The sequence below is a fragment of the Salmo salar genome, chromosome 05, assembly GCF_965601325.2.
Source record: "Salmo salar chromosome 05, fSalSal1, whole genome shotgun sequence".
Classification (NCBI taxonomy): domain Eukaryota; kingdom Metazoa; phylum Chordata; class Actinopteri; order Salmoniformes; family Salmonidae; genus Salmo; species Salmo salar.
Genome location: NC_138295.1, coordinates 70061044 through 70200000, shown reverse-complemented (window position 1 = coordinate 70200000; position 138957 = coordinate 70061044). Strand labels below are relative to the sequence as shown.

The 138957-nt window shown below is 43.7% G+C and overlaps 4 protein-coding genes and 1 long non-coding RNA gene across 14 annotated transcripts in view; 3 read left to right on the top strand and 2 right to left on the bottom strand.

The window, feature by feature from the left end:
- The window catches only part of LOC123743148 (uncharacterized), a 19980-nt gene extending 2288 nt beyond the window's left edge, over nucleotides 1-17692 (bottom strand). Inside the window, exons 1-2 of the long non-coding RNA XR_006769952.2 lie at nucleotides 16949-17692; nucleotides 7846-7914 (exon numbers count right to left, since the gene is read on the bottom strand). This is a non-coding gene — a long non-coding RNA (uncharacterized LOC123743148). The remainder of the gene's footprint in view (nucleotides 1-7845; nucleotides 7915-16948) is intronic.
- A 13272-nt stretch (nucleotides 17693-30964) lies between these two features.
- Nucleotides 30965-41017, top strand: LOC106605606 (maternal B9.15 protein-like). Its single transcript, XM_014201440.2, has 5 exons — nucleotides 30965-31255; nucleotides 37067-37244; nucleotides 37385-37522; nucleotides 38195-38525; nucleotides 38740-41017. Exons 2-5 carry the CDS (start codon nucleotides 37072-37074, stop codon nucleotides 38941-38943), a joined length of 846 nt encoding a protein of 281 aa, XP_014056915.1. The 5' UTR covers nucleotides 30965-31255; nucleotides 37067-37071; the 3' UTR covers nucleotides 38944-41017.
- A 13614-nt stretch (nucleotides 41018-54631) lies between these two features.
- On the top strand, nucleotides 54632-107436 carry LOC106605605 (intermediate conductance calcium-activated potassium channel protein 4). 2 transcript variants are annotated; one of them, XM_045718673.2, is made up of 9 exons: nucleotides 54632-55312; nucleotides 61062-61157; nucleotides 67114-67577; nucleotides 69325-69460; nucleotides 82032-82142; nucleotides 84747-84868; nucleotides 94923-94992; nucleotides 96271-96437; nucleotides 105314-107436. In XM_045718673.2, exons 1-9 carry the CDS (start codon nucleotides 55031-55033, stop codon nucleotides 105315-105317), a joined length of 1452 nt encoding a protein of 483 aa, XP_045574629.1. In that variant the 5' UTR covers nucleotides 54632-55030; the 3' UTR covers nucleotides 105318-107436. The 2 variants fall into 2 exon arrangements, with proteins under 2 accessions (XP_045574629.1, XP_082831595.1); XM_082975469.1 differs by lacking the exon at nucleotides 105314-107436 and having other exon boundaries at nucleotides 95719-96432.
- A 154-nt stretch (nucleotides 107437-107590) lies between these two features.
- On the bottom strand, nucleotides 107591-116983 carry LOC106605603 (uncharacterized). Of its 5 annotated transcripts, none has more exons than XM_014201432.3 (4): nucleotides 116878-116983; nucleotides 114023-114141; nucleotides 113633-113683; nucleotides 107591-111600 (listed from the first exon to the last, which is right to left on the bottom strand). In XM_014201432.3, the coding sequence occupies exons 1-4, from the start codon at nucleotides 116948-116950 to the stop codon at nucleotides 107869-107871; spliced, it is 3975 nt and encodes a 1324-aa protein (XP_014056907.3). In that variant the 5' UTR covers nucleotides 116951-116983; the 3' UTR covers nucleotides 107591-107868. The 5 variants fall into 5 exon arrangements, with proteins under 5 accessions (XP_014056907.3, XP_014056909.3, XP_014056910.3 ...); XM_014201434.3 differs by lacking the exon at nucleotides 116878-116983 and adding an exon at nucleotides 115011-116115; XM_014201435.3 differs by lacking the exon at nucleotides 116878-116983 and adding an exon at nucleotides 114335-115004.
- On the top strand, nucleotides 116473-123218 carry smg9 (SMG9 nonsense mediated mRNA decay factor). Of its 5 annotated transcripts, none has more exons than XM_014201378.3 (14): nucleotides 116473-116811; nucleotides 117484-117645; nucleotides 117736-117810; nucleotides 117937-118150; nucleotides 118249-118346; nucleotides 120267-120379; nucleotides 120553-120664; nucleotides 120796-120891; nucleotides 121112-121197; nucleotides 121538-121644; nucleotides 121769-121876; nucleotides 122069-122194; nucleotides 122315-122459; nucleotides 122568-123218. In XM_014201378.3, exons 1-14 carry the CDS (start codon nucleotides 116743-116745, stop codon nucleotides 122644-122646), a joined length of 1590 nt encoding a protein of 529 aa, XP_014056853.1. In that variant the 5' UTR covers nucleotides 116473-116742; the 3' UTR covers nucleotides 122647-123218. The 5 variants fall into 5 exon arrangements, with proteins under 5 accessions (XP_014056853.1, XP_014056852.1, XP_045573629.1 ...); XM_014201377.3 differs by having other exon boundaries at nucleotides 116480-116811; nucleotides 117922-118150; XM_045717673.2 differs by having other exon boundaries at nucleotides 116482-116677.
- Nucleotides 123219-138957: the final 15739 nt, after the last annotated feature.

Below are 138957 nucleotides of genomic sequence, written 5' to 3'. Positions count from 1 at the left end.
TTACCAATCACACCATTATTACCAACGACACCATCAACACCATCATTACCAACCACACCATCATTACCAACGACACCATCAACACCATCTACACCATCATTACCACGACACCATCATTACCAACGACACCATCATTACCAACGACACCATCATTACCAACGACACCATCAACACCATCATTACCAATCACACCATTATTACCAACCACACCATCATTACCACGACACCATCATTACCATCAACACCATCATTACCAATCACACCATCATTAGCAATCACACCATCATTACCAACCACACCATCATTACCAACCACACCATCATTACCAACGACACCATCATTACCACGACACCATCATTACCATCGACACCATCATTACCAACGACAACATCATTACCAACGACACCATCAACACCATCATTACCAACCACACCATCATTACCAAACACACCATCATTACCAACCACACCATCATTACCAACGACACCATCATTACCAACGACACCATCAACACCATCATTACCAACCATACCATCATTACCAACCACACCATCATTACCAACGACACCATCAACACCATCTACACCATCATTACCACGACACCATCATTACCAACGACACCATCATTACCAACGACACCATCATTACCAACGACACCATCATTACCAACGACACCATCATTACCAACGACACCATCAACACCATCATTACCAATCACACCATTATTACCAACCACACCATCATTACCAACCACACCATCATTACCACGACACCATCATTACCATCAACACCATCATTACCAACCTCACCATCATTACCAACCTCACCATCATTACCAACCACACCATCATTACCAACGACACCATCATTACCATGACACCATCATTACCATCGACACCATCATTACCAACGACAACATCATTACCAACGACGCCATCATTACCAACGACACCATCAACACCATCATTACCAACCACACCATCATTACCAACCACACCATCATTACCAACGACACCATCATTACCAACGACACCATCATTACCACGACACCATCATTACCATCAACACCAACGACACCATCAACACCATCGACACCATCATTACCAATCACACCATCATTACCAACCACACCATCATTACCAACCACACCATCATTACCAACCACACCATCATTACCAACGACACCATCATTACCATCAACACCATCATTACCAACGACAACATCATTACCAACGACGCCATCATTACCAACGACACCATCATTACCAACCACACCATCATTACCAACGACACCATCATTACCACGACACCATCATTACCATCAACACCAACGACACCATCATTACCAACGACACCATCATTACCAACGACACCATCAATACAAGACAGACAAATCCGGTGCAATCTTTTTCTGAAAGTAGGTTAGAATGAATATAAAGGGAGAACATAAATTTATAAGCTCACAGCTGCTCGCCTGGCAGAGTGAGTGCCAGCATACCTTCCTGTATCTGTTTCTGAGCCAGGCTGGAAGCTATCTCTGAGACATTTGCACTTAAAAAGCAAGAGCCACTCGTGGTGCTAGGGCTTTGAGACAGAGAGACACAGACACACACAGATATGCTGTCCTAGACAGGTGCATCTGCCGGCGGCTCTGCTCTGCACCGCATCACTCCACTGTCAGACAGCACAAAGAGTGTTCCAGAAGATGTGACGTCATTGGTCTGAGTCGGTCCATCACCCCCTCTCAAGTCTGGGCTGTTCTAACTAGCATGTTGCACTGTATATGTTTGGATCACATAGATGCCTGTACAGCTGGCTGTGTGTGTGTCTGTGTGTGTGTGTGTGTATGTGTGTGTGTGTGCATGTGTGAGTGTGTGTGCGTGCATGTGTGTGTGTGTGTGCGCATGTATGTAGGGAAGCTGCATTATCTACCCAGACTACCAATGAGCTCTGATCAGCCATGTGGATAAAATACCCACTGATCCAATCAGTGATATCCAGATCTCTCTCTGCCACAATGATGGAGATACAGAGACAGAGAGAGAAATGGCAGCTCCCTGTCCTCATTAAAAAGACAGAGGATACAACAATTACAAAGACAAGAACACAGAAGGAGAGAGAGGGAGAAAACGCAACCTTCCGCGCTCGACACGTCAGGCATTTGACAAAGGTGCATCTGTCTGGGATGGCAGCAGGAGAAAGGCGTTGTGGGTATGATAAAGAACAGCGCCACAACAGCGTCGAATCAGCAGAATTCTGATATATGCCCCCTTTTGTCCCTTCCAGGAGAGGAGAGGAGCCACAACGCAATGCGGATGCCTGTTGTCTTAGCTACTAGCCCAGACACACTGGGGGGACGAGAGGAGGCAGGGGGGAGGGAGGGGGAGGTTGGTTGCGTTAGCGTGAAGGGGGGATGCAGCAGGAGAGGAGGGGGGCTTCTGGGAGGGTGGTGAGGGGTTGGCTGTTCGCAAGCAACTGATATATTTCTCTGACTGTGACTGCAAACCTCAGGAAAACGGAACACAAAGAGTACATGTTCTGGAGTGATATGAGAGACAAGAACACAGACGAGAGAGCCATAGACATGGATCATGTTACACAGAATGAATGTGGGTGCATGACACCCAGTTACATAGCTAGAATGATTAGTTATTGGGATGTTAAATGATATTGTTACCCTGTATGAAAGTAAAGGAGGGAGAGGAGAGACTAGAATAATGTTACCACTGTGCAGGATGGCAGGCATTAGTGAATTCTCTACTATTACAGACGAGCGGACACATTCTGGGTATCATCGATCAGAACCACAGAACACAGAGCAAAGGTTGCAGAACAATGACAGTCTGGTAACGACTGAAAATGACCGCTTGTACTAGTTTTAGCCAGCAGAATCCAGTCAAATGGCTGCAGGAAAGAGGGAATGCAGTAAAGAGGTGTGTTATCGTGTGGAGTATGATACAGTATGATATTGGATCTGAAGGTTTAGTTAAGGACTTTAAGAAGCACCTATAGAGAGAGAGCTCTGGGACAGTATTTTGGCCTTCAAGGAAAGGTAGTCTACAATAAGTGCACTGTGCAGTGTACAGTACATAGTACAACTTACTGACCCAGAGTAGTGATATGTAATAACACAGGGCTGTAGTGCCTTGATTCAAAGGGGTTGGGTTAAATGAGAAAGACACATTTCAGTTGAATGCATTCAGCTGTACAACTGACCCTTTTCCCTTAACTCCCTGGTGCCTGGACATGGAGTTCGCTGATGCTGTACTGTAGGTACTAGACACATGCTGTTAAAATAGACTGATCTGAATGATACTAGTGGAAGCAGGAGACAGGAGGCAGCTCTTGCATTCAATTGAATCCAACTCAACTCAACCTTCTGCGACAGAAAAAAAAGCTTGTGGATCACATAATGAAAAATGTCCTCCATGCACAGTTCACTTACATTGTCTGTTCTTCAAATGTTGCAAATATTGTCTTGTGTGACCTAAACTAGCCTCTGTGTTGTCCTGTGTGTGACCTAAACTAGCCTCTGTGTTGTCTTGTGTGTGACCTAAACTAGCCTCTGTGTTGTCCTGTGTGTGACCTAAACTAGCCTCTGTGTTGTCTTGTTAGTGACCTAAACTAGCCTCTGTGTTGTCCTGTGTGTGACCTAAACTAGCCTCTGTGTTGTCCTGTGTGTGACCTAAACTAGCCTCTGTGTTGTCCTGTGTGTGACCTAAACTAGCCTCTGTGTTGTCTTGTGTGTGACCTAAACTAGCCTCTGTGTTGTCTTGTTAGTGACCTAAACTAGCCTCTGTGTTGTCTTGTTAGTGACCTAAACTAGCCTCTGTGTTGTCTTGTTAGTGACCTATCTAGCCTCTGTGTTGTCTTGTTAGTGACCTAAACTAGCCTCTGTGTTGTCCTGTGTGTGACCTAACTAGCCTCTCTGTGTTGTGTCATGTACTTTCTCTGACAGTCCTATACTTACCACAGTGTTGGCTTGGTGGTGTGACTCCAGGGGTGCTTACTGTAGGTTGTGGTGACACCGCGGGGAAAGCTAGAAGGTTGTACAGTTATCTCCGGGCTGTTTATTATGTGAAACCATACAACCAACTACCTCACACCGCAGCACACTCTGTAGTAGCACTCCCTCTGCCACGTCTTCACCAGCCGGCCAGGTGTCTGTCTGGTCTGTCCTCTGTCTGTCTCTCTGGTTTGTCTGTCGGTCTTTTCTGTCTGTCTTGTCTGTCTCATCTGTGGGTCTGTCTGTTTGTCTAAATGGTCAAAATAGAATCTGTCTGTTAATTGACATGTCTTTGGTGATGATGATAGCATACAATACATACTAGGGGAGTTTGGACATATCATTTTACAGAAAACACAAACACACACATCGTTATTATAAATGCCAGGAGAAAACTGTGCACAACTGCAACAACCAACCACCACTGCAATCATTTCTGGGGCACTGTTGCCCTCTTGTGGCGACTGACCTTGCTTTGTCCCCTCTTTCTCTCAGCTCCACTCCCTCTCAGCAGCACTCTAACAAGCATCACGCTAGGCTCATAACACAGTGCTTACCTAACCCACTTCCTGAAATATCTATTCTGACCCCATAATGGTTTTAAATGCATTATCTCTTACTGTCATTATACACAATGTGGCTGCATATCCTCTTCTGATAGTTATGATATAAACACATTAATGAAATGTCATGAAATACCACAGTCAAAAATAGCTGTCCTGCATCATTTCTGTGTGCTGTTGTCACAATAGCTTTAGGCAAAATTATAGTTGATGTAGTTATTGAACATTTGATACATTTTAAAGTGCTTACTTCTGCAAATCCAAAATCAGAAATGTCTTTGAGACGATTCTTGTCATTGTTCCTCTGTGTTTATCAGGAGCCTCTACCCTGAAGGGTTTTAACCAAATGAGTTGACTCATTTAGCTAAATGGATTTCTGCTGTAAAGGTTGAATGGAGAGCACAGTGACCTGCACTAAAATGAATAGGCCTGCAATGACAAAGTCACACTGTGTGTTTGTGCCATGACGGCCTGCTTTCCCACAGTTTGTGAACGGTACTACTTGTGCAATTAATACTGACGCATATCGTCAGCCTTGTGGATATAGGTTCAAATCCCTCCAGGTGCCCAGCTGAAGCCATGAAGTGAAGCTGTGAGATTGTAGCTATGCGACTGTAGCTCTGCAACAGATTGCTTGTGTCTCTCTCTCTGCCTTTGAAAAGCAGTCTGTCTGTGTTTGTGTGGCGTGTGGAGTTTGGGAAAGCTGTTGCGAGGGTTATCATCCTGCCAGCCGAAAGTTGTTAAGATGACATTAGCAAGAAGGAAACAAATAAAGATCAGTAACCGTGTTTTTCCCCGCCTATCTTTCTGCAGACCTTTCTTCAAACTATAGCTAGCTATCCGTGGATGAGGCTGGTGTGTGAACGGAGAGAGCGAGATAGACCCAGACACACCCAGCCTCAGAACACTCCCTCAGCCAATCAGATGATGCCAGGGTTACCATGGCTATGCCAGCGGAACCATTCAAACGTTGCCAGGTGGAATTTCTCTCTTCCCCCTCCGTCCTCTTCTTCTTCACGCCCCTCCCTCCCTTTTGGACTGTGCTCAAATTCCTAATCCCACCATGTCTGCTTCTCTCCCCTTCTCCTTTCCACCATCACCCTCTCTCGTTCCTCTCCTGTCCCAAAGTGCTCACCTCCCTGCCCCTCCCTCTCTCCACTCAGCTGACCTTTTTCTCCTCGCCCGCCCTCGTCACTCCTCGTTTCCCGCCTCTTATCCTATTTGTCACCCTCTCTCTACGTACCCACCTCCTTCCTCTTCCCCCTTCTCTTCCTCCGCTCGGTTCCCCGCCTGCAATCTTTTTCACAGTCAAATCACGCAGGAATGCAGCGTGGCTGTGCCATTATCGGCTATCCCGCTCTCTCTTTCTCTCGTCGTCTCTCTCATCGTCTCTCTCTCTCTCTCTTTCCTCAGCAGGTCTGTCTGTGTGTCTAGGGGCCTGAGGCAATTCCCCCAAGAGAGCTGGCCAACTTTAAGTGTCTGTGCTGGGGCAGGTGTGTGCCCCTAGAAGGTTGTCGTAGCCTACATTCTGCCAGCAATGGACTCCTCAACCCTCACAGACCTATACCACGTATTACGTCCAGTACTTTGTCAGTTTCCATCTCCCAATTCAACCATTCACTTCAAAACCCTCTGATCATCGTAGCGATCCTTCAGTGCATCCAGAGGATGTGTGAATGGGAGAGACATTTTGTGGTGAATGCAGCAGCTAGTGCAGGCGGATGGAGAGACTGTAAAAAACAGTTGATGAAGTGAAGACAGGCTACTGGACAGTGTCTAGTCTGCTGGAAATCAATCTCTAAAATATTATTCACAGCTTGTACTATTTCCTTGACGTTTAATGAATGGATACATTACTGGAAGAGGGTTGAAATTCAAACATCCGTGTTAGACTTTATACAGTAAATAATTAATTAATTAAAAGCCACTAATGCCACTCCTTGATTATTGCGTAAAAGACCATCAGATGGGACTAATTTAGCTATGTCATTTAAAAGCGGCATGGTAATGCCATGCCGTGCCGTGCAGAGCTCCAATCTGCTGGAATAAGCATTTGATTTTCCAGCTGATAGCCGTGTTGCTGTAACACACATTAATCTGCCCAACGCCAACCTTGTAAGTACACCAACCAAAGTGGCAAAATGAGCGTTGCCATGGGAACCTCTTCCCTGGAAACCCCTGGCGGCTTGGCAATACGCCAAACCAATGGTTGCTAGGGCACAGCTGTCAATCTCTGCCCAGGCCAGGCTGGTGTGCCAGGCGTGCCCGTGGCCCCTCCCAGTCGGGGTGCATTACATTACGTGATGTGGAAATGTAATTTCTGACATTTACACAAAGTGTGCTTCAGAGGCTGGAGGTTTGTAGGGTTTTAGTGGACAGCCATGGGTAACAGCATTCATACACATTACACTGCACTGTACACTACAGGCTAACATACACACTACACTGCACACTGTACACTACAGGCTAACATACACACTACACTGCACTGGACACTACAGGCTAACATACACACTACACTGCACTGGACACTACAGGCTAACATACACACTACACTGCACTGTACACTACAGGCTAACATACACACTACACTGCACACTGTACACTACAGGCTAACATACACACTACACTGCACTGGACACTACAGGCTAACATACACACTACACTGCACTGGACACTACAGGCTAACATACACACTACACTGCACTGGACACTACAGGCTAACATACACACTACACTGCACTGGACACTACCGGCTAACATATATACAGCTATGGTAAAAACCATAGAAACCAGGACACTATTTGTTGTACATGGACTATATACAACTATAGTAAAAACCATAGAAACCAGGAGTCTATTTGTTGTACATGGACTATATACAGCTATAGTAAAAAAACATAGAATCCAGGAGTCTATTTGTTGTACATGAACTATATACAGCTATGGTAAAAACCATAGAAACCAGGAGTCTCACAAGCAAACTGTAGTCACCACTGCACAATGGGCATGAATCATGACAGAAACAGGGAGGTGAAGAGACCTGGTTCTCCATTAAGCAGATGGGATAGTAGAGCTTTTCTATAGAGGCAGCAAGACAGCTGTCTGTCAGACAGAAAACAGAAGATAAAACAGATTGAGAAACAGGAGATCTAAAACCATAGACTGATGGGTGTTAGAAGGGATGATGACTACCCATACCCAGGGTGCAGGGAGTGAGGGATGGAATGATGGATGGATGAATGGATGGAGGTAGAGAGGAGGAGAGGATATTACCTCATGGCTGTTCTGCTGAAGACCAGGAAGACAGGAGAGGGCAGTCAGGTGATGGGTCCGGTCCCCACACTGAAACGCAAAGAGTCACAAGGGCTTAGAGAGAGACGTACTGTAGAGGTGCAGCACTATAGCTGCTGTGGAAAAACACAGTGTTGTTTTCCAGTCATATGATCGATGAGTGAGATATTTATATATGAGGTAGATATTTCCAGACAACAGATTATAAGTCAACATATGAATTATAACAGCTTCAATTTGATCCAAGTGTCAAGAAAGTAATTGCACAGCTACTTAACGTATGCACACATTCAAATACCACTGCCAGTGTTTTGAAGTGTGACATTTTAAATGTCACTGTCAATTCTAACTGCTCAGCTTCAGAAGATAGATAGACACATGGTTCAGTACGACACACTACAGTATACATGAGTATTATGATTGAAATGGAAATATGAAATAGGAATTTACCACTGGGAAGTAGCTTCCTCTAACTTCCTGAGCTCTGACAGGCTTTCTTTGTCTCAGCATCTGACATGGCATGTTAAACCAACGTGCCATATTTGAGGACCAATTTTTAAACGTACACAGATTCGGGCCATGGTGGTGATGTGCACTTTCAATAGTCAATGTCAATATTTTGACACCAGTATATGTGCTCATAGCAGAGAAACGTTCCATGCCCGATTTTCTATGGGTCAGAAAAAGGTCGTTGCTAACGAGGGAAATCAAAAGCAGGCAAACACAGCTGCAATTAAAATGATTAAATTACACAATCAATTATCACCATCTACAGTAAATAAACAGGAAAAATAATGAAATGAACAATCATCTATCTACGCTACACTGTATGATCTGTACAAGGAGGTCATAAATACAGCACTATAGATAGAATGTAAATGAATCAGAATAAATGTCACATGCAGAATTTCACTCAAATTCACATTCAGCATCTAGAGTGCCTGTCTCATTCAGTTCAAGTGCTTTCATTAATGCATTTCTACAATTTAGCCAGGTTGATTTACTTAATAACTGGGTAATTCAGCACAATGCAAAATGGCAATATTTTGTACAGGCTATACAGATTTAATTGGCCACTTGAAGATTTTTGACAATCATATGCATATATGAAAGTACCAATATGTGAATGACATGGGTCGTTTTTGTCAAATATATAGGCATTAAAAAACAGACTTTTCATGGTATTTGAAGTATCAGAAACGTAGTGTGTTGAAATATAATCTGTCTCACACCTCCTCTCCCTCTTTGATCTTTCAGAAAGCATCTGGGCACACATCTGCACACATGTCCAATCCCTAATATCTAAATAAGCCTCACTTTACCATCTAAACAAACACGTGTCCTTTCTTCTCCCTTCTCAATAATTAGAAGACACAGATCTCAGTGTATAAGCTGAGCCTCCTGCTTGTGCTTGATAAATATAACTTCAAACAGCACAGCAGCCAAACGGTTTCAGCTGGCCGGGCCGGGAGTCTGCACAATGACTATAATAACCCCCTCCACCCCCTGGGACACACAGCCTAGTTCACTTACCCTCCTCCCTGAGAGAGAGAGAGAGAGAGAGAGAGAGAGAGAGAGAGAGAGGCAGAGAGAGAGAGGCAGAGAGAGAGAGAGAGAGAGAGAGAGAGAGAGAGAGAGAGAGAGAGAGAGAGAGAGAGAGAGAGAGAGAGAAAGAAAGAGCGAGTGAGCTTTCATGTCTGTGTGCACATGTGTCTTTGTCTCAGTATGCCTCCCTCCCTCCCCCCTCCACGGCTCTCCATCTCCATGTCTGTGTACACAGCGGATGTATAGAGGAACCTTTTGTACCTCGATTTTAGAGAGGAAATGCGCCCATCTGCCCCCCTCCTTCGACTCCTCGCCCCTTGCCTCTTTCCCCCTTCCATTCGCCACTCAAATGTAATGCCTGATTGACCACAGCACCCCTTCGGGAGGTCAAAGGGCAGACAAAACAGTCTGGTGTCATGGCAACCTGACTGCCACCATCTAGAATGGTTAGGGGATGAGGGGGGAGGGTCAAAGGAGCTGTCAGTCAAACCTTTTTCAATCCCGCCACAGGTTTACAAAGGTTGAGGCGAAACACACACACACGCACTCACACATGCCTGCATAGAGGCTTAGAGTGCACCTGCATCCCCGAAACATTGTAAAGCTTTATAAATCAGTGTCCATTCTACCAAACGTCTTATTTAATACAACTGATTTCTGAATTAGGTTGTAATGTATAACTGTAGACTTACAAGTCTGGAAAATGGTAATTACATAGGTAGTTACTCAGGTATAAAGCTTAGTGTGTTTTACATAGAAAGGTGATGAGTGTTCACCACACTGCAGAAGTTAACCTTAACCCTCTTAATACGTAAAATGTATGCATGCATGGCTGTAAATCGCTTTGGATAAAAGCGTCTGCTAAATGGCATATATTATGTTATACTATTAATATACAGCCGCTTTCTGACTACTGGACTGTCTGACTACTCCCCTCACACTTTCCCTCAGCAATCTGTGCATATGTGTGGCTGTGTAAACATCCTATATGAACATGCTGCTTTAGTTGGACCAGTAAATGGGCAACAAAATACAGCATTTTACATCAAATGCAATTAACACGATTTAACACACAAATTGACGTATGGAGTATGTGTGTGTGTCTATGTGTGTCAGACTCTCCTGTGTGAGAGGGTCTTTGTGCCTGGATGCTCATTGCAGTGGCAGTGGGGGAGTTTAGAGGGGAGTGTAGGGGGGAGTTTAGGGGGGAGTTTAGAGCGATAAATGGCAGGCAAATGCATTCAGATCAATAGTTAGCTGAGAAAGGGTGAAAGTGGGGTTGAGAGAAGTGAGGGAGCGAGAGGGAGGGATAGAGGGAGAGTGGAGGAGGGGAATAGAGGGCCTGATTAATCATTCCTGTATTGTTATTGACTTTCTGTTAAAGGGGTGGCTCAGACCCAGAATTATGTGCCTCAGTATATGTGTGTGTGTGTGTGTGTGTGTGTGTGTGTGTGTGTGTGTGTGTGTGTGTGTGTGTGTGTGTGTGTGTGTGTGTGTGTGTGTGTGTGTGTGTGTGTGTGTGTGTGCATGTGTGAACAGTATGTGTGCGTGCGCACGTGTGCACAGAGTCGGAGAGTACAAAACCATAAATTACAGCCTTAAAAAGCAAGGGCCTTACCACAAACATAAACAGTGTGCGGAATTTAGGGGGGAACCATGTCTATACATTCCTGTTCTTTGGTGATTTATCCTCCTATAGTATATTCATCTTGAACCGGCCTAGACAATGCAATAAGTATCCTGAAAGACAAAATATCCAATTGCTAAATAGAGAGGTTAAGACATTACATGTTATATTTTTGGAAGGTGGGCCGGACGGGAAGTTCCCTGTGAAGGGTTAATTAACAGCTCCTGACAAGCCACCAGACACAACAGAGAGAAGAGAGAAGAGGGGGAAGGAGGAAGTAGAGGAGCGGAGGGGAAGGGGAAGTGTTGTATTTCCCAGCCTGACATCTGACCCATTGTCTGGGGTCTGGGAGGTTTGGGAGGGCACGGATAGACACACTACAGCTGAGCACGGGTCAGCCCTCGTGGAGGGAGGGCCGGGCCTGCCCCCTTCAAACACCCCTCCCAAAACTCATCCTCTATTAAATACATGTAATCCCCTTTCTCTGTGGGTAAACACACAGATAGACAAACACACACAAATTACACACGCTCCCATACACACAAAAAGCTAAATCTGGGACTGTGATCTTACAGCAGTTTGGCAGAAGTAAGAGTTGTGTTTTCTCAATCAGACGACCTCACATCGATGTTTGTTGGGCCAGATTTCCAATCAAATCTCTGGAAATAAATCTATTCCCATAGCTATTCTGAAAAGGAAAATGCTGACCATTTTTGACTTACCTCCAAACACTTTTCAAATTGAATTATCTGATTGCTTCTTTGAGCCAAGTAGCCATCCAAACGCTACATGGTCAAGCCCTCACACAATTTTAAATAGTAAAACGTGTAATTGCAATTAATATTGACCTAATTGCTTCTCACTTATGCTATCATAACACAAACGTCTGATTTGACCCAACAGCAACATTACCTCCCAATTAATACCACTTTTACAAAAAAGCCCACAGCCGGAGGAGGGCAGCTGCATAGACGGAATGAAAAGTGGCATTCAACTTTACCTTGAACTTGAACAATGCGCCTGGTGTTTGGGGTCATTTCCTGACCTCTCCTTTTCTCTGAGGAACCTCTGAAGCATGAAGCGACCAACCACAGCCTCTCCTTTCATCTCCCAGCCCTGACCCCCACAGACACTCCTATAGCCCCCCTGCCACCACAACCAACCGCCCAGACACACTCAGGAGGCTTTACTTCACTATTCACAATCAATTACTACAAGGTTGGTTTGCTTTGTCACAATATTGTACAGGGGGTATCACAACAGTCTTTTAAATTGGGGGTTGTGCAGCCGTGACGGTGGGAACTGGGAGTTAGAACTCAGAAACGGCCCAGCGGCCATGGCAGTCCAGCCAGTCACTATAAGACATGTCTGAGCTATGGAGATATCCAGAGACACAGTAGTGAGTGCTTACATTTACTTTTTTTTCTCCATACTGGTCCCCTATGGGAATGGAACCCACTATCCTGGCATTGCAAGCACCATGCTCTACCAACTGAGCAGCATTACCAGCCTGTGCTTCTGACACCATTCTTTCCCTTCCTCTGCCTCTTCGCCTTCCCTCCTTCCTTCCTCCTCTCCACCCTAGCTCCCCTCCTCCCTTTCTCTGCCTCTTCACCTCCCCTCCTTCTCTCTTCGTCTGGCACCAGGGCCCATAGCACCAAAGGGTGTTGTTCTGTAAATACGGCCGGCTAGCGCCACTGATGGTACTGCAGAGCAGAGCATAGCTGAGCAGAAAACAGGGGTAGACTGTGAAGGCTTGTGAGCCGTGTCAATATGGCAGCCAGACAGCCAGCCAGCAGACCTGACTCACAGTCACACCAACGCTATACACCATGAGTTATCTGATAGACAGTATCGGCCGCTGCCTGTGTATGCCATGTTTATGGTTGTATATGTTTCTGTGTGCTATCTTAATAATGTTCTGTGTTTGCTTCACAGCCAGCATCTCTGGGAGCTCCCCTAGTCTGTTAGACAGTCTTGTGAAGGACCCGAGATAGTTCTGGAATTTTTGCCTCAGCAGGAAGGTATGCTGGCATGTGACGACCAGCAATATGCATATCAATGTTAGTGGGAGCTGAATCAGTGGTGTCTGACCATGATAGTCCAGCGGGACATGTGAGGAAGATGTCATGTACGCTAGATGATAAGAACAGGTCGAATCTGGTGACATAGACAATGCCCATTCCTCAGGATCCCAGCTCAATTAATCATAGAGGACTAGAAGCACTGAAAGCAGGAGTGAGAGCTGTACTGCTAGATTTATATAACACACGCATGCGCACCAGCACACACACAGTCTCCCCGTCTCGCTTCCCTTTCAACCCACCCCCAACACCTCGGGCCTTAGATGTCTGTGAGAGAAGGAGAAGGGGGAGAGGATTAGGATCAGAACTAGAGAAGGGAACAGAGAGAAAGAAAGAAAGTAAGAAAGAAAGAGGGATGGAGGGGGAGGAAACATGGTGAGACTGAGAAGGATCAGGAGAGAGAGAGAGAGAGAGAGAGAGAGAGAGAGAGAGAGAGAGAGAGAGAGAGAGAGAGAGAGAGAGAGAGAGGGAGGGAGGGAGGAAAGGTGGGTGGGGGAGGAGAGAGACAGACATGGTGGAGAGGGAGAAGAGAGAGCAGAGAGAGAGAGAGAGAGTGAGGGAGGGCGGGTGGGGGAGGAGAGAGACAGACATGGTGGAGAGGTAGAAGAGAGAGCAGAGAGTTTGCCGAGGTAAGAGGCAAAGCTGTGACCTACTAATGCAGAACTGAGGAATTCTCACTGCCGACTCGAAACACATTCCTCCTGCCTGTACAGTTTAACCCCCACACCACCTCCACTACCACCGCCTCAATCTACAGTACACACACAGGACAAAACTACACTATACAATCTTCACAAAAATGTACAGTACCACAAGAATGTAGCCATTCGTACACCCATAGCATTACGAGGGGTTGTCCACGAAGAGAGAGACTCCGAGAGAAGGTAATATTGTGTCCGAACAATGACAATGATGTAATTTGAAGTGATGTGTGTAATTCAAGGTAAAACACATTTTTTTAAGGTATTAGAACATCAATTACTGAACACAATCGCATAAATACTTCAGAAGAGGTATGAAGAGTAGTTAAAGAGGCTTTCTAGTTCCATAAAAATGTAATACAGTCTGGATACATAATACCTGACTTATCATAATACCTTTTCCTCTCTCTGCTACTGTATATACCCTGATATACGTAAAGTATTTCCCAGCCTAAGTCTAAAATACCGGTTATTAACTAACCCATTAACTAACCTAAACCAACCCAGACAAGAACGTACTGGAACCCTGTGTGTGACACCCCCCACACACACATACACCTCTCACTCTTGAGTCTTTTATACGTGCTGATTTCTGTGCGCAAATTGATGTCAAAGCTCCTATACATCAATGTGCTCAAATACAACTTGGACTTAAGTGTTAGTACAATACACAGTATGGACACATCAAAAAAAAAAAAAATGTGATTCCATTTTATTGACGAAAACGAGGTGTGCTACCGAGTGCTCTAAAGAAATACGAGCTAGTAACTCAATTTACCCATGTCAACAGACACACAGAGACACTGGAGGACTGAAGCACTGTATGAAGAAAAACACACAAATAATTCAGTATTTATGAAAAAGCCCCCATTAGGCTATATGAATCAAACCAGAACTCGCAGCTCGTCTGGTTCTGCCTTGTTTCAGCGGTCTGTGTCCTCGTCAAGCTGAGGCAGACAAATCCTGACACAACTGGAACAATGATTCCGGGGGGGGGGGACCCTGAGAGTGGGAATACATCCATGATGGTCACATGCTGCTTTTTCTATCTATGCCCCAGTCAGTCAGTCAGTCATTCCCTCCATAGTGGACCCAGTAGCCTGTTGTAGCAAGAGGTACGCTGCTCCTGGGTCTGTGTATGGGATAGCACACACTGGATCAGCACAGAACCGGTTTCGCCATACACTCGCTAAAGCCTGTTGCTAGTAGCCCACCCCCTCTCAGAGTCAGACAAGTACTAGCTGTATAATTGATAGTGCTGGCTGAGTTATGCGTCATAAAGGGAAGCACATTAGTGGCCTCCTCCACCGCAGCACTGACGCTGAGACGGCTGGGAGAGCCTGAGGAACTGACGTCAAGCTAGAGCCGGTTCAAATATTTAACGGCTGGTAACTGATCTGTGGCATTCCATCATCACAGGCCATATATCCAGCAGCACTGACTGACCTCTCTATCATTTATTTCTATTGTCATATGAGGTGTGAGACCGTAGATCCACCATGTCGTCATAGTGTGATAATGTGCAATTCTGGACTAGCAAACAACACATTTTAATTTCTAAAAAGTGCTCCCTACTATAGTGTACAATGCCTTTTCATCAAGGTGAAAATACAAAACGGCAAATACAGTAAACATATGATTATCCACTCTGAGATGTTTTTACACAAACCTTAAACTATAAAAGCTTAGTTTGCTTATGTGTTGAGATGATGGTATAAACTATATAGACTATCACCTTCAGCGAGACTGGGGGAAGGACAAGAGAGCACTGTTACGCCGTGCTTTCAGTCCACCTGATAAGACAATAGAGTAGAGATCTCAGTCAGGCCTTTCAGAAAGCCAGTCAGACAGGCCTTCTTTTCAGCCCTTCTACCCACTATTAACCAAGCCTGCAGGCTCGTAGCGGTGGGGTGTCTAGGCCTGAGCTCCATACTTAAGTCCCCAGCTTAACCTCCATTCAGACACAAAGCCCCTTAGCCATGGCTATCAGGACCACGTCCATCCCCGCTGTCACCCTCCGACAACTCCCAATCGGGGTACCCCCCTCTCCGTCCCTTCACCAATTTTACACCCTGGCAGGGCGATGTCCGGGGGTGTCTTTGTGCGCCCGCGCATAGGCCGAGTTACAGGGGGCCGAGAGCACATAGCAGGTCTCCATGGAGATGTACAGGGCGGCTAAGAGCTGGGATGGAATGAGAATATAACACACACATCCATGTACACACAGCACACACTCTGGCCTCTGAAATTAAGTATGAACGGAGGGACACACCGACTTGTGTAAATCAAACAATGGAAGCGAGGGTGGAAGCCAATAGCGTGGGGATGGACAGAGAAGGCCCACAGAGATTGCTGTAAGCTAGAGTGCCGTATTAGTCGATAAATAGAGAAACACATTCAGAAGAGATGTGTTTATGTACAGACTAACAGACAGATGTATTGAGGACACAAACAGACAGGAAGTAGAGGAGAACGAGGAGCGAGTTAGAGAGAGAGCGGCGATGGGGATACCCCTATAATAGAACTACATTCACTTCACAATGTCGCCTTTTTACCAGTTAAATATTATGTCAAACTCATCAAAATGACTCCAAACTGTGAAGAAAATATGCATACAATAATTGAACGAAGCTTACGACAATAAAACACTTACATACCCATACACACAAAGATAAAACAACCCCAAAAAAACGGAGGAAAATTAGGCCCCCCCTCCCCCTTCTTCCCTCCCTTTCGACCTCACTACTGGGCCCCAATTTCAGGTTTCACCTTTTCCAACATAGTTTTTGTTCGAACTATGTGAACTTTCAATGGGAAAATCCAAGCGAAAGTATCAAAACTTAAAATAAAACAAAAGCAATCATTGCGTTTCATTTGGGCGAGAGAGAAATGTGGAAGGACGGAGGAAAACCTTCCGATGGGAGCGGGAGGAAGGAAAGGGTTCTAAAGTACACACATGGACAGAGACACTTTTTAAAAACAAGAAGAAAGACAAGCAACGCTGAAAACCCTAGAAGACATGGAAAGAGAAACCCATGGGCGATAACTAGAGAAACATAAAGGAAACAAATAATTTCAGACACACTTAAAAAGAAAGTATGTGAATAACAAAAGGATGAGAAAAATACCAGCAGATGTTGGATGAGTCTGGCAATTTTTCCCTCCTTTTCCTGCGTTTTCGGCCCGATTCCACCTCGATCATCCCTCGATCCTTGTTGCTCTCTTCTTTCTCCCTCTCCTCGTTGCTTTGCCTCTCGTGTTGCAGCGTAACCCCAGTCTTCTCTCTAGTCCTCTCCCCTCTCGCTCTCCTTTTCTGCCTCCTCATCTCCCCTTCACACAGGGGAGACACCTTTCTCTTATTTCTTTCCCCTTTTCCTAGATCATTCTTGGAAGAGAGCAGAGGGTTAAAGAAAGAAAAGGTCTGGTGGAAAAGCAGACAGTGGGAAATCAAAGCAGAAAAGGCAGCAGAGTGGAGGCAGGATGTTGGCAAGAGGTACGCTGCTCCTGGCTCTGTGTATGGGATAGCACACGCTGGATCAGCACAGAACCGGTTTCGCCATACACTCACTAAAGCACAAACACACCGCAGCCAGGGAAAAAAGTATTGGTGGTGTAGCGGAGAGAGCTTGGAGAGAGAGAGAAAACGAGGGTGAGAGAGAGAGGGAGGGTAAGAGGGCGTCAGTCATCTGGTCTGTGTGTGCAAGTGGGATAGAAATGGAGGAGAGAGCAAGAGAGGGAGGGACAGAGCGAGAGAAATAGAGAAAAGGGGTGGTTCTGAAAGGAATATCTTAGGGGGAGGGTAAGAGGAGTGTATAAGTGGAGAGAGGGAAGGGGAGGGGATGGACATTTTTTTTATTTTTTTTATGTTCACAATTTTTTCTCAAATTTCACTTTTTTTTTAAATGACCCTCATGCTCTCTCCCCCGTCCTCAGCTGCTTTGTCAGTAGTTCAGCCTCTCGCCTTCCCGTTTCTCCTTCCCTTCCTCTCTCCCTTTGTCCAACTCAGAAACGTTTCTCTGGCCGTGCACTTGAACTCTGAAAGCTTTCCTAAGTTCATTTTCCCTTTGCTGGCCCCCCAGCACATTCTAAGACACAGCCAGCAGACACAGTCAGCAGACACAGTCAGCAGACACAGCCAGCAGGCTGGTGGTGAGCTAGTGAGAGGCACAGACAGAGGAGAGAGCAAGAGAGAGAGAGGAGAAAAATAGAGAATGAGAGAGAGAGAAACAGAGAGAGAGAAACAGAGAGAGAAAGAGACCGAGAAAGAGCGAGAGGGAGGGACGGAGGGGCAAAAATGGACTGAGAGAACCACAGATAGGGGGAGGGGAAAGGTTTGTCAACATGAATTCAAGGTTATGGCTGAGACCAGGTCAACTACTCAGGAAATGTCACTATCTTGGATCATCACGTTGTTAGGATGTCCCTCTACAACACTGAAGTATCACTTATTTATTTTTATAAAAACTTAAACTTCAAAAACAAAAGTGCAATTTAGGAAAAAAATACAACTCAAGACCCAAGGTTAAGTTCACAAGTAGTACATTTTCTTATTCATATCCATATTTCTGTATTTAATTTAGTGATTTTGCTCACAAGGCCGAACTGAACAAAACTATGGTCTATGACTATGTGTGTGTGTGTGTGTGTATGTGTGTGTGTGCGTACATGTGCGTGTGCATGTGCATGCGTGCACAGGTGTGTGTGAGGGTACATGAGTTTAGTGTTGACATAATAATCTTTCTGGTGGGAAAAAGACAATATGCTATGTCTACTTGTTGGTTTAAAACTACTAAATGGAATCATACACTGTGCAGAAAACCTATCCTTAACTTGTGAAACAGCACTAGATCACCATGGTAACAACTGCTTTTTATGTAAAGGGTTCATCTCAGGGGCACTACGTATGTACTTTTACATTCATGTGTTTTGATAAACATGCATATAAAATCAGCCTGTAAAATCAGCCAATGATGATAGGCTCTAACTACGGCTTTGTTGCATACTTCATTCTGATTGGTTGAAGGGTGTTCTACACAGGTACATTATAGAGTGTGTGGATTGGTGCTAAAAAAATTGTTGTTGAGGAAAAGCACAGACCACTGCCTGTTCATGGCCAACTACTTTCTAATAAAAACAGCAATAGAAAAGACCAGCATATATCTCTTAGTAGTTCCAATGTTCATTCATACATGCTGCCCTTTACCACCTTTCCTTCCCATACTGACCATTGAGGGATAAGACTAGGTCAGAGGAACAAGGAGCAAGGTTGGAGGATGAAATAAGATAACAACCAGATGGATTGGAAGAGTGGATGAGCTATAATATAAACTAGGTGTGAACATAATGAAACATAATACAGAGTCCGATCATTGAGAACAACGTCTGGAACACACATCACCTATTCAATCTGGGTGGTGTGATTTGACCGCACAGCACCAAAATGAGCAGGCAGCTTCCTTTTTCAATATAGCACGGAGGTAGGCAGGACTCTAATGCGTTGCAAATACAAACTGTTATCGATCCCTACTGACGGAGAGTCGTAACGAGGCTGGGGGAGAGAGAGAGGGAGGGCGGGGGAGGAGGGAAGGAAGGAGCGAGGGATGGATGGAAAACCAAGTGGATGTTAAAGGTCAAAGGAGAGGTGTGCCGCAATCTCTCTCACCTTTGTTAAAGCACCGTTATATATTCACTGAACATAACCACATTACTACAGACCCAGAAGAGGGGTGAGGTGGGTGAGGGTGGGGGAGAAGAGAGACCCAATTCCATTAGAAACACTTCACTCCTAATGCAGACAAACTATTCTCCTGCCCAAGGACAATCATTACCTGAGGGGAAGAGAGACGGGTGTGTTTGTTAGGGGAAGGGATGCTTATACTGGCGCTGATCTTGGAAGGCCAGGGCTATCGATCGCGTTAAAGCTCTCTGCGAATTGGAGAAATCAATATGTTTTTAAAGGCGAAGCAGGTTGCATGTGGCGTGTGCGCGTGGGCTTCATTGATACCAGGCAGATTCATAGAGTGGATGATGCCCAAACTATGGCAGATAAACGATCTGAATTTGAGGTCAGGTCTCCAAATTCCCAGCAGTTGTTTAGAAGTACCAGATCAAGGATCTGTGATCCGGCGAGAAATGCACAGGGAGATGCTATACATGTTTTGCATTCCTTCATTGTAATGAAACAAAGACAGGGCTGCTCGCCAGAGAAATACCAAATACAGAAGAGAAATACAAGTAATTTATATGATAACTTAAAAGTCCTACAGTATGACAATCCAAACCATGCCTGAGGAAGACCTTGTCTGGTAAAATTATATTGTACCATGCAGTGGCGTAGGCAGAACTACATTGATGGCAGGGCCAGCAAGAATTTAGGTGGGCCAAAATTTGGGCACTCAAATCATCATTAAATGATCATAAAAGCCTGCCCTATACACTACTGTAATCGATCGCACACAACAAACCATCTAACATGTGATTTTGCATTACAGACCAAATAGTCTTGTAGGCCTACGTAAATCCATGACTCTTGCATTTAACATTCGACTCACATGGAACTACACATAATAAACCATAGGCCTATAATTAATAGACTATGAGACTAGAACTAAATAAGTCTAACAAACACATTATTGTTGTTAGAATCTTAATATCACAAACATAATGTGTCATTTTCCCCCCTGCCCGTCAGGCATGTGCAGCTGATGATGGCCCATCTAAACTACACCTAAACTATATCGAAACTAATTTCACACATATGATAATATAGTTAGTTTAAAGACAAGATTAAAATGACAATAGTCTGATTGGTGAGAATATTGTCAATTGTTAAATTGTATATGAAGAATCTGATGAACACCTCAGCTTGGAATTAACACAGAGGCGAAACGGAATGCCAAAAAAGGAGTGCCAAAAAGGGACTTTTGATAATTCTCCTACAGAGTCACAAGCAGGTAAGACATTTTGATGTCTATATAGTACTGTATCAAAAAGAGCAGATTCAACTATTCTATTTTTGTGTGAATTACTGCTATTACAGGCATGCACTAGCAACACTCAAAGCACAGTAATATATGGCACCAATCATAAGTTTGGACTAGTCAAAGGTTTTTATTTTTTGACTATTTTCTACATTATAGAATAATAGTGAAGACATCAAAACTATGAAATAACACATATGGAATCATGTAGTAACCAAAAAAGTATTAAACAAATCAAAGTAGCCACCCTTTGCTTTGCACACCCTTGGCATTCTCTCAACCAGCTTCATGAGGTAGTCACCTGGAATGCTTTTCCAACAGGTTGCCTCCAGGTGGTGAAGGTAGGCAACAACACTTCAACTACACTGATCCTCAACACAGGGACCCAACAAGGGCATACTCAGCACCCTCCTGTACTCCCTGTTCACCCATAACCACGTGGCCACGCACGCCTCCAACTCAATCATCAGGTTTGCAGATGACACAACAGTGGTAGGCCTGATTGCCAACAATGACGAGAAAGCCTACAGGGAGAAGGTGAGGTACCTGGCAGAGTCTTGCAAGGAAAATAACGTCTCCTTCAACGTCAACAAAAGCTCATCGTGGACTTCAAGAAAGAGCAGAGGGAGCACATACCATCCTGGTACGGCAACTGCACCGTCCGCAACCACAAGGCTCTCCAGAGGGTGGTGTGGTCTGCCCAACACATCACCGGGGGCACATTGCCTGCCCTCCAGGACACCTACAGCACCCGGTGTCACAGGAAGGCCAAGAAGATCACCAAGGACCTCAGCCACCCAAGCCACGGCCTGTTCCCCCCGCTACCATCCAGAAGGCGAGGTCGGTACAAGTGCATCAAAGCTGGGACCGGGAGCCTGAAAAACAGCTTATCTTAAGGCCATCAGACTGTTAAATAGTCACCACTAGCCGGCCCCCGCCCGGTTACTTTACCATGCATCTTAGAGACTGCTGCCCTATGTACATAGCCATGGAACGAACACTGGTCACTTTAATAATGTTTACATACTGTTTTACCCACTTCATATGCATTTACTGCATTCTAGTCAAGGCCTATCCTATTTAACTATTGCTGTACATATACTATTCTTCAGATATACTGTACTACATATTCTATCCATATACTGTCCATATTGTCTATACATCCCATTACATACATATATATTTATACTCCGGACTCCGACATTGTCCGTCCTAATATTTCTATATTTCTTAATTCCATTCTTTTACTTTTTAGATTTCAGTGTATTGTTGTGTATTGTTAGACATTACTGCACTGTTGGAGCTAGGAACAAAAGCATTTTGCTACACCCGCAATAACGTCTGCTAAATGTGTGTATGAGACTTTTTTTTTAAATACTTTTTTTTATGGTGTATGCATGTTTAGGCCAGTGCTTGACTTGGACTGAAATAGGTGCCGGTACTGTTTATAATTAGGTGTAGGAACTCCTCAATACTTTTGAGCTAATATTCTATAGGAGGTGCAGGAACTCAAGCAGAAGAAAAGGTGCCGGTACCTAGTTCTGGTGAGCTCCTGCCCAACTCAAGTATAGTGCTTAGGTAAAAAGAAAAATAATGTCCTGTTTGGAACACTGACAAGTAGAGCATTAAATATATATATATATGTGACTACCCAGGCCCACCCGTTCCTACACCCCTGGTACCATGTGTCAACTGTATAACAATGTATGAGATGCCTAAACTTAGTTGAGTGAACTTCACCTTACTTTGTCTCTCTTGAGTCCCCACCTCTCCTTCTAGGTATGTGGAGGGCCTTACTCTAAGAGCTCTTAGGAGCCAGACTAGTCTTGGCTTTCAACACTCTCTGTCAGTCCTGATTGGAGCAGGAAGGCAAACGACCCGTGGCTCTTTGGTCAAATGAATTGCTTGTTTAAAAGCATTGAGAAAAAAATACAATCAGTCTTGCCGTCAATGACCTGAATGGCCCACTGAGACGTAGGCTAAGAAAAAGTATGGGGAGGGAGAAACAGATGCAGAGAGCAGAGGGAAGATAGCAGAGGGGAGAAGGAGAGAGACTTTGTTAAATATTCCTTTTGTTGTAAATTAATATTCCAACTTATACACTCTCAACAGACCACAGTGACCCTACAATCTCTTTATCCTCTCTCTTTCTCATTCTCCCATCACACCTTCTCTCTCTCCATCTCTATCTCTCTCTGTGATCATTTCCTCTTGACTTGGCATCTGGGACAGGGACTATGATCCAACAGAGGGAGGGAAGCTGGGGGGTGGGAGAGTGAAGGAGAGACCAGACAGTAATCTAACACACTGTTCTCTGGCCAGCTCCTGCTAAGGTGACGTCACCTTCTTAGCCGCTGAGCCACCCTAGAATTTGAATGTGAAGAGATTAAGTGTGTGTGTGTGTGTGTGTGTGTGGTGGGGGGGTAGCAAAATACAAGGTCTGGGTGATAGGAATTAGATACGAGAGAGCGAGAGAGAGAGATGAAGAGAGAGAGAGATAGAGACGGAGAGAGAGAGAATGGAACATGAGAAACAGACCAGCCTGCCCTCTGCTGGTCAAAGAGAAAGTTAGAGAGTGTAGCCTGTATTTCTTCAATCAGAAATCAGACCCACAGCTCCAGCAGTTAGGACCAATAGGTCGCAGCAGCTCATTAGTTGCCATGGCGCCCTAGCAGCAGCCTAAGCACAGAGTTTCTGTACATTTGTACATACAGTACCATTCAAAAGTTTGGACGCACCTACTCATTCAAGGGATTTTCTTTATTTTTACTATTTTCTACATTGCAGAATAATAGTGAAGACATCAAAACTATTAAATAACACATGGAATCATGTAGTAACCAAAAAAGTGTTAAACAAATCGAAACATATTATATTATTCAAAGTAGCCAGCCTTTGCCTTGATGACAGCTTTGCACACACTTGGCATTCTCTCAACCAGCTTAATGAGATAGTCACATGGAATGCATTTCAATTAACAGGTGTGACTTGTTAAAAGTTAGTTTGTGGAATTTCTTTCCTTCTTAATGCATTTGAGCCAATCAGTTGTGTTGTGACAAGGTAGGGGTGGTATTCAGAAGATAGCCCTATTTGGTAAAATACCATGTCCATATTATGGCAAGAACAGCTCAAAAAAGCAAAGAAAAACGACAGTCCATCATTACTTTAAGACATGAAGGTCAGTCCATAAGGAACATTTCAAAAACTTTGAAAGTTTCTTCAAGTGCAGTCGCAAAAACCATCAAGCACTATGATGAAACTGGCTCTTATGAGGCCCGCCACAGGAAAGGAAGACCCAGAGTTACCACTGCTGCAGAGGATAAGTTCCTTAGAGTTACCAGCCTCAGAAATTGCAGCCCAAATAAATGCTTCACAGACACACCTCAACATCAAGTGTTCAGAGGAGACTGCATGAATCAGGCCTTCAAGGTCGAATAGGTGCAAAGAAACCACTATTAACGGACACCAATAAGAAGAAGAGACTTGCTTGGGCCAAGAAACACGAGCAATGGACACCTTAACCACCTTAATCTGATCAAGCCATGAACTGACCCCCTACATTTTTGGAGGATGCATGCGCTCAAAGACTTGACCTCTATTGGTTGACCTAGCTAGCTATAGGTAGGTTACTCATGATGATGTATTGCTTGACCTAGCTAGCTATAGCTAGGTTACTCATGATGATGTATTGATTGTTTGTTTTTTTGCTTTCGAAGCATGTTGAGATGTCTTTCTGTTATGAAAAGTGGTATAGAAGTTTAATAAATTATTATTATTATTTATAATATATGCTTCATATCACAGTCATGAACCTTTATAAATTATATATGATATATCTTTCATCCACATTCACCTGTTTGAGAGCACTGTGGATGCATCTCAACAGTCTGTGTCCGGTTCCTTTCCTTCTTTTTTATTTATTTATTTATTTATTTATTTATTTCACCTTTATTAAAACAGGTAGGCCAGTTGAGAACAAGTTCTCATTTACAACTGCAACCTGGCCAAGATAAAGCAAAGCAGTGCGACAAAACAACACAGGGTTACATAGGATACACAAAAGTACAGTCAATAACACAATAGAAAAAATCTACATACAGTGTGTGCAAATGGAGTAAGGAGGTAAGGCAATAAATAGGCCATAGTAGCGAAGTAATTAAAAGTTAGCAAATTAACACTGAAGTGATAGATGTGCAGATGATGATGTGCAAGTAGAAATACTGGTGTGCAAAAGAGCAAAAAAGTTAATAAAAACAATATGGGGATGAGGTAGGTAGTTGGGTGGGCTATTTATAGATAGGCTATGTACAGCTGCAGCGATCCGTAACCTGCTCAGATAGCTGATGCTTAAAGTTAGTGAGGGGGATATAAGTCTCCAACTTCAGCGATTTTTGCAATTCGTTCCAGTCATTGGCAGCAGAGAACTGGAAGGAAAGGCGACCAAAGGGGGTGTTGGCTTTGGGGAGGATCAGTGAGATATACCTGCTGGAGCGCGTGCTATGGGTGGGTGTTGTTATGGTGACCAGTGAGCTGAGATAAGGCGGAGCTTTACCTAGCAAAGACTTATAGATGACCTGGAGCCAGTGAGTCTGGCGACGAATATGTAGCGAGGGCCAGCCGACAAGAGCATACAGGTCGCAGTGGTGGGTGGTATATGGGGCTTTGGTGACAAAACAGATGGCACTATGATAGACTGCATCCAGTTTGCTGAGTAGAGTGTTGGAGGCTATTTTGTAAACGACATCGCCGAAGTCGAGGATCGGTAGGACAGTCAGTTTTACGAGGGTATGCTTGGCAGCGTGAGTGAAGGACGCTTTGTTGCAAAATAGGAAGCTGATTCTTGATTTAATTTTGGATTGGAGATGCTTAACATGAGTCTGGAAGGAGAGTTTACAGTCTAGGTATTTGTAGTTGTCCACATATTCTAAGTCAGAACCGTCCAGAGTAGTGATGCTAGTCCGGCGGGCAGGTGCGGGCAGCGATCGGTTGAAGAGCATGCATTTAGTTTTACTAGCCTTTAAGAGCAGTTGGAGGCCACGGTAGGAGTGTTGTATGGCATTGAAGCTCATTTGGAGGTTTGTTAACACAGTGTCCAAAGTAGGGCCAGATGTATACAGAATGGTGTCGTCTGCGTAGAGGTGGATCAAGGAATCACCCGCAGCAAGAGCGACATCATTGATCTATACAGAGAAAAGAGTTGGCCCGAGAATTGAACCCTGTAGTACCCCCATAGAGACTGCCAGAGGTCTGGACAACAGGCCCTCCGATTTGACACACTGAACTGTATCTGAGAAGTAGTTGGTGAACCAGGCAAGGCAGTCATTTGAGAAACCAAGGCTGTTGAGTCTGCCGATAAGAATACGGTGATAGACAGAGTCGAAATGCCCTGGCCAGGTCGATGAAGACGGCGGCACAGTACTGTCTTTTATCGATGGCAGTTATGATATCGTTTAGTACCTTGAGCGTGGCTGAGGTGCACCCGTGACCCGCTCGGAAACCGGACTGCACAGCAGAGAAGGTACGGTGGGATTCGAAATGGTCAGTGATCTGTTTGTTAACTTGGCTTTCGAAGACTTTAGAAAGGCAGGGCAGGATGGATATAGGTCTGTAAAAGTTGGGGTCTAGAGTGTCTCCCCCTTTGAAGAGGGGGATGACCGCGGCAGCTTTCCAATCTTTAGGAATCTCGGACGATACGAAAGAGAGGTTTAACAGACTAGTAATAGAGGTTGCAACAATGGCGGCGGATAATTTTAGAAAGAAAGGGTCCAGATAGTCTATCCCAGCTGATTTGCATGGGTCCAGGTTTTGCAGCTCTTTCAGAACATCTGCTATCTGGATTTGGGTGAAGGAGAATCTGGGGAGGCTTGGGCAAGTAGCTATGGGGGGTGCGGAGCTGTTGGTCAGGGTTGGGGTAGCCAGGAGGAAAGCATGGCCAGCCGTAGAGAAATGCTTATTGAAATGTTTGATTATTGTGGATTTAATCGGTGGTGACAGTGTTTCCTAGCCTCAGTGCAGTGGGCAGCTGGTAGGAGGTGCTCTTATTCTCTATGGACTTTACAGTGTCCCAGAACTATTTAGAGTTAGAGCTATAGGATGCAAATTTCTGTTTGAAAAAGCTAGCCTTTGCTTTCCTAACTGACTGTGTGTATTGGTTTCTGATTTCCCTGAAAAGTTGCATATTGCGGGGACTATTCGATGCAAGTGCAGTACGCCACAGGATGTTTTTGTGCTGGTTGAGGGCAGTCAGGTCTGGAGTGAACCAAGGGCTATATCTGTTCTTAGTTCTACATTTTTTGAAAGGGGCATGCGTATTTAAGATGGTGATGAAATTACTTTTAAAGAACAACCAGGCATCCTCAACTGACGGGATGAGTTCAATATCCTTCCAGAATACCCGGGCCAGGTCGATTAGAAAGGCCTGCTCGCAGAAGTGTTTTAGTGAGCACTTGACAGTGATGAGGGGTGGTCGTTTGACAGCAGACCCATAACGGATGCAGGCAATGAGGCAGTGATCACTGAGATCCTGATTGAAAACAGCAGAGGTGTATTTGGAGGGCAAGTTGGTCAGGATAATCTCTATGAGGGTGCCCATGTTTACGGATTTAGGGATGTACCTGCTGGGTTCCTTGATGATTTGTGTGAGATTGAGGGCATCTAGCTTAGATTGTAGGATGGCCGGGGTGTTAAGCATATCCCAGTTTAGGTCACCTAACAGTACGAACTCTGAAGATAGATGGGGCGCAATCAATTCACATACAGTTGAAGTCAGAAGTTTACAAACACTTAGGTTGGAGTCATTAAAACTCATTTTTCAACCACTCCACAAATTTCTTGTTAACAAACTATAGTTTTGGCAAGTCGATTAGGACATCTACTTAGGGCATGACACAAGTCATTTTTTCCAACAATTGTTTACAGACAGATTATTTCACTTATAATTCACTGAATCACAATTCCAGTGGGTCAGAAGTTTACATACACTAAGTTGACTGTGTCTTTAAACAGCTTGGAAAATTCCCGAAAATGATGTCATGGCTTTAGAAGCTTCTGATAAATAATGTCAATTAGCCTGAGTCAATTGGATGTGTACCTATGGATGTATTTCAAGACCTACCTTCAAACTCAGTGCCTCTTTGCTTGACATCAAGGGAAAATCAAAAGAAATCAGCCAAGACCTCAGAAAAAGAATTGTAGACCTCCACAAGTCTGGTTCATCCTTGGAAGCAATTTCCAAATGCCTGAAGGTACCGCGTTCATCTGTACAAACAATAGTACGCAAGTATAAACACCATGGGACCACGCAGCCGTCATACCGCTCAGGAAAGAGACACGTTCTGTCTCCTAGAGATGAATGTACTTTGGTGCGAAAAGTGAAAATCAATCTCAGAACAACAGCAATGGACCCTGTGAAGATGCTGGAGGAAACAGATACAAAAGTATCTATATCCACAGTAAAACGAGTCCTATATCGACATAACCTGAAAGGCCGCTCAGCAATGAAGAAGCTACTGCTCCAAAACCGCCATAAAAAAAACCAGACTACGGTTTTCAACTGCAGATGGGGACAAAGATCGTACTTCTTGGAGAAATGTCCTCTGGTCTGATGAAACTGTTTGGCCATAATGACCATCGTTCTGTTCGGAGGAAAAAGGGGGACGCTTGCAAGATGAAGAACACCATCCCAACCAACATGATCCTGCTTTGTTGCAGGAGGGACTGGTGCACTTCACAAAATAGATGGCATCATGAGGCAGGAAAATGATGTGGATATATTGAAGCAACATTTCAAGACATCAGTCAGGAAGTTAAAGCTTGGTTGCAAATGGGTCTTCCAAATGGACAATGACCCCAAGCATACTTTCAAAGTTGTGGCAAAATGGCTTAAGGACAACAAAGTCAAGGTAATGGAGTGGCCATCACAAAGCCCTGACCTCAATCCAATAGGAAATTGGTGGGCAGAACTGAAAAAGCTTGTGCGAGCAAGGAGGCCTAAAAACCTGACTCAGTTACACCAGCTCTGTCAGGAGGAATGGGACAAAATTCACCCAACTTATTGTGGGAAGCTACCCAAAACGTTTGACCCAAGTTTACCAATTTAAAGGCAATGCTACCAAATACTAATTGAGTGTATGTAAACTTCTCACCCACTGGGAATGTGATGAAAGAAATAAAAGCTGAAATAAATAATTCTCTCTACTATTATTCTGACATTTCACAATCTTAAAATAAAGTGGTGATCCTAACTGACCTAAGACAGGGAATGTTTACTAGGATTAAATGTCAGGAAATGTGAAAAATGGAGTTAAAATGTATTTGTCTAAGGTCTATGTAAACTTCCAACTTCAACGGTATGGTGTCCAGGGCACAGCTGGGAGCTGAGGGTGGTGTATAACAGGCGGCAACAGTGAAATACTTATTTCTGGAGAGATACATTTTTTTTTAAATTAGAAGCTCGAACTGTTTGAGCATAGACCTGGAAAGTATGACAGAACTTTGCAGGATATCTCTGCAGTAGATTGCAACTCCTCCCCCTTTGGCAGTTCTATCATGACGGAAAATGTTGTCGTTGGGGATGGAAATCTCAGAATTTTTGGTGGCCTTCCTAAGCCAGGATTCAGACATGGCAAGGACATCCGGGTTGGCGGAGTGTGGCGGACACACAGGGCCTGGGTTAGCCTCCACATCACCCAAGGAACAGAGGAGAAGTAGGATAAGGCTACGGCTAAAGGCTATCAAAACTGGTCGTCTAGTGCGTTGGGGACAGAGAATAGAAGGAGAAGATTTCTGGGCATGGCAGAATTGATTCAGGGCATAATGTACAGACAGGGGTATGGTAGGGTGTGGGTACAGTGGAGAGAAACCTAGGCATTGAGTGACGATAAGAGAGGTTGGATCTCTGGTCACCCCATGTGTGGGAGGTGGGACAAAGAGGTATCTGAGGCATGTTGAGTGGGGCTAGGGGCTCCGCAGTAAAATGAAACAATGATAACTACCCTAAACAACAGAATACAAAGCATACTGACATTAGAGAGAGACATAAAGCGAGGCATAAAGCAATCACAGGTGTTGATTGGGAGCTACCTAAGACAACGGGTAAGACAGCATCAGCTGTCTTAGACAACAACAACAGGTAAAATGGCGATGAATGGGCAGAGAGGGTCAGTTAACTACACACAGGGCCTGAGTTCGAGGCTGGGGCCGACAGATAAACAAAACAAACAAAATGGAGTACCGTGATTCTTGAACAGTCCAGCAGGCATCAGCTATGTAGCCAGGTGATCATAGGGTCCAGTGAACAGCAATAGATGAAACAGGAAAGTTGTTACTACGCCAGCAACCGGGAGACACAGTGTTCATAAAGTGAGCAGGCCGGGGCTAGCAGAAGCGTCTTCATCGACGTCCGACAAAGGCCGGTTGAGGGCACATCGGATGGAATTACGTCGGCAGACCAGGCGTGATGGATCTGCGGGGCTCCGTGTCGACAAAGGGTCCAGGCCAATTGGCAAAAGAGGTAATGTAGCTGGAGTAATTTAGTTTGCTAGCCAGGAGATGGGCCTGGCTCAAGGCTAACTGGTGCTAGCTTTGGGACAAGGGCGCAAGCCACTACAGCCACTCGGTAGCAGCTAGCTAGTTGCAATGATCCGATGCAAAGGTCCAGAGCTTACAGCAGGAATCCGGAGAAGTAGTGGCTTCTAGTCGTGTTAGTGAAGAGTCCGGGAGGCATCAGCTGTGTAGCCGAGTGATCATAGGGTCATCTGGTTGTCAGAGACTACTGATGGTACCAACATGCCGGCCTATGAAGTCACTACAAGCACACTTACATAGGGTCAAAATAACTTTGAAATGAACATGGAAGCTTATCACAGACGGATTTCAAGTTGAGTAGACTGACATTTTACATTGAGGGGCTGTTGTTGTAATAGTCTTACAAGCCAAATGTTGTTAGGCCTACTATTCATCAATATAAATAATAATCGTTTAGGACTATAATAAGGTTATAACATGGTGAGAATTACATTTCATCCTTACATGTTTTTGAATGATAGCCTATGATAATAGAAGACCCTCAGTTCACCCAGGCTTACCATATTTGGTCTGTAGTGGGAGTCTCAAGGTGTAGTAAAAGGGAGTCAGCATATTGCTCATAGCGCTGAACAAGGAAGTTAGTCATATTGACGGTGTTACTTCTCGCTTGCACCACCCCTACGCAACACATGGAAAATCTCAATTGCAGATACCTCGCGTCCTCTCTCCTCGTCTCTTTATCAAAACCCATTGGAGGAGAAGGCCAGAGGGGCGGGACGTGGAACGTGGATCGCTTTGACTGTACTAAAGAGAACAAGGAAGCAACATGTGCCGATAACTATACAAGTAGTCTGATCACAGCAATATAGAGAGGAAATAGAGAAAATTGTCATTGTACTGGATATTTAAAATACTGCTGTTATTATACAGGTAAGGGAGAAATATTGAGAAGTTTACCATATTTGTAAGTAAACCTTTTGTTGTGATTGAAAAATTATTTTGTAAACAAATGTAGGATCTTTTCACATGTGATTTAAATAACTTGGTTATTGTTTGGTTATTACAAACGTTGTAAATGTATTTATTATTTAGGGAATATCTTGCTTAATGACTAGAAATTACAACAATTACAACAGCCTACTCACCACGACAATCCTTGTAGCATGTAATAATTTAATTGTAGCCTAGTTTAATTGTCGTTTTTTATTCCCAAATCGGAATATTATTTAAGTTTGTATATTTTAAACAATGTAAACTTAATCTTTAGGATAAACACAGAATCTATTCAAGTACATTTCCAATTACCTGGGGGGGATTTCCGCGTTGAGAACCCACTCCCCTGTTCAATGTTTTCGAACGAGGTAAAAAAAAAAAAGTCCACACCACAACGCGGAAAATTACAAAAACCACGGGCTGAACGGAAAACCCAATCTGAAATCTGTTTGACGTGTAGCCTATAGGATGTGTGATCTCTAAATGCTAACCATTTAATGTTCTTCACAAGTTACATTATAGCAATCACTTGAGCTCAAGTGTTACAATGTATCCAATCTCTGCAGTATGGACTCTTTCCATGGGCTCAGGAAGCACGTGGCCGGGCTATAGGACACTCAAATCCACTCTTTTAGATCTGAAGTTTCAGCTGTTTTCTTGCAATTTACATGAACTTGCTATCAACAAGTGTCACCACATGGCATGGGCCAACAATCTAATGTATTGTATATGCTGCTATAACATTAATGTGCTCTAACCATAATATTCCAAGCAGCCATATTACACAACATATATGAATTAACTGGTCTCAAAGAAATACAGACAGCATGTATAACACTGAAGCTTCTCACTGCCAGTGTTCACTCATCTTATTATATAGGTTATGGAACTGTGTTAGGCTAGGTGGACTGGTTCAGATTATTGGGACACCATGTCAACGTTCTCACCCTTGCACAACATGGACTGACATGTATGTTGTTATTGGGCTGTAGAGAGGTCATGTCTTGGTCTTTACACAATGATCAATACAGGGGTTGCTGCAATACCAACACTTCAGTGTTACTGCTTTGTCTGTTAGAGGCAGTGAGCCACTGTGTACTGTCACTCAAAGACTCTGCTTCTGGAATGGTTGATCTGCTTGTAAATGCAATTTACCCTCAGATCTGACTTGACTTAAAGACACACCCAGGCTCATTTTCACCTCTTTATCACCTGATTTACTTACCAAAAGGAACATCTCAATAGGAGGTCCAGGTATGTCATGACATCGAACAATTGTACGGGGGGGGGCTTTCACCTTCAAATAAAATTATATTGGTCACATACACATATTTAGCAGATGTTATTGTGGGTGTAACGAAAAGCTTGTGTTCCTAGCTCCAACAGTGCTGTAGTATCTAACAGTTCACAACAATGCACACAAGTCTAAAAGTAAAACAATGGAATAAAAAAATATATAAATATTAGGATGAGCAATGTCAGAGTGGCATTGACTAGAATACAGTATATACATATGAAATGAGTAAAACAGTATGTTAACATTATTAAAGTGACTAGTGTTCCATTATTAAAGTGACCAGTTTGTTCCATGTTTATGTACATAGGGCAGCAGCCTCTAGGGTAAAGGGTTGCATAACCGGGTGGTAGCCGGCTAGTGATGGCTATTTAACAGTCTGATGGCCTTGAGATTGAAGCTGTTTTTCAGTCTCTCGGTCCCAGCTTTGATGCACCTGTACTGACCTCGCCTTCTGGATGACAGCAGGGTGAACAGGCCGTGGCTCAGGTGGTTGATGTCCTCTAATTTTCCCTCAAGCAAGAGAGGATGCCAATAACGTCACACACGTCGAAACGTATTATTTTAACCTTAAGTGTGTGTACCAGAGCAGGCTGGTGAGGGGAGGACGGATCAAAATAACAAATGCAGTGAATGGAATGGTATCAAACATTCCAGCAATTCTATTCCAGCAATTACTATGAGCCCGCCCTCCCCAGTTAAAGTGCCACCATTAGTGTGTACATTACTGGATTTATACTCGGGATATTATTTTATAACTTGTACCTACGTGAAAGTGGATTCTCGTCCGTCACTAGCATGAAAACTAAATAATGGCATAGCTGTGTGTAAAATGATTTAAGACTGAGACTCTCTCCAATACAACCCAACATTGCAGAGTTATGTGCATCCTTTCAAGCACACCCTCCTCATTAACCTGTGGTGGGTTACTCACCATTTTCGATGAACAAATACGTTTTTTTATGTAAGATGGTTAAATACAGAGCAAAATTGTAGATTATTATCATATTATTATTATTTGTGCCCTGGTCCTATAAAGAGCTCTTTGTCACTTCCCACGATCCGGGTTGTGACAAAAACGTAGTCATTCTTATGTTTAATGACGGTATCGTATAGTGTGTGTGTGGCAAGCTTACAATGACGGCAAAAAACAACATTTGAGAGTGCGCTGAACCTGGTGCTAGAGGGGGTACTAAGCTGGAGGTTGAATGTTTGAAGGGGTACGGGACTATAAAAAGTTTGGGAACCACCGATCTAGGACATAGATGAGGGTCTTAGCAGAATGCAGATCTGTTCATGGCATTACATTTTTTTTACTCAAAAATATCATTTATAAACAGGAAGATGTTTATTCTGGTCTCAGTGGTCCTAACATATTCTAATCTAATCATGAGCAACGTCCACATCAATCCAGTCTAAATAAGGTAGTGAATGATTTAGTCATGACAGCGATAATGGAACTTTAATATGCAAAGTTTATGATGACAGATGAGGCAACCAGTAAATGACTGGGCCATCATCTAACATGAGGTCAGCTCTCTGAGCTGTAAGAGGTTTCACACTAGACTGCAGAGTGGAGTGGAGCTTCGCACAGAATGAAACTTCTCACCACCTGTTGACCTGATAACCCTTGCCATTACATGCTCTGGCCTAGATACTGCACAAGAACCACATTACTAAGTTCAGAGATGCTCATGTCTCTCAATTTGTCTCTCAACATCCTCAGTGATGTACAGCAGTGGCCAAAATATGTGTCTGTTAGTTACACTTTTGAGAAATGTCTCTACAGTTGTAGAATCTTAATTTGTTCACTCACTCTGTTGTTGCTGAAATACAGAGGAGCACACTAACACACAGTTATATTAACAATATTACACTTTTCATGTAGCCTACCTTTGGTCAGCTAATAGCCTAACCACCGATCGAGCAACATTATGGACTAAACGTTCCAATCCAGTCGCTGCAGAATTATCTTGCTGTGACAATACAGGTCAAATGAAGATCATACATCTATCTATATGTTGCTGTGCAGTCTGAAAAAGAACAAACATGTGGTGATAGTTGTGGTTGATATTATTAGACTGAAAGACATTATGTGGCTGTGAAGTTAGAGAAGTGGTCAGACTGGGAACGAGTCAGTCAGAACAATGTGATGAGTCGGTAGTCTGTGTCTGTAACAGTCTGTGTTACTGTATTTCTGCAAAGCTGTAGGATCTTAATTTGGTCACCCTGTTGCAGGAGAACGGTTCTGCACAGCAGGACGTTAAACTTAGTGTATTTGAGGTTTAAAAAGGCTTCTGAAGTTTATAGTTTCCACTTTTAATTTTAAGACTTGATTTTCCCTTACAAAAAATGTATCAACCCCTACAGAAACGTACATGAATTATAATCCACATAATAATTCACATTTCCTGTTGATGCAGGATTATTTTCCTGCTGTGGCAAACTGGCTCAAATTAAGGTCATACATCAGTAACTTCTCACTGACATTCCTATTGGGTTTCAACATGGTGATGAAAACAATCTTTTTCAGTTCATTGAAATTGGTCCATGTCACATTTTTAGATGAGATCACATGTATAAACAAATAGTCTACCCTTCTCCAGTATACCCCTAAGGTAAAAAGGAATACCATTCTGTCACCCCCCCCCCCCCCCCCCCCCACACACACACTATAAATATTCTGTTGCCTATCTAACATTCTTTCTTTCCACCAATGGTGGGACGAGGCAGTTTAAGAGTGCAGACTAGAGGCACCACCTGCAAATGCTTTTCAGTTATGCCAGCAATCTGAAACAGGAAATCCTAGCTGAAAAACCATCATCAGCTGGGTTTAGAGAGTTGTCTTCAGACTGAGGGTACTGTTTGTAGTGTGTATCTGTGTCTGTCTGCGTGTGTGTTTATGTGAAAGAGAGATAGAGGGAGAGAGTTTCGACATAACATCCTGAGGCACACTGGGTTCTTCAAGGACCTGTGACCGTGTACTGGTAGAGTTCTAATGAAAAATGCATTGTTATTGAATAAGATACAAACACAGTACCATGTGATCATCAAAAGCATCTGAAAGCAATATTGTGAAGTAATAATGTAATGAATATGACTGTTACCTCACCATCCGGCATATCTCTACAACTGAGTTACAAAGTGGTTACAAACTGTATAAGCTCACTGAACCTACCCCACTGGGACAATACTGGTTGAATCAACATTGTTTCTTAATCATTTCAACCACCAAAATCAATGTGATGACGCTGAATCAACGTGGGAAACTAATTGGATTTGCATAAAGTCATCAACGTAAGGGCATTTTGTCTTTTTTTCACCAAACTTTTAACCTAAATCCAATGACGTGATTTTTTTTCTCTTCAGATTTCACATTGAATTCACATTAGTTGACAACTCAACCAAATGTGAATCAAAACTAGATGTTGAACTGACGTCTGTGCCCGGTGGGACTGTACGGTTAAGCTATTTGTTATGTTGGTCTTAAGGGAAATTAACTTCTTCACTTGTGACCTGTAGAAACAAATTGTTTCTGTATAATTGCTCAACAGTTTACGTAATGCCATTAGTACATAGTTGTGTCACCAGACAAAGTCTGTCACCTCTGGGAAGATGCTTAAGGTGGAATATAATTGTCACGCCTTCCTCAAGCTGATGCAACCAGTGTTCTTTTTTCAGATTCTCCCTGACTCTCTGTCAGGTCTACACTAACAACACCAATTAACCCTCGCACCTCGACTAAACCAGAGCAGGAATTCAACACACTTGCACTCCTCACATACGTAGTTTCATGATGGCTAATCAGCTACACTGGCTCATCGTTTCTGCTAAGCTGGCAAACATTACACTTCTTTGACCTGTACTGTAGGCAGGGGTTGTACTGTACCTTCTCCCCTGTGTCAATCTGACACTGTCTGGCACTATTGAGAAGAAACAGACTGAATCGATCAGAAGGCACATACTGTACCTTTGGTCTGTACCTGAATCTGACACGTTTTAAGCATGTGACATATTCATATGCCAACATGGCCTATGAGTCTATTTGCATCTTGTTTGCCTGTATACAAACTACGACCTTTGGCTCCCAGTTTGTTTCAACAACAGAAGGCCAGTCTGACTTGCGTACGTTGAACATATACCTCTAGTGTGGTCTGAAGGTAATGATAATAGAAAACACACAGTGGCTAAATACTCTAGGAAGTGGTCTTATCCGAGAAGCTGACTTCCTCCTGCCCTACATTAGACTGAAAGGTAGACTGAAATAGGGCTATTCTAGAGTTTGAGGAACTGAGAAAATAATTTTGTTGATCGTGGTGGTGGCTTGTGAATTGAACACACACGCTGTAGTTTTGGAATATTTTCCCCATGCTATACAGTTGGTTCAAATCTTCTAAATTAGTTGAGTAGCTTTACAGGATAGACTAATGATTTCTGCACCTATTTCCTCACAGAAACGATGAAGAGAGAGGTCAACGCCGGGGTGAATTTCCTGAGACACTTAGCCGTGGAGCGGGGTGGCTTGGATGGTACCAAAGCTGACGCTTTTGCAGGAAAGCTGCGGCAACTTCTGCTCAACAAATTCAAAGACCACTGGTACCCCGACAACCCCAACAAAGGACAGGCATACAGGTAAACAACAAGGGAAGTGAAATATTAAAGAAGGGAAGTAACTGGGTTATTTCGTGTGGATGTCTCTGAGAAGACATATATATGATGATAAGTTGACTGTGGTACAGGTGAACAGCTTTCTGTCCTTTGACCCCTCTTAGGTGCATCAGGGTAAGCCAGGGGGTGCCGTGTGATGAGGAGGTGCTGAAGGCGTGTGAGGAGAGCAAGCTCAAACTCAGCGAGCTGGGCCTCCCATGTGAGATTGCGCTGTGGATCGACCCATTGGAGGTGTGCGCACGGTGAGTCACACTGTGTTACTCACACGTGCACAGACGTACACACACAGTGAGACAGTGACATACTCAGTCTCAGAAGGCAGAGGAAGAAGGCTTTCATTCATCATTCATTGTACAGTCATACAGTCAGCTCTCTGGAGGTACCATATTTATCATCATGATGCATGTGTTGTACGAACCTGCCCACTATGTGATGACTCATCAAGTTATGGTAGGAGGAGGGTGAGACCAACTACAATGAGGAAATGATCCCGAGTGAGATGGGTTGATACAAGTGAAACTGTTAGACCCTTCAACCTTTTACTTCAGTGGGCTAAATCAGGGTCACACAGAGTGTTTCTTGGTAATCTTAAACAAATCTATTGTGAAACAAAAGTATACACCTCACACATATGGTTATGGGCTTTAAAAAAATAAGACACCTGTTCCATATCAGATATAGAGTTGAAATGTATTCAACTTAGAGTTTGCATCCCAATATTACACTTTATATACATCACAGAAGAAAGACTGAAATATTTAAAAAACACCCCATTTTCGGCGGCTTTTTTGATTATGAAAAATATTAATAACATTCCACCCATGAAGCCACTAGGTCATTTGACTGCAGGAAAGGGCTACAAGGTTTATAGGTTTTGTTACAGGAACTAATGTATTCTCTTTCCTCTCTCACAGGTCAGGGGAGAACTGCAGGTACTTCACAGTAGCTCGTTTCAAAGGAGAAGAGGAAGATGAGGAAGATGTGAAAGGAGACAAAGATGTCGACCTGGATACGTCCGACTACCATTCCGCCACCTCGTCTGACTGTGGCTCTGCTGTCTCCAGCGACACAGAGGAGGAGGGGAAGGATGGAGAGACGGTGGAAAGAAAAGATGAGGAGAAGAAGAAAGAGAAAGAGGGAAAAAAAGAGAAGGTGGAGAGCATATCTTGTGTGATTGCCATGATGCCCAGGGTTCGGGACAGGTTCAGGGTGGAGCATGCTCAACAGAAGGTCACCAAAACACTGGTAAGAACTTTTCTGTTAATCTACATTACCTTAATGTGGTACCAAATCTCCCTCTCTGACATCCGCAATGTAGCACTCTGGACACACGTAGCACCAGATCCTACACATCCAGAAGAAGTGCTCTCTAAGTACTCTCTGATTATTGATATGAAGATTAATTATAATCAGAATCCTATCTAAGATCTTTCTCTCCCTCTGTTCGCTCTCTCTCCAGCTCCAGCCCACCTCTCAGCAGTACTTCTACCACCCTGCCCCTGTGTGGCCCACAACGTACAAGAAGAAGGGTCCTGTGTTCCTCACCACAATATACGCGCCTCCGCCTCCCCCAGCGTTCGGCTACTACGTCCTGCCCCAGCCACCCCCGCAGTTCATCATGCCTTATGCCACTCTGCAGCCATGGGGGGCTGTGAAGAGCTAAACCAACTGGTTGGAGAGGGGGAGGTAAAACTGCCCTTTTACCTACGAGCCAGTCACGATGGGTCTATGCAGGCTTTTGAAGGGGTGGGTGAGGCGCAATTAAGATAGTTTGACAAAATATTTGAAGGGTTAGCAGGGAGCACAACTTCTTTCATTATATAATTTTTTAATTGCTGTACACTTCTTTTTCTATTTTTGGTGAAAATCAGTTTTGGGAATTTCCTCTATGTAACTTTCTTTGGTAGAATTGCCACGGAAGTAAACAAGGAATATACTAAAACAGGCATTTAGCAAATATTGCTACAGGCATTTCCCTAAGGGCTGCCAGTGTGTTTTGGTTTAACGTAAACCACTGATTAAAAGTACTCTATTCATATTGCTGAAGTGTCTAGAGTAGGCCTGCTAGACAGTCTGTTGCATATTGACTAGTTTAGTGTGATACTGTATTCCAGTGGTATTCAACTCTTACCCCGTGAGGTCCGGAGCCTGCTGGTTTTCTTTTCTACCTGATAATGAATTACACCCACCTGGTATCCTAGGTTTAAATCAGTGCCTGATTAGAGGGGTATTCCTTCATTGGGTGCTCATAACATCTCAGGAATCCTCAGCAATAAGCTGGAAGCTTTTTTGATGATTTCTAATATTTTTGTAAATATTATAGACTACCTTTTCATCTGTCACCTCTATGAAGCATCAAAATTGTGAATGTGCACTGTAGGATATAGACCAGGCCTGCCCAATCATGGTCCTGGTGGGCCTAAAACACATCTGGTTTTTGTTTCTACCTGGTAGTTAATTGGACTCACTTGGTGTCACAGGTCTGAATTAGTCCCTGATAAGGAGAGGATGAAAAACAGTAGTGTTTCGGCCCTTCAGGACCAGGATTGGGCAGCCCTGCTATAGACTGTAATGATATGCAGTTACATGTGGTAACATATGTACCGTGTCTCTTGAGTTCTCAGAAGCTGCATCTAACTGCATATCATTACAATATAATGTGTCAAGTATGAGAATAGATTACCACAAGCACTGTACAGTATATGAAATGGTATTCTGGAATCCAATCTAATGTGATTTACTATTTTTGACAATTCACTGTGATTGTTATCTGTCAAGTACAGACCTCTCTCTATTTTATAATAATTAACAGACCAACCAGAAGCTTTTTGTACATACTGTAACCTATTAAGAAATAGTAATTATCAACCACATTTGTTTTTTTGAATTTGTTGTCATTTATTTTTCCACCTGTGGGTGGTACCAAAATCATTGTTGTAAAGTCAAATTCCACGCATATGTATGTATATTCTCTATTTGATATATCTTCATAAAGTTTGTAGTGTTGGTGCATGTATAATTTTAGTTAGTTGTTTATAATTTCCTTTTTTAGAAATCTTTAGTCTGCTTTAGGCCAGATTGAAGAACAATCTGTCCTTAATGGCGATGTACTCTTATAATCTCCACCCGGCACAGCCAGAAGAGGACTGGCCACCCCTCTGAGCCTGGTTCCTCTCTAGGTTTCTTCCTAGGTTCCTGCCGTTCTAGGGAGTTTTTCCTAGGCACCGTGCTGCCTTGATTGCTGTTAGGGGTTTTAGGCTGCATTTCTGTATAGCACTTTGTGAAAACTGCTTATGTAAAAAGGGCTTTATTAATACATGTGATTGAGTGATTGCTGGGATAAAATGGTTCTGGACTGAACTGTATTCACTCCTGTATCAGTCTTCCATGGATTTACTGTAAATAGTTTTATATACTGGAAATGAAAAATGCTTGGGTGATCCAAATGTTTAGCTTTAATATGAAGATGTTTTCATAATTTAATACTTATATTCTCTATTTTTATACTAACTTTTATTGGCCCATTGATCTGCTTTGGATGCATATTTATTCAATGTTATGAACTGCCTTTTCACTTGTTCTGAGTACAGAGCAGTACTCTGTTCACACGATTATTACTGTATCTGATAAACATTAGCATGGCCAATTGTCTATGTTAAGCTGTGCCCGTTTTTATACTTATCATCTCTCTGTCTTGTCAGCACATAACATTAAATCAACCGATTTCTAAAATCAAATTGTGTTTTTGCAATCTGTTACCTTATGTATACTGTACTGTTTCACACAGACAAGTAGTATATTGAGAGAATATGTAGTGGCAAGAAAAAGTATGTGAAACCTTTGGAATTACCTGGATTCCTGAATAAATTGGTCATAAAATTTGATCTGAACTTCATCTAGGTCACAACAACAGACAAACACAGTCTGCTTAAACTAATAACACAGAAACAATTATATGTGTTCATGTCTCTATTGAACAGACCGTGTAAACATTCACAGTGCAGGGTGAACCCTTGGATTTAATAACTGGTTGACCCTCCTTTGGCAGCAATAACCTCAACCAAACGTTTTCTGTAGTTGCAGATCAGACAACAGTCAGGAGGAATTTTGGACCATTTCTCTTTACAAAACTGTTTCAGTTCAGCAATATTCTTGGGATGTCTGGTGTGAACCGCTCTCGAGGTCATGCCACAGCATCTCAATCGGGTTGCGGTCAGGACTCTGACTGGGCCACTCCAGAAGGCGTATATTCTTCTGTTGAAGCCATTCTGTTGTTGATTTACTTCAGTGTTTTGGGTCGTTGTCCTGTTCAATCACCCAACTTCTGTTGAGCTTCAGTTGGCGGACAGATAGCCTTACATTCTCCTGCAAAATGTCTTGATGAACTTGGGAATTCATTTTTCCGTCGATGATAGCAAGCTATCCAGGCCCTGAGGCAGCAAAGCAGCCCCAAACCATGATGCTCCCTCCACCATACTTTGCATTTGGGATGAGGTTTTGATGTTGGTGTGATGTGCCATTTTTCCTCCACACAGTGTTGTGTTCCTTCCAAACAACTCAACTGTAGTTTCATCTGTCCACAGAATATTTTGCCAGTAGCGCTGTGGAACATCCAGATGCACTTTTGCAAACTTACAGTTGAAGTCGGAAGTTTACATACACTTAGGTTGGAGTCATTAAAACTCGTTTTACAACCACTCCACAAATTTCTTTTTAACAAACTATAGTTTTGGCAAGTCGGTTAGGACATCTACTTTGTGCATGACAAGTAATTTTTCCAACAATTGTTTACAGACAGATTATTTCACTTATAATTCACTGTATCACAATTCCAGTGGGTCAGAAGTTTACATACACTAAGTTGACTGTGCCTTGAAACATCTTGGAAAATTCCCGAAAATGATGTCATGGCTTTAGAAGCTTCTGATTGACTCAAATGATGTCAATTAGCCTATTGGAGGTGTACCTGTGGATGTATTTCAAGGCCTACTTTCAAACTCAGTGCCTCTTTGCTTGACATCATGGGAAAATCAAAAGAAACCAGCCAAGATCTCAGAAAAAAATTATAGACCTCCACAAGTCTGGTTCATCCTTAGGAGCAATTTCCAAACACCTGAAGGTAAAACGTTCATCTGTACAAACAATAGTACGCAAGTATAAACACCATGGGCCCACGCAGCAGTCATACCGCTCAGGAAGGAGACGGGCTCTGTATCCAAGAGATGAACGTACTTTAGTGCGAAAAGTGCAAATCAATCCCAGAACAACAACAAAGGACCTTGTGAAGATGCTAGAGGAAATAGGTACACAATAATCTATATCCACAGTAAAACGAGTCCTATATCGACATAACCTGAAAGGCCGCTCAGCAAGTGTCACGCCCTGACCATAGAGAGCCCTTGGTTCGTGACTAGGGGGTGTTTTAGTTCAATATTTCTATGTTGGTGTTTTGTATGGTTCCCAATTAGAGGCAGCTGGTAATCATTGCCTCTAATTGGGGATCATATTAAGATAGCCATATTTTCCCACCTTTGTTTGTGGGATATTGTTTGTATTGGTGCTTGTGTCACCACGTAGTGTTGTGTCGTGTCTTTGGCTATGCGATTAAGTGATAGGATTTTATAGAATAGCATGTCATATGACCTTTCTCTAGAAAGTCGGGTGTCACGTCCTGACCAGCAGAGGGCGAAATTGTGTTAGTCTTGGTCAGGATGTGGCAGGTGTTTTGTGTTTGTTAAATGTTGGGTTGGTGATTGGGACTTCCAATTGAAGGCAGGTGTGTTGAGTTGCCTTTGATTGGAAGTCCTATATAGGTGTGTGTGTTTTTCTTTGGGGTTGTGGGTGGTTGTCCTTGCATTGCATTGTATGTGCCTGCAAGACTTGCTGTTGTAAGTACTGTTTATTGTTTTTTTCAAGTGGATGCTTTACGTGTTTTATTAAATAAACATGAGTGACCACAATCCCGCTGCGCCTTGGTCCTCTTCTCTCCATGACAACTTCTGTGACATCGGGGCACCACAAAAGAGTGTCTATAGAGCTGTTATCTTCCGAATAACTCTTAAAGACCTAGTAATATTTTACATCAATAGCAGTCAATATTAATCGTCACCTTATTTCAGTCTCATCTGAAAGTTGTAAATTCTTGGTTATCTTCACGAACCCTGGCTAACAAGTTGAATCAGCAATACAAAAATTGGGTTTAATTATTTATTTACTAAATACCTAACTAATCACACAGAATTACATATACACAGAATGCAAATTATGTCATACAGAAAACGTCCCTGGTGGCCAGAACCTGTATGATGGCTTGTTACACAAAGAGAGGGGGTTGGGCTTGAATGAAAGAGCGGGAAGACTGAGGAACAAAGGGAGAAGTTAAGCTTTTGTAAATACAGTATCTTATGCATTCTAAATTACCGCCCATTTGGAAAAGGGAAATGCAATAAATATTTACTCAGCTGCACTTCGGTAGGTTGGTCGTACATGCTGGTCGTGTTGGCCAACAGAGATCTTCCTGTCCTCGGACGAATGTCACTGGTGGTAAATTGGATACGTCATAGTATCGTCGTTGTGTGTTAGGCTGGATATGTCATCTGTCCTTTCCTAGCCCACGTTTACAGCTGCTGTTGCTAACTCAACGGCTAGGATGTCTCACTTCTTTAGTGAATAAGAGTTCAAAGTTCATACCCTTCACAACCAAAGCTCACGCTGAGGTTGGCTTAGTTCTGTAGTTGACATGTTAGTCCTTTTTAACGTATGGACCGTCGTCCTATCGTCCTCGGAACAGGTGGTTACATTTTCGTCAAGGGCTTATATAGTGGAGGGAGAAAAGTGTGTTTCATAGTTTATAACCCATGTCTCTTCACAGGGGCGGGCCACTGATTGAGCAGGGCTCTAACCTTATGAAAACCCAATTCTCTCATTTGGAAGCTAAAATTACATTTAATCTTTTCACAAATAGTTTCATTTAAATTGCACAACAATTCCATGTGAATCTGATAACTATAATGTGTAGACTTTCCCAGATACAGTTTATGTCGTCTTGTCATCAGTCATAATGTCTCAGATGACAACCGAACTGACATCATATTCATTAAGTACCACGCATATTTTCAACTGGTTCTATTACTAAAATATGGTTCCTTTCCCCCCACTTGTTTGGTGTTCCCAGACTCTCTATGTTTAACAAAGGCTATTCAAGAGTCCTTCAGTAGAGTCAGAGAGAGAGGAAAGGGAGAAAGGTATTTATGGGGGGGGGTCATAAACCTCACCCACAGGCCAACGTCATGACAGTTGCTTGTTTATTGTTTTGGTTAAAGACGTTTCACTTTAAATAAATATGTGGAACTCAACAAACGCTGCAACTTGGTCCATCTCTTACAACAACCGTGACAGCAAGGAAGAAGCCACTGCTCCAAAACCGCTATCAAAAAGCCAGACTACGGTTTGCAACTGCACATGGGAACAAAGATCGTACTTTTTGGAGAATCCTCTGGTCCTCTGGTCTGATGAAACAAAAATAGAACTGTTTGGCCATAATGACCATCGTTCTGTTTGGAGGAAAAAGGGGATGGCTTGCAAGCTGTAGAACACCATCCCAACCGTGAAGCACGGGGGTGGCAGCATCATGTTGTGGTGGTGCTTTGCTGCAGGAGGGAATGGTGCACTTCACAAAATAGATGGCATCATGAGGGAGAAAAATTGTGTGGATATATTGAAGCAAAATCTCAAGACATCAGTCAGGAAGTTAAAGCTTGGTTGCAAATGGGTCTTCCAAATGGACATTGACCCCAAGCATACTTTAAAAGTTGTGGCAAAATGGCTTAAGGACAACAAAGTCAACGTATTGGAGTGGCCATCACAAAGCCCTGACCTCAATCCTATAGAAAATTTGTGGGCAGAACTGAAAAAGCGCGTGCGAGCAAGGACGCCTACAAACCTGACTCAGTTACACCAGCTCTGTCAGGAGGAATGGGACAAAATTCACCCAACTTATTGTGGGAAGCTTGTGGAAGGCTACCTGAAAAGTTTGACCCAAGTTTAACAATTTAAAGGCAATGCTACTAAATACTAATTGAGTGTATGTAAACTTCTGACCCACTGGGAATGTGATGAAAGAAATAAAAGCTAAAATAAATCACTCTACTATTATTCTGACATTTCACATTCTTAAAATAAAGTGGTGATCCTAACCGACCTAAGACAGGGAATTCTTACTCCGATTAAATGTCAGGATTTGTGAAAAACTGAGTTTAAATGTATTTGGCTGAGGTGTATAAACTTCCGACTTCAACTGTAAGACTTGCAGCAATGTTTTTTTTGGACAGCAGTGGCTTCTTCCGTGGTGTCCTCCCATGAACACCATTCTTGTTTAGCGTTTTACGTATCGTAGACTCGTCAACAGAGATGTTAGCGTGTTCCAGAGATTTCTGTAAGTCTTTAGCTGACACTCTAGGATTCTTCTTAACCTCATTGAGCATTCTGCGCTGTGCTCTTGCAGTTATCTTTGAAGGATGGCCACTCCTAGGGAAAGTAGCAACAGTGCTGAAATTTCTCAATTTATAGACAATTTGTCTTACCGTGGATTGATGGACATCAAGGCTTTTAGAGATACTTTTGTAACCCTTTCCAGCTTAATGCAAGTCAACAATTCTTAATCTTAGGTCTTTTAAGATCTCTTTTGTTCAAGGCATGGTTGACATCAGGCAATGTTTCTGGTTCACATCAGGCAAATGTTTCTTGTTAATAGCAAACTCAAAATTTGTGAGTGTTTTTTATAGGGTAAGGCATGTCTAACCAACATCTCCAATCTTGTCTCATTGATTGGACTCCAGGTTAGCTGACTCCTGACTCCAATTAGCTTTTGGAGAAGTCATTAGCCGAGGGGTTCACATACTTTTTCCAACCTACACTGAATGTTTAAATTATGTATTCAATATAGACAAGAAAAATACAATAATTTCTGTGTTATTAGTTGTTTGTCTATTGCTGTGACTTGATGACCAATTTATGCAGAAATCCAGGTAATTCCAAAGGGTTCACATACTTTTTCTTGCCACTGTATATATTTTTTTATTTATTTATTTTTATTTCACCTTTATTTAACCAGGTAGGAAGTTGAGAACAAGTTCTCATTTACAAATGCGACCTGGCCAAGATAAAGCAAAGCAGGTCGACAACATACAAAAACACAGAGTTACACATGGAGTAAAACAACATACAATCAATGATACAGTAGACAAAAATAAGACTATATACAATGTGAGCAAATTATGTGAGATAAGGGAGGTAAAGGCAAAAAAGGCCATGGTGGCAAAGTAAATAAAGTATAGCAAGTAAAACACTGGAATGGTAGAATTATAATTTGAAGAAAGTTCAAAGTTAAAATATAAATAATATGGTGCAAAGGAGCAAAATAATAAATAAAATAAATAAATACAGTAGGGGAAGAGGTAGTAGTTTGGGCTAAATTATAGATGGGCTATGTACAGGTGCAGTGATCTGGGAGCTGCTCTGATAGCTGGTGCTTAAAGCTAGTGAGGGAGATAAGTGTTTCCAGTTTCAGAGATTTTTGTAGTTCGTTCCAGTCATTGGCAGCAGAGAACTGGAAGGAGAGACGACCAAAGGAGGAGTTGGCTTTAGGGGTGACCAGAGAGATATACCTGCTGGAGCGCGTGCTACAGGTGGGTGCTGCTATGGTGACCAGTGAGCGGAGATAAGGGGGGACTTTATCTAGCAGGGTCTTGTAGATGACCTGGAGCCAATGTGTTTGGCGACGATTATGAAGCGAAGGCCAGCCAACGAGAGCGTACAGGTCGCAGTAGTGGGTAGTATATGGGGCTTTGGTGACAAAACCGATGGCACTGTGATAGACTGCATCCAGCTTGTCGAGTAGGGTATTGGAGGCTATTTTGTAAATGACATCGCCGAAGTCGAGGATTGGTAGGATGGTCAGTTTTACGAGGGTATGTTTGGCAGCATGAGTGAAGGATGCTTTGTTGCGAAATAGGAAGCCAATTCTAGATTTAACTTTGGATTGGAGATGTTTGATGTGAGTCTGGAAGGAGAGTTTACAGTCTAACCAGACACCTAGGTATTTGTAGTTATCCACAAATTCTAAGTCAGAACCGTCCAGAGAAGTGATGCTGGACAGGCGGGCAGGTGCAGGCAGCGATCGGTTGAAGAGCATGCATTTAGTTTTACTTGAATTTAGGAGCAGTTGGAGACCACGGAAGGAGAGTTGTATGGCATTGAAGCTCGTCTGGAGGGTTGTTAACACAGTGTCCAAAGAAGGGCCAGAAGTATACAGAATGGTGTCGTCTGCGTAGAGGTGGATCAGAGATTCACCAGCAGCAAGAGCGACATCATTGATGTATACAGAGAAAAGAGTTGGCCCAAGAATTGAACCCTGTGGTACCCCCATAGAGACTGCCAGAGGTCCGGACAACAGGCCCTCCGATTTGACACACTGAACTCTATCAGAGAAGTAGTTGGTGAACCAGGCGACGCAATCGTTTGAGAAACCAAGGCTACTGAGTCTGCCGATGAGGATGTGGTGATTAACAGAGTCAAAAGCTTTGGCCAGGTCAATGAATACGGCAGCACAGTATTGTTTCTTATCGATGGCGGTTACGATGTCGTTTAGGACCTTGAGCGTGGCTGAGGTGCACCCATGACCAGCTCTGAAACCAGATTGCATAGCGGAGAGGGTGCGGTGGGATTCGAAATGGTCGGTAATCTGTTTGTTGACTTGGCTTTCGAAGACCTTAGAAAGGCAGGGTAGGATGGATATAGGTCTGTAGCAATTTGGGTCAAGAGTGTCACCTCCTTTGAAGAGGGGGATGACAGCAGCTGCTTTCCAATCTATGGGAATCTCAGACGACACGAAAGAGAGGTTGAACAGGCTAGTAATAGGGGTTGCAATAATTTCGGCAGATAATTTTAGAAAGAAAGGGTCCAGATTGTCAAGCCCAGCTGATTTGTAGGGGTCCAGATTTTGCAGCTCTTTCAGAACATCAGCTGAATGGATTTGGGAGAAGGAGAAATGGGGGAGGCTTGGGCGAGTAGCTGTGGGGGGTGCAGTGCTGTTGAATGCAGTAGGGGTAGTTAGGTGGAAAGCATGGCAAGCCGTAGAAAAATGCTTATTGAAATTCTCAATTATAGTGGGCTTATCGGTGTTGACAGAGTTTCCTATCTTCAGTGCAGTGGGCAGTTGGGAGGAGGTGTTCTTATTCTCCATGGACTTTACAGTGTCCCAGAACTTTTTAGAGTTTGAGTTGCAGGAAGCAAATTTCTGTTTGAAAAAGCTAGCCTTGGCGTTTCTAACTGCCTGTGTGTATTGGTTTCTAACTTCTCTGAAAAGTTGCATATCGCGGGGGCAGTTCAATGCTAATGCAGAACGCCACAGGATATTTTTGTGTTGGTTAAGGGCAGTCAGGTCTGGGGAGAACCAAGGGCTATATCTGTTCCTGGTTCTAAATTTCTTGAAAGGGGCATGCTTATTTAAGATGGTGAGGAAGGCATTTAAAAAAAATAACCAGGCATCCTCTACTGACGGGATGAGGTCAATATCTTTCCAGGATACCAGGGCCAGGTCGATTAGAAAGGCTTGCTCGTTGAAATGTTTCAGGGAGCGTTTGACAGTGATGAGTGGAGGTCGTTTGACCTCTGAACCATTACGGGTGCAGGCAATGAGGCAGTGATCGCTGAGATCTTGGTTGAAAACAGCAGAGGTGTATTTAGAGGGCACGTTGGTTAGGATGATATCTATGAGGGTGCCAGTGTTTGCGGCTTTGGGGTTGTACCTGGTGGGTTCATTAATAATTTGTGTGAGATTGAGGGCATCAAGCTTGGATTGTAGGATGGCTGGGGTGTTAAGCATGTCCCAGTTTAGGTCACCTAGTAGCACGAGCTCTGAAGATAGATGGGGGGCAATCAGTTCACATATGGTGGCCAGAGCACAGCTGGGGGCCGAGGGGGGTCTATAGCAGGCGGCGACGGTGAGAGACTTGTTTTTGGAGAGGTGGATTTTTAAAAGTAGAAGTTCAAATTGTTTGGGTACAGACCTGGATAGCAGGACAGAGCTCTGCAGGCTCTCTCTGCAGTAGATTGCAACACCGCCCCCTTTGGTCGTTCTATCTTGTCTGAAAACGTTGTAGTTAGGGATGAAGATTTCAGAGTTTTTGGTGGACTTACTAAGCCAAGATTCAGACACAGCTAGGACATCCGGGTTGGCAGAGTGTGCTAAAGCAGTGAATAAAACAAACTTAGGGAGGAGGCTTCTAATGTTAACATGCATGAAACCAAGGCTATTACGGTTACAGAAGTCATCAAAAGAGAGCGCCTGGGGAGTAGGAGTGGAGCCAGGCACTGCAGGGCCTGGATTCACCTCTATATCCCCAGAGGAGCAGAGAAGAATGAGTGTAAGGGTACGGCTAAAAGCTATAAGAATTGGTCGTCTGTGACGTCCAGAATAGAGAGAAAAAGGAGCAGGTTTCTGGGGGCGATAAAATAGCTTCAAGGTATAATGTACAGACAAAGGTATGGTGGGATGTGAATACAGAGGAGGTAAACCTAGGCATTTAGTGATGATGAGAGAGATATTGTCTCTAGAACCATCATTGAAACCAGAAGATGTCATAGCATGTGTGGGTGGAGGAACAAGGTACAATGAGCAGGGCTAGAGGCTCTACAGTGAAATAAGCCAATAAACACTAACCAGAACAGCAATGGACATTGCATATTGACATTGAGGAGAGGCATGCTTAGCCGAGTGATCAAAGGGTCCAGTGAGATTCAGACAGCTAGCCGGGCCATAGGTAGCAAGCTGGTGGAAGATGGAGGGAGGTCTGTTTTTAGCCACCTCGTGCGTTTCCGTCTGTGGGTTAGTGGGGTTCTGTGTGGAAGGGGGGACCAGTCCAAGTTGGCAAAATAGTTAGTTATAGTGGCCCAAGAAAAGTGTCCGATAGACCTATTCAGATCGCAGCCAATAAGACAGCTAACGATTAACGATTAGTGGGCCGCAGATGGGCGATCAGGTTACGTCGCGACGGAGGGGCCAGTTGGATAACTCCCTCGGACAGATAACGTCGGTGGTCCAGTCGTGAGGGCCCGATGGGGCTCCGCATCGGCAGTAAAGCGGGTCAGGATAGGTGATTGTAGCCCAGGGGACACTTCAGCTGGCTAGCTCAGGAAAAGCCCACGAGTGGCTGACGGAACTCTTCAGCTGGCTAATGTGTGTTAATTCCGGGACCGACGTTGCCAATAGTCACTCAGGTAGCAGCTAGTTAGCTGCAAGATCCAGGTGTTAATGTCCAGAGCCTGCGGTAGAAATTGGGGAAAGGAGAGAGAATAGGTCCGGTGTGCTCTGGTCTGAGTCGCGCTGTACAAAAACTGGCGATAGCTTTTCGAGCTAATGGATAGCTGAGGACAGCTAACCGTGGCTAGCTGAACTCCAACGTTAGCCAGTGAAAATGGCTAACCTCTGGCTAGCTTCTGTTGTGGATTTCGGATTTGAGGTAAATAATACTCTCTTTTTTAAATTGGTGAGGCGGGTTGCAGGAGAGTGCTTTGAGGTTGAGTTTTAGAAGAAAAAATGTAAAAAGATAATGCGAATAAAAATATGTAAATATATATATATACACGGGACACGACAAGAGGAGGGTAAAGGATGTCTGAACTGCTACGCCATCTTGGATGGTAATCTTCTCATGCACCTAATCCAGGCAAAGAACCCACAGTTGACAAATTTTCGGTAGACCCCATGGTATCAGTGTTAAATTGTTAAAGTCAACAGACGTCATCACTAGGATATCTAGCAATCCTATCAGTCCACTCTGCTGTGCATCCAGGGAGAGAACAAAGTGGCAGACTTCCTATCCTCATGCCCAAATGACCCATTTCTTTGCGCAAGAGCAGTCTATAGGCTACCTCAGGCCAGAATCACTTGCAACTATACTGTATAGCAACATACACTACATGACCAGAAGTATGTGGACAACAGCTTGTCGAACATCTCATTTCAAAATCATGGGCATTAATATGGAGTTGGTCTCCCTTTGCAGCTATAACAGCATCCACTCTTCTGGGAAGGCTTTCCAGTAGATGTTGGAACATTGCTGAGGGGACTTGCTTCCATTCAGCCGCAAGAGATTAGTGAAGTCAAATCAAATTTTATTTGTCACATGCGCCAAATACAACAGTGAAATTCTTACTTACAAGCCCTTAACCCTTAACCAACAATGCAGTTTGAAGAAAATACCTAAAAAAAAGTAAAGATAAGAATATCAAATAATTAAAGAGCAGCAGTAAATAACAATAGCGGGGCTATATACAGGGGGTACCGGTACAGAGACTATGTGCGGAGGCACCGGTGTCGAGGTAATTGAGGTAATATGTACATGTAGGTAGAATTATTAATGTGACTATGCATATATAATAACAGAGAGTAGCAGCAGCATAGAAGGGGGGGACAATGCAAATAGTCTGGGTAGCCATTTGATTAGATGTTCAGGAGTCTCATGGCTTGGGGTTAGAAGCTGTTTAGAAGCATCTTGGCCCTAGACTTGGCGCTCCGGTATCGCTTGCCGTGAGGTAGCAGAGAGAACAGTCTATGACTAGGGTGGCTGGAGTCTGACTATTTTTAGGGCCTTACTCTGACACTGCCTGGTATAGAGGTCCTGGATGGCAGGAAGGTTGGCCCCGGTAATGTACTGGGCCATACACACTACCCTCTGTAGCGCCTTGCGGTCGGAGGCCGAGCAGTTGCCATACCAGGTAGTGATGCAACCCGTCAGAATGCTCTCGATATAAGAGCTCAGGGACAGACCCAGATGCAGACACGGGAGGCAGATGGTTAGAGTGTTTGATATTTATTAGTACCAAAAGGGGTAGGCAAGAGAATAGTCGTGGACAAGCAAAAGGTCAAAACCAAATCAGAGTCCAGGAGGTACCGAGAGGACTAACAGGGAGGACTAGCAAAAGAGAGAATAGCAAAAGCAGGAGCACAGGAAAAACACGCTGGTTGACTTGAAACAGACAAGACAAACTGGCACAGAGAGACAGGAAACGCAGGGATAAATGCACTGGGGAAAATAAGCGAAAACTGGAGGGGGTGGAGACAATCACAAGGACAGGTGAAACAGATCAGGGCGTGACACTCGATGGTGCAGCTGTAAAACCTTTTGAGGATCTGAGGACCCATGCCAAATCTTTTCAGTCTCCTGAGGGGGAATAGGTTTTGTCATGCCCTCTTCACGACTGTCTTGGTGTGCTTGGACCATGTTAGTTTGTTGGTGATGTTGACTCCAAGGAACTTGAAGCTCTCACAACAGCCCCATCAATGAGAATGGGGGTGTGCTCGGTCCTCCTTTTCCTGTAGTCCACAATCATCTCCTTTGTCTTGATCAAATTGGTTGTTGTCCTTGTACCACAGGGTACAAGGACAACAAGGATACAAGGTCTAGGGTACAAGGTCTAGGGTTTCTGGGATAATGGTGTTGATGTGAGCCATGACCAGCCTTTCAAAGCATTTCATGGCTACAGACGTGAGTGATACGGGATCAGTAGTCATTTAAGCAGGTTACCTTAGTGTTCTTTGGCACACGGACTATGGTGGTCTGCTTGAAACATGTTGGTATTACAGACTCAGACAGGGAGAATGTTGACCTGCGGCCTTGTGAATGTTGACCTGTTTAAAGGTCTTACTCACATCGGCTGCGGAGAGCGTGATCACACAGTCATCCGGAACAGCTGATGCTCTCATGCATGTTTCAGTATTACCTGCCTCGAAGTGAGCATAGAAGTTATTTAGCTCGTCTGGTAAGTTTGTGTCACTGGGCTGTGCTTCCCTTTGTAGTCTGTTATAGTTTGCAAGCCCTGCCACATCCGACGAGCTTCAGAGCCGGTGTAGTACGATTCGATCTTAGTCCTGTATTGACACTTTGCCTGTTTGATGGTTCGTCGGAGGGCATAGCGGGATTTCTTATAAGCTTCCGGGTTAGAGTCCCGCTCCTTGAAAGCGGCAGCACTACCCTTTGCTCAGTGCGAATGTCACCTGTAGTCCATGGCTTCTGGTATGTACGTACAGTCACTGTGGGGACGACGTCCTCGATGCACTTATTGATGAAGTCAGTGACTGATGTGGTGTACTCCTCAATGCCATCGGAAGAATCCCGGAACATATTCCCGTCTGTGATAGCAAAACAGTCCTGTAGTTTAGTATCTGCTTCATCTGACCACTTTTTTTATAGACCGAGTCACTGGTGCTTCCTGCTTTAATTTTAGCTTGTAAGCAGGAATCAGCAGGATAGAATTATGGTCAGATTTGCCAAATGGAGAGTGAGGGAGAGCTTTGTATGCGTCTCTGTTTGTGGAGTAAAGGTGGTCTAGTTTTCTTCCCCTCTGGTTGCACATTTAACATGCTGATAGAAATAAGTTAAAACTGATTTAAGTTTCCCTGCATTAAAGTCCCCGGCCACTAGGAGCTCTTTTCGGTCATAAGAGACGGTAGCAGCAACATTATGTTCAAAATAAGTAACAATGTGAAAAAACTAACAAAATAGCATGGTTGGTTAAGAGCCAATAAAACGTCAGCCATCCCCTCTGGAGCCATCTCTTCAAAGTTCATCCACACCTGTCATGCTGAAACAGGAAAAGGCCTTCCCCAATCTGTAGCCACAAAAAAAACCTGACATCCTGTATCTTATGCAATTACCAGCCTCTATAATTATCCAATGAGTAGGCTAGCCTACATATGCGAGACGAGCCACACACACACACACACACACACACACACACACACACACAGTGGTGTAAAGTACTTAAGTAAAAATACTTTCAAGTACTACTTATGTAGTATCTGTACTTTACTATTTATCTTTTTTACAACTTTTACTTCACTACATTCATAAAGAAAATAATGTACTTTTTACTTCATACATTTTACCTGACACCCAAAAGTAGGACAGGAAAATCCCTACTGCCTCTGATCTGGTGGACTCACTAAACACAATGCATATTTTGTAAATTATGTCTGAATGTTGGAGTATGCCCCTGGCTATCCATACATTTTAAAAACAAGAAAATGGTGCCATCTGCTTTGCTTAAAAGAAGGAATTTGAAATTATTTATACTTCTACTTTTACTTTTGATACTTAATTATATTTTAGCAATTACATTTACTTTTGATACTTAAGTATATTTAGAACCAAATACTTTTAGACTTTTACTGGGTGACTCACTTTTACTTTAGTAACTTTCTATTAAGGTTCTATACTTTTACTCAAGTAGCCAATTGGGTACTTTTTCCACCACTGCACGCGCACACACACACACACACACACACACACACACACACACACACACAGACACAGACACAGAGAGAGAGCGAGAGAGCAAGAGAAGGAGATATACTTTTTATGGCGCCCTCTCACCTCATAACCCTTGCAAATAAGAACAGCACAACAGTCAACCGGTCAACTGTCATTGGTGCGCTTATCCCATGCCGCTAGTGGAGGTGTTCCTGTTCGTGTTCAGGTGAGCGCGTACAGTTAGTTTTACAGTCCTTATTCCGCTACTTTCATGAGCCACGGAGAGGAGGAGGAGGACCTGGGACACAGTTGGCCCATCGTGGTATACCTTCCCGCAATCCGGGGAAGAGCACGGAAGGAGGGGAGGCTGGACAGGGAGAGGACGAGGCATCAGAGGACGATAACACGGAGAGCGGACACAGTCGACGCCAACGCGACATGGAGATGACAACCCGCAATTTGCACCTCAACTCCAAAGTTGACAATTGCGATGGAGTGATCAACAGAAACGGCGGTGACCTGACTGAGATATCTGTACCGCTGTCCCACTCCGGGAAGCGTATGCCTCAAATCGAGGGGGGCAATCTTTATAGATTGCGAGATAGAAAGGTTTTATTGGAGGACAAAAAGCGTCTGTGCGCTTGGGCTCTGGGCACCGCGCTGCTTGGGACACTGCTCATGATACTGCACGCGGAGCTGTGCCCGTTTATTTACCAACCAGTAAGTCATTTTGGTCACGTCACATTCCGTAAAATTCACTTTCAACAAGACTTAAAATATAATCATGCTACCTAATTTATCAAGGAAAGGATAACAAATCCCTGGCTATTAAAGTTGTTTGCTGTTGGTTTTCAGTTTCAGTGAAATAAAGTGGACCTACATTATAGTCTTGCAACACTCAAGTTGAAAGAGAGGAACTGAAAGAGCTGTTTCTATTTAAAAAATAATAAGATCTAGACAGTGAATTTAAAGTACTAGGCTTCCCTCAGAAAGATAACATTCAAAGTGGCTCAAAGACAGTTGTCATGCATATGCCACTATTTCCACTTTGCACAGACCATTATGGATATTTAGCAGATTCATCATTTCTCAGCTCACATATTTTGATTAATCAAGAGACAAGTTATCATGTGCCAAAAAAGTGATTTAGTCTAAGACACCTGTTGACCTGTCATAGCCACATGCCAGAGAGAGAGAGAGAGAGAGAGAGAGAGAGAGAGAGAGAGAGAGAGAGAGAGAGAGAGAGAGAGAGAGAGAGAAGTCAGTGGTACATTGTATTTGGAAAGCTCACAATATATGATTCCCCTTAGAACAGCAAATACCATCATGATTAGCAAATTACTGTTGATTAGGCTAGTGGTGAGAACACCAAGCTTGTCCTTGTAATAAGTAAAATAAATGAGATTGATTCTCTAGCTAATCGTTAACTACACCTGTTTGACACCACAAGGATGGCACAGGGACCATGTTGGTTTGGTGAGCTAGAGACCTCTTTAGGGTTGAATACCTTGTCCCCATCTGACCAATGATAAAATTACCAGCAACGCAGACCTCAACAGCAGCATGTAATACAACTGAAACCTGCAAGAATCAACTGAACTACTGCTGGCCAGGCCACCACAGAAATTCATTGAATAGTAGCAACTATCTCAGAGAACCAGATATCCTGTGTATAGCCCTAGTACTCTGACTAAGCTGCTCAAGAGAGTCTGAGAATAGGTCACAGACCTACTGACCACTATTTGTGGGGGTTTTTATGAGTGAATGTCACCCCCCTTGTGTGGAGAATGAATATCAACCTCTGCATGAATAATTAACATGTTAAAGGAATACTTTGGGATTTTGGCAATGAGGCCTGTTATCTACTTCCCCAGAGTCAGATGAACTTTTGGATGCCATTTTTATGTCTCTGTGTCTAGTATGAAGGAAGTTGGATGTAGTTTCACGAGCCAATGCTAACTAGCATTAGCGCAATGACTGGAAGTCTATGGGTAACTGCTAGCATGCTCTGGGGAAGTATAAAGGGTCTCATTACCAAAATCTTGAAGTGATTTGACATAAAGTGGTCAGTCAGACGGACAGAAAACAGGTGTTGTTGATTCAACATAAAGATCATGAACGTCATTATCAACCTACATGTGCCCTGTAGCTCTACCACAAAGTCCTTGGATTAATCTATGTACAGAAATACTAGATCCAGTCCATTCATGGGAAGAGAACGGAATGGCGTGTCTAATTGCTGTCGTAACCATTTCCTTGATTAACAGACCCGTTAAACAAGCATGACTTGCATCGCAGAACAATAGCATAACCCATACCTGGGATTTGAACCTGGTGACCTTCTGATTATGAGCCCATTTCCAGGACCACTGCTCGGTACTGCCGTCTCTTCACATTAACATACAGATTAGGGTGGATAACAACACCAGTCCTCACAATCAAGCAGTTTTTAACTCCGTCCCACTGAAGTTCTAGAATATACGTGCCAGTTCCATAAGTATAAAAGAGGCTCTCAGCAACTCAACCATGATGCAACCAAATGTCAGACCACCTTAACACTATAAGGTAGGTGTTTCCTACCCTGGTGTAACCAGCCTGACCAATCCACTCGCCATTTTTTCAATTCACTTTCACTTATCAAATGAAGCGAAAACAATAGAGTGAAACAATCGTTTAGCCTGGTTATACCTGCCTGGCCGTTCAGTGAAAGGAGATCCAATCTGAGGTCCATATACTTAGAGGTAGTTACAGCTAGATGAGCAAGCTATAGCCCATGTCCAGCTGACCTAATTCCTCCATGTAATGATCTCAAGGCAAGTGAAGTGAAAACTGCTGAGTGCAGCAGTCAGGCTGTTTAAATCATGCTGATTTCAGGGAAAGGAGATCCAATCTGTTTGTTTGATTAATATGATTGTCATGATTGATCAAATATTGATTTCCAACTAGGCCTACACGCAGTGTAAGCCTGGGCCTGGAAGAAGTTGATGTTGCAAACAGCTCCATATGCTGATGAATCTGGCAATTACCCAGGCAGGCATTCCCATGCATTTTCCCCTATACATTATCTTGATTTTGAAAACCAATTGAGTTTGCCAAACTATTATTTTTGGAAATGCATGGCTACATGATGAGTGAGAAATGGATGCTCAGATCCCTGGTATACCCTCTCTGCATGACAGTGTATTTAAGGATACTTTTCCTTGGAAACCAGGTAATGCAGGATGAGGAAAATGTGCTATTTGTGGTACTTTTTCCACATTTGTTTCCCTTCACAGCTAGTGTTTCTCAGGTTGCCCACGGTCATTTTGGATCTTTCCACATCATTTGTGGTTCATTAGAGACTGTTGAATAATGCAAGAGTTTCACCTCTCCTGGAGAAGGGGGGCTGGGCTAGGCTGGGCTGATTGTCAAGGTCTTTGGGTCAGCATGCCAGACTGATAAGGCAGAAAGGGATCTTAGAGTGTGACCATCTAGTTAGTTACATCTGCTAATCTGCTCTGTGTTTTCCTAGGTGTATATGTCCTCAGGTTTGACTGTGTGCCAAGAGGATGCATTTCTAAAGTAAAGCAAATACAACATCATCATGTCGTGACTGTAAAAACAAAACAAACAGCAATGATTATTATTATTAGGCCTACCAGTTGTTTGGGTGTGCCATTGCCACGGAACACAGCACACGAAGACATTGTTGCAAATCAACTAGACATTTACATTTACATTTAAGTCATTTAGCAGACGCTCTTATCCAGAGCGACTACCTTATCAAAGTGGTCAACAGCGGGGTTTTATTTATTTTAATAATTAATTCAGAATTATGATGAATGTTTCAGGCTCTACTCACATCATCTACTCACAGCGTCTGTCTGAAGGCTGTTGGGATGGATTCTGGCCTGCATTGGTCTTGGGTGGCCTTTCTGTATGTCCAAGGCCTGGATAAACAACCCGTGTTACAGTTACTACAAATGAGGTAGTTTCAAAAAGGCTTGAAATTACTCTGTTTCCAAAGGGAAAATATTACAAAACAAATGTACACACTCGAAGCAAGCAACGTGCTGTGGTCTCCGTGTGATAGAGGTCTAATAATGTAGTCAAATTAACGTTACGCTGAGTCCAAGTATGCTTGGGATAAAATTAGACATGATGCAGATGCTACAAGTGAAATTGTGGAAAACAATCAACATTGCCAAGGTACGTCACACCATACCATCTTTCTGCGTTGAAGTTTCCCTAATGTTGTCTGAAAATTGCAATTATATCTTTTAGAACGTAAACTCCAACCACCCATCATTAAATCAACTCCCCGTTAAAACTTTCATCGAGGTTACATCAGTTGCCTGCTTGGACGTCATACCAATAAACAGCACACCTTTTATCACTTAGCCTATTGTCGAGAAGATCGTTTCAAGTACAGTGAAGTCAAGTGATAGTTACTCACAGAGTCTATTATGAAGACACTCATAGCCTACTTATCTGATGTGTTGACATATTCGCGGGAAGTAGTATGCCCGCGCTGAAGGTCCGCTAATACAGGACTAGTAAAGGCACAGTGCACTACTTTTGTGAAAATATTTAAACTAAATCTATTTGTATTTGAGTGTTTACCAGCATTTGTTACTTGAGTCTGATAATTATCTGTACAAAACAGTTAATCTGATAATATTGTACTTGTGGAATATAAAAAAAACTTGTTTGATATATGTTTTCCAGTTTATTGAAATACTCTGCAAATGCAACTTATTTCTATGTGTAAATTGAAACGGCCTATTCATTCATTTTACATTTCAGTAGACGATCTTAACCAGAGCAATTTACAGTAGTGAGTGCATACATTTTCGTACTGGTCACCTGTGGGAATTGAACTCACAACCCTGGCGTTGCAAGCGCTATGTTCTAACAACGAAGCACCATCATCACATCACATCATCATAAACCACTTGATGTCTGGATGTACTAAATTACTGTATTGCACATTGTTTTTCTTCACGGTGATGGAAATGTTTGATGACAGGGTATTGTTCTTTCTGGATTCTATTATAATGACAATCGCAGAGAAAAAGACAGGGCAACAACTCTTACAATTACAACTACTGAATCCAACAAGATACTGTTCTTAATTATACAACTACCTTTTTTTTCCTAAAGTGGCGATACTGAAGAAGAAAAAATGTATGCCCATTGCTACAGATGTCAATATCGGTCCGCTAATACTAGTAAAGGCCCAGTGCACTACTTTTGTGAAAATATATGTTTTTAAGTTTTCACATTTTATTTTTATTTGTATTAATATATATTTTTTAATTCTAATTTTTCAATGGGTGCTGCAACACCCTCAGCACCCCCACTTCCAGCGGCTATGCTCATAGCTACAGAAGCCAAATCCTGTTCCTTTTTATTTCATCTAACTAAATGTACCATGATCTTTAGGTTTTGATAAAGTTGATAAACTGATTTAGGCCTCTTGGATAGCATGTCACCTCTCACCTGGTTAGTAACTGGCTTACAAAGCCGGCCCTAGCCTTTTTGGGGCCCTAAGTGACATTTCGCCATAGGGCAGAGAGAATATTTAGCAATTTTATAACTAATTTCATGCAATCCTACTCATTTTGCCATGGGGCAGAGAGAAGATTTAGCCATTTTATAACAGATTTCATGCAATCCTACTCATTTTGCTATAGGGAGGAGAGACATTTTTGCAGTTTTTTGCACTGACTTATGCCATGTTAATATGATATCTGAGTGAGAGCAAATAACAAAATCAATGGGAGCCCCCTGGAGATCAGGGCCCCTGGGTAATTCAACCATGATTAGATGATTACTAGTTTATATAGCTGGCTAGATCAATATGCAAACAATTAGCTGACGTGCTAACTGAGTGAGTCTCAGTGAATGACATAACAAGAGAAAAACTGCTTATGCACAACCAAATTTTGAAATTGCACCTTGTGTATTCTACTATTCTAGCTCTCAACAGTAAGTTGAGACCCTGACTGAGTTTCTAAAATAACCACTAAACAAAAAAACGCTACTTTTTTGGGGTCGGGGGCACCCTAGCACCCTAAGCGTTTGCTTATGTCGCTTAGTGGCTAGGGCCGGCTCTGCTAGTTTATAAAGATCGTTTTAATGCATCAGCTAGGAGCTTAGTAGGCCTACACTCATTTTATTTGGTTGCACGACCTGGTGGTTCACTTGAAGTCAATACTTCATATAATGCCAGGTCAATAGGCCGACTTTATCACATGCCGCCCAAGTGTGTTCGTGAGGGTGCATGTGTATCTCACACATTATAAAGTTGTCACCAAATCAGTGTGCGTGTCCAGTGGAGGCTGAAGGTCAGAGCATTCCACTAACACTAACATACTGCTACTGGAAAATGCTAAATGGAAAATAATCAAAAACAGAAGCACTGTTGGAATAACTTTAAACCTCCCTTTAATGTCTTTATCTTCTCTATCCTCCTCTTCCTCCTCAGGGCTCCCGCTATGCCTTTATCATCAACTGCTCCATCAGCATGTCCACTGGGTGTCTTCTGATTCTCATCGTAGCCTTCCATTATAAGGACATCAGGGTGAGTGTGTGTTCTCTCTGACCTCTGACACCATTACTGACTGTGCAGCCCTGGAGGGAACTGTGTTACTCTTTGGACGGAGGAGTTGAAGAAAAGGCTTACATTAAATCACGTACTATTAAAGGTACTTCTCTCCTTTATGAATGCTACTTGCTCGGCCGGCCCGCTCATTAGGCAGGACTAATCCTGCCTAATGATTGACGAGGGCGCCATTTTCTGAGCTAAACTGACAAAGACGCACCTCCAACAACAACACATAAAACCTCACATAATTCTGCCTAAAAACAATTACAATTTCTCTCAACCAGTGGCATATGGGCTTTTTAGGTGAGGGATGATGCCTCCCTTTGATAAGCAGTGCTCACTTTGTCAAAGGCAGGGATGCGAAATATCTTGCTTGTCTATTCCCAGCGTGCCTCTCCAGGGTGCTGTTGGAGAGACACATCGCTGCAGCACTCCACCAACATTTTGTCAAAAATCTAACATAAATCATGTGGCAGATATAGGTTATGGTAAAAAGAGTATGTGACCTTTTCTGTAGCCTACAGGCTAGAGATAAAATGTATGATAATGTAACGAGACAAACACATTTTATGTCATGCAGATTTTTCCAATCAAATAGCCTAACCTAAATGGCGCTCAATCAAATAAAAAATGCGCTTTCATGTTAACAAACAACATATCCTAAAAACAGGACTGGTCAAAGTAAAATGGACAATATGGAATGGACAATCACAACTGTTGTCCAGGAGTTTCACCCCATTGTCATGATCAGTGGTTTCAAGTTTGTATCGGTAATTTTTTGACAAGCTGATCATAGCGAAAAATAAAATACTTCTGCATTTCCTGCTGTGTAAACACATTGCAAATCGGCTCGAGCTAACTTCTGATGAAGTTGGGTAGCTGATATTCAGAGCATAAATAGCCAAATTGATTAGTCTTTTGGACGTCTTTTTTTGGTGCAGTTCCGGACTGGCCTTGATTTCCACATCCATGGACATTGGTTTTGGTAAATTCCTTTTTTCAACTTTCATTCAGAACCGAAAATGAACCTGATTTCAATGTCCTGGAAAATGTGTATTTTAAACATATGGAAAATACCTTTTCACCTTTCATTCAGAACCTAAATTAAACCTAACTTCAACATCTGGAAAATATGTCTTTTAAACGTCATTTTGCTTACTGGGACTATTCTAGTTTTGTGGGGGGGCTGCATTTTTTGGTCTCGCCTATGGTGGCAGGGCGGCAAGGTGTTTTTTGTTTTGATACTTCTTGTTTGATCTGGAAGTGAATTGCTCAAGTTGTGTGGCTGTCCTACCAAAATTCAGCCGTTGGTTTGTTCATCGATTGGTGACAAAAAACTCTGATGCAACTTGATGATATCTTGAGTACACACACATACTGTCAGCAGGACTTCTTAGTAAATAACCATGCGGTGGCTTACACACATATGCACGTTCCCCCTGATGAGACTCGAATCCACAGAGATTTGTACAGTTCTCTGTGGTGGTCATCTTATTTTCATCCTTGCTCTGTAATACCTTGTCAATGCACAAGGTGCCAGGACTTTGGTGAAGATACTGAAATTCAATTTGTTAAGACAGTCATTCCATGTCCTTACTGCTCAGTATAGAAGTCAACAAGGTGCTATATGATAAACAGGTTTAGTGCAAGTGTGAAGACTGTGCAGAAGTAGATATATTTTATGTACCACTCAGTGCAGTACATTGTTAAGTTTTTAGACAAAAGGGTAGGCAACCAGAAGGTTTTTCAGGGCACACTGCCCGGTCTTTAAACGCCTGTTAGTTTGACATCCGTGTGTAGGCCTATCTGAGAGGAGGGGGGCTCTGCACAAGTGCTGTGGGGAGATAAGGGAGGTGAGGTTTCAAGCATGGGTGGAGGTTATCATTTTTGGGCTCTGCCTTTGGGCCTCCATGTTTAGGCTGAAAACAAAACATGCCGGCAGCGCAACCTAGCGTTAACCTTTCTCACTCTCAAAAAAACACAGAAAAGAGAAGGACATTATCAGAGAAATGAAGCATAGAAAGAAAAAATTGGAAGAGGAAAATGGACATACCCCTCTTAATCATCACGTGAGCAGCGTTCAGGACGGTGTGCAGGCGGAGAGAGCGATATGTGGCTGGGGTCCCCAGGCGCTAGTGAGTATCTAAACACACGTTCCCAGGGATATGGGCTGTCAATATCATCCCCTGTCTCTACATGATCTCCAACCCTAAGCCTCTTACCAGCTCCCATTCCCATTGGGTTCCAATGGCCCTGCTTGTACAGTGACAGGCCCAGCTTCTGGCTTGGATCAATTCCAGTATGAGTACCACTTACTCCCTCCCCTTTCAGTCACATATAAAGAGCCCTCTTCATTGGTGGCAGATCATTTGCATTACCGGAGGGCCTCTTTTCATTCTGCTGTGTGTGATATACTTTTAATGAGAATCACAGGTGCGTAGTGTTTACACACAGGATTTGAACATTTTAAATTCTTTGTAAATATTCAATACGTTCAAGGCAATTGTATTTGCTTACCGGTATATACTGTATAACAACAATGTACAAATAAGAACAAGACTTTCTAATTGTAAAAATGTAGGGTAAGATTGGTTGGTAATGGACTGTATTTTTATGTTGGCTTGCTGGTGGTTTGGGTGTGGGCTACCCAGGTGGTGTGTCTATGAGAACACATGAGATGGAGGTACAGTTGAATTTCTATAAACGTTTCCAAAGATAAAAGACAAGGAAAAGAACTTGTGCCAACAAAGAACTGAAATGAACTGTAATGTTTGTCAGAATGCCACACGGATTAGCCACAGATTAATAAAATGTCCAAACACTTCTGCCCAAATAAGCGAAGAATATGGTGGACCAACGCGTCAAACTTGGCCATCGTTAGCCAATAAAAAGAAACTCCCGGCGTATAGGCAATGGCTTAATCGTCTTAATCTACCAACCAATAATCTCCCACAACAACTTACCCCTAACCCTCCCCTATACACTAGCACATCACAAGCATAGAGCCATGCCTTGCAGTCGTGTGATTCGCTAAAATTAAATGATGGCAAATACTTTACTCAGTTGGTCACTCCTATAGAATTCTATGGTCACTCCCACTGAGGCCAACTTTGAGTGGTTGATATACCAAGTTTATATGTGCTTTGCACAATAGATTGGGTAATGAGAAAGTAAGTCCAGGGGAATAGCTCTCTGGCCACTGGTGGAGGTGTTGACTCGATGTCTACAGGTGGAGGTGTTGACTCGATGGCCACAGGTGGAGGTGTTGACTCAATGGCCACTGGTGGAGATGTTGATTTGATGGCCACTGGTGGTGTTGTTGACTCAATGGCCTTTAGTGGTGTTGACTCGATGGCCACTGGTGGAGGTGTTGACTCAATGGCCATTAATGGAGGTGTTGACTCGATGGCCACTGGGGGAGGTGTTGACTCGATGGCCATTAGTGGAGGTGTTGATTCGATGGCCACTGGTGGAGGTGTTGGCTTGATGGCCACTGGTGGAGGTGTTGGATTGATGGCCACTGGTGGAGGTGTTGGCTTGATGGCCACTGGTGGAGGTGTTTGCTTGATGGCCACTGGTGGATTTGTTGACTTGTTGGCCACTGGTGGAGTTGTTGGCTTGATGGCCACTGGTGGAGCTGTTGGCCATTGTCCACAGGAACTGGAATGGGGCACCAGCCACAGTGTGAGGTCAGCTTGCCTCTGTAGGTACTGGCCCACTGGCCACTGGAGGTACTGGGTCTTCTGTGTTAGGGGGCACAGGGTAACCTTACACGGGAGCCTGGCTGGCCTCTGGGACTGGAGCTAGGGTGACTCCATTGACTACTGCAGACCTGACAAACTAGATATGGGACTGCACAAGGTACTGCAGTGGAGATGGGAGTTGTAGTCTGAAAGGGTACTGCAGTGGAGATGGAGTTGTAGTCTGAAAGGGTACTGCAGTGGAGATGGAGTTGTAGTCTGAAAGGGTACTGCAGTGGAAATGGAGGTGGAATCTAAAAGGGTACTGCAGTGGAGATGGCGTTATAGTCTGAAAGGGTACTGCAGTGGAGATGGAGTTGTAGTCTGAAAGGGTAGTGCAGTGGAGATGGAGTTGTAGTCTGAAAGGGTACTGCAGTGGAGATGGAGTTGTAGACTGAAAGGGTACTGCAGTGGAGATGGAGTTGTAGACTGAAAGGGTACTGCAGTGGAGATGGAGTTGTAGACTGAAAGGGTACTGCAGTGGAGATGGAGTTGTAGTCTGAAAGGGTAGTGCAGTGGAGATGGAGTTGTAGTCTGAAAGGGTACTGCAGTGGAGATGGAGTTGTAGACTGAAAGGGTACTGCAGTGGAGATGGAGTTGTAGACTGAAAGGGTACTGCAGTGGAGATGGAGTTGAAGTCTGAAAGGGTACTGCAGTGGAGATGGAGTTGTAGTCTGAAAGGGTACTGCATTGAAGATGGAGTTGTAGTCTGAAAGGGTACTGCAGTTGAGGCTGGGAATGAAGGTAGAGCACAAGGAACTGGAGTTTAGGCTTGAGCTCTTAAGAATAGGTAATTGTAGAGTTTTGGACCAATCCATTTCTGAAATGAGGCTTGGAGTGGGACTGGGATGGATGGTTTCTTCGTTTCCATCCACCTGATTTGATGCATAATCTCCCTCATTCTCTATCTAAAGATGAGCCCTCAGTCAACTGGGAATCTGTACTCCATTGTTGTCCTTCCACCAGGATAGCCCGATCAGGCTCGAAGGATGTAAAAACTGGTTAGGGTTGGTTGGTCAAGGACTGTATTTTGAGGTTGGTTTGCTCTACCCTGGCGGTTAGTCTATAAGAACACAGGAGATGGAGGTACAGTTGAATTTCTATAAACACAGGTGAAAGGTAAGGAAATTAACTTACACCAACAAGCTTCAGGTGAGCCAATTTCAAGGGAAGGTGTGGCAATATCAAGGGAAGGGTGTGGCAATATTAAGGGAAGGTGTGGCAATAATTAGGGAAGGGTGTGGCAATATCAAGGGAAGACTATGGCAATATCAAGGGAAGAGTGTGGCAATATCAAGGGAAGAGTGTGGCAATATCAAGGGAAGACTGTGGCAATATCAAGGGAAGACTGTGGCAATATCAAGGGAAGGGTGTGGCAATATCAAGGGAAGACTATGGCAATATCAAGGGAAGGGTGTGACAATATCAAGGGAAGGGTGTGACAATATCAAGGGAACGGTGTGGCAATATCAAGGGGAAGAGTATGACTGAAGTTCCCCCTCTGCTGCTAGAACTGGGTGGCGATTGGGTAATGGGAAAGTCAGTCAAGGGCAACAAGACTACGAACTGAGTGTTCTAATATGCTTACGGCAGTTTCAAATATCAAGAGTTACAAAGAAACCTCAAAACAACAGGAATTGGAGGTTTTGGCCAGCGCAGGACTTGGTTTTCATTTTCTTTAGTGATATAATAGTGATTTCTTGGAGTTGTGTCATGTCAGACTAGGATCAGACAGGATTATATTTAGAATCTAAGAGACTTGTGAGTCAGAGGGCTTGTGTCGCTTACAACCCCCACAATCTTGACTTTCACTGGCTCCGTATCTGCTTGGGTGGGTCTTTGTTTGCCTTGGCATCATGTTTCTGTCGTTGCTGTTCTTCCAATTCCCACATTTAGTTAATCATCAGCATTTACTTAATGCTTCAAATCAAATGAACAATTCTCCGTTGACATCCTTCTTTTCCTACCTCTCTCTGGCTCTCCCACTCAATCCCTTTCCCTCTTGCAATTTCTCTCTCTCTCTCTCTCTCTCTCTCTCTCTCTCTCTCTCTCTCTCTCTCTTTATTTATCTTTCATTCTCTTTCCCCCTCTCTCTCCATCTAACTCTCCTTCTCCCTCTGGCTCTTCCAATCGCCCTCATCCCCTTCTATCTCCCCTGTCGCCTCTGTTCCGACCCCTCACTTTTTCTCCAGCTCTTCATCATTGACCACAACCAGGTGGACTGGCGCATCGCTATGACAAGCCGCAGGGTGCTGGGCATCTCCCTGGAGCTGCTGGTCTGTGCCATCCATCCCGTGGGCACCTACTGGGAGGTGGGTGTCCCTGCGCCCATCGCCAGGGAGGGGGTAGAGGTCAACTCCTCCAACTCGGCACCGCTGTGTGTGTCCTCCCGCCACGAGGAGGCACTGTTGGACACAGAGCTGCTACTGTCGGCGTTGATGTTCCTCAGGCTATACCTGGTCCACAGGACGATCCTACTGCACAGCAAGGTGCTGCTCAGTGCCTCCTATAGGAGTATCGGCTCGCTCAACAACATCAACTTCACGTTCCGCTTCGTGCTCAAGGTGCTGATGAACAAGTACCCGGCGCGCATGCTGATGGTGTTCATCTTCTTGTTCTGGCTCATCGCTTCCTGGATGCTCACGCTGTGTGAGAGGTAGGGTGGAGGGGCGCGCACACGCAGGCACACACTCATGCTCACACGCATGCTCACACTCACACGCACGCACATGCATGCACACACACACGACTCATGCACGAGACTCTCTCTCACACACACACACACACACACACACACACACACACACACACACACACACACACACACACACACACACACACACACACACACACACACACACACACACACACACACACACACACACACACACACACACATGCACGCGCGCACTGCATGACTCGCACACAATCTCCTGTTTGAGATACACAGGCACAGACGTCTGTGTGATAGACAGAACAGAAAAAGAGGACACACAGTGAGAGATGAAAACAGTTTGCCAAAAATCTAAATATAACACATTACTACTGCCAGCACAGAAACACGCACACATACACACACACCCCTACACAGTTTATTACAAACAGACTGGGGCAATCAATTGCTCACTCTACTTCAAATATTGATGGTCAATTTGAGTTCCCCATTCAGAAAGGATGTCTAATAACAGATTCAAAGTTGATCGTTTTCTGTTGAGTTACTCCGACAAATTACTCTTCATTGCGAGCCAACACATACTATCCTAGGCCTCTGAAGTCTGTTTGCGGCCAACGTGAGGTCATTTGTTTAGGCTGAACCTACAATGGGATGGGATTCTTAGATCTCAGTTACATAGAGAAAACCAAACGTGTTAGTTAAACAAGCTGCATGTTAAACAAACTGACGTTTTGGTTATACGATCTGATGATTGACAGATTGTAAGACTTCTGAGTAACACCCTACAGGTATAATGCATTATAACTTCCCTGTAGGCAATAGAAGACTTAAGATGAACACTGAATTGGAATGGTCTTGAAATAGATTCGGAGAAAACAACAACTTATTAAGTCATCCATTTTTTAGTTAATTTCACCATCTGTCCAGACAATTCAACTTCCATTTTCTCTTTTCTGGAATTGAAACAGGACCTCCCCTGACCCCACAGCCACTGATAGATAAACAGATAATCACAGTCTAACTGTAACTACAACGCTTAGATCTTTGGGTGCCCATAAAGATTCTAAATCTCAAAACAAATCAAATCAAATTGTATTGGTCACCTGCGTCGAATACAACCTTACCGTGAAATCCTTCCTTACAAGCCCTTAACCAACAATGCAGTTTTAAGAAAATAGAGTCAAGAAAATATTTACTAAATAAACAAAAGTAAAAAAAGAGTTACACAATAAAATATCAATAATGACGCTATATAGAGGGGGTACCGATACCGAGTCAATGTGCGGGGGGTACAGGTTAGTCCAGGTTATTTGTACATGTAGGTAGGGGTAAAGTGTCTATGCATAGATAATAAACAGCGAGTAGCAGCAGTGTAAAAACAATGGGGGGGGGGGGGGGTCAATACAAATAGTCTGAGTGGCCATTTGATTAATTGTAAAGCAGTCTTATGGCTTGGGGATAGAAGCTGTTAAGGAGACTTTTGGATCTAGACTTGGTGCTCCGGTAACGCTTACGGTGCGGTAGCAGAGAGAACAGTCAATGACTTGAGTGACTGGAGTTCTTGACAATCAGATTTGCCAACTTAATATATCTGTTTTTGTCTTACCCATTGGTCTGATCTTGTTAGTAATGTAATGTCTATATAATATCAATAAAATCTATGAATATCTTCATGTAAGACATATGTATCTGTGTAGTGAGTGACCCCAGGGTGTGTGGCCCTCTACAGGCAGATACAGGAGGAGACTGGTCGTATGGACACGGCTCTCTGGCTCATTGCCATCACCTTCCTCACAGTGGGATACGGGGATGTGTCCCCCAAAACCAGCTGTGGAAAAGTGGTGTGCCTCTTCACCGGAGTCATGGTAACTATATGGAGTCATGGTAACTATATGGGGAGGGGAGAATGGAGAGATAGGGAAAATAACGTTTCTAGACTGAGTGTCAAAGCATGATAAAGCCTGTATCTTAAAGGTTACAATGGCTTTTTAAAGCAGAACATTACTGTAAAGTAGACAGGCTAAATAACATACATGTATTGTACATGGCTTCATGTTCTGCAGGTGTACAGATGTATGATCAAAATTTGAGTCAGTTTGCTACAGCAGGACAATAATCCTGCAGCAACAGGAAATGTGAATTACGACATGGATTTTAAGGGAAAATCATGTCTGAAATTTCAAGGTGGAAATTACAAACTTCAGAAGCCTTTTTAAACCTCAAATAAACTGCATTGCAGGAAAGTTATTTTGCAACAGGGTGATCAAATTAAGAAGAATAGAGGTAAATTGAAACACTAGTCAGTGCTCTTGAGTTGGTTGTTGTGTAAGTACCCATTACGTTGAAGTGGCTGCAGAAAGTTATTTACTTACAGTAGAAATACAGTGGTGCTTGGTGCCACCCAGTCCCAATAATGACTTTGATGCTGACGGCTAGTTGCTGGGTACATGCAGAGAGCATGCCATGTACAGTACTGTTGCTGCTGACTCATTGTTTGCCTGTCGCTACTCCCATCGATCTCTCTTGTCTTGGCCTCTTTCTATATTATTTTTCATGATGGCATTCTTACAATGTCCTACATTACAGCAGGTGCCCCCTGTGCATTGCCAGTGTCTTAAATGTCTTAAAGTACAGTAGCTGTAGTTTTCCTATTGAAGCTTTTCTATTCTATTCTGAAAATGTAACACTACTGTACCACTGTAATATTATTTGTATTATTGTTTTCCCCACTATCAGTCTGTATATGACAAGTTCAGGGAAGAATACCTGACGATGTCTTGGTTGTTGATACACCTCTGAGATAAGGGGTGTTGAGTAATGGGTCAGAGAAGTTACACACACACACACACACACACACACACACACACACACACACACACACACACACACACACACACACACACACACACACACACACACACACACACACACACACACACACACACACACACACACACACACACACACACACACACACACTGGAGTAGTTGTCATGTAGATGTCTTGGCACTGACCAGAGGGGGGAGTTGTGAAAGGTTACAGTGAGTTTACTGGTTTTATGGGTGAACTCAAAGAGTACAGGCACTGATAATATTGAACTTTATTTTTATAGCACGTTTCTTACAGAATGCAGCCCCAATGTGCTCTACATGATAACAGATGACCTTTCTCTTGTCGAACGACGAAAGCGGTGTGGTTATTGACGCATGTTTTGTTATGTCTGTGACTCAAACACATTGGTTACACCCACTGGTAAGAAAGGTACACGCAGTAGAAAAAAAGATCATTTGAAGCACTGTAAGCGTATTTGAAATTTGTGACAGTGCTGCGACTCTTATGTTCAAGCAGTCTGGGTGCCATGGAAATGACATTAAATAACACACTTCAGGTGTTGTTCTGTCATAGAAAAGAACAAAGAAGTTTCAATATGATATATTGTCATATTCAACTGCCATTGTTTACAAAACAATGGACCCTCACCAGTAAGAATATAGGCCAATATCTCAGTTAAGTAGGTTGATGCTGAGTACAAAGAGTTTATAGGTTTTTACAATGGAAGAATATAGATATATATTTTTTTATTATTTTCTACAGTACCAGTCAAAAGTTTGGACACACCTACTCATTCAAGGGGTATTCTTTATTTGGACTATTTTCTACATTGTAGAACAATAGTGAAGACATCAAAACTATGAAATAACACATATGGAATCATGTAGTAACCAAAAAAGTGTTAAACAAATCTAAATATATTTTATATTTGAGATTCTTCAAAGTAGCTACCCTTTGCCTTGATGACAGGTTTGCACACTTTTGGCATTCTCTCAACCAGCTTCACCTGGAATGCTTTTCCAACAGTCTTGAAGGAGTTCCCACATATGCTGAGCACTTGTTGGCTGCTTTTCCTTCAATCTGCAGTCCAACTCATCCCAAACCATTTCAATTGGGTTGAGGTCAGGTGATTGTTGAGGTCAGGTGATTGTGGAGGCCAGGTTATCTGATGCAGCACTCCATCCCTCTCCATCTTGGTCAAATAGCCCTTACACAGCCTGGATGTGTGTTTTGGGTCATTGTCCTGTTGAAAAAGAAATTATAGTCCCACTAAGCGCAAACCAGATGGGATGGCATATCGGTCCTCAAGAGAGCCAGTTTCATCATAGCGCTTGATGGTTTTTGCAACTGCACTTGAAGAAACTTTCAAAGTTCTTAAAATGTTCTGCATTGACTGACCTTCATGTCTTAAAGTAATGATGGACTGTCGTTTCTCTTTGCTTATTTGAGCTGTTCTTGGTCTTTTACCAAATAGGGCTACCTTCTGTATACCACCCCTACCTTGTCACAATACATCTGATTGGCTCAAACGCATTAAGAAAGAAAGACATTCCACAAATTAACTTTTAACAAGGCACACCGGTTTACCCTTGTGTAGTCTTAACATTTTGTATACTCCCTGTCACGAATCCCACCGAAGGTGGCTCCCCTGCCTGCTCGGGCGGCGCTCGGCGGTCGTCGTCACTGACCTACTAGCCGCCGCTGATCCTTTCTTCCTTTTCGTTTGGTTTGTCTTATTGGTTGCACCTGTTCCTCATTTGTCTTTTGATTTTGGTTATTTAAGCCTGGTTAGCCCGCCCAGTGTTGTGCGGGATTATTTAGCGTCAGGTTGTGTTTTGTATTTGGATGTGCTGGCAATCTACTACTGTTCTATTTTCATGCATGCTGTGCACCTGTTGTTTGGGCACTTTGCATTTTTCACGCCCGTTGTGTTGGCGTCGATCGTGTTGTGTTTTTATTGAATAAACACACAGTTCCTTACCTCTGCTCTCTGCGCCTGACTCCTACCACCACTCCTAGCAACGACTGACAGAATCCCGCACCAGCTATGGAGTCAGCAGGAGCAGCCTCCCCTCCTCTCCCATCGATGGAGGAACGGGTCCTTCACCATACCACCATCCTCCACCGAATCGGCTCAGCGATGGAGCAGATGATGGAGAGGATGGACCGATGGGAGAGGAGTGGCCTCCCTACCGCATCCCCAGCACCAACTCCTCCTCCACCATCTACCCCTCCACCGACGTCCGGACCCGGAGCCCTACGCCTAGCTCTCCCCAGGGAGTACGATGGAGCGGCGGCGGGGTGCCAGGGGTTCCTACTACAGTTGGATTTGTACCTGGCTACCGTTCATCCAGCTCCCTCCGGAGAGGAGAGCGTAAGCGTCCTCGTCTCCTGCTTAACGGGACGTGCCCTGGAGTGGGCCAACGCAGTGTGGTACGGCCCAGACTCGGCAAGGGATCACTACCCTGAGTTCACCCGCCGGTTCCGGGCCGTGTTCGACCACCCAGCAGAAGGCCGGGCGGCGGGTGAACGGCTGTTCCACCTGCGTCAGGAGACGAGGAGCGCACAGGACTTTGCTCTGGAGTTCCGGACCTTGGCTGCTGGAGCGGGGTGGAACGACAGGGCCCTGATGGACCACTATCGGTGTAGCCTCCGGGAGGACGTCTGCCGTGAGCTAGCCTGTCGGGACACTACCCTGTTGCTAGACGAACTAATCGACATGTCCATTCGTCTTGACAATCTGCTGGCTGCGCGCTGGCGTCCAGACGGGGCCCTGTTGGTTCCACCTCCAGGTCCTCCAGCTCCCATTCCTATGGAGCTAGGGGGGGCCGCGTCCAGGGGAACCGGAGGAGGAGGCTCCCCTTGTATCCAGTGTGGTCGGAGAGGACACACTACCGACAGGTGCTGGGGGAGCTCCTCTGGGAATCGGGATGGCAGGCGGAGCACTCCTCGTCCATCTCAGGTGAGTAAGCACCAACCTCACCCAGAGCTCCCTGTTGGTCACATGTTCGTTTTAGTAACTTTCCCCTTGTTTTCTCCCTCTTTCCAGCATAAGGCGCTAGTCGATTCAGGCGCAGCTGGAAACTTTATGGATCGTGGGCTCACATTAAGGCTAGGGATTCCCCTGGTGTCATTGGACCAACCTTTCCCCGTACACTCCTTAGATAGCAGACCATTAGGGTCAGGACTGGTCAGGGAGGCCACGGTGCCACTGGACATGGTAACGCAGGGGGATCATGGGGAACGGATTAGTCTCTTCCTCATTGATTCTCCTGCGTTTCCGGTGGTGCTGGGGATTCCCTGGCTGGCCAATCACAATCCCAATATTTCGTGGAGACAGGGGGCTCTCAGAGGGTGGTCAGAGGAGTGCTCAGGCAGGTGAAAGGGAGTTTCCATCGGTGCGAAGACGGTGGAGAGTCCAGACCAGGTTTCCACTGTGCGCATTCCCTCAGAATATGCCGATTTGGCTATCGCCTTCTGTAAAAAGAGGGCGACCCGATTACCACCTCATCGACGAGGGGATTGCGTGATAAATCTCCAGGTAAACGCTGCACTTCCCAGGAGTCACGTGTACCCATTGTCACAGGAGGAGACGTTGGCTATGGAAACATATGTCATGGAATCTCTGAGACAGGGGTATATTCGGCCCTCCATGTCACCCGTCTCCTCGAGTTTCTTTTTCGTGAAGAAAAAGGATGGAGGGTTGCGTCCGTGCATTGATTATAGAGGTCTAAATTCCATCACAGTAGGGTTCAGTTACCCACTACCTCTCATCGCTACGGCGGTGGAATCATTTCACGGCGCGCGTTTTTTCACGAAACTGGACCTCAGGAGCGCGTACAATCTGGTGCGTATCCGGGGAGGAGACGAGTGGAAAACCGCATTTAGTACCACATCGGGCCACTATGAGTACCTCGTCATGCCATACGGGTTAAAGAATGCTCCAGCCGTCTTTCAATCCTTTGTTGACGAGATTCTCAGGGACCTGCACGGACAGGGGGTGGTGGTGTATATTGACGACATCTTGATTTATTCCGCCACCCGCGCCGCGCATGTCTCCCTGGTGCGCAAGGTGCTTGAGCGACTGCTGGAGAATGACCTGTACGTCAAGGCTGAGAAATGTGAGTTTTTCAAACGAGCCGTTTCCTTCCTGGGGTATCGCATTTCCACCTCGGGGGTGGTGATGGAGGATGACCGCGTTAAAGCCGTGCGTAATTGGCCGACTCCGACCACGGTAAAGGAGGTGCAGCGGTTTTTAGGGTTTGCCAATTACTACCGGAGGTTTATCCGGGGCTTTGGTCAAGTTGCTGCTCCCATTACCTCACTGCTGAAGGGGGGTCCGGCGCGCTTGCGCTGGTCAGCAGAGGCGAACAGAGCGTTCAGTCGCCTGAAGGAGCTGTTTACCGTCGCTCCAGTGCTGGCTCATCCGGATCCCTCTTTGGCATTCATAGTGGAGGTGGACGCGTCCGAGACTGGGGTGGGGGCCGTGCTATCACAGCGCTCGGGCACGCCACCCAAACTCCGCCCGTGCGCTTTCTTCTCTAGGAAGCTAGGGCCGGCGGAGCAGAACTATGATGTGGGGGACAGGGAGTTGTTAGCTGTGGTCAAGGCTCTGAAGGTGTGGAGACATTGGCTTGAGGGGGCAAAGCACCCTTTCCTCATCTGGACTGACCACCGTAACCTCGAGTACATCCGGGCAGCTAGGAGACTGAATCCGCGTCAGGCCAGGTGGGCCATGTTCTTTACCCGTTTCCGGTTCACCATCTCTTATCGGCCAGGTTCACTGAACACGAAGGCCGACGCACTGTCCCGCCTATATGACACCGAGGAGAGGGCCATCGATCCGGCTCCCATTCTTCCGGCGTCGTGTTTGGTAGCTCGGGTGGTATGGGAGTTGGACGCGGAGATCGAGCGGGCGTTAAGGTCGGAACCTGCACCATCGCAGTGTCCGACAGGTGTTCAGTACGTACCGCTTGGTCTCCGTGATCGATTGATTCGATGGGCCCATAATCTCCCCTCTTCGGGTCACCCTGGGATCAAGAGGACAGTGCGGAACCTGAGGGGGAAGTACTGGTGGCCCACCTTGGGTAAGGACGTGCGTTTTTATGTTTCCTCCTGCTCGGTGTGCGCTCAGAGCAAGGCTCCTCGACACCTGCCTAGAGGGAAATTACACCCCCTTCCCGTTCCACAGCGGCCGTGGTCACACTTATCAGTGGACTTCCTCACTGACCTTCCCGTATCACAGGGGAACACCACTATCCTGGTCGTTGTGGATCGGTTCTCGAAGTCCTGTCGTCTCATCCCGTTGCCCGGTCTCCCTACGGCTCTGCAGACTGCGGAGGCCCTGTTTACCCATGTCTTCCGGCACTATGGGGTGCCCGAGGACATCGTTTCTGATCGGGGTCCCCAGTTCACGTCCAGAGTTTGGAGGGCGTTCATGGAACGTTTGGGGGTCTCGGTCAGCCTGACCTCGGGTTTCCACCCCGAGAGTAATGGGCAGGTGGAGAGGGTGAACCAAGAGGTGGGTAGGTTTCTAAGGACGTATTGCCAGGACCGGCCCAGAGAATGGGCGAGATACGTGCCATGGGCAGAAATAGCCCAGAATTCTCTACGGCACTCATCAACCAACATGTCACCGTTCCAGTGCGTGTTGGGCTACCAGCCGGTCCTGGCTCCATGGCACCAGAGCCAGACCGAGGCTCCTGCGGTGGAGGATTGGGTGCAGCGCTCGAAGGACACCTGGAGAGCCGTCAAAGACGCACTTACAAAGGCGAGTGGACGGCAGAAGAAGAGCGCTGACCAGCACCGCAGTGAGACCCCTGTGTTTGCACCAGGGGATCGAGTCTGGCTCTCGGCTAGAAACCTGCCCCTCCGCTTGCCCTGCCGGAAGCTGGGCCCGCAGTGTGTAGGGCCGTTTAAAGTCCTGAGGAGGATAAACGAGGTGTGTTACCGGTTACAACTTCCATCTTACTACCGTATTAACCCCTCGTTTCATGTGTCTCTCCTCAGGCCGGTGGTGGCTGGTCCCATGCAGGAAGGTGAGGTGCCGGAGGTTCCTCCCCCCCCGCTGGACATTGGGGGGTCCCCGGCGTATAAAATACGCGCCATTCTGGACTCCAGACTTCGGGGGCGGGGCCTACAGTACCTCGTCGACTGGGAGGGGTACGGCGCGGAGGAGAGGTGCTGGGTACCCAGGAGGGACATTTTGGACCCTCCACTACTGAGGGAGTTCCACCGCCTTCATGGGGATCGCCCTGCGCCTCGTCCTCCGGGTCGCCCTCGAGGTCGGTGGCGGCGCGCTGCGGGAGCCGCGCGTCAGGAGGGGGGTACTGTCACGAATCCCACCGAAGGTGGCTCCCCTGCCTGCTCGGGCGGCGCTCGGCGGTCGTCGTCACCGACCTACTAGCCGCCGCTGATCCTTTTTTCCTTTTCGTTTGGTTTGTCTTATTGGTTGCACCTGTTCCTCATTTGTCTTTTGATTTTGGTTATTTAAGCCTGGTTAGCCCGCCCAGTGTTGTGCGGGATTATTTAGCGTCAGGTTGTGTTTTGTATTTGGATGTGCTGGCAATCTACTACTGTTCTATTTTCATGCATGCTGTGCACCTGTTGTTTGGGCACTTTGCATTTTTCACGCCCGTTGTGTTGGCGTCGATCGTGTTGTGTTTTTATTGAATAAACACACAGTTCCTAACCTCTGCTCTCTGCGCCTGACTCCTACCACCACTCCTAGCAACGACTGACACTCCCCTTGTCCTAAGGGTAAAAAATCACTAAACCCCTAAAATAAAGCAGCTTAATTGAATTTTAAACCCCAAATCTATTTTGAAATTAAGAAACAACCTGTCATTCATCGCAAACTTTGTGAATATTGGGGTTTTCCCTCTTCACAATGCAGAAAGACTGCATTTAATCAGTGGACACCACTCGTTTTTATTACAACACACCTGTCATAATTGTTTTCTTTGTTAAAACCTCTTACATCTAGATGTTCCGCTAGCGCAACGCCTCGCCAATATCCAATGATAGAGCGTGACGCGAATTACAAACTACTCAAAAATCCCAAAATTTCAATTTTTCAAACATATGACTATTTTACACCATTTTAAAGACTCTCCTTTATCTAACCACATTGTCCGATTTCAAAAAGGCTTTACAACGAAAGCAAAACATTAGATTATGTCAGGAGATTACCCAGCCAGAAATAATCACACACCCATTTTTCAAGTTAGCATATAATGTCACAAAAACCAAAACCACAGCTAAATGCAGCACTGACCTTTGATGATCTTCATCAGATGACACTCCTAGGACATTATGTTATACAATACATGCATGTTTTGTTCAATCAAGTTCATATTTATATCAAAAACCAGCTTTATACATTAGCATGTGACATTCAGAACTAGCATACCCACCGAAAACTTCCGGTGAATTTACTAAATTACTCACGATAAACGTTCACAAAAAACATAACAATTATTTTAAGAATTATAGATACAGAACTCCTTTATGCAATCGCGGTGTCCGATTTTAAAATAGCTTTTCGGTGAAAGCACATTTTGCAATATTCTGAGTAGATAGCCCGGCCATCACGGCTAGCTATTTTGACACCCACCAGGTTTGGCACTCACCAAACTCAGATTTACTATAAGAAAAATTGGATTACCTTTGCTGTTCTTCGTCAGAATGCACTCCCAGGACTTCTACTTCAACACCCAATGTTGTTTTGGTTCCAAATAATCCATAGTTATATCCAAATAGCTGCGTTCTGTTCTTGCGTTCAAGACACTATCCGAAGGGTGACGCGCCGGCGCATATCGTGACAAAAAAATTCAAAATATTCCATTACCGTACTTCGAAGCATGTCAAACGCTGTTTAAAATCAATTTTTATGCGATTTTTCTCGTAAAATAGCGATAATATTCCGACCGGGAGACCTTGTTTTCGTTCAAACACTGAAAATAGAAAATGGAGTCGTCACATGCACACGCGCGCCCGTGTCATTGTTCTCAGAATGACCACTTTCCAAAAGCCCTACTGTTTTTCGCCCAGGGACTGCAGTCATCATTCCCCGTTCTGGCGCCTTCTGAGAGCCTATGGGAGCCTTAGAAAATGTCACGTTACAGCAAAGATCCTCTATTTTCCATAAAGAGGCTATAGAAGGACAAGAAATGGTTAGAGAGGGCACTTCCTGTATGGAATCTTCTCAGGTTTTGGCCTGCCATATGAGTTCTGTTATACTCACAGACACCATTCAAACAGTTCTGGAAACTTTAGGGTGTTTTCTATCCACATCTACTAATTATATGCATATTCTAGTTTCTGGGCAGGAGTAATAACCAGATTAAATCGGGTACGTTTTTTATCCGGACGTGAAAATACTGCCCCCTATCCTAAACAGGCTAAAGTAGAGATTTCTTATTATTATTACTACTAAAGGTACTGCATAGGTTTTCATTGCCGAGACACCTCCCCGACACAATGGAAAATGATCCTTCACTCCTCTTTCTCTCCCCTTGTTTATATAAGCTTTCCCCTTTTTTAAGGGGGAACTTTCCACCATTTCCATTTTTAGGTAGTTTATAGTCTTTGGCACCACTGGAACAGGAGGGCGTGCCAACCTGTGCCCATGATTTGGAAGAAAAAAAAAGTTTCCTACTCCCAACAGAGCAGCTCTCTAGGACAATGAGTGAAGCAGTACTCACACCTGTAGCGCTTGGCTGTCAAGGACCCCTAGGCTCAACACCTCTATCCTGGGCTAGCCTGCCTCTCTGGTAGTGCCCCAGCTGTGTTGGGGAGGTGAGCAGTGCAGCGTGCTCGCCACACATCCTAACAGTGGGGTGTGGATGGATCCCTGGGAAGGATGTTGTGTCTCTCAGAATTCCCAGATTACACTGGGGCAGATTCAAACGGAATCTTTGGTTCTAGTCATGCCCATGCCCATGCCCATGCCCATGCCCATGCCAGTACCAGTGAGTGGGTTGGTTGATGTTAGGAAGCCAGCAGAGTATTTTGGGAGCTCTTAGGAGGGGACAGGGGACTAGTGCAGGATTTGTGATTAATCCATCTGAATGGCTCTTAGCATTATCTCTGTGTCCCGACTGTAACCTGTGTTTCATTGTGAGCCTTGGCTTGCATGCTGATATGATTGTTATTCTTTATCAGACTTGTATCTCTCTCTCTCTCTTACTGATGCAAACAAGGGAAGGAAAACAGGTAAAAATCGGTCTTCATTTTCAAACCAGTCTAATCTTTAAATGATATGATTACACTATGTCTCTAAAACCATGTACTGAATTTTCACAGTAATTACATTGGCAGGTACAATGCAATTACAGTGTAGGTAGATACACATTGGTACAACTGTGAGCTTTGTGCAATTACAGTACATATTGATATAAAATTGCACTCAATGGTAAATTAACTACAGTTGAAGTCGGAAGTTTACATACACTTAGGTTGGAGTCATTAAAACTATTTTTTCAATCACTCCACAAATTTATTTTTAACAAACTATAGTTTTGGCAAGTCGGTTAGGACATGTAGTTTGTGCATGACACAAGTAATTTTTCCAACAATTGTTTACAGACAGATTATTTCTCTTATAATTCACAGTATCACAATTCCAGTGGGTCAGAAGTTTACATACACTAAGTTGACTGTGCCTTTAAACAGCTTGGAAAATTCCAGAAAATGATGTCATGGCTTTAGAAGCTTCTGATAGTCTAAATGACATAATTTGAGTTAATTGGATGTGTACCTGTGGATGTACTTCAAGGCCTACCTTCAAACTCTCTTTGCTTGACATCATGGGAAAATCAAAATAAATCAGCCAACCAAAAATTGTAGACCTCCACAAGTCTTGTTCATCCTTGGGAGCAATTTCCAAATGCCTGAAGGTACCACATTCATCTGTACAAACAATAGTACGCAAGTATAAACACCATGGGACCACGCAGCCATCATACCGCTCAGGAAGGAGACACATTCTGTCTCCTAGAGATGAACATACTTTGGTGCAAAAAGTGCAAATCAATCCCAGAACAACAGCAAAGGACCTTGTGAAGATGCTGGAGGAAATGGGTACAAAAGTATCTATATCCAATGTGAGAAACGAGTCATAACCTGAAAGGCCGCTCAGCAAGGAAGAAGCCACTGCTCCAAAACCGCCATAAAAAAGCCAGACTACGGTTTGCAACTGCACATGGGGACAAAGATCGTACTTTTTGGAGAAATGTCCTCTGGTCTGATGAAACAAATATAGAACTGTTTGGCCATAATGACCATCGTTATGTTTGGAGGAAAAAGGGGAAGGCTTGCAAGTCGAAGAACACCATCCCAACTGTGAAGCACAGGGGTGGCAGCATCATGTTGTGGTGGTGCTTTGCTGCAGGAGGGACTGGTGCACTTCACAAAATAGATGGCAAGGAAAATGATGTGGATATATTGAAGCAACATCTCAAGACATCAGTCAGGAAGTTAAAGCTTGGTCACAAATGGATCTTCCAAATGGACAATGATGATAAGCATACTTCCAAAGTTTTGGCAAAATGGCTTAAGGACAACAAAGTCAAGGTATTGGAGTGGCCATCACAAAGCCCTGACCTCAATCCTATAGAACATTTGTGGGCAGAACTGAAAAAGCATGTGCGATCAAAGAGGCCTACAAACCTGACTCAGTTACACCAGCTCTGTCAGAAGGAATGGGCCAAAATTCACCCAACTTATTGTGGGAAGCTTGTGGAAGGCTACCCGAAACATTTGACCCAAGTTAAACAATTTAAAGGCAATGCTACCAAATACTAATTGTGTGTATGTAAACTTCTGACCCACTGGGAATGTGATGAAAGAAATAAAAGCTGAAATAAATCATTCTCTCTACTATTATTCTGACATTTCACATTCTTAAAATAAAGTGGTGATCCTAACTGACCTAAGACAGGGAATTTTTATGAGGATTAAATGTCAGGAATTGTGAAAAACTGAGTTTAAATGTATTTGGCTAAGGTGTATGTAAACTTCCGACTTCAACTGTATGTTATATCTCCCCCATAGGTTAGAAGTGTAGTCTAAGATTTCACAGTAAGAATTAGTGTGTTGAGACTATTGTATCACACTGAAATATAGTCACTTTTAGTGCCAAGTCACTCTGATTCACTCTGTTGGGTTCCTGAGCATTCATCAACATTTTGTTGTTCCCTATCCAGCAAAGCACAACGCTATTCTCAGAGTAAACCATACTACTATATCAGTAGCACAGTGGCATATGATTAACCATTTCACTCTCACATAAGCTTAAGGTCAATTCAGTGTAACTAGTATTATGTGGCAAAATAGGCTAAATAGGCCCACCATATTTGTACAAGTTATAGCAAGTCACAACTATTTAATAACCTTTTGAAAAGAAATTGCAATGTCTATCTTGATGTTAGCCAAGCAGACCTGAAGCTATAGGGCTAATTTTTAATGTTGACATGATCATTTTGTGAATTCCGACTCTGACTCCCACTCTTACGGGTCACAAAGGGACACGAGGAGGATGACAAACAGCGGTGGTGGTAATCATGGTGACGGTGGTGTGGCTGTCTGTGTGTTTGTCCTCAGGGTGTGGCCTGTACCGCCATGCTGGTGGCCGTCATGACCAAGAAGCTGGCGCTGAACAAAGGAGAGAAACACGTGCACTTCTTCATGATGGACATTCAGATCTCCAAACGGGTGAGACGAGGAGAACGACTGCACCTGAGTTTTTCCATATCCCATTTGTCCACCTAGTCAGGAAAACGCTGGGCCCTAGTTCTGACCTTTACAAGGGCAGGGAATTTTTCCTGGTCAGGTGGTCAAATGGTCAGTAAAAATACCTGGCTCTATAATGACAGTAATGAATGAACATGTTGTGGGTGTCTCTCAGTTCAAGGAGTCATTTATCCCCATATTTCCAATAACTGAATGATAAGAAAAACATACTGTGAAGATCCAAACCACTGTCTTACATTGATAACTGGTAGCAGCCAGCTCCCTTCAAAGGTTCCCTCGGTCTCACAAGAAAATAAAACCCTTGACACAACAGATGAGGCCTTCTGGGTGGATGCAGGGATATTTTCTGCATCGCACGCGTGTTATGATTTTGAAGTCTATTTATCATATATTTTTTTCCTTAAATAGGGCATTCCAGAGGACAGGATAGTGTGGGAAAAGGACAGTGGAGAGCTTGGGAGGTGGGGCCCGCTAATCTCTTAATAGCCTCCAAAAGGCGTCAAAAAGAGGAAACAATAGTGTCCCTGTCAGGAAAGGGACTTGTGTCAGTCCAGGACGGGGTGCTCGGACTGACAGGAAACTGGATAAGATGATGTGTGTTGTGTGTGTGTATATACTCACTGCCGTAACTGAGGACACAGTGAGCGAGTGTATGTTGTTGAGGGGTTACTTCATGTTGAAGCCTCAGACAGGATCCATCTGCTTGCTTATCGCCGGGAAGGAGAATCAACAACCTGAAAATAAACGAGCACAACGGAAGATGCCTGCATGATTTCCATATCCATTTCCCAATATCCATCATTCTCGAATATGTATGTAGTGTATGGCAGGATTCTTTGAAATCCACTGACCTGATTGAGCATTAGCTGAGCGCTGGGTTGGCAGTGTTGGGTGTAGGCTACACCTGGCTGCAGGCGGCAGTGTGTTGTCAGTGTGAGGATGTGAGGTTGTAGGTCTGCTGAGGATATAACTGCTTCCTCCCTGGCACTGAACACATCCTCTCACTGGGTGCATCCTTACGTCTGTTTGTAGTTGTTTGGCGTGTGTGTGTGTGCCCCTGCGGAGCTGTCCGTCATTGCCCTGATTTACGTTGACAGGAAGAATAAGGAAAGACATCTGGGCACGGCCCCTGACGGCCCCTAATAATAACCCCACACACAGCACAACACAAGACAGGGCCCAGCTGGAGTGACTTCACCAGGCTCAGATAGGCAGTTACAGTGTCCTCGTCAGGAAGAACAGCAGACACGAATAGAATCAAAGAGAAAAAAAGAGGAATATGTTTCCGTAACCGACATATGGCCCACTGATGCCTATTCACATAATCAAATATTATTCCCTGTATGACGGGTACATGTCCATCCGTTTAGGTTTTTAGCAATCACCGCCGTGTAGCAAACATTAGTGTACAGCCCATCCCGCCTGACCCAGTTCTGCACTAAGCAACATTGTTTTCATCAACGTTAACCATGGACTACCTCTCACTTCATAACAGCAGTTTAATCAGCAAATAAACATGCCCCCAAGATGGCACCATGATATAAACATGCCTCCAAGATGACACCATGATATAAACATGCCTCCAAGATGACACCATGATATAAACACGCCCCCAAGATGACACCATGATATAAACATGCCACCAAGATGGCACCATGATATAAACATGCCCCCAAGATGACACCATGATATAAACATGCCACCAAGATGGCACCATGATATAAACATGCCCCCAAGATGGCACCATGATATAAACATGCCCCCAAGATGGCACCATGATATAAACATGCCCCCAAGATGGCACCATGATATAAACATGCCCCCAAGATGGCACCATGTTATAAACATGCCCCCAAGATGGCACCATGATATAAACATGCCCCCAAGATGACACCATGATATAAACATGCCACCAAGATGGCACCATGATATAAACATGCCCCCAAGATGGCACCATGATATAAACATGCCCCCAAGATGGCACCATGATATAAACATGCCCCCAAGATGGCACCATGATATAAACATGCCCCCAAGATAGCATCATGATATAAACATGCTCCCAAGATGACACCATGATATAAACATGCTCCCAAGATGGCACCATGATATAAACATGCTCCCAAGATGGCACCATGATATAAACATGCTCCCATGATGACACCATGATATAAACATGCCCCCAAGATGGCACCATGTTATAAACATGCTCCCAAGATGACACCATGATATAAACATGCTCCCAAGATGGCACCATGATATAAACATGCTCCCAAGATGGCACCATGATATAAACATGCTCCCATGATGGTACCATGATATAAACATTCCCCCAAGATGAAACCATTCTATGACATGCTGTCATCCTTCCGGTTAGTGCTGTAATTCTTTATAACTTAATCCTGCTATAAGCATGAGTGTTAGCTTAATGCATCACCGTTCCATATACTCTTATCTCCAGCTGGGACAGTCATGCTGTACAAAGGAGTGTGTGTCACACACGTACACGTTAGGGCTGCAGGTTTGATTGACTGGGTCTTGATGTTGGCGCTCTGTCTGTCCCAGATCCGCCATGCTGCTGCCAACGTGCTGAGGGAGTGTTGGCTGCTGCACCGCACCAACCTGACCAAGGGCAACAGTGGAGAGCACCGCAGACACCAGAGGTGCCTACTGGAGGCCATCAGAGTGTAAGTCCTCATCACAGTCTAACCTTTGTATTTTAGATGGGTGTTGGCCATCAGTTTGTCCACTGCTGTATGCATCTTCTTCAGGTTTCTGGGACACAACTCATCTCGACTAGATTTGTTCTGCAGAAACACTGGAAAACAGAAGAATAGCAATACATTTAGAGACTGTTCAGAGCACTAAGCCATCTAAAGTGTGTGTGTGTGTGTGTGTGTGTGTGTGTGTGTGTGTGTGTGTGTGTGTGTGTGGGGGCTGGTTTTATGGTTCATAAATTCTTTGTCAACACTGAACTGAGTCTATTTTGTTTGGATGCTACGGTCCAGCAAAACAAGTTTGGTACTCACCCCTTTGGTAAAAGATTAGGCCTCTATGTAAAATCTACTTTAGACATCAATCAAATGGATACACTCACTGACAATAGTAAAGTTTGAATTTAGAATAGAGTAAAGATACAACATAGTCTCACTCTCACAAAAGCTCTCGTGACTAAAAGAACTGCACAATGGTCATCTGACAAACAGTGAAACATTTATTTGACACGAAATTCAGAAGAAGGAACTTTGATCATGTGAAGTCAAATCACAACTAAGAAACACCGGAAAAGTTAACAAAAAACTGCTTGTGTTTGACCAAAAAATAAATCTGAATGACAGCTCCTTCTCCATAATAGCATTTGGGAACTTTGACGTCCTCTGCCTGCTTCCTCATGTCTACTTTCATTGTTGTTCATCCATGTTGTTTGAAAATATGTCTCCTAGTCTTCCTGTTAATAACAAGTGGAGTGAGGTGTGGGGTTGCCTGACCTCTTTCACGGGAGATCCTAACAAATAGGAAACTAGGAAGCTTAGACGTGTGAGTCATTATCAGGCAGCAGGACTTCATAATACTGTGTGTGTGTCCATGTGTGTGTGTATGTGTGTGGGAGAGAGAGAGAGAGAGAGAGAGAGTATGCCCGTAAGGGTGGAGGGGTTGCATTTCCTGTTGTACAGTTAGCAGACCCACTATAAATACATGGTGGAAAGAAAGCATGAGGAGACACTTCCAGCCCCTGAGCCAAACAGTTAAGAGACTATTTAGAGACTAATTTTGTTTTTACTTTTTCAGGCTTTTATGCATCGGTTCTTTGGCTCTGGCATCCCCACTAGGACATTTTAGTGCACATGAGTGCTTGATGGAAGTTCCCTGCAATATTGGTTTCTGTTTTTCTGGGGCAGTTCTGGTTTCATCCAACTTAGAATCAAAATTTAAACGTTGAAAACGTTGGAGCAATGGACATTTCTCCAATCTACCCATCCCGAACACAAAGCAGGGCTCCTGGATGTTAAGTTATTGACACTATCTAAGAGCCAAACATGATAAACTTAAAGGGTCAACCTGCAGTTGCTACATCCATTTTTGGACTCATAAATGAATGATATGTAGGGGAGACTGGGGTTGGTGTCACACTCGTCGTACAAACTGGAAGCATACTCGGACCAACATGCAGCGTGATCTGGGTTCCACATATTTTATTTAAGTCAACCGCACAAAACAATAACGAATAAACGAAACGTGACTAATTGGTGCACAAAATACAAAATAATATCCCACAAACAAAGGTGGGAAAAACAGCTACTTAAATATGATCCCCAATTAGAGACAACGATTACCAGCTGCCTCTAATTGGGAATCATACAAATCACCAACATAGAAATAATAACTTAGAACCCCACATAGAAATAATAAACTAGAATACCCCCCAGTCACGCCCTGACCTACTTCACCATAGAGAAACAATGGCTCTCTATGGTCAGGGAGTGACAGTTGGTTGTCTCACAGGTTGGTCGTCACAGTGCTAATGACTCCCAATGTCAATGGCGCTGTGTAATACACTGTATAGTTAAGGTTAAAATGTGTGAATTCTTTGAAAGAACTCATCCACCTGGTCAATTCATGTCAGCATGACAAAACATTGAGGTGAGGGGAATTTATGTGTTTTTCATAGGTGAAAGTTAAAAAATGATTTTATAAAAGGTATTGTCTTTGTAAATGTTTGAATTATGGGAGTATCCATGAAGAATTATGTTTGTTGAAAATAGGAAAGGGTGAGCTATATTTCAAATCTATTTATGAGTTCCTAGGTCAAGTCATGTGATAACTGTTGGGTATGGTTGTCACATGGAATGTTAAGTAGGTTGTCACTATCAGCTCCATTATAAAATCCCAAGCTCTTTTGTGCTTGTGATATAAAGAGCTCCCTTCGTTGTCATTTCTAACACACACCCACAGAAAAAGTAATTGTACCTTAAATGATATTATGGGCAGAAAAAACATTTTCATTGAAGTTCATGCGTCATTTCTGACAAAACTTTTTGATATAGCCTATCATTTCAATGACTATTTCACTGGTAAAGTGGACAAACTGAGAACTGAAATGACAACATTGAACAGTGAACCATCATATTATTGTATTGAAGATCTAATAATGAAAGAGAATGATTGCTTCGAATTTGGTCAAGTTTGTGTGGAAGAGGTGGAAAAACGATTGGTTTCCATCAAAAAGGATAAGCCACCAGGTATAGACAACCTAGATGGGAAACTATTGAAAATGGTATCAGACTGTATTGCCACCCCTATTTGCCATGTCTTTAACCAAAGCTTAAAGAAGTGTGTGTCCACAGGCATGGAAGGAAGCTAAAGTAATTCTAGTACCTAAAAATAGTAAAGCAACCTTTGCTGGCTGTAACAGCCGCCCAATCAGTTTGATGCCTGTTCTTAGTAAACGGATGGATAAAATTGTGTTTAAACAAATACAATGCTATTTTTCAAAGAACAAGTTAACTACTGACTTTCAGTGTGCATATAGGGAAGGGCACTCAACTTGTACTGCACTGACTAAGATAACTGATGATTGGCTAAAATAAATGGATTGTAAGATGATAGTTGGAGCTGAATTGTTAGATTTCAGTGCAGCCTTTGATGTTATTGATCATAATTCAAATTGAAAAAATGTGTTATGGGTTTACATCACTTGCCATCACATGGTTGGAGAGTTACTAATCAAATAGAACTCAGAGAGTATTCTTTAATGGAAGCTTCTCTAACATCAGATATGTACAGTGTGGTATCCATCATGGCAGTTGCCTTGGGCCGTTACTATTCTCTATTGTTTACAAGAATGCACACTCTACACATCAGCACCTACAGCCAGTGAGCTCACTGAGACTCTTAGCAAGGAGTTACAGTCAGAATGGGTAATTAATAATAAACTGGCCTTAAATGCATCTAAAACCAAAAGCATTATATTTGGTTAAAAACGTTCTCTTAAACCTAAATCTCAACTGGAGGTCTTCCCTGCAGCTCAGTTGGTAGAGCATGGTGTTTGCAACGCCAGCACGGTGTGTGCAATGCCTGGGTTGTGGGTTCGATTCCCATGGGGGGCCAGTACAAAAAAAAAAAAAAAATATGTATGAAATGTATGCACCCTCTACTGTAAGTCGCACGGGATAAGAGCGTCTGCTAAATGACTAAAATGTAAATGTGAAAGGAGCTGTGCATAAAGGATGTGACCATTGAAGAAGTTGAAGGAGCTAAACTCCTAGGAGTAACATTGGATGGTCTGTTATCAAGGTCAAGTCATATTGGCAAAGTTGTTATAAAAAGATGTTCTGCATTTTTGACGCAAAGATCAACTGTACTAGTTGTTCAGGCTCTGATCTTTTCCAGTCTTGATTACTGTCCGGTGATATGGTCAGGTTCAGCAAAGAAAGACTTAGCAAAGCTGCAGCTGGCTCAAAACAAAGCAGCACGCCTTGCCCTTAACTGCACAAACAGAACTAACATCAACAACATGCATGATAGTCTCATGGTTGAGGGTTGAGGAGAAATTGACTACTTCTCTTTAAGTCTTTTTAAGAAACGTGTGTGCTGCAATATGCCTAACCACTTGTATAATCTATTTGCATACACTTGAAAAAGACACATTCCCCACCAAACACACCATTATGGGTTTTCTTCAAGGTACCCAAACCAAAAACACATTTTATGCGTTGCTTAGTTATGTATAGCGCCATGTCATCGTGGAATGCTCTGCCACCATTAATAATAAACATACAGTACTGTATCACAGCGCCGCTCCTCTTTCTAAAGATCTGATTTAACTGTACTGTATATAAGAATATGAATATACACTGAGTATACAAACATTAAAACTTCTTATGGCTTGAATCCCGTTAGCGGGATCGATATGACAACATCCAGTGAAAGTGCAGGGCGCCAAATTCAAAACAACAAAAATCTCATAATTAAAATTCCTCAAACATACAAGTATTATACACAATTTTAAAGCTATACTTCTTGTTAACCTCTCTGGGCTTGGTGGGACGTTTGCGTCCCACCCTAGTCAACAGCCAGTGGAATCCCGTGGCGCGATATTCAAATACCTTAGAAATGCTATTACTTCAATTTCTCAAACATATGACTATTTTACACCATTTGAAAGATAAGACTCTCCTTTATCTAACCACACTGTCCGATTTCAAAAAGGCTTTACAACGAAAGCAAAACATTAGATTATGTCAGCAGACTACCCAGCCAGAAATAATCAGACACCCATTTTTCAAGCTAGCATATAATGTCACAAAAACCAAAACCACAGCTAAATGCAGCACTAACCTTTGATGATCTTCATCAGATGACACTCCTAGGACATTATGTTATACAATACATGCATGTTTTGTTCAATCAAGTTCATATTTATATCAAAAACCAGCTTTTTACATTAGCATGTGACTAGCATGTGACTAGCATTCCCACCGAACACTTCCGGTGAATTTACTAAATTACTCACGATAAACGTTCACAAAAAACATAACAATTATTTTAAGAATTATAGATACAGAACTCTTTTATGCAATCGCGGTGTCCGATTTTAACTTCTCTAGGGCCAGTGGGACGATTTCGTCCCACCTACGCAACAGCCAGTGTAATCCCGTGGCGCGATATTCAAATACCTTAGAAATGATATTACTTCAATTTCTCAAACATATGACTATTTTACACCATTTTAAAGACAAGACTCTCGTTAATCTAACCACACTGTCCGATTTCAAAAAGGCTTTACAACGAAAGCAAAACATTAGATTATGTCAGCAGAGTACCCAGCCAGAAATAATCAGACACCCATTTTTCAAGCTAGCATATAATGTCACATAAACCCAAACCACAGCTAAATGCAGCACTAACCTTTGATGATCTTCATCAGATGACACACCTAGGACATTATGTTATGCAATACATGCATGTTTTGTTCAATCAAGTTCATATTTATATCAAAAAACAGCTTTTTACATTAGCATGTGACGTTCAGAACTAGCATACCCCCCGCAAACTTCCGGTGAATTTACTAAATTACTCACGATAAACGTTCACAAAAAACATAACAATTATTTTAAGAATTATAGATACAGAACTCCTCTATGCACTATGTCCGATTTTAAAATAGCTTTTCGGTGAAAGCACATTTTGCAATATTCTGAGTAGATAGCCCGGCATCACAGGGCTAGCTATTTAGACACCCAGCAAGTTTAGCGATCACCAAAGTCAGATTTACTATAAGAAAAATGTTATTACCTTTGCTGTTCTTCGTCAGAATGCACTCCCAGGACTTCTACTTCAATAACAAATGTTGGTTTTGTTCAAAATAATCCATAGTTATATCCAAATAGCGGCGTTTTGTTTGTGTGTTCAAGACACTATCTGAAGTGTAAATAAGGGTCACGCGCACGACGCATTTCTTGACAAAAAAATTCTAAATATTCCATTACCGTACTTCGAAGCATGTCAACCGCTGTTTAAAATCAATTTTTATGCAATTTTTCTCGTAAAAAAGCGATAATATTCCGACCGGGAAAGCGTGTTTACGTTCAAAGAGAGAGAAAATAAAAGCATGGGATCCCGTCGTGCATGAGCCTGAGTCTCATAGTACTCTGACCGGCCACTATCCAAACGCGCTAATGTTTTTCAGCCAGGGGCTGCCTCGATATCATTCAGCTTTTTCCCGGGTTCTGAGAGTCTATGGGAGCTGTAGGAAGTGTCACGTTACAGCAAAGATCCTCAGTTTTCAATAAACAGAGCCAAGAAGAACAAGAACTTGTCAGAGAGGGCACTTCCTGTAAGGAATCTTCTCAGGTTTTTGCCTGCCATATGAGTTCTGTTATACTCACAGACACCTTTCAAACAGGTTTAGAAACTTTAGGGTGTTTTCTATCCAAAGCCAATAATTATATGCATATTCTATTTACTGGGCAGGAGTAGTAACCAGATTAAATCGGGTACGTTTTTTATCCGGCCGTGTCAATACTGCCCCCTAGCCCTAACAGGTTAAAATAGCTTTTCGGTGAAAGCACATTTTGCAATATTCTGAGTAGATAGCCCGGCCATCACAGGCTAGCTATTTTGACACCCACCAAGTTTGGTACTCACCAAACTTCGATTTACTATAAGAAAAATTGGATTACCTTTGCTGTTCTTCGTCAGAATGCACTCCCAGGACTTCTACTTCAATAACAAATATTGGTTTGGTTCCAAATAATCCATAGTTATATCCACATAGCGGCGTTTTGTTCGTGCGTTCAAGACACTATCCGTTGGGTAACGAATGGTGACGCGCCCGGCGCGTATCATGACAAAAAATTTCAAAATATTCCATTACCGTACTTCGAAGCATGTCAAACGCTGTTTCAAATCAATTTTTATGAGATTTGTCTCGTAAAATAGCGATAATATTCCGACCGGGAGAAGTTGTTTTCGTTCAAAGACTCAAAGAAGAAAATGGACTCTTCACGTGCACGCGTGCACCCGTCTCATTGTTCTCAGATCGACCACTTACCAAATGCGCTACTGTTTTTCAGCCAGTAACTGCAGAGTCATGATTCAACGTTCTGGCGCCTTCTGAGAGCCTATGGGAGCCTTAGAAAATGTCACGTTACAGCAGAGATCCTTTGTTTTGGATAGAGATGACAAAGAAGGCCAAGAAATGGTCAGAGAGTGCGCTTTCTGTTTGGAATCTTCTCAGGTTTTGGCCTGCCATATGAGTTCTGTTATACTCACAGACACCATTCAAACAGTTTTAGAAACTTTAGGGTGTTTTCTATCCAAATCTACTAATTATATGCATATTCTAGTTACTGGGCAGGAGTAGTAACCAGATTAAATCGGGTACGTTTTTTAACCGGCCGTGCAAATACTGCCCCCTATCCCCAACAGGTTAATCCAGCCACAGTGTCTGATTTCAAAAAGGCTTTACGGCGAAAGCAAACCATATGATTATGTTAGGTCAGTGCCTATACACAAAGAAACAGCCATTTTCCAGCCAAAGAGAGGAGTCACAAAAAGCCGAAATAAAGATCAAATTAATCACTAACCTTTGATGAGCTTCATCAGATGACACTCATATGACTTCATGTTACACAATACATGTATGTTTTGTTCGATAAAGTTCATATTTATATAAAAAAATCTCAGTTTACATTGGAGTGTTACGTTCAGTATTGTTTTGCTTCCAAAACAACCGGTGATTTTGCAGTGAGCCACATCAATTTACAGAAATACTCATCACAAATGTTGATGAAAATACAAGTGTTATGCATAAGATTATAGATACACTTCTCCTTAATGAAACCGCTGTGTCAGATTTCAAAAAAGCTTTACCGAAAAAGCACACCATGCAATAATCTGAGTACGGCGCTCAGACACAAAAACATGCCATACAATATATCCGCCATGTTGGAGTCAACAATAGTCAGAAATAGCATTATAAATATTCACTTACCTTTGATGATCTTCATCAGAATGCACTCCCAGGAATCCCAGTTCAACAATAAATGTTTGTTTTGTTCGATAAAGTCCATCCTTTATGTCCAAATACCTCCTTTTTGTTCGCGTCTTCAGTTCACAAATCCAAATTCACGACGCGCAGGTCAGACGTAAACTCAAAAAGTCCCATTACAGTTCGTAGAAACATGTCAAACGATGTATAGAATCAATCTTTAGGATGTTTTTATCATAAATCTGCAATAAAGTTTCAACTGGAGAAATCCTTTGTCTTCAGAAATGCAATGGAACTGAGCTACCTCTCACGTGAGCGTGCATGGCTGAGGCTCATGCCCTGCTGGCAGTCCTCTCACTCAATGAGCTCGTATTCATCCTCACTTCACAGTAGAAGCCTCAAACAAGGTTCTAAAGACTGTTGACATCTAGTGGAAGCCTTAGGAAGTGCAAAATGACCCCACAGACACTGTAGTTTGGATAGGCAATCACTTGAAAAACTACAAACCACTTCCTGTTTGGATTCTTTCTCAGGTTTTTGCCTGCCATATGAGTTCTGTTATACTCACAGACATCATTCAAACAGTTTTAGAAACGTCAGAGTGTTTTCTATCCAAATCTACTAATAATATGCATATCTTAGTTTCTGGGCGTGAGTAGCAGGCAGTTTACTCTGGGCACGTCAGTCATCCAAGCTACTCAATACTGCCACCATCCATAAGAAGTTTAAGAACACCTGCTCTTTCCATGTCATAGACTGACCAGGTGAATCCAGTTGAAAGCTATGATCCCTTATTGATGTCAATTGTTAAATCCACTTCAATCAGTGTACATGAAGGGGAGGAGACATGTTAAAGAAGGATGTTTAAGCCTTGATACAATTAAGACATGGATGTGTGCCATTCAGAAGGTGAATGGGCAAGTTAAAAGGTTTAAGTGCCTTTGAACGGGGTATGGTAGTAGGTGCCAGACACATCAGTTTGTGTCAAGAACTGCAGCGCTGCTGGGTTTTTCATGCCAACAGTTTCCCTTGGGTATCAAGAATGGTCCACCACACAAATGACATCCAGCCAACTTGACACAAGTGTGGGAAGTATTGGAGTCAACATGGGCCAGAATCCCTGTGGAACGCTTTCGATACCTTGTAGAGTCCATGCCCCGACGAATTGAGGCGGTCCTGAGGGTAACTGTTCTGTACTTTGTCATGTATTTGTACGTTTTATGTGGACCTCAGGAAGAGTAGCTGCTGCATGTGCAGTAGCTAATGGGGATCCTAATGAACTAAACTAAACACTTACCTACAAATTTACTCAGAATGTCATATGTTATTCTCATTACATAAAATTCAGAATTTTGTCAGGAATATCGTTCAATCAAGGAAAGGCTATTTGTAAGACTGTATGCTATACTGTTTCACTTCCTGTTAGAAAATGAATAAACTACTAGCAAACATTGTATCCAACCCCACGATGGGGCTGGTTGTCACAAGTGGACAGAGTGTGTTTGATGGCTTAGAACTCCATGTTAGAATAAATATGAGGATAAAAAGGGTCCCCATTTCAACCAAAGACCTTGGTCTTTCTCCTAATATTAAAAAAATTATCTTGTAAGATATATTAGTGCTGAGAAATACACACAAGAGTACAAACTGTGACAACCAACCCTGGTCTCCCCTACCCATTGATTCTTGAAGAGTATGACTTATAAATGCCTCATCAGTTTAGTTCAACTGTTGTGCCTCATCAGAACCCAAAATATAAGCTTGTTATACTCCAATGTTTTTAAACAATGTAAATGTAAACAAACACTATATAGCCTCAAAACATAGTTAAAACTATAATTTTGATAGCATGGATGATCAGTTCTGGCATCCATAGCCCTGTCTATGAATGTGAGAGGTTTCATTTCTCCAGCTCCATCCCTCAGCTTTTTACAGAAACGGGCAGGGAGGACGCTCTGTTATTGTTTCTATTGCTGATTGCCGCTTTAAGCCTGAAGCAACTGTTTATTATGTACCTCAGCTATTCTCAAAGCCAAGGGATTGTGTAATTGTTAGTGTAAGGGGTGTTGTGTTTGTTCAGTGAAGGGGACCCTCTACAGTGCACACACTACCCAGTCAGATTTATACATACTGTAATGCGTACTAGTGGCAGTGAAGACAGTTTTTTACTTCAGGCCCAGGCATTTATTTAAGGTCTCTATCACACTGTTATCATACTAAGATGTTGCTATGTCCTTTGTTTTCGACAGATTCCGGCACCTGCGCCTTAAACAAAGGAAGCTGAGAGATTATGCCAGTGAGATGGTCGACCTGCCCAAGGTAAACCAACCACACCATACAGTAGGCTAGAACAACTCACGGCAGAGCTGTGTCAACATGTTTGACACACACACACACGCCACGCGCAGGATAACCCAGATCCAGGTAATAACCACACTCTTACACAGACCATTATCCAATATATTAAAGTTGCTGTGTCTCATAAAATATCTGTAAAAGACACATAAAACTCTATAAAACGACCATGAGGTTTAGCAGAAGGTTCAAGTCACTCTGTGATGTAATCCTCGAGTCAGAGCTTTTTACCTAATGGGCAGTATACCTGGCAAAGAATGCACAACTAAAGAAAGTGGCTGTAGTTAATGGGTTGTGAGCGCTTTTATTAATTATATTGATTGATATATTTGTGCAAGTCCAGCTCATATGTATATCAAACACAGGAGCCAATTTATGAGGAAGAAACGGTCACAGGAGACAGTTTTTAGGAGGGAGATATGTACATGTGACGTATGTGGTTCCCCTCAATGTTTTAACTACCCTAGGGAGTTGTTTCCCCCAAGAGAGTTGCCACTGTCACCCTCAGCTCATCCGGGGTTAAGTCTGGGTTTATCTGAACTCCATGTCTGGATTTTGTTAGACATGCTTGTGTTGTTATGACAAATAACTATAAAAAGCACAAAACAACTAGCATTAGATGAATTGATTAATTGTCTGTATGACTGTCTGTTTGATTGTTTGTTTGTTTGGTTGATTGATGGTGAACAGATGATCATGTTTGGTTGTTTGTTTGTTTGGTTGATTGATGGTGAACAGATGCAGATGATCATGTTTGGTTGATTGATGGTGAACAGATGATCATGTTTGGTTGTTTGCATGGTTGTTTGCTTGGTTGTTTGTTTGGTTGTTTGCTTGGTTGTTTGTTTGGTTGATTGATGGTGAACAGATGCAGATGATCATGTTTGGTTGTTTGCATGGTTGTTTGCTTGGTTGTTTGTTTGGTTGTTTGCTTGGATGTTTGTTTGGTTGATTGATGGTGAACAGATGCAGATGATCATGTTTGGTTGTTTGCTTGGTTGTTTGCTTGGTTGATTGATGGTGAACAGATACAGATGATAATGTTTGGTTGTTTGGTTGGTTGGTTGGTTGATTGATGGTGAACAGATGATCATGTTTGGTTGTTTGGTTGGTTGGTTGGTTGATTGATGGTGAACAGATGATCATGTTTGGTTGTTTGGTTGGTTGGTTGGTTGATTGATGGTGAACAGATGATCATGTTTGGTTGTTTGTTTGGTTGGTTGGTTGATTGATGGTGAACAGATGCAGATGATCATGTGCGACTTGAGTGCCAACTGGAACAACTCGTACCGGGAGCTGGAGCAGCGCATCATCTCCATGGAGCAGAAGTTAGACGAGCTGGGTCACTGCTTCCAACAGACCTCTGAGCTGCTGGCACAGGCCCTGCGCTACCGCAACTCTGAGATCAGGTACAGCTAACACAACCCCAACCCTGAGATCAGGTATAGCTAACACAACCCCAACCCTGAGATCAGGTACAGCTAACACAACCCCAACCCTGAGATCAGGTATAGCTAACACAACCCCAACCCTGAGATCAGGTACAGCTAACACAACCCCAACCCTGAGATCAGGTACAGCTAACACAACCCCAACCCTGAGATCAGGTACAGCTAACACAACCCCAACCCTGAGATCAGGTATAGCTAACACAACCCCAACCCTGAGATCAGGTACAGCTAACACAAGCCCAACCCTAAGAGATCAGGTATAGCTAACACAACCCCAACCCTGAGATCAGGTATAGCTAACACAACCCCAACCCTGAGATCAGGTATAGCTAACACAACCCCAACCCTGAGATCAGGTACAGCTAAAACAACCCCAACCCTGAGATCAGGTATAGCTAACACAACCCCAACCCTAAGAGATCAGGTATAGCTAACACAACCCCAACCCTGAAATCAGGTACAGCTAACACAAGCCCAACCCTAAGAGATCAGGTATAGCTAACACAACCCCAACCCTGAGATCAGGTATAGCTAACACAACCCCAACCCTGAGATCAGGTACAGCTAACACAACCCCAACCCTGAGATCAGGTACAGCTAACACAACCCCAACCCTGAGATCAGGTATAGCTAACACAACCCCAACCCTAAGAGATCAGGTATAGCTAACACAACCCCAACCCTGAAATCAGGTACAGTTAACACAACCCCAACCCTGAGATCAGGTACAGTTAACACAACCCCAACCCTGAGATCAGGTATAGCTAACGCAACCCCAACCCTGAAATCAGGTATAGCTAACACAACCCCAACCCTGAAATCAGGTATAGCTAACACAACCCCAACCCTGAAATCAGGTATAGCTAACACAACCCCAACCCTGAGATCAGGTACAGCTAACACAACCCCAACCCTGAGATCAGGTACAGCTAAAACAACCCCAACCCTGAGATTAGGTATAGCTAACACAACCCCAACCCTGAAATCAGGTATAGCTAACACAACCCCAACCCTGAGATCAGGTATAGCTAACACAACCCCAACCCTGAGATCAGGTACAGCTAACACAACCCCAACCCTGAAATCAGGTATAGCTAACACAACCCCAACCCTGAAATCAGGTATAGCTAACACAACCCCAACCCTGAGATCAGGTACAGCTAACACAACCCCAACCCTGAGATCAGGTATAGCTAACACAACCCCAACCCTGAAATCAGGTACAGCTAACACAACCCCAACCCTGAGATCAGGTATAGCTAACACAACCCCAACCCTGAGATCAGGTATAGCTAACACAACCCCAACCCTGAGATCAGGTATAGCTAACACAACCCCAACCCTGAGATCAGGTACAGCTAACACAACCCCAACCCTGAGATCAGGTATAGCTAACACAACCCCAACCCTGAGATCAGGTATAGCTAACACAACCCCAACCCTGAGATCAGGTATAGCTAACACAACCCCAACCCTGAAATCAGGTACAGCTAAAACAACCCCAACCCTGAGATCAGGTATAGCTAACACAACCCCAACCCTGAAATCAGGTATAGCTAACACAACCCCAACCCCGAGATCAGGTACAGCTAACACAACTATAGCTAACACAACCACAACCCTGAGATCAGGTATAGCTAACACAACCACAACCCTGAGATCAGGTATAGCTAACACAACCACAACCCTGAGATCAGGTATAGCTAACACAACCCCAACCCTGAGATCAGGTATAGCTAACACAACCACATCACATACTGTATATCAGGTACAGTTAACCCAACCACAATCCAACCAAGTGCTAACAGTCAGTATCTGGACAATATGTGTGAAATGGTTGATAATGTATGTGATATCAACAGAGAGGTATATTTTCTAGGTGACCTAAATATTGACAGGCTTTCACCAAGCTGTCCACTCAAGAAAAAGCCTCAAACTATAACAAGTGCCTGCAACCTGGTTCAGGTTATCAATCAACCTAACACTGTATTTACAAACAGCACAGGAATGAAATCATCCACATGTATTGATCACATCTTTACTAATGCTGCAGAAATCTACACATCCATCAGATATATTGATCATAATATAGAAGCTACATGTAGGAAAACCAAAATTCCAAAGGCTGGGCCTAATATAGTGCATAAGAGATCATAAGAGATCAAGGTTTTGTAGTGATTCCTATATTGAAGATGTAAATAATATTTGCTGGTTTGTGGTGTGCAATGAGGAGCAACCGGATGTTGCACTTGATGAATTTATGAAATTGCTTATTCCACTTACAGTGGCTTGCGAAAGTATTCACCCCCCTTGGCATTTTTCCTATTATGTTGCGTTACAAACTGGAATTAAAATGGATTTTTGGGGGGTTTGTATCATTTGACTTACACAACATGCCTACCACTTTGAAGATGTAAAATATTTTTTACCGTGAAACAAACAAGAAATAAGACAAAAAATACAGAAAACTTCAGCATGCATAACTATTCACCCCCCCAAAGTCAATACTTTGTGGAGCTACCTTTTGCAGCAATTACAGCTGCAAGTCTCTTGGGTTATGTCTCTATAAGCTTGGCACATCTAGCCACTGGGATTTTTGCCCATTCTTCAAGGCAAAACTGCTCCAGATCCTTCAAATTGGATGGGTTCCGCTGGTGTACAGCAATCTTTAAGTCATACCTCAGATTCTCAATGGGATTGAGGTCTGGGCTTTGACTAGGCCATTCCAAGACATTTAAATGTTTCCCCTTAAACCACTCGGGTGCTGCTTTAGCAGTATGCTAAGGGTCATTGTCCTGCTAGAAGGTGAACCTCCGTCCCAGTCTCAAATCTCTGGAAGACTGAAACAGTTTTCCCTCAAGAATTTCCCTGTATTTAGCGCCATCCACCATTCCTTCAATTCTGACCAGTTTCCCACTCCCTGCCGATGAAAAACATCCCCACTGCATGATGCTGCCACCACCATGCCTCCCTGTGGGGATGGTGTTCTCGGGGTGATGAGAAGTGTTGGGTTTGCGCCCGACATAGCATTTTCCTTGATGTCCAAAAAGCTCAATTTGAGTCTCATCTGACCAGAGTACCTTCTTCCATATGTTTGGGGAGTCTCCCACATGCCTTTTGGCGAACACCAATTTTTTTCTTTAAGCAATCACTTTTTCTGGCCACTCCTCCGTAAAGCCCAGCTCTGTGGAGTGTGTGGCTTAAGGTGGTCCCATGGACAGATACTCCAATCTCCGCTGTGGAGCTTTGCAGCTCCTTCAGGGTTATCTTTGGTATCTTTGTTGCCTCACTGATTAATGCCCTCCTTGCCTGGTCTGGGAGTTTTGGCGGGCGGCCCTCTCTTGGCAGGTTGTTGTGGTGCCATATTCTTTCCATTTTTTAATAATGGATTTAATGGTGCTCCGTGGGATGTTCAAAGTTTCAGATATGTTTTTATAACCCAACCCTGATCTGTACTGCTCTACAACTTTGTCCCTGACCTGTTTGGAGAGCTCCTTGGGCTTCATGGTGCCGCTTGCTTGGTGGCGCCCCTTGCTTAGTGGTGTTGCAGACTCTGGGGCCTTTCAGAACAGGTGTAGATATACTGAGATCATGTGACAGATCATGTGACACTTTGATAGCACACAGGTGGACTTTAGTTAACTAATTATGTGACTTCTGAAGGTAATTGGTTGCACCAGATCATATTTAGGGGCTTCCTAGCAAAGGGGTGAATACATATGCAGGCACCACTTTTCCGTTTTCTATTTTTTAGAACCTTTTGAAACAAGTCATTTTTTAATTTCACTTCAGCAATTTGGACTATTTTGTGTATGCCCATTACATGAAATTCAAATAAAAATCTATTTAAATTACAGGTTGTAATGCAACTCAATAGGAATACTTTTGCAAGGCACTGTACTAATAAGCATGCACCCATTAGGAAAATGAATGTAAAAACTGTTAAATCCCCGGTTGAGAGGGATGAGGCAAAAGGAATGGCAAATAAGTCTGGCTGCACAGCCGATTGGCAAACTTACTGTAAATTGAGTGTTGTTGTCATGTGTTGTTGTGTTGTTGTCTTGTGTTTCTGCCATGATGTGTTTTGTCTTCGGTCTCTCTTTATGTGGTGTTGTGGTGTCTCTCTTGTCATGATGTGTGTTTTGTCCTATATTTTATTTTTAATCCCAGCCCCCATCCCAGCAGGAGGCCTTTTGCCTTTTGGTAGGCCGTCATCTGTTCTTAAATGACTTGCCTAATTAAATAAAGATTAAATAAAAGAAAAATTTGTACTTAACTAAACAAAAATAAGAAAAAAATGTACTACGAAACAAAGCTAAATGATATAAAGATTGATGGTAAAAAGCTTTGGAGCACCATAAATGAGATTTTGGGCAAAAAGCTGAACTCAGCTCCATCCTTCATTGAATCAGATGGCTCATTCATCAAAAAACCCACTGATATTGCCAACTATTTTAATTATTTCTTTTGGCATTGGCAAGATTATCAATTGTAGGCATGACATGCCAACAACAAACTCTGCCCCTACACATCCATGCATAACTGACAAAATTATGAAGGACAAACAATTTAATTTTGAATTATGTAAAGTGAGTGTGGATGAGGTGAAAAAAGTATTGTTGTCTATCAACAATGACAAACCACCTGGGACTGACAACTTGGATGGAAAATCACAGAGGATGATGGCGAACTATACTGCTCAAAAAAATAAAGGGAACACTTAAACAACACAATGTAACTCCAAGTCAATCACACTTCTGTGAAATCAAACTGTCCACTTAGGAAGCAACACTGATTGACAATAAATTTCACATGCTGTTGTGCAAATGAAATAGACAACAGGTGGAAATTATAGGCAATAAGCAAGACACCCCCAATAAAGGAGTGGTTCTGCAGGTGGAGACCACAGACCACTTCTCAGTTCCTATGCTTCCTGGCTGATGTTTTGGTCACTTTTGAATGCTGCCAGTGCTTTCACTCTAGTGGTAGCATGAGACGGAGTCTACAACCCACACAAGTGGCTCAGGTAGTGCAGCTCATCCAGGATGGCACATCAATGCGAGCTGTGGCAAGAAGGTTTGCTGTGTCTGTCAGCGTAGTGTCCAGAGCATGGAGGCGCTACCAGGAGACAGGCCAGTACATCAGGAGATGTGGAGGAGGCCGTAGGAGGGCAACAACCCAGCAGCAGGACCGCTACCTCCGCCTTTGTGCAAGGAGGAGCAGGAGGAGCACTGCTAGAGCCCTGCAAAATGACCTCCAGCAGGCCACAAATGTGCATGTGTCTGCTCAAACGGTCAGAAACAGACTCCATGAGGGTGGTATGAGGGCCCAACATCCACAGGTGGGGGTTGTGCTTACAGCCCAACACCGTGCAGGACGTTTGGCATTTGCCAGAGAACACCAAGATTGGCAAATTCGCCACTGGCGCCCTGTGCTCTTCACAGATGAAAGCAGGTTCACACTGAGCACATGTGACAGAGTCTGGAGACGCCGTGGAGAACGTTCTGCTGCCTGCAACATCCTCCAGCATGACCGGTTTGGCGGTGGGTCAGTCATGGTGTGGGGTGGCATTTCTTTGGGGGGCCGCATAGCCCTCCATGTGCTCGCCAGAGGTAGCCTTACTGCCATTAGGTACCGAGATGAGATCCTCAGACCCCTTGTGAGACCATATGCTGGTGCGGTTGGCCCTGGGTTCCTCCTAATGCAAGACATTGCTAGACCTCATGTGGCTGGAGTGTGTCAGCAGTTCCTGCAAGAGGAAGGCATTGATGCTATGGACTGGCCCGCCCATTCCCCAGACCTAAATCCAATTGAGCACATCTGGGACATCATGTCTCGCTCCATCCACCAACGCCACGTTGCACCACAGACTGTCCAGGAGTTGGCGGATGCTTTAGTCTAGGTCAGGGAGGAGATCCCTCAGGAGACCATCCGCCACCTCATCAGGAGCATGCCCAGGCGTTGTAGGGAGGCCATACAGGCACGTGGAGGCCACACACACTACTGAGCCTCATTTTGACTTGTTTTAAGGACTTTACATCAAAGTTGGATCAGCCTGTAGTGTAGTTTTCCACTTTAATTTTGAGTGTGACTCCAAATCCTGACCTCCATGGGTTGATAAATTGGATTTCCATTGATTATTTTTGTGTGATTTTGTTGTCAGCACATTCAACTATGTAAAGAAAAAAGTATTTAATAAGATTATTTCTTTCATTCAGATCTAGGATGTGTTGTTTAAGTGTTCCCTTTATTTTTTGAGCAGTGTATATTGCCACTCCTATTTGCCATCTCTTCAATCTAAGCCTACAGGAAAGTGTGTGCCCTCAGGTCAGGAGGGAAGCAAAAGTAATTCTGCTACCCAAGAATAGCAAAGCCCCCTTTACTGGTTCAAACAGCCAACCAGTCAACCTGCTACCAACCCTTAGTAAACTTTTGGAAAAAATTACATTTGACCAGATATATGCTATTTCACAGTAAAGAAATGAACAACTGACTTTCCTCACACTTATAGGGAAGGGCATTCAGCATGTATAGCAAATGACTGATGATTGGCTGATAATAAGAAGACTGTGGGAGCTGTTTTGTTTGACTTCAGTGCAGCTTTTGACATTATCAATCATAATCTGTGTCTGAAAAAATGTATGTGTTATGGCTTTACATCCTCTGCTATATTGTGGATTCATTATTACCTGTCTAACAGAACACAGAGGGTGTTCTTTAATGGAAGCCTCTCCAACATAATCCAGGTAGAGTCAGGCATTCCCCAGGGCAGCTGTCTAGGCCCCTTACTTTTTTCAATCTTTACTAATGACCTGCCACTGGCACTGAGTAAAGCCTATGTGTCTATGTATGCTGATGACTCAACATCATACAAATCAGCTACCACAGCAAGTGAAATCACTGCCACACTTAACAAAGAAGTGCTGTCAGTATTAGAATTGGTGACAAGTAATAAGCCAGACCTAAATATTTCAGAAACTTAAAGCATTGTATTTGGGACTAACCATTTACTAAACCCTAAACTTCAACTTAATATTGTAATGAATAATATGGAAATTGAGCAAAATGAGGAGACTAAACTGCTTGGTGTAATCCTGGATCATTAACTGTCATGGTAAAAACATATTGATGCAACGGTAGCTAAAATGGGGAGAGGTCTGTGCGTAATAACACTCTGCTCTGCTTTCTTGACATCGCTATCAACAAAACAAGTCCTACAGGCCCTAGTTTTGTTGCAGCTGGACTACTGCCCAGTCATATGGTAAAGTGCCACAAAGAGGGACATAGGCAAATTAGTTGCCCCAGAACAGAGCAGCACGGATGGTCCTTAAATGTACACAGAGAGCTAACATCAATAACATGCATGTCAGTCTCTCCTGGCTCAAAGTAGAGGAGACATTGACTGCATCACTAGTACTACTTGTCTTTGTGCGAGGTATTGACATGGTGAAAGCACCAAGCAGTCTGTTCAAATGACTAGCACACAGCTCAGACACCCATGCATACCCCACAAGACATACCACCAGTGGTCTCTTCACAGTCCCCAAGTCCAGAACAGACACCAGTAAAGCCATGACTACATGGAACTCTATTCCACATCAAGTAACTCATGTAAGGAGTAAAAATCTGATTTGAAAAACAGATAAAACTACACCTTATGGAACAACCTGGACTGTAAAGAGATGTACACACAGGCACACACACACACACACACACACACACACACACACACTTTACACACACATACATTGTAATGTTGTTGTATTGTGGTATTATACATTTTGTATTGTAGATACTGTATTTAGTGGTAGAGTAGTGGTGTAATAATGTGTTGTATGATGTAGTGTTTTATTTTTTGCGATGTAATCGCCTTAATCTTGTTTGGATCCCAAGAAGCGTAATGGGGATCCTTAATAAATACAAATACAGAACTCCTATCAGCTACAGCTAACACATACACAACCCTGAGATTAGACCATTTCACAACCTAAGCAGTTTTTACAGTAGACCTTAAAGGTGCAGCACATTGGTTGTTTTTTATTGAATTTTTTCCAATGTAATTTCTGAAAATGTCCATAATATACAGTATCTGGCGCTAATTGTGGAATGATAGTGTTTCACAGTATTATTTATCCGTCAATGTTGTGATTGGCTGTGATATTCACCTATTGATTTCTCCAGCCAGAGCGGCATCTGTTGTCAAAGCTGTTCTGACTTTGTGGCTGGCTGTTATCTAGTGGAAATCGCTCTGTCATTTCCTGGTTGCATTTTACGTTTATGTGAGAAAACAAGCACTTAATAGTGTAAGGAATCATTGTACTAAATTGCTGTGAAATCGCTGAAAAATATATTTTCAATAACAAAAAAATTGTTTTTACAGCTGTTACTTTCGGTTTTGGTCCACCAGCTTTAAACAACTATAAAAATGATATTTATTTTATTATTGAAAATATATTTCACAGCGTTTAGATAGTACAATGACTCCCTACACAGTTCAGTGCTTGTTTTCTCACCTAAACTGAAGTGTCAACTCGATAACACAGCCACAAAGTCAGAACAGCTTTCACAGTGTGACAACAGATGTAGCTCCGGCAGTAGAAATCAATAGGCGAATATCACTGCCAATCACAACACTGGCGGATAAGTAATAGTGTGAAACACTATCATTTCACTATTAATGCCAGAAATATTATGGACATTTTCTGACATTACAATGCAAAGATAAAATAAAAAATGTCTAGCACCTTTAACTTTCACAACAAAACTTGATATGAACATGCTTGAGAATAACCTGTGCTGTAGATTCTAACTATTCTCTCTCTCCCTCTCTACAGGTGACTCGTGGCTGTGTGGTGGTGGTGGTTGGGTGAACCACACTCACTGCAGGCCTTTCCCAAAGACTAGAGATAGATGCTACCAGCCTTCTGTCATTTCCATCAGACCGGGATGGGAATCCTCTTCCCCCCCAAAGCTGCATTCAACATTTGACCTGCGGCACCACTTGGACTACTGCCAGGACCAAGGCTGGCATCGTCTTCTGACCCAGCGGCTGAATGGACCCTACACAACGACTCGTACTTGTAAAGACAAAAAAGAAAAAGGACTTCATTTTTCTACAGCGGGGTCTGATATAGATGACTGGTGTATTCTTATCAGATGTGTTTAATGTACAAAGTATTGCGTTAACAATCTCAATTATGAACTACAGTAACACGGCCTCTGGTTCTGTAGCTTGTGTCATCTCAGAGGGAGTGGCTCTATGGGTTAACCCACTGATGGCTCTGTAAAGTAAGTCCCCTAACTCCTGCTATTAGTGTTACAAGTTACATTGGAGTCTCCTAAACATAATGCCTGGTTCCTATGGAACAAGAGGTTTAAACAGCGTTTTTAAATGTGAGGGAAACTTCTTTGAATGCCACTCAGTATTGACAGCCTCCCTCAAAGCGTCTTTCAATTATACCTTTTTCCACAAGTAAAACACAATGGTTATTCCACACATTTTTCCTAACAGGAAGTATAAAGCGGTGACATCCTCAGAGGCACCAGTGTATGAGACAACTGCCTTATTACTAGAGAGAGCTGCTGGTCACTTATAAAATACACATCTCTGTTCTCTTACTGTTCTAATCCTCTCCATTTTGTTAGATTAGAAAATAAAACACAATTTCTCTTCACACAGCCTCAGTCAGAGGGATAAACTGCTTGGCAGTTGCCATATCTCAAGGCCTGCCCGGCCACCCACTCAAACACTCCCTAAGGTACTGTGGAGTTACCAAAGTAGACTCTGAATTTAACAGAGACTCTTTCCCATAAAGAACTAATCTAGACTGTTAAGGCCCGACATATATTGTTGTCTTAAGGATGATTGTATGGGGAAGCAGTCAGTTTACATAGTTAAGCTGTTCTCATAATGATCAAGAGACAAGTGGCATAGCCTAATAAAGTATGCAGGCTGATATTTATTGGGATGACTCATGTACTGGAGGCAGCTCTGCAGAGTGGTCCCTATCTGGCACAGCCACAGTCATAAAATCTGATTTGAAACCTAACCACACTGCTAAACATAATTCCTGACCCAATTTTTTTTTCATGAATTTTTACAATATAGCCAATTTCGACATTGCAGCTGGCCCATCTAGCGGAAACCGCTCAGTTCTGCCTCCAGGGCAAGACTCACGACAATAAACGTCAACCTGCATAAAGTACATGGAGACATTGCTCACTGTTATTCTAATTCTGATGTAACAGCTCCTCCAAGAGGATATGTACATGCATGACAATCACACACCAGTCATAGACATGAATGAATGTCAAACGACATCATATTCTTGGGGCTCTGTGGCAGCCTATGGGTAATACATCATCACAGTCAAAATACTTTTGAAATCCTTTACCAAACAATACTTGTGTGACATGGATTGTTTTTGGACTAGTAACAGCCAAATTATACTTAGTACACAGGTAGGATTAAAAGTGTCCAGTCTTTAAATGAGGGTGCATTTTTAGAACACAGCTGTCAATACATGTTGCACTCAAGTGTGAATGGGGAAATATGGGTCAGTGGCATAGCATTGTCTTATTTGCATAATTTATGTCATTCACTTTGTGAATCCACAAATTGTACCCGTTCTCCAGCCCCAATGGTAAGGCTGGTAATCTGGGGCATTACCAAATCAATCACCTTGTGAGGACAACTATTCCCATGGTTGTATTTAAACGGGACTTCTGCATTTTCATTAACTGGAGTTAAGATATGTAATTCTTGAAAAAATATATTTAGTTTTTTTAACATGAGGATCATATGTACAGGTAATATTGTGAAATCGGCTTACAAAAGGATAGATTCTGCAAAAACGATGTGAAGTGAAACGTTTACAGGTTTTCTTTTGCACATAATAAAACCATGTACTGTAAATACATTTTCTGGTCTTCCTGAAAATTAAAAGCCATTGGTGAATGGAAGTTTTTGAATGAGTATTGTTCTACCAGCTAAATCAGAACCTACTTATAATATTAACGATAATAATATTGCCATTTCATGGAACCCGAATGAATGATAATGCTTTAGTCTTCTAATGTACAAATAACCTATGACCTCTTACAAAGACAACTCAAAGTCAAATATATAATTTTAATATGATTGTATTTTTGGTCTTTTGATGAAAACAGAATGTTTTAGTGGAAGTGACAACACTTTTTAAACCAATACATACCGATTATTTCATAAGGAATCATCTTTCATTCACAGTGAAAAAAGTCAAACAAGTCCACAACCTGCATTGTCCTCCTCTATCCCTAAGCATAGTAAATGATAGGCTTGCCTGTGTGTGAGCCATGGAAAACCCCCTGTTTTGAATAGACTGGGCCCTGCTGTAGGCCCATTTCAGTGTTAAGTCCTTTGGGTGTTTTTCAGTTTGTGCCAGAGAAAAGCAGCGGGCCTACAAAACACCTGCCCACAGTGACAAGAGAAGGGCATCCGGCACTCTTTCCTCAGCTTCAAAGTTATGCTGTCACCTGGACATCTAGTTGTGTTGGAAGCTCCAACCATGTGCTGTGCGAGGCACTTTGCCCCGTCAAAGGTCTCCCCGCAGGCAGTGCATATGTAGCGGGTGGCCTGGGCGTGCTGGAGGTAGTGGCGCAGGAGGTGCAGCCGCCGCAGGAACGACCTACCACAGTGGCAGCGGTACCGCCGGGAGCCCCGGTGGAGGTAGCGGTGCTTCACACTGAGTGAGGGCTGCTGCGAGATGGCGCCGCACTGGCGGCAGGTGTAGGTGCCCTTGGAGCGCCAGCTCATCTTCATGCGTTTCTCCAGGGCCAGCTCCTTACTTCTATTCACAAACATACACATGATGCTTAGAGGGACTGGGGCAAAGGCAAGGGTAAGGGGGGAAGACTGAGCTAGAGGGGGGGTAGGGACAGGTGAGAGGCGGATCATGGTGATTTTCCCCGGGGCAGAGGCTGAGACAGGTCTAGGGGATGGGGTGGTGGGGGATCTGATAGGGTCCATGGCTAGGGCAGTGGGCCTGGGTGTCTGCTGTTGGACAGGTTGTGCCTGATGGACAGTCTGTTGCAGAAGGTTAGAGAACTGCCCAAGGGGCTTTGCCGTGTTAGTCTGCGTGTGTGCCGTGACATGCGGTTTGGGAGGGTTGGTCTGTGGGGCCACTGGGACCAGCCTGGCCATTTTCCCTGGACCACCACCAGTGTTGTCAAAGAGCAAGGTGGCCACCACAGGAACAGCTGGCTGGGAAGAGGTGGTGGTAGACAGCATTACTCTAGGCAGAGACACAGTAGACTGTCCAGAAGGTGTTAGCAGGCCAACTGCACTGGGGCCCTGATCAGCCACGGGGACTGGGGCCAGTCGTTTCAGCTCCTTATTGCCACTACTGTAACACATCAGGGTGGAGCTACTGGGGCTCTGCTGGCCTGAGGTGGTAGAGATAGCCATGGGTACGAAGGAGAAAGTTGTAGCGGAGGACCCACCAGCTTGGGCGACCAGCTTGTCAGCGTGAGCCAAAACAATATGGTCCACCAGACTGCCCTCAGTAAGAAAGTAAGCTTTACACATAACACATTGGATGCCCTTCTGCTTATTGCAGTACTTCATGTGATGTTCCAGACTAGTGAAGGGCCCTCTGCCGCAATGGACACAGGCACCTTTGTCAGGCGTCTCTGTGACTGGGCTCTGAACTCGGGATTTGGTACTGTGATAGGAAATCATATGGTTGGCCAGGACATCACTAGGAAAGAAAAACTTGCACACAGAACATTGGATGCACTTCCTCTTAGAGCAGGTCTTCATGTGGTTGTCCAGATTAGTGAATGGCCCCTTGCCACAATGGTCACAGGTACCTTTGTCAGGGGTCTCTGATGGGATACTGTGAACGAGAACCTTATGGTCGGCCAGGGCTGTCTCTGTAGGGAAAAAAACGTTGCAAACAAAGCATTTGAAGCCCTTCTTCCCAGAGCAGGTCCTCAAGTGGATAACCAGACTAGTGAATGGACCTCTGCCACAATGGAGACAGGTACCTTCAGGGGTCTCTGAGTCTGTGCTCTGGACTTGGTATGGGATGCTCTGGACTTGGCATGGGGTTCTATGGACATGGTATGGGGTGCTGTGATAGCAAACCATATGATCAGCCAGGACCGATTCAGTAGGGAAAAAAACTTTGCACACAGAGCATTTTAAGCCCTTCTGCTTAGAGCAGGTCCTCATGTGGATGTCCAGACTATAGAATGGTCCACTGCCGCAATAGACACAGACACCTTGGTCAGAGGTCTTTGATGTGGCACTGTGATATTGAAGATTATGGTCCACCAGGGATTTCTCAGAAGGAAATTGGACTTTGCACTCAGAGCATTGGAAGGACCAATCCCTAGAGCAGCTCCTCAAATGGAAGTCCATATCAGTGAATGGCCCTCTGCCGCAAACAGCACACATAGTGGAAAGTTGTCCGTGAACCGAAACGTTATGGTTCTGCAGGGCCTTCCTATTATGGAAGAGTACTCTGCACTCAGTGCATCTAAGACCTTTCCAACTGCAGCCTCTCAAATGAACGTCCATATTAGTGAATGGCCCTGTTCCACAATGGATACCCATAGTAGGATCAGGGACATATGGGGAGGATGTGTCTTTTTTGGGACAGTTGTGGTTTTTGTAGATGGCCAGATCGGGGAAGACCTGACGGCAGAACTCACAGGTGTACATTTGGCCCGATATGGCTTCAGAGTGAGTCCGAACCTCATGGTCCAACATGGCCATCTCGGTAGGGAAGACAGCTTGGCATAAAGAGCATTGAAAGCCCTTCATATTGCAGGTCTTCACATGAAAGTCCATATTATGATATGGTCCTTTGGTGCAATAGATGCAATAATAAGGCTTGACCTGGGACAACTTGGTCTGGGGCAGCTTACTCCGGGATGGCTGGGTCTTGGCTTTCCGTGTGCGTACAGGAGTGTAAGAAGACCCACTGGATTCCCCAGTGCTGCTGGACCCCGAGTCAGAATCTGATAACTCTTCTGGGTCAAATTCTGACTCCCGCTCAGACGAAGAGGGCTCACCATCTTGGTCAATCAGCATCTCAGCATCCTCATCCTCTTTTTTGCTCTGGATGTCATTCTTCCTATCCTCCCCCTGTTTGCTTTTCATTTCCTCCTCTTCTTCACTCAGCCTGATATCCTCCTCATCGATATCCGTTTCTCCGCTGCTCTCTGTTAACCTGTCGTTGTCTGTTCCTCCAGCGCTCTCAGTGTCTTCGCTATGTTCACCACCCTCTCCATCGCTGATACCCTCATCCGACTGGAGGGGGGCGCCATCAACCTCAACCCCTCTCTCCAGTTTGACACGGATCCTCAGTGAGGGAGTCAGAATGGAGGGGCCTAGGGTCAGAGTGGAAGGGTCTGGTTTGACATCTTCCTCCTCCTCCAGCCTATGTCTTGTCTTTGTCATTCTCCCATTGCTTTCCATGCTATACGTATGGTCTAGGGTCACTGCTGAAGGTAGAGTACACTGTGCATTTAAAGTCTCCTCACTGCCATTTAAGCCATCATTTGAGGTGTCCTCATGGTCAAGAGCCACCACTGAAGGTACAGTATAATGTCCCTTTAAAGTCTCCTCACTGCCATTCAAGCCATCATTTGAGTTGTCCTCATGTTTGAGGGCCAAGGCTGAAGGTAGAGTATACTGTCCCTTTAAAGTCTCTTCACTGCTATTCAAGCGATTATTTGAGATGTCCTCAAGGGGTGTATTTAACAGCTCGGTGAACAAGTGTATTCCTATGTGCTTGTTGAGATCCCACAAGTTGCTGAAATGCAGCTGGCAGTTGCTGCAATGGAGGACTGAGTTTGGGTGTGCGTTGACTAGGTGCATGGCCAGTGATACTGTGCGAGTGAAAGTCACCCGACATATGTTGCAGGACGTTGAGACCTTGGACCTGTGGCTCTCAAAGTGTTCGATCAACTCCTGGCCAGACTTGAATTGCACGCCACATTCCCAGCACTTTCCCCCCAGCTCCATGGAATGCATGCCGTAAGCAGAGACGCTGTCCCCTGACAGGTCACAGTCATCGTCACTCGAGTCCTCTGGCATGGAGAACGGGCGTGGCACAGAAACCCTGGGGATCTCCTGCAATTCACAGCAAAATTACATATTAGAGACATAGTGAGTAAATTAATCAATCAATCGTTTACAAAGTGATGACTATTGACTGACCACAAATATATTATTGTTTGCCAATTGCTTACATATGAGGCAGGCACTGGTGAACGTCAATAGAGCCTTGGAAACAGTCTACAGAAAGATACAGCCTAAGCTAAAGCATATTCAAAGCCTAACAGCCAGAGTAGTTTTTCTAAATCAATTTATTAAAAGGTTCTGTATTTAGGATGTAAATGGCATTTTATTGAAGTATGCAGACACTTTGAGATTTCACTTGTTTTTGAGAAACTTACCCCACCAGCAATAGACATGACATTCTGTCATTCAGAACTTTAATCACACCTTTATCATATCAAACTTTATTTGTCACAATCGCCGAATACAACAACGTAAATAGTCCGGTGGCCATTTGATTAATTGTTCAGCAGTCTTATGGCTTGGGGGGTAGAAGCTGTTGACGAGCCTTTTGGTTCTAGACTTGGCGCTCCGGCACCGTGCGGTAGCAGAGAAAACAGTCTATAACTTGGGTGACTGGAGTCTCTGACAATTTTATGGGCTTTCCTCTGACACCGCCTATTATATAGGTCCTGGATGGCAGGAAGCTTGGCCCCATATTCGCACTACCCTCTGTAGCGCCTTACGGTCAGATGCCGAGCAGTTGCCATACCAGGCGGTGATGCAACCGGTCAGGATGCTCTCTATGGTGCAGCTGTTGAACCTTTTGAAGATCTGGGGACCCATGCCAAATCTTTTCAGTCTCCTGAGGGGGAAAAGGTTTTGTTGTGCCCTCTTCACGACTGTCTTGGTATGTTTGGACCATGATAGTTCTTTGGTGATGTGGACACCACCAAAGAACTTGAAACTCTTGACCCGCTCCACTACAGCCCCATCGATGTTAATGTGGGCCTGTTCGGCCCGCCTTTTCCTGTTTGTAGTCTATAATCAGCTCCATTGTCTTGCTCACACTGAGGGTGAGGTTGTTGTCCTGGCACCACACTGCCAGTTCTCTGACCTCCTCCCTATAGGTTGTCTCATCGTTGTCGGTGATTAGGCTTACCACTGTTGTGTCGTCTGCAAACGTAATGATGGTGTTGGAGTCGTGTTTGGCCACGCAGTCGTGGGTGAACAGGGAGTACAGGAGGGGACTAAGTACACACCCCGGTGGGGCCCCAGTGTTGAGGATCAGCGTGGAAGATGTGTTGTTGCCTACCGTTACCACCTGGGGGCGGCCTGTCAGGAAGTCCAGGATCCAGTTGCAGAGGAACTAAACAGAGGGTGTTTAGTCCCAGGGTCCTTAGCTTACTGATGAGCTTTGAGGGCACTATGGTGTTGAACGCTGAGCTGTAGTCAATGAACAGCATTCTCACATAGGTGTTCCTTTTGTCCAGGTGGGAAAGGGCCGTGTGGTGTGCGATTGAGATTGCGTCATCTGTGGATCTGTTGGGGCGCTATGCGAATTAGAGTGGGTCTAGGGTATCCGGGAGGATGCTGTTGATGTGAGCCATGACCAGCCTTTCAAAGCACTTCATGGCTACCAACGTTTCGTGCGACTCGAACAGTTTCCCCTATCCATCTGTGCCACTTGTCCATGTAGCCTGCACATACGCACATGGAAAAGTATCATGGGTTACACGGAGAAGTATCACTTGAGTCACACAAAATGGAATATAACGGTGCAGATAAAGTTTGGGTCACACAATTTCATGTGTACAAGATCTAAAGACCTGCATCACTATACTGAGAAAGTTGCTGTTTCTAAAAATATGTACTTGAGTGTTTTTGGAGCCTTTGTTCACATTTTATAATGCCCTTGTAACTGCTAAACAAGCATGAGGAAGTATATCGCTGTTGGGGTAAATTTCCCAAAAACAAGTGAAATCACAAAAAAAGTGTCTGGGTACTTCAATAACATGCCATTTACATCCAAAATACAGATTTATTTCAAAAGAGTGAACGTCTCCTTTAATAGTCTACATAAAGGAAAACATGTCAAAAGTACCAAGTGTACAGGAGTAGAAATAAAGTTGGGATTTTCAGAGTGTTCCCTGTCCTGCAGAGGAGAAAAGAGAAAGAAAAAATAACAAGGCAGCTGATGGAGAGGGCATTGAGAGAGGAAAGAGAGAAGTATCGATAGGGATACATTCAAGAGGGATACAGAACCAAATCCATTTCCATGCCAGACTGAATTGACCGAAAGGGAATTTGGTTTAAAAAATGTAAAAAATGAAAATATTCAACTAATTATTATCTAAATTGACAGCTATCAAAATGATATGTACTCTCCCGCTGTACATAATTTGGGATGGATGACATACCACTGTGAACACTGATAGGATATCATTGATAACTAATGTCTCTGGCCTGTATCAACTCTGTTTAAACAACTCACCGGTGGACTCTGCTTGTGGGCTTTGTTCACATCCTCCAGTAGCTCCACCTCTGCCCCCACGGTCTCCTGAATCACTATGTCTTCAGCAGCCATCTCCATAGCAACCATATACTGGCTCCCTACATTTTGAGTGACACAAAGTAAGCAAAGAGAAATCCACACACACAAACAGACACTGACTGACAGACACACAGATGATATAGTGACATGGATAGATAGATAGTTAAATAGATAGATAGATAGATAGATAGATAGATAGATAGATAGATAGATAGATAGATAGATAGATAGATAGATAGAAGGGTTAGTTACCAGTATCTTTGGTATTACTGTGATAGTTCAACTCCCAAAGGCAAAATATTAGCAACGTTTCTGCAAAACGTTGCTAATATTGACCAAGCGGATTGCTAACTTCCATTATATTGTAAAGCTAACAACTAACGTTACTAGCTACTTGGTACTGTCGCCTATTCCTCTCTGCTGGTACTAACGTCACCGTTAGCTGGGATACGCAGATTGCTACTTCACAAGTTATCATCAAATGTTTTTATTCAGACAACCTAGGGGGCCATCACTAGTCCAAACAATTGTAAATTGGACAAATTCAGGTAGGTCCCACCCCGTTTCGTTTGCTTCCGTTTACGAAACGTTTTGCGACAGAATAGCGTCAAGAATACACCCCTAACTAGATATGAGACAACAAGTTATTCCAATTATGTACTTCAGACTACACAGGTGTGTAGCTAGATCGCTCACTAACGTACAAGCTAATTCTCAAACGTGAGGATGACGTAACAATTTCTCTCCAAAGCAATGACGCCCTCAACGTTGTTGTTATCAATAGAGAGCGCGTTCCCCCATTCGATAATGTCGTTGGTTTGGTGCACGTACGAAATTGGCATTGATTCATTCATTTTTTGACTTATTTACCTAGCTAACACCTACTACGAATTGTACATAACTATAGCAACATTTCGAAAAACATTACCTTTTAAGTCCTTTTTAAAACGTTAATATTCCCTGCTTTGGCTTCCATCATTTATTCTCTATTTCCTGTTTTAACAGGAATGGGTGGAGTCAGTGTGAAGCCTACAACTCCCAGTATGCACCAGTGGCCATCTTTCTAAACGCTATACTACAACTCCCAGTATTCATATTTTATTTCAACGAATTCCACACATTTGCCAAAAAACTAACAAATAAACAAACACATTCATAATTAGGCTACACATACTTCTATTGCAAGTTGAAAGACTGCTGTAGAAACTACACACTGTACCTTTGTTTACCATAATGTAACCTCTTTCCATAAGGGCCTACAATACTTGAGGATTTAAATGTGATGCCAAGTGTTGATGCCATTTCAACTAATTATATTATTAGGACTATTTTATTAGCTAAGTGAGGAATTTAAATTAGTAACAATAGGACTATATTGTTGTTAGGTAGCTAAATTACTATTTTTAGGTTATGTGTAGGACACTTATCTTCTCTACAACCTAAAGGCACAATCTAATGACAATAACATAGTCATAAAACCTTTCTGCACTAGATTATGATATCATACCATATAGGCCTACAAAAATGCACGTGGTTCTATTTGATTATTATTTTTTCAGTTTTGCATCACTAGCTAGGTTTCCATCCAATTGGTGACAGATTATCATGCGAATATTCCAAAATCCGCATAAAAACAATGTGCGCATTTTCCCACCAAATTGATTTGTTGCAGATAAAATACTGTGCGTAAAAATACAATTTGCTGTTAAATTCCCATTTTCTGAATAAAAAATACAAGTTAAATGGGTTTCCATCTAATTTTCAACTCTACAGATGCACTACCATGCACTTTCACCACTCTGTGAAGTTCATCATAATTACTTTAATCTGTAGCCTAAACTGCATGCTTTCCTGACGAGTCGTATTTGGAGGAGTAAAGTTTTGATATTTTTAGTCTTACCAGGGTGTAGGCGTATATTTTATATTCACCCTCAACAACAAAATAACATGTTTTCGTGGCACTGGCTCATTACACATGCATGTATGGTTTGAAATCTGTGCACTGAAGCCTATTCACATGATTTATTCTAGGTTCATTTCAAAATCCATCTGAAATTATTGTGACACCCTGTTTCTCCTGCATGCCAGGCCTGTATATATATATATATATATATATATATATATATAGTATGATTAGCTAAAAGTATGCCTGAACTACATGAACGGTGCTACATTTTACTAACCACATTTTACACTGCATTTACAAAATGTTGGAACTCCAATCGGTGTACAAAACATGGAATTATGGGGTGTATTCATTACGTCTTGCAACGGAAACCGTTTACCGTTTGAGAACCAAAGTGAAGAAAACAGAGCAAACGGAACGAAACGGGGAGGGACCTAGCACCTACCTACTTGACTTTATCAACAAAAAAAACTATCGTATTCGTTGCAAAACGTTTTCCGTTTTACAGCAGAATTGGCGCAGCAAAATCACGTTGAACTGCCCGGAACCAATGCAGCTGGCTTCGTTTCCCAACGAAAGAATTTGAGAGCTGTACTTCAGCGTTACCATCTGATTTTGTTTCCGTTTTGTGGATTCTATCTGGAAAGCAAGTAGCTAATCCTTTTTGAAAACCAAATTAATCGCATAATGTAAGTGTTAACGAAATAACAATGTGTATAGTAAAATGAAAGACAAGTGAAAGTGTTTTAAATATATGCGTCGTTGGCCTGGAAAGACTAGTAGCGTTCATTCAATCATTGTAATTTCCCCGGCTAAAGCTATGGTAATTTCTATGATTTGTTCATGTAGTATGTATATCTTCCATTTAAAATGTTCCCGTCCACTTTACCTGGACATCGAGTTGATCTAGCTAATAATAGACATTCACCACTTAGCGTTACCAAGAGGAGGAGGTTTCGCATAGTCGTGGTCGCCAGCAACACAAGAGCAGTTAAGTGTCCGGCTCCTGGTTCTCGGTTTCTCGAACATCAACTCCAAGACGAGCATTTTCCCTTTCATATTCAGGTTGTTGCGGGATGATAGGCGTTCCATTGAAAACGTCTTGGAACATCCCCCGGCGTCAGACCCTTGCGGTCTGACGAAGGAAGATAGTCGCCAGGGTTTAAATGTAAGCTGCAAATATACAGTATGTGCTTCCTCGACGTATCTTATTGCTCGGGGAAATATCTATGTTTACGTTTGGAATTTGAGCACTGCGGGACACAACAAAAACGTATGTTTCTCGATTCCGCCATTGGCATTTCTGTTGCCGGAAGTGCGTCTACCCACCTGCAGCTACTTCCGCTTTTAAGAACTCTGAAGTGTGAAAAGAGCCACTCCTCAGATCCATTCCACCCAAATATGTTACTGTAGCTAGCCACTGCATTTCAGTAGATCAGAATGCATTACATTTGAACTGATGTTGTGGCTATCTGTTCCCGTTTTATTTTGACAGTTGACCATAGTGTGCAACATGTCAGAATCTGGCCACAGTCAACCTGGCATGTACGGACAGGGAAGGAGGAGAAGGCGACGCCGAGACAGGGATGTGGGTCCCCCGGGGCAAAACCTCTCTGGTCCCAGTCGAGATCGGGAATATGTCCCCAGAGAACGCAGGGTAAGGACAAGAGTGCAAGGCTTTCCTATGTGGGAAAATTATCTATATGGGCTTCCTTAGTTTATTGTAGTTCTCATCTGGTCTTTGAAGGATGGCAGTGAGGAGCCTCCAGGACCACTCCTTCAGAAGACCCCCATCATCCTGGCCAAACCCCCTGGAGAACGGGTAAGGAGAGATGCTCTTACTGAAGGTTGTTGTCTGTAAGCTGACTAAAGGTTTTAATGAATTCAGATGCATAGTTCTTGGCAGTAAATTCTTCAAGTATAATGCATTCAGTCCAAGCCTTCCCAGAGTGTACCCATCGGTGGAGGCCAGGCCCTGGAGAAGCCCATCATGCTCATCAAGTCCAGGGAGGACGGGGGGAAACCAGGGACCCCTCCTGAGGTGGCTTCTCCATGTTCTGGGGCCTCAAAGCTAGAGAGGGAGGGCCAGCGCCCTACTCAACCTGTCTACCAGATCCAAAACAGAGGCATGGGAGCAGCTGCTTCCAGCGGTGCTGTGGACCGTGAGTCAATACTATTCATCAGCATTACCCTAGCCATCATAAGTGTTTATTTACTGTAGCAGTGAATACAATATCTAACACATGCACATTACTTACAGCTGTGATTGGCCAGACCAAGCTTGTCCCCCCTGAGAAGATGAAGCACAGCATCAAGCTGGTGGACGATCAGATGAACTGGTGTGACAGCGCCATGGAGGTAAAGCTCTTCTGATAATCGTTGTCATGCCATACATATGTGTAATAGATCTCTAGCCAGGCTACACATGTTCCCTGTTGTGTAACAGTTTTATTGTCCTGCGTTACAGTATCTAAGGGACCAGATCAGTGTTTCTGCTGCAGTCATTTAGCTGTGGCACTTTGAAGATGCTAGGACAGTCCACATTAACTTTTCCTTTGCAAAATAAATGAATAGAAAATCCACACAACCCCATTAGAGGTCGACCGATTAATCGGAATGGCCGATTTCAAGTTTTTATAACAATCGGTAATCGGCATATTTGGACACCGATTATGGCCGATTACATTGCACTCCACAAGGAGACTGTGTGGCAGGCTGACTACCTGTTACGCGAGTGCAGCAAGGAGTCAAGGTAAGTTGCTAGCTAGCATTAAACTTATCTTATAAAAAACAATCAGTCTTAACATAATCACTAGTTAACTACATGGTTGATGATATTACTAGTTTATCTAGCTTGTCCTGCGTTGCATATAATCGATGCGGTGCCTGTTCATTTACTACTTCGCCAAACGGGTGACGATTTAACAAGCCATTCGCGAAAAAAAAGCACTGTTGTTGCACCAATGTGTACCTAACCATAAACATCAATGCCTTTCTTCAAAATCAATAAACAAGTATATCTTTTTAAACCTGTATATTTAGTTAATATTGCCTGCTAACATGAATTTCTTTTAACTAATGAAATTGTGTCACTTCTCTTGCGTTCTGTGCAAGCAGAGTCAGGGAATGTGCAGCAGTTTGGGTCACCTGGCTCGTTGCGAACTGTGTGAAGACCATTTCTTCTTCCTAACAAAGACCGTAATTAATTTGCCAGAATTGTACATAATTATGACATAACATTGAAGGTTGTGCAATGTAACAGCAATATTTAGACTTATGGATGCCACCCGTTAGATAAAATACGGAACGGTTCTGTATTTCACTGAAAGAATAAACATTTTGTTTTCGAAATAGTAGTTTCTGGATTTGATCATATTAATGACCCAAGGCTCGTATTTCTGTGTGTTATTATAATTAAGTCTATGATTTGATATTTGATAGAGCAGTCTGACTGAGCGGTGGTAGGCAGCAGCAGACTTGTAAGCATTCATTCAAACCGCACTTTCCTGCTTTTGCCAGCAGCTCTTCACTGTGCTTCAATCATTGCGCTGTTTATGACTTCAAGCCTATCAACTCCCAAGATTAGGCTGGCAATACTATAGTGCCTATAAGAACATCCAATAGTCAAAGGTATATGAAATACAAATGGTATAGAGAGAAATAGTCCTATCATTCCTATAATAACTACAACCTAAAACTTCTTACCTGGGAATATTGAAGACTCATGTTAAAAGGAACCACCAGCTTTCATATGTTCTGAGCAACGAACTTAAACGTTAGCTTTTTTACATGGCACATATTGCACTTTTATTTTCTTCTCCAACACTTTGTTTTTGCATTATTTAAACCAAATTGAACATGTTTCATTATTTATTTGAGACTAAATTGATTTTATTGATGCACAAGTATATATGATATACTTGTGCGTGATAATGCTTATTGCTAATACCATATCTGATAATATTGACCATGCATGGTCCAATATATTAAAATCATTTTACCAATATATTATTGGGCTAATTTCTGAAGGTGGCAATTATAATTTAGATGGTGTCAGCATCATTTTATTTTCATTCATTTTGGAGAAAAATGGGCTTTGAAACTTTTTTTTTTTAAATCACAGGAAATGTGCTTCTCACTCCTTCTACATAAAACTTTTCCGGGGAGATCCGGACCCCCCTCTTAACCCCCTCCACTGTGAGCTTTTTCCCCACTGCTACACATTCTTCCAGAGGAACACTGAGCCAGACAGACATGTTGTGTTGTCCTGTGTTACAGTACCTAAGGGACCAGACAGACATGTTGGTAGTGGGAGTCATTGGCCTGCAGGGAACAGGGAAATCCACCATCATGTCTCTCCTGTCTGCCAACGCACCTGAAGAAGACCAAAGGTATTGTTCTATTGGGCACCTCCTTACATGGAGCTCTTTCCATCTATAAAGACAGGGAATATTGTGTTGTATATTGTTATAGTCTAAACGAATGTAATTCAATTTGAAAGTAAATGGTAACAGATGGTTGTCTTGTATCCCTGTGTCTGACACGCCTGTGTGTGTTTGTGTAGGGGCTATGTGTTCAGGGCCCAGACTCAGGAGATCAAAGAGAGAGGAGGGAACCAGAGCACTGGTATTGACTTCTACATTACCCAGGAAAGAGTCATCTTCTTGGACACACAGGTCAGATTAAAGCATCAGCGGTTAAGGCAATTTGCTGTGTCTCTAATTTGGTATTTATCCATATACTATTCCTCTTTCTCCAACGTTATTTTCTATACCAATGTGTTCCTCTTCCCTGTGTGTTCCTCCAGCCCATTCTCAGCCCCTCCATTTTGGATCACCTCATCAACAACGACCGCAAGCTGCCTCCAGAGTACAACCTCCCTCACACCTATGTGGAGATGCAGGTCAGTGAGGGGCCAGCAGGGGGCACTGGGCAACAGAGGCTCTAAAGGAGAGCTACTTCCTGTCTAATCTGATCCAGTCTTATGATTGAGTCTAAAAACATCTGTCTGTTTGCATAACGTGTTTCCATACTGTATGTTGAAGTGTAAGTTGAAGTTTGTAAGTTTTACTGTTTTCTCAAGGTATTAACTCAGTCTTTCACCTCTGCTCTTTTTGAATCAGTCTCTTCAGATCACTGCTTTCCTGTTCACAGTGTGCCACGTGGTCATTGTGATTCAAGACTGGTTCACTGACATCAACCTCTACAGGTAACCACTCCACCCGTCTGGGGGGAAAAAAGAGTCCATTAGCACTGATTCACTAATGCTAATCATGGGTTTCCAAATCAGGGCAGATGGGATCATTATTGGAGGGTGGTGTTCCGTGTCTGAGTGTATTTTGGCTGTGGCATTACCTTTTCCACTCATCACCATGGAAATATTTTTGGGGAAATGTTTTACAACCTCGCGTCCATTCCACTGTCACACCATTGGGAATGCTCTGATATCATATTCATGTTGTTGTTGTAGTGGTTGTTGTGCTGTGTGAATATTCTGACCAGGTTGTATGAAGTGTCTCTGTGGTGATGATGATATTGTCTCTGACCAGGTTCCTCCAGACAGCAGAGATGTTGAAGCCCTCCACCCCCTCAGCCAGCCACGACAGCACTGGTTCCTCTGGCAACGAAGAGGGATCAGAGTACTACCCTCACATAGGTAACAGACACACACACACACACACACACACACACACACACACACACACACACACACACACACACACACTCTAGTTCGGGCTCAGTGTACTGAACGCTCAATAATGTATTGTTCTGTTGTCTAGTGTTCCTGCAGAACAAATCTAGTCGTGATGAGTTCTGTCCCAGAAACCTGAAGAAGATGCATATGGCAGTGGACAAGCTGATGGCCCACTCCCATCTGAAATACAAAGGTTAGACTGGAGAGGATATACCAACAGACTTATCACAACATTCACATATTTAAACACTATACTATTGTGTTGTTTCTATATTAGGATTCCTGCACGTAGGGTGAGAAATGTCATTAAAAAGCCCCATAAAGTGTGCAGACATGGGTTTAGTTAGCATGTATTGACTGATCATGTTTTGGTTTCTATATGCAGGCACATTGTCCATGCTGGACTGTAATATTTTCCCTGGCCTGGACCGCGACTACCTGGAAACAGAGGTTAACATGTTCCTGTTGCCCCTCATGGAGAATGAGGGGGAGGACGCGCTAACCAAAGCAGGTCAGAGAAAATACCATGTCTTAGTTTTCACACACGTCTGTCTATCTTTGTGGATGTTCTCCTCTCTCATTCCTTTGTTATACTGATTCCCCATGTCTGTGTCTTGGTGTTTTGTTCTAGGGTCTGGGTCTGCCCCTCTCTTCTCTCTCCTCCCGGGCTACAGAGGACACCCTACCTTCTCCTCTCAGGTCTCCAAGCTCCGCAGCCAAATCCTGGCCATGTCCCGCTGTCAGCTGTCACACACCATCCTAACAGAGAAGAACTGGTAAGGGAAGCACAGAGGTCACTGTCACTCACTGTATACATTTTGTGATTAGCTGGAAATGAGGCAAAACTGTACTCGAAAATATGTTTGACTGTTATGTTGTGACAGGTTTCACTATGCAGCTCGTATCTGGGACGGGGTGAAGAAGTCCTCAGCCCTGTCTGAATACAGCCGTCTACAGGCCTAGCAACAATGTCAACCTGTTATGAATATACTGGAGGAAATGGATGTCCCTTTCCTACATGAGGACCAGAAGAGACAGAGGGAGGTGGGTCTGGAGATGGACAGTGCCAGTACTATTGGGCTCACAGGTTCAGTCAGTGGTGATATGAGGTGCTTGATGTTGAGGAGAGGTCCATCTCATCTCATGGATCTACAGATAGTTCAACTTGGTGTCTTTGTAACAGAGGGAGAAAAAGGGACAGCTGATAAGATTCAGGTGTCAATGTGACAGTAAATAACCCTGCTAAGTGTTAGAAGAATCAGATGGTACAGAAATGACTGACTTTGAAAGATACATTCTGACTAACATGATGCAAATGGTGAGAGTAATATTTAGTTGAAGCATACAGCGGTGCTTCATTTTTATTTCAAAATGTGTGATTCTCTAAAGTATTTGTTACCTGTTCATCTGAAATGTTCTGATTTGTTTATTATGTAAAGATGGAGCTGAGATTCAGGACGAGACACTTCTGCAACTTGACAAGAATTGATAAAAATATGATGTAATCATTATCATTAAACCGATATACTCTGTTATTTCTCCCTTCTTCTGCTGTAATAACATAAGAATATTGTAAGAACATTCTGAAAGAGTATAAAATCCTTTGTATACCACCTCGTTTACATTTCAGGCAAGTAATATTAAGTATTAACTAGGATTCTTTTCAAATCCAGAAGCAAAAAAAGATTTTGGGATTATGCAATCTGACTGTCTGCAAGACTGTCATGGTGGTGATAGAATCCTTTTAAAAAAGAATAGATTTCATGCTCTAGGTTATAGAGATTAAATTGGTATGAATATGCAAAAGTAAGCATATATATATTTTTGGGCAATATATATTTTCCTTATATAATAAAAAGGCACTTATGAAAAAACATCCCTCGATCTTGATAAACACAATAAAAACAGTCTCTTTGACATTATCTCACTCATCGGCCTTCAGAGCCTTCTTCAGTAAATGTTGCGCATCTTCAGACAGATCTTCAGCATGTAGTAGGTGGTGCAATATGAAATACCTCCTGCAGCCATGGAGCCCAAGACTGGAATGGTACTCAAGAAGTACTGAACCACCATCGATGTTGACCCAAGTGCCTTGGTCAGAATTTTGATGCGTCTTGTCTTATCTCCTTGTTCAGAGGGGACTTGAGGACTGCTTTCAGCTCCTCCACTGGCACATTTGTTCATCAGCAAGGCTCTGCAGAGACTCATTATCTAGACCAAAAGCCTGATAGTACATTCTGATCTCCCTTACCAAGATGGTTATATCTACACTAAAGGAGACCTGAAATTGATACTGTATTGCAGCCACACAGATACAATAGCTGATCTCCATGTGTTGGCTTGGAGAGCCTCTTTCTTCCTCTGGTTGATTTTCATGTTGGGAATGGAAGTTCCTTCTCCATCGTCTCCCCCAGCTTGGGGAAATCATAGAGAGGTACTGTAACTGGAGATGAAGACCCGAGGAGACTCCACACCATGATACTCGAAGTCCTAAGAAGAGCAAAGCAAATAAAATCAAGACAAGTACAACCACGACAGTAACTATGTTTCCATTGACTTGTCCAGTGATTTATTTTTTGGGGTCGACATTTAGAAAGTTGGCATAGAAAATAGATGTGACAATTGTCTGCTATGGTGAGTTTCCATTAACTATCTTTTTGATGAAAACAGCTGGACATAATGACATCACCCCTAAAAATATTTTTTTCTTTGCCTTTAGAAAGCTACTTTTTAACATTAGGCTTTATTCTACACCAGCACGACACCAGTGTCTACATACACTGTAGGGAACATCTGCTCTTTCCCTGACATAGACTGACCAGGTGAATCTAGCTAGGTGAAAGCTATGATCCCTTATTGATGTCACTTGTTAAATCCACTTCAATCGGCCCTACGCACTTCTCAGTAGTTGGTATTCAGACTTACTTTATGCATAATGAGCTTTGTGGTTCCCTTGCGTGTACTGAATAAATGTAATTAAACACCTGAAAACCCTCCCACTTGCTGGCCATCAGAGTTGCTCATGGAGTTTACATTCAATAGGGTTTTGGGTACATTTATCTAAAGCCATCCATTTGAATTTGGTGTACCTTTAATTTTAATTTTCTGGAAGTCCTGAAGAAAAAAAAGTGTTTCCCGCGCTGCAGACGCCTATATTGGTCCGCTAACGTCCCAGTACACTACTTTTCAGAAAAATATTTGTTTCAATTTTTGTAGGGGTGCTGCAGCACCCCTACTTCCTGTGGCTATGGACATAAGACCCTAATCATTTCAGTGGTTATTTTTAACCTTCTTAATAACAGTATTGTTAACATCTATCTCAAGGCCATCAGACTGTTAAACAGCCATCACTACACAGAGAGGCTGCTGCCTAGATACAGACTTGAAATCATTGGCCACTTTAATAAATGGATCACTAGTCACTTTAATAAACTAGAAGCACAAGCATTTCGCTACACTCGCAATAACATCTGCTAATCATGTGTATGTGACCGATAACATTTAATTTGATTTATTGTTCAGTCAATATTTTTTACTTTCATTAATTTCTATTCAAAAACAAGATCCCTAGTCTATCTGCTTTTTTGGTAAATTTACATACACTGTAATAATGACAGGGTAGTATAAAATGTAGGTTAATGAACTTGGAATGATTATGAATGGTTAAAAAGGTGAAGTTAGCACTGCCAGGGTAATGGGCTTTGAAAAAGCTTTTCATTCTCACGCAACCACAGAGCAGCCAATTTTCCTAAGGTGTCTATTACAGGAGGAAAAAAACTGTAAACAGCCCTAAGGCATCGGAGGGGTGTTCCTCTGACTGGGATCCAGATTGTTTTCCCGGATTCAAACAATAACAAATAGGAGCAACACAGACAAAGCTCACTATTTGTTGCGAGAAGTTGTGAAACAGGCTCATGACACAAAACATAACTGAGAGAAACAGAATCTTAAAAACATGTAGGTTATAGACCACACAATGAAAGAAAGGAAGTGGTCAGGGTTTATCAATTCAAAAAGTAGGGTCTATCACATGAGGTTTGAGGTTGACTGAAAATGTAACTAAAGGAACAGAAAATTAACAACTCATTTGCAGAGTAAATGAAAGTAAAAACTGGAGTGTGACAAACTAATATCACCAACCAAATCAAATGTAAATAATTTGTAAATAGTTTACAGATTAGCTTCAGTTCAAGGGCAAAGTGTTGTATGTGTTTGTGTTACTTTATTCCCTTTGCCATTTCTTTGTCCCCTCATCACTCATTAGGATGCAATACTGTGCATATTTGGTGTATGCTCTGCACAGGCACCCCAATGACATTGTTGCAATCATAGGAAAAACATTGTATCAGTCTGTTCAATTCTGTTCTATTGGACAAATTAAGTTTACATTTTAGTCATTTAGCTGACACTCTTATACAGAGTGACTTACAGGAACAACTAGGGTTAAGTGTTTAAATTCACTTTACCTTTTGTCCAGAAAAATAACATTATTGTTATTTGATTACATGGGTGGTCAGATTTCCTGAGTCCTCATACCATCACTGGGAGAAATATCATTAGAATATTCTAAACCTCAATGATCCTTGTTGGATCAAGAACAGAAGGGAAAACTCAATTTATTGTGAAACTGCAGAAATCTCCCCCCATTAGAGAAGACATGTTTGTGTCAGAACAGATACATTTGAGACAAGTTCAAGACTTTTAGCTATAAGTCTTGGGAACATGGAGACCACACTTTTAGTGTAATTTATTGAAAAGTATAAAGGGCACTTACAAGACCAGCACCCGTTAGTCAGCAGGGATTGAATCATGTGTTGTGTACCAATACAAGAAGTCAGTGTGAGCGATAGGCACACCCTGCTGCAAACAATAAATTATATGAATTGAGAAAGAAGGTCCTTAACATTCAGGAGGAGCACCTTGTACCAGGTGCAGGTCAAATTGAAGCACTTGGGAGAGGAATATACCATGTGCAGACTTTCTTATTATAAAGATAAATAAACTGGCATCGCACGTTGGTACTTCTGAAACAGGGCTTGGTTTAGGCTAGCTGAAGTGGAGGGATAGGATTAAGATTGTCAGGTGCATCTTCTCATGGAATAGCTCCCAATCAGAGCATGGAACAACAAAGTCCTGATGTGCCCTAACAGGTAGTTAATAATAACAACAACAGTGGATTGGATTTATATAACACCTTTCCACCAGGTGCTTGAAGCATTTTGGTCCTCTGTTGGTAGAGCATGGCGCTTGCGACGCCAGGATAATGGGTTTGATTAAATAAATATTTTACATTCATGTATGCATGCATGACTGTTAGTCGCTTTGAATAAAAGCGTCTGCTAAATGACATATTATATACACTGAGTGTACAAAACATTAGGAACACCTGCTCTTTCCATGAAAGCTATGGTGAAAGATATGATCCCTTATTGATGTCACTTGTTAAATACACTTAAATCAGTGTAGATGAAGTGGAGGAGACAGGTGAAAGAAGGATTTTTGGGATTGGTGGGTCCCCTGCAGGACGGTTGAGCTAACATAGGCTAATGTGATTAGCATGAGGTTGTAAGTAACAAGAACATTTCCCAGGACATAAAAAATGATTGTTAATCTAACTGCACTGTCCAATTTACAGTAGCTATTACAGTGAAAGAATACCATGCTATTCTTTGAGGTGAGTGCACAGCTATGAAGTTGAAAATGTATTAATAAACCACTTAGGCACATTTGGGCAGTCTTGATACAACATTTTGAACAGAAATGCAATGGTTCACTGGATCAGGCTAAAACTGCACATACACTGCTGCCATCAAGTGGCCAAAATCTAAATTGGTCCTGGGCTGGAAGAATACATTATGGCCTTTCTGTTTCCTTTCAAATGGTATCAAGAATATGCATATCCTTACGGATCCTTAATAGGTTTAAGCCTTGAGACAATTGAGACATGGATTATGTATATGTGCCATTCAAAGGGTGAATGGGCAAGACAAAAGATTTAAGTGCCCTTTGAATGGGGTATGGTATTAGGTGCAAGGTGCACAGGTTTGAGTGTGTGAAGAACTGCAATCCTGCTGGGTTTTTCACACTCAACAGTTTCCCTTGTGTATCAAGAATGGTCCACCACCCAAAGGACATCCAGCCAACTGTAACGCCCTGGCCATAGAGAGGGGTTTTTGTTCTTTATTTTGGTTAGGCCAGGGTGTTACATTGGGTGGGCGTTCTATGTTCATTTTTCTATGTTTTTGTATTTCTTTGTTTTGGGCCGTGTGTGTGGCTCCCAATCAGGCACAGCTGTAGTTCGTTGTTGCTGATTGGGAGTCACACATAAGTAGCCTGGTTTTCCTTTGGGTTTTTGTGGGTGATTGTTTTCTGTTTAGTGTGTAACCGGGCAGAACTGTTGCTGGTCGTTTTGTTTATTTTGTAGTGTTCATGCGTTCCATTAAATATCTTGAAAGATGAACACATCCTCCGCTGCACCTTGGTCTCATTTTAACGACGGCCGTTACACCAACTTGACACAACTGTGGGACGCATTGGAGTCAACATGGGCCAGCATTCCTGTGGAACGCTTTTGACACAAACTCCATTGCCCGACAAATTGAAGCAGTTCTGACGGAAAAAGGGGGCACAACTCAATATTAGGAAGGTGTTCTTAATGTTTTGTACAATATTAGGAAGGTGATCTTAATGTTTTGTACACTCAGTGTATATTGCATTGTATGAGAGGGGGATGTGGAGCTCATCACACATCAGCTACTACAATGGAGAGATTACTATTTTGCGTCTAACAAACCTGAGTCAGATGCAGATGTTAAAGGCCCAGTGCAGTCGAAGCATGATTTATTTTTCTGTGTTTTAAATATATTTCCACACAATGAGGTTGAAACAATTCTGTGAAAATGTTTAGTTTTTTTTGTGAAAGATCTGTTTGAAAAAATCCCACCTGCTTTGGTGGGATTGAGTTTTGGCCTGCCTGGTGACATCACCAGATGGTAATTTAGTTAATAGACCAATAAGAAAGAAATGTATCTTTGTTTAGAAGCTATTTTCTACTCTGGATGGTTCTGACTTAGAATATGTGGACAACTATGAATACCTAGGTGTCTGGCTAGACTGGAAACTCTCCTTCCAGACTCATATTAAGCATCTCCAATCCAAAATTAAATCTAGAATCGGCTTCCTATTTCGCAACAAAGCCTCCTTCACTCATGCTGCCAAACATACCCTCGTAAAACTGACTATCCTGCCGATCCTCGACTTCAGTCATGTCATTTACAAAATAGCCTCCAACACTCTACTCAGCAAATTGGATGCAGTCTATCACAGTGCCATCCGTTTTGTCACCAAAGCCCCATGTACTTCCCACCATTGCGACCTGTATGCTCTCGTTGGCTGGTCCTCGCTACATATTCATCGCCAAACCCACTGGCTCCAGGTCATCTATAAGTCTTTGCTAGGTAAAGCTCCGCCTTATCTCAGCCCACTGGTCACCATAGCAACACCCACCCGTAGCACACACTCCAGCAGGTATATTTTACTGGTCATCCCCAAAGCCAACACCCCCTTTGGCCGCCTTTCCTTCCAGTTCTCTGCTGCCAATTACTGGAACGAATTGCAAAAATCACTGAAGTTGGAGACTCATATCTCCCTCACTAACTTCAAGCATCGGCTGTCAGAGCAGCTTACCGATCGCTGCAGCTGTACACAGCCGATCTGTAAATAGCCCATCCAACCAACTACCTACCCCATCCCCTACCCCATCCCCTCATCTGCACTTCTATCACTCTAGTGTAAATTGTTAAGTTGTAATTACTTTGCCACTATGGCCTATTTATTGCCTTACCTCCTTGCTTCATTTGCACACTGTATACAGATTTTCTATTGTGTTATTGACTGTACATTTGTTTATCCCATGTGTAACTCTGTTGTTGTTTTTTGTCGCACTGTGTCACGCCCTGACCTGACAGAGATGGTTTATTTCTCTATGTTGTTAGGTCAGGGTGTGGGGTGGGCATTCTATGGTTTATATTTCTATGTTTTGGCCAGGTATGGTTTCCAATCAGAGGCAACTGCCTATCGTTGTCTCTGATTGGGAACGATACTTAGGCAGCCCTTTCCCTCCTTGAGTTGTGGGATCTTATTTTTGTACTGCTTTGTAAGCCTGCAAGACGTGACGGTCGTTTTTCCCCATTGTTTATCATTTTGTTTAAGTGTTCAGATTTCAAATAAATATCAAGATGAACACATACCACGCTGCACCTTGGTCTACTCCTTTGGACGATCGTTACAGAAGATCCCACCACCAAAGGACCAAGCAGCGTGGGCAGGATGACTGGACCTGGGAGGAAATCCTGGATGGGGCAGGACCCTGGACAAGGCCTGGGGAGTATTGCCGTCCACAAGAGGAGATAGAGGCAGCGAAAGTGGAACGGCGATACTGGGAGGAACAGGCAAGGCAACAACGGAAGCCCGAGAGGTAGCGGCCCCCCCAATTTTTTTGGGGGGGGGGCACACGGGGAGATTGGCGAAGTCGGGGTTGAGACCTGAGCCAACTCCCCGTGCTTACCGTGGGGAGCGAGTGACCGAGCAAGTACCGTGTTATGCGGTGATGCGCACTGTGTCACCAGTGCGCACTCACAGCCCGGTGCGCTCGGTGCAAGCTCCTCACCGTTGCCGTGCTAGAGTTGGCCATCAGCCAAGAAGAAGTGTGCCGGCTCAGCGTTCCTGGTCTCCAGTGCGTCACTTCGGCCCAGGTTATCCTGCGCCAGCTCTACGCACGGTACCCCCCGTTCACCAGCACAGCCCAGCTCGTCCTGTGCCAGCGCTCCGCCCTTGCTGGGCAAAAATAACCATCCAGCCAGGACGGGGTGTGCCAGCCCTAAGCTCCAGACCTCCAGTGCGCCTCCACGGCCCAGTATACCCTGTGCCTGCTCTGCGCACCCAGTCTCCTGTGCGTCTCCCCAGTCCGGTGAGACCGGTTCCAGCTCCACGTAGGAAGCCTCCAGTGATGATCCGTGGTCCGAAGCCTCCAGTGATGATCCATGGCACAAAGCATCCAGTGATGATCCATGGCGCAGAACCTGTAGTGACGATCCATGGCACGGAGCCTGCAGCGACGCTCCCCAGTCCGGAACCTACAGCGATGCTCCCCAGTCCGGAGCCTCCAGCGATGCTTCCCAGTCCGGAGCCTCCAGCGACGCTCCCCAGTCCGGAACCTACAGCGATGCTCCCCAGTCCGGAGCCTCCAGCGATGCTTCCCAGTCCGGAGCCTCCAGCGATGGCCCCCAGCCCGGAGTCTTCAGCGGCGGCCCGCAGCCCAGAGTCTTCAGCGGCGGCCCGCAGCCCAGAGTCTTCAGTGGCGGCCCGCAGCCTTCAGCGGCGGCCCAGAGTCTTCAGCGGCGGCCCGTGGCCCAGAGTCTTCAGCGGCGGCCCGTGGCCCAGAGTCTTCAGCGGTGGCCCGCGGCCCAGAGTCTTCAGTTGCGGTCGGCAGTTCAGAGCCTCCGGCGATGATCCAAGCGGGGGATCAGCGGGCGGTGTGGGGGCTACGCCCCGTACCAGAGCCGCCGCCAAGTATAGATGCCCACCCGGACCCTCCCCTATAGGTTCAGGTTTGCGGCCGGGAGTCCGCACCTTTGGGGGGGGGGGGGGGGGTACTGTCACGCCCTGACCTGAGAGAGACGGTTTATTTCTCTATGTTGTTAGGTCAGGGTGTGGGGTGGGCATTCTATGGTTTATATTTCTATGTTTTGGCCAGGTATGGTTTCCAATCAGTGGCAGCTGCCTATCGTTGTCTCTGATTGGGAACCATACTTAGGCAGCCCTTTCCCTCCTTGAGTTGTGGGATCTTATTTTTGTACTGCTTTGTAAGCCTGCAAGACGTGACAGTCGTTTTTCCATTGTTTATTATTTTGTTTAAGTGTTCAGATTTAAAATAACTATCAAGATGAACACATACCACGCTGCACCTTGGTCTACTCCTTTGGACGATCGTTACACACTGCTTTGCTTTATCTTGGCCAGGTCGCAGTTGTAAATGAGAACTTGTTCTCAACTGGCCTGCCTGGTTAAATAAGGTAAAATAAAAATATTTCTTTTTTTAACCATTTTAATTGAAAACAATCCAGAAATTATTTGATATTGAGAGAAAACGGCTGCATTGGACCTTTAAATACTTTGAAATATCAATTTACATTGGTTTCAATGTCCCGGTTGGTCTGTTGGACATATTTCCTTGTGCAGTCGTAGACTTGCCACTGTGTTTCCTGTCTGGATGATGAACAGCTGTCAGCCTCTAGGCACAAGACAAACACCCTATAGGGGGCTTGGTGTCCATACATGGGCTTATTCATGCTCAGGGAGACAGGTATGCAGACCACGGCCACAAACAGTTACAAGAACCAGATGTAGGTTGGCATAGACGGGCAGACCACAAACTAGTGCGAGAGATACTGTAAACAGCAGGTCTGACGCATGGAGACAAAGGAAGTAGCGATGATTGGGTCAATATGAGGCAGAAATGTCGAGAACTTACTTGTTGTGAGTAACTGAATAGGAGTTATTTGGAGGTTCACAAAATAACACACACCTGGCCACCAGACAAAGACAAGATGTCAGCACTCAAAGTAGGCAAAAGAGAACGTATACACTGTAGAGGGAAAGGAAATTGTGGGTGCGTACACCAAAAGCAGTGATTATCGGGATACCATTTTGAGAATAGAACTGGCAGTAAATTAGGAAACTAGTGCCTCATTAGGAAGCCCCTCATTTCATGTTGGTTTGCTTACTGCTACTCTTGCATTCTCAACAGCCTTCCTGACTTCCTCCATAAGATTGACATTCAAGAATTGTTTCGGGATGTATCCAGCCCTGATCATTTCCTTCTCAAACCCATATTTGGCTTTCTGGTACAGTATCATCTAAAAATATGTAATTAAACACAGATGCTCATTTTGTCACAGCTACTATGGCTGAGGTTGGAGAAACTAAACTGTGTCTGGATAGCAGGTATATACTGTATTTTATATCACGAGTCTTCTACTTGAGGCAGAACTGAGCTATTTCGGCAACATAGGCCAGCTGCACAGTCAAAATTGGCTATATTGTAAAAATTCATGAAAACCAAAATGTGCTTTTGGTCATAATTTAAGGTTAGGGTTAGGCATTAGGGTTAGTAGTGTGGTTAGGGTTAAAGTTAGGGTGCCAGCAAGTGACCACTATGCAGAGCTGCCTCCAGAACAGGATTTATGACAAAAAACGCTAACCTGTGTTTGGATGGATCAGTAACTCCACAGTTGCTTCACACTGGCCTGTAGACAGAGTGAAAACAGTGAAAGTATGTACTGAAAAACACATTATAAAGCATGCATCCTGTTTGCGGCCAGGCACTTCCCAGCTAGCACATTTGGTTCCTTGGAAGTTGTGGGAATGTACGTTTTTTGTTTCCAATTGGTTCTGGGAATGAAGCCATATGTTTCCTGACCGTTCAAAGTTTTTTAAATGTTCTGAGAACGGATGTAAAAATGTTGCCTTTTCTTCAACAATATTACTGCACTGTCGGAACTAGAAGCACAAGCATTTCACTACACTCGCATTAACATCTGCTAACCATGTGTATGTGACCAATAAAATTTGATTTGATTTTGGTATGGCATCCGACCACAAGGTGCTACAGTGGGTAGTGTGTACGCCCAGTACATCACTGGGGCCAAGCTTCCTGCCACCCAGGAACTATATACTAGATGGTGTCAGAGGAAGACCCAAAAAATAGTCAAAGACTTCAGTCACCCAAGTCATAGACTGTTCTCTCTGCTATCGCACGGCAAGCGGTACCGGAGCGCCACGTCTAGGCTCCTTAACAGCTTCTACCTCCAAGCCATAAGACTGCTGAACAATGAATCAAATGGTCACCCGGACTATTTACATTGACACCCCCCACCCCCCCTTTGTTTTTATGCTGCTGCTACCCGCTGTTTTTTTATCTATGCATAGTCACTTTACCCCTACCGACATGTTCTTTTATTGTGTTACTTTTTAGTGAAAAAATTACTTTTGTTTATTTAGTAAATATTTTCTTGACTCTATTTCTTGAACTGCATTGTTGGTTAAGGGCTTGTAAGTAAGCATTTCAAGGTAAGATCTACACCTGTTGTATAAAACATGTGATTTGATTTAGTCTAAGCAGGGCCTGAAACTAAAGTAACCCCCATGGAGGCGACTTGGGCCAAGCTGGATGACTCCTGTCAGTACTCTGCTTGATTATTTTGAAAATACTTTCATTAATCTATGAATTTCGAATGTGGTTCTTACCTGCATACATGGGTTAAGGGGGGAGAGATGACATGAGTCATCCAGCTTTGCCCATGGCAAATCTCAATTAGGGTTAAAGTGCTGCTATAGTGTTGAGGGGCCCATGGGATCTATGTTGCCTTGACGAAAAGTCCCCAGACATGATCCGTGTGGTGTGGCTCGCCAAGTAGCTATGGTCCCTCTCTGAGCAGCTCTGTATTTCTTGACAACGCAAAACACTGCTTTTCCGTTTTGCAGGCCATCCTCCTCATTGCTCATCAGGTCAACATTAACTCCTGTCCAAATGTCTCTCTCATCAGAGACTGCATCAAGAAGCAAATAACTAAAAAAACAGTAGAACACAGTAAACAAATCCATCAGTCTCATGCCATGCATATTCATACAATTCAAGTCTGTGTTCTGTCAAAATGTTTTTTTATTGTAAATAACTTGCTTGTTGGTCTTAATTTAGTAGTAGTTAGTAGTCAAATCAAATGTTATTTGTCACATGCGCCGAATACAACAGGTGTAGACCTTACCGTGAAATGCTTACTTACAAGCCCTTAACCAACAATGCATTTTTAAGAAAAATAAGAGTTAAGAAGATATTTATTAAATAAACTAAGGTAAAAAAAAGTAAAACAATAAAAATAACAATAACGAGGCTATATATACAGTGGGCACCTGTACCGAGTCAATGTGCGGGGGTAGAGGTTAGTCGAGGTAATATGTACATGTGGTTAGGCATTAGGGTTAGTAGTGTTGATTAGGGTTAAAGTTAAAGTGCCAGCAAGTGACCACTATGCAGAGCTGTCTCCAGAACAAGATTCATGACAAAAAATGCTAAACTGCATTTGGACGAATCAACAATATCGCAGTCGCTTCACATTGGCCTGTATGACAGAGTGAAAGCCTGTGCTGAGAAACCCATTCCAAAGCATGCATCATGTTTGCAGCAAGGCACTTAGTACTGCAAAAAAGCCAAAATACAAAGTGTTATATTTGGGGCAAAGCCAAGCCAACACAACACTTAATTGAGTAACCCTCTAAATGTCTCCACTCATTTTCATGCATTTTTTTTTATTGAGAAATACTGCACCACACAGTGAGTATGTTAGTGTACAACCAAATATTTTAAGATCAAGAATGGTTTATACTACTTCTATCAACATGTCTGTATACAGTTATCACAGAGACATCATGAACATTCTATTGTCGTCCAACATCAAACTTGTCTGTCACGTCCTGACCAGTAAAAGGGGTTATTTGTCATTATAGTTGGTCAGGGCGTGGCAGGGGGGGTGTTTGTTTTGTGTGTTTGGGTATTGTGGTTTTAGGTTCTAGTTTTCCTATTTCTATGTTTAATCTAGCTTTTCTATTTCTCTGTGAGTTTTGGCAATGACCTCCAATTAGAGGCAGCTGGTTGTTGTTGTCTCTAATTGGAGGCCATATTTAGTTGTGTTTGTTTTCACTTGTGTTTGTGGGTGGTTGTTTCTAGTATAGTCTGTGCACCTTACTGGACTGTTTTTGTCGTTTGTTTATTTTGATTAAGTGTTTTCTTTAATAAAATTAAGAAGATGAGCACTTTACCCGCTGCGTTTTGGTCCACTCAATACGACTGTTATGACAGAACCACCCACCAAAGAAGGGCCAAGCAGCAGAGGAAGGAGCAGCAGGAGAGCTATTTGGAGTCATGGACATGGGAGGAGATCCTCGATGGTAAGGGTCCATGTAGCCAGGCTGGGGAGTACCAGTGCCCGAAGGAGGAGCTGGAGGAAGCTAAGAGGGAACGACGGAGGTATGAGGCATTATATCCTCCATTTCAGGAGTTGAGGATGCAGCCCCCAAAATTTTTTGGGGGGGGCATACGGGGAGTTGGTCTAAGTCAGGAGGGAGCCCTGACCTAACTTCCCGGGCGTACAGGAGAGAGCTGTGGAGCAAAAAGGAGCCAGTCAAGGAATCAAGCGAGGAGCTTGACGCGAGATTCCGGAGAGAGGTACTGGCGGAAAGGGCACAAAGGAGCACCTGTGCTTACTATGGGGAGCGACGGATCAAGCAAGCACCATGTTATGCGGAGATACGCACGGTATCGCCAGTGCGCAGCTACAGCCCGGTGCGCTTGGTGAAAGCTCCTCACAGGTGTCATGCTAGAGCCAGCATCGAGCCAGGACCGGTGATGCAAGTTGCAAGCATCAGACCACCGGTGAGGGTTCATGGCCCAGTGTATCCTGTTCCTGCTCCTCATACTCTTCCTCCAGTGCGTCAGCCCAGTCCAGTACGTCCTGTTCCTGCTCTCCGCACTAGCCTTGAGGTGCGTGTTACTAGTCTGGCGCCTCCAAAGCCATCCCCACGCATCAGGCCTCCAATGCGTCTGCCCAGTCCGGTACGTCCTGTTCCTGCTCCTCGCACTAGCCCTGTGGTGCGTGTTACTGTTCTGGCGCCTCCAAAGCCAGCCCCACGCATCAGGTCTCCAGTGTGCCTGCCCAGTCCGGTACGTCCTGTTCCTGCTCCACGCACTAGCCCTGTGGTGCGTGTTACTGTTCTGGCGCCTCCAAAGCCAGCCCCATGCATCAGGCCTCCAGTACGCCTGCCCAGCCCAGTACGTCCTGTTCCTGCTCCTCGCACTAGCCCTGTGGTGCGGGTTACTAGTCTGGCGCCTCCTAAGCCAGCCCCACGCATCAGGCCTCCAGTGCGCAGTCCCCATCCAGAGCTTCCGGCGACAGTTCCCCGTCCAGAGCTTCCGGCGACAGTTCCCCGTCCAGAGCTTCCGGCGACAGTTTCCCGTCCAGAGCTTCCGGCGACAGTTCCCCGTCCAGAGCTTCCGGCGACAGTTCCCCGTCCAGAGCTTCCGGCGGCAGTTCCCGTCCGGTGCTACCGGCAACGTCCTACAGTCCGGAACCTGCAGAAACGGCCTACAGTCCTGAACCTGCAGAGACGGCCTACAGTCCGGAGCCTGCAGAGACGGCCTACAGTCCGGAGCCTGCAGAGACGGCCTACAGTCCGGAGCCTGCAGAGACGGCCTACAGTCCGGAGCCTGCAGAGACGTCCTACAGTCCGGAGCCTGCAGAGACGGCCTACAGTCCGGAGCCTGCAGAGACGGCCTACAGTCTGGAGCCTGCAGAGAGGGCCTACAGTCCGGAGCCTACTGTCCGGAGCCTGCAGAAACGGTCTACAGTCCGGCGCCTGCAGAAACGGCCCTCAGCCCTGAGCTTCCAGCGACGCTCCCCAGCCCTGAGCTTCCGGCGACGCTCCCCAGCCCGGAGCTTCCAGCGACGCTCCCCAGCCCGGAGCTTCCAGCGACGCTCCCCAGCCCGGAGCTTCCAGCGATGCTCCCCAACCCGGAATCTCCAGCGACGCTCCTCAGCCCGGAGTCTCCAGCGACGCTCCTCAGCCCGGAGTCTACGGAACGGGAGCTACGCCCAGAGCCAGAGCCACCTCCGTAGTGGGAGGATTGGGAGGGGGGGTGTAGCACAGGGACCGTTGTTGATGGTGGCCACCCTCCCTTCCCTCACTTTAAGTTTGGGGTTGTTTTGTGGGGTTTTTGTTTTAAGGTGCATTCGGGGTCTGCACCTTTGGGGGGGGGGGGGGGGGGGGGTCACGTCCTGACCAGTAAAAGGGGTTATTTGTCATTATAGTTGGTCAGGGCGTGGCAGGGGGGGGTGTTTGTTTTGTGTGTTTGGGTATTGTGGTTTTAGGTTCTAGTTTTCCTATTTCTATGTTTAATCTAGCTTTTCTATTTCTATGTGAGTTTTGGAAATGACCTCCAATTAGAGGCAGCTGGTTGTTGTTGTCTCTAATTGGAGGCCATATTTAGTTGTGTTTGTTTTCACTTGTGTTTGTGGGTGGTTGTTTCTAGTATAGTCTGTGCACCTTACTGGACTGTTTTTGTCATTTGTTTATTTTGATTAAGTGTTTTCTTTAATACAATTAAGAAGATGAGCACTTTATCCGCTGCGTTTTGGTCCACTCAATACAACTGTTATGACATTGTCATTGTAGTAAAAGTATAATTACAAAATCGACAGGCTGCATGACATCAGCAACCTGGGGGTCTAAAATAGAATAACTGGTGCAATTTAACACGAATAAACCCATCTGTTTAAAAATGAATTCAGTATATGTCAATCTAGCAAACCAGGCAACTAAAAGTAACTTTATAAATAATGTATTGGTTCGTTTCTAGCTTGTTAGAAGGTGTAGACAGTGAAATGGTTACTTGCATAGTGGAGTCTTTTGTTTAGACATGTAGCTAGCCAGCTAAACAATTAACCATAATGCCAACTCATAACTTTACTACCCTTCATGAATCTATAGGTAGCTAAAGATAACCAACTAGCTAGGTTCAATGTTAGCTAGCTAGCTAACATTAAGCTATAACTAGCAATGCAAATTACTTTGCGAAATGAATAATATTAATACACAGATCATGCACATAACGTTAACTAGTAAGCCAGCCAGCCAGCCAGACAGCCAGCCAGCTAATGATAGCTAGCTAGCTAACAGTACTCTTTCATTTGCAATGAAAACAACTTTCTGACAAAATTAGAAATGTATAATATCTGAAAATTTAGCTAGTTAGACTCTCTTACCCGTATACATGGATGAACACTTCTCCCTCTCTGTCACAGATGCTATGGTTGCCCTTAGTTTGAAGATGTAATCCAGACAGGTGTTTTATACAACAGCCTTCTGTGTTCTCTTTCGCTTTAGGTCAATCTGAGCTCATCTCTTGGCATGTCCAGCCCATCCATTATCTCAGCCAATCATGGCTAGTGGGAAGGTTCCTGTCTTTTCCCGTGGCTAAACCAACTACGCTCGTAATTTATCTTGTATATACAGATGGCATACATGTTTGTTTTTAAGGCACATGAAATGTTCCAGAAGGCAATTCTGCCAAAAAACGCATTTTTATGATTTTTTTAAAAATGAACTTCAAATGCCTCTCCTGTGAAGTAGTGATGTGCGACATACACCTAGTTTTCTGAAACA

Coding starts and splice junctions, on each gene's coding strand:
- LOC106605606 (XM_014201440.2), top strand. CDS start 37,072: ATGAAGAGAGAGGTCAACGCCGGGGTGAATTTCCTGAGACACTTAGCC. Junction 37,245..37,384: donor AACAAAGGACAGGCATACAG/GTAAACAACAAG, acceptor GACCCCTCTTAG/GTGCATCAGGGTAAGCCAGG. Junction 38,526..38,739: donor AGAAGGTCACCAAAACACTG/GTAAGAACTTTT, acceptor CTCTCTCTCCAG/CTCCAGCCCACCTCTCAGCA.
- LOC106605605 (XM_045718673.2), top strand. CDS start 55,031: ATGGAGATGACAACCCGCAATTTGCACCTCAACTCCAAAGTTGACAAT. Junction 67,578..69,324: donor ATGCTCACGCTGTGTGAGAG/GTAGGGTGGAGG, acceptor GGCCCTCTACAG/GCAGATACAGGAGGAGACTG. Junction 69,461..82,031: donor GCCTCTTCACCGGAGTCATG/GTAACTATATGG, acceptor GTTTGTCCTCAG/GGTGTGGCCTGTACCGCCAT.
- smg9 (XM_014201377.3), top strand. CDS start 116,743: ATGCGTCGTTGGCCTGGAAAGACTAGTAGCGTTCATTCAATCATTGTA. Junction 121,645..121,768: donor AGAGTACTACCCTCACATAG/GTAACAGACACA, acceptor TCTGTTGTCTAG/TGTTCCTGCAGAACAAATCT. Junction 122,195..122,314: donor GGACGCGCTAACCAAAGCAG/GTCAGAGAAAAT, acceptor GTTTTGTTCTAG/GGTCTGGGTCTGCCCCTCTC.
- LOC106605603 (XM_014201432.3), bottom strand. CDS start 116,950: ATGCGAAACCTCCTCCTCTTGGTAACGCTAAGTGGTGAATGTCTATTA. Junction 114,142..116,877: donor TAGATCAACTCGATGTCCAG/GTAAAGTGGACG, acceptor CTCAAAATGTAG/GGAGCCAGTATATGGTTGCT. Junction 113,684..114,022: donor CCCACAAGCAGAGTCCACCG/GTGAGTTGTTTA, acceptor TCTCCTCTGCAG/GACAGGGAACACTCTGAAAA.